This window comes from Pygocentrus nattereri, chromosome 7 (genome assembly GCF_015220715.1).
Source record: "Pygocentrus nattereri isolate fPygNat1 chromosome 7, fPygNat1.pri, whole genome shotgun sequence".
Lineage (NCBI taxonomy): Eukaryota > Metazoa > Chordata > Actinopteri > Characiformes > Serrasalmidae > Pygocentrus > Pygocentrus nattereri.
Genome location: NC_051217.1, coordinates 30,148,112 through 30,292,290, shown reverse-complemented (window position 1 = coordinate 30,292,290; position 144,179 = coordinate 30,148,112). Strand labels below are relative to the sequence as shown.

The window sequence follows — 144,179 nt, the reverse complement described above, 5'->3', positions numbered from 1 at the left end:
GAATATCTTTAACGTTATCGCCGTTGCTTTAACCCCTAGAGCTCATGTAGATTTATATTTTAAACGTTGAATTTATTGCTATAAGATTTATTTTTGCTGACTCAGTCTTTGTACAGTGTGTGTTTTACTGCCAGAATGAATGCTCTCCCCTTCTCTTGCCAAGTGTCATCAGTGCCTCCTATATTCATACATCATATCACCTTGTGGTGCGCTCTCTCTCTCTCTCTCTCTCTCTCTCTCTCTCTCTCTCTCTCTCTCTCTCTCTCTGTCTGTTTAACCAGTGAATGTTTTGTCCATCACTTTAATATGATGATCTTTTAAATTGCATTTACTTTCAATTTATTCATACTCAAATAACAGTGTCGGTGTAGTATGTCTTCCTCTGTATCACAACCAGCGATCTCTGGGATGCAGAGATGGGGAAATCATGCACATGAAAACTGACACCTGCCACATAATGACAAGAAAGAAAAAAGCCTCACATCTTTCCCTTCCCCTCTGTGCATATGAGTGACCCCTGCCATGGACAGCACTTGGAACCTCTGGGTCCTGTCGCTGACACACATGCACTCCCATGTTTTTATTGCCTGCATCCAGAGGCAACACCACTGCACTGTTGATATGACATCAAAAATAAATTTATGCTGCTATAATTTATACTCTACTTTTTTCCCCTGCAGGTGGTTTGGAATGACAGCACTATCATGTGGAAGAGCCCTCCTTCACCCAGCTGTTCTTATGCCCATTATTTTAATGTCAGCCAAATGCTGGAGGAAGACAAGCAACTGAGGCGAGCCTGCACCAGTGTTCTTCAGAGATGAATGACATCTCTCCTAGCGCTGCTACCATGTTCGGTCAGCTGGCAGAGAGTACCCTGAATGCCAGTTGCAACTACAGCGAATGCAACAGGACCTCAGGGGAGGTGGCTCTGCAGCTGCCCACTTTCTCAGCAGCAGCAAAAGCCAGGGTGATTATTACCTTCACCCTGTGTGCCGTGTCGGCTGCGTGTAACCTGGCTGTGCTGTGGGCGGCCAGCACCAGCACCCGCCGCAAGTCACACGTGCGCATCCTGATCATCAACCTGACTGTGGCCGACCTGCTGGTCACCTTCATCGTGATGCCTGTGGATGCGGCATGGAACATCACAGTGCAGTGGCTGGCCGGTGACCTTGCCTGCCGGCTGCTCATGTTCCTCAAGCTGGTGGCTATGTACTCCTGCGCCTTTGTCACTGTGGTCATTAGCCTGGACCGCCACTCGGCCATCCTCAACCCACTAGCCATCAGCGAGGCCAAGAAGAAAAGTAAAATCATGCTGAGTGCCGCCTGGGCCATGAGCATTGTGCTTTCTGTCCCTCAGGTAAGGAGTGCGTGGATTGCAAATACGTTTCCAACTATATGTGCGTGTTTAAATGCGTGTATATAACTATTCTCTTCCTTTCAGATTTTATATATTTGACAGTGTAACCTGACAGATATTTCATCAGAAGGAAATTATTAGATTAGCTTGGAGCTGGGAGACTCATAGGAAAGGAGGATACAAGCAATTTTGTCAGTCATACCTCAGTATCATGCTATCAAATGTAGGGCAGAGCAGAAAATCCTGTCATTGACTTCTGTCTCGGTTAATTTGTTCAGCCATGGAGATGACTGTTCCCCTTGTAGTGTGAGATCACTGACCACAATTTCCAATTCTGACCTCGTTAGTCATTAATGAGACAAGGTGATATGAGTCTGATTTAGCCTTGTTCATGTGGCGCAGGATACTAAGCAAGGATCATAATAATTTAAGATTTAATTTCATATCCATTTTAAATAGATAAGTAGGTAGATAGATAGATGGGTAGGTAGGTAGGTAGCTATGGATTTTAAAGGCTCCGTTGAGCTTGTTTCAGACAATCATATGACAGCGCATTTGAGCTTTGTCAAAACAGGACAGGACTAATATTTTTCAAAGCACTACAAAAAAGCCTTTGGCTCTAATAGCACCAATCACATTACTTAAAGTGATGACCATTTAAGTAACCACATTTGCCTGGCTGTGTGGATTACAATTACTGGCTCAAGTAATGAACTGATGATAATGATGGGGTTTTCCCAATCAGGCCCTGTTTTAACCATTGAAAAGTAGAGTAGATTCAATTCAATACTTGCTGTAGCTCGTGTATTAACTGTCACTCTGCAGCATTGTCAGTAAGTAGATTTTACACTGTGATGATGTCATGTTAGAGAAATTAGAGTTGTTTGGTCCAGCCTACCGTGACTTTGCTTGGACACTCCAGAAATTTTAATGAATTGTATACTGTCGCCACTGTCTTGGACTTGCAGCCATCTTGATTTATCATCAGCCTCCTGAACTTTCAACCCTCTCATAAATTCTTATTCTACTTCTTCATGTTCTAAACTATCTCATGGCCATCTTCTTGTACAGAACATCCTGTATATTCCCAGCTCTATCGGTATTGTGCTAGCTCTACAGACTTCGTTCAGTTGAGTTGAAAGGATATAGATATGTGAAATGTCACTTCTGAGGTACAGAATGATTGCAATATTAAAGTGGTATGACCTTAGACTGTACATGTAAGATGAATAAATGTCTCATCTTTTCTGCCTCTTATCATTTTCAGCACAGCTGACTTGGAACAGGAATGGTTTGATAATTAGCTGCACAACTGACTTCAGGCATTAGAAATATTAGATAGTGCAGTCCAAAAGGGGTTAGGTACAAGAATGAGAATGAGAACCTTTGGATAAAGGGTACGAGGAACATTGATCAAGGTCTTTTTGTCACATTCATGTTTCACTGCATTCTCAGTTTATGCTCAGCCAAGCTTCATTACATCAGCATCACACTGTGAATAAATCTATCCAAGGACAAAATGCTAAAGCCTGTTTTCTAGAGGCTTATGCTGCAACTCAGCAAATGCTTGACAGTAATTATTCAGTATTTATCCCCCAAAATATTATCTTATTATTATATTACAATTCCAATTAAGAAACAAAACTCGTCTGTATCCAGATATTCCAACATATTATGGACTACAAGTTAAACAGTATTATATATAATGCTTATGTACGTTTTCTGTTCCTCAACAGATGTTCATATTTCACAATGTGACCATCACAGTTCCTGCTAAATTTACACAGTGCACCACTCGAGGCAGCTTCGTAAAGCATTGGCAGGAGACGCTCTACAATATGTTCACCTTTGTCTGTCTGTTCCTCTTACCCCTGGTCATCATGATCTTCTGCTACACACGTATCTTGGTGGAGATCTCTCAGCGAATGACCAAAGGAAACAGTAGGTTTATAATTATAAATTGTTATGAGCACTTATGGAGGAATAAAGTGATAATTACTGTGGAGCTAAAGGTGATTATTAGCCAAGGGACAATGATGGCCATTATTTTAATGATCAGTTTACTCTGAAGATTAAGTCATTGAAATGCTACATTGCTCCAGACATTAAAACTTTATGTAAGCTTAAGAGTTCTTCCCCTAAAAATGCTAATTTTGCTAATAATAAATAAAAATGACTATGGAACATTTCACAACAGAGAAATGAGATCATGGCATCTGTTTTCCTCTAGCTTTGATTCAACATAATTAGGGGGAAGTGTACAAAATAATTATGAAAATGACTTTTTTTCTTTTTTCAGTATCTTCAAAGGAGGTGCATTTGCGTCGCTCCAACAACAACATCCCAAAGGCCCGGATGAGAACTTTAAAAATGAGCATTGTCATTGTAACGTCGTTTATTGTGTGTTGGACACCATACTATCTATTGGGCCTGTGGTACTGGTTTCTGCCTGACGACTTAGAGGAGACCGTTTCCCACTCACTTACTCATATCCTTTTTATATTTGGTCTTTTCAATGCTATCCTAGACCCCATCACTTACGGCCTGTTCACCATCCATTTCCGCAAAGGACTGAAGCGGTACTGCCGTGGCGCGGCTGCTCTAGCAGAGCCAGAAAACAACACGGTTCTAACTGGTTCTTTGAAGTGCTCGCCATCTCCCTTGCGAATGAAAAGGTTGACCCTGCAAGTCCAGAGAGCTGAGACTATGGAAGGCAAAGAGGCCAAGAAGTCAGAGCAACATAGCAGTAATTTCACACTGCGCAACAGTGGAGGTGGTGAGCTAAATCAGACCACTCCAGAAAGTGTGATATGACTGTTGGATAATACATACTGCAGTGAAGACTTTTGGAGCAGTCCTGTTATGTAAGGTATGAAGGTAGCAAGCCCTAAGCCTGTCTCTTGAAAAAATTGACTGACTGAATGCCTCTTCAGACTGATTTGAACATTCCCTGTTCTGTCCCCCCAACCCCCCCCCCCCCCCCCCACATATTGATTCTGAGAACTAAATCATTCAGGTACCACAGAGGAAATGACTCTTATACACTGGTTTTATGTGCATGCAAACAGGATGTGGATTTAAGTTGTGATACATTACAAATGCAAATGAATGAAGATAGACCCTGGAAGGATTTCTCATCATATACTGAACACATTAAGTCTCTCACTTTCCTGAATATTATCCCTACCCTATGGGTTTGTGCAGGCTATTTACTTGGTAGTTTCTGAAATGCAGATAATCTTCAAAGAGCACATGCTTTGAATTTGTAATATTACAAATTGCTATGCTTATAAATGCCAAGGTGTCATTCATATTGCTGAATTACACATTAATTGGAAGGAATGTGTAGTGGGTGTGGGTCTAAAGCTTTAAAATAAGACATTCACAGGATTTAGCAGACGCTCTTATCCAGAGCGACTTACAAGAAGTGCTTTGTCAATGAATTTGTTGATGAATGGTTGGATAGATGAATATGTTCTATAAATAGTTCTTCTCAGGGAGAGTGCTGCCTTTGTTAGGGTATTGAAATCAAACTGGAGACAAACAAACTGTATAATGTTATCAGTGTGGAAAATATACTGTGCTGATGTAATCTGGACTGGATGTTCATATGCACCACTGGTGTTGGGGGGGTGGGGGGAATCTTTAAAGTACATTTCATATTTATTATATTAAAACCAACACATATGAAAATGCAATTTTCCCCCTAGAGTGGATCAAGAGACAGGAAAGGCTATTTTAAGAGAAGAAATGGGTTTTCTGATGCCATCACTGAATAGCAAGTGAAAACCAAAAGATCCCTTAGATCTTTCCTTTTGTCTGTTTTTTTTTTTTCCCCCTAGTTCAATTCCTCTTTCTGACCATAGACCAGAAGAATGACGTTTTTAAATATTGTGAAAAATGGTCTCCTGTCCTTTTTAGGTCAACATAACCATTAACGTAACGCATTTGCTAGAAGCTATACTTCAAGACTCCTTGGCGTGAGTGGTCCGCAACATCCTCTAGTTATGCCATTCGTGTTTGTTTTGCCTCTGAAGGGTCTCTTTGGGTCACGTTCGTGCTTCAACTGAAAGAAACATGATAACCCAATGACAGCAGTCATTTTCCACTGCCACCACAGGAATGAAACACAGTGTGTTGTACTGAATGTATGATGGCACTGAGAGCTTGCCTCAAACATGCTCACATCATGACTACTCTGCAGGTCACTTCTGAACTCGCTTTAGAATGCATTAAGCTTGAAATGTTTTGCAAGGAATGTCCATGTTCAAATGAAGTTCATTCTGCCTCATGGTCTTAAATTAACGGAAAAATATACAGTATTTCTGTTACGTAAATGAATTAGTAATGTGGAGTATACTCTTTGTCTGTGGTGATGATATGGTGTTGTAAATCAGTAGAAATGTTAGTTATATTTGCTCACATGTATAAAATTATGAAATTGTGCAAACTGCACGTTACTGGGTAAATTAAACGAGCATCAGAATGAGAGGATTGTGTGCATGGTATTACAACACGTGTGATCTGTTTTATCTGCAGTTTCTTTGTTATTGCAATGTAAAGTTATTTATATAAATATGTAACAATATGTATTATTGTTCTTATTGGCATTACAGAATATTATATGGTGTCAAAACTAAATAAATGAGAATAAATGAATAATATTACAAATAAGAGGTAAGAAATTGTAAGTTTTTAGATACTTCATATATAGGTCTTAAACATATTGACATATGAAATATTATGACATATTGAAAGAAAACTGCCTGCTAATGATCTTCCTCGACAGAGAAATGAAAGTGTCCCAACATTGCTGTGGTGTTAGGTTTTCAGCAGAGCTTGACTGAGCTGGCTTCTCCATTTATTTCCATCAGTGGGACTAAGAAGCTTTGTGTAATTCAATAATCCAGTCACAGCCAACTAACAACAGCCAGAAGTCGGAGGCCTTACAGTGCTGTCTAAAAAAAATGAAACAAATGCTATATAAAATAGCCCTAATATGGTTTCATTTTACCATTTAAAATCTTGTCTTGTACTGTTTTTAATTGAATACAGGTCAAAAAGAATTTGCAAATCTGTGCTGTGTGATTATATTCACTTTTCTCCTACTGCACCAGCTTTTCTTGGAATTGCACTTGTAAAACTGCTTCAACCGTGATTCCAAAGTTTTGAATGGTAGTGCACTTCACTTCCTCGTAAGATCCAGATGTCCGTTTCAGGACCCCTTTACCATGCATTGTCTTACATCATTGCATCATTCTAATATCTTTGATTGTATGGCGTGAAAGGAATAGGCTATATTTTGCCTGACTGGCAACAGCCTCATTTCGACACTTCTATCATATAAATTGGACTTGGCCTCCTGGCCCCCATGCACAATTTGAACAGTTCAGTCAACAGTAATTTAGAATGAGAGCTTCCAAGACTCAATTGTATGCAGATTTATAATTGCTTATGAATAAAGCTCTAAATAACAAGAGAAGCTACTTGAGTTTATCACAGTAATGACCACAATAATACAGGGTGAATAGACTTCTCTTGAGTCAAAGATACATTTTTCCAGTGGCTTTAGATTCTGATATTTAGAAAATCTGTGAAAGTCATGAAGTATTACTGGTCAATGAAGACACTGTAGTGAATAAGAATTTGTATTTTTTCATTCATTTTTTACATTGTTATTAATAAGCTTGCATTTCTTAGTGAGTATAACTTTCCTTCCAAAGCAATCTGGAAAAATCCCTATTTAGTGTGGCAAGAAGTACATTGTGTGGTTGGTTAGTGTAGTGGGTAACACCTCTGCCTTGTAGACTGGGGTTCAATCCCCACCTGGGCAAGCACCCTACACTATACCAATAAGAGTCATTGGGCAAGACTCTTAACACTGCCTTGGCCTGCCTGTGTAAAATGATCAAATTGTAAGTCGCTCTGCATAAGAGCGTCAGCCAAATGTAAATTGTAATTTTTGGGTTGGCAGTTTCAGAGCACAAAAAAGCATGGCTATTACAAATTTAAAAGCTTTTACTCCATGCACTTACCTTGTGAACAATGAACAAAAAAGGAATTAAGAACTCAGGTAATCTCATTTCTGTACATTGGATGGTGTTCTGAATAGCAGGGAACATTTTGGAGGTCAATAAAACTGAGCACAGTACAATGGATCATACTTCTTGTGGTGCATCATTCTCCTTTCATTGGTGGAAAGTATCATGACTCAGCTATGGTTCCCAAAAGAGTCAAGACAAGACTTGTAATGGCCAGAAAGGATAACCACATCATTATTAGCATTACCTTTCAATGCTGTAGTCAATATTACACCCAGTGTGTGAGCACAACATTTATTAAGACAAAAGATTTGACCTTACTTAACCTTTCATTTTTTGGTGAAAGAATGGCAAACGGTACCTGTATCTTTTAGGATATATTCTAAAGTTCTAGTTTTTAAGGCAATAAATAACCTAGCACCCAATTACATCTCAGAATATCTGTCTATTGATGTTCCAACATGATCCTAGATCTACAGATACTAGACTTCTGCAAATACCTTGCTGAAAATGATGTTTTCTCGACCCTTGTTGCCTCAGCTTTCACCACCAAAGGCCAAACATAAGGCTTAGTCTGTCAGTGGCATCGCTAGACATGAGGAATGGCCTGGAAGGGTGCACCAGTGATTTGATTGAAAGGACTTCCTGTGGCTTTTGTCAGCCCTTGGGGCACGAGCCTCATGCAGCCTCTTGCTGGTACCTGGCACTGTTCTAGTAGCAGGTAACATGCTGCTGCACTAGCTTAACATGCAAGAGTTTTACCACAGCACAGATTCTTTCTGGCTCACTGAAACCTCACTGACAAGTTTTGTGCATAAAGACTTAAAGCTTAAGGAGGAAGGCTTAAGCTTATAGACACAACAACTGAAGGTTCACTGAAGACTCACTGACATAAGTTTAGAGAAAATGACTCAAATCTGAGCAAATAAGCCTGTGTCTTGGTGTATGAAGCTTAGTTTAACTTAGTTTAAACTTAGTTTAAGTTACTTTTAATTTACATCTTTGTGGCACTAGAAGATAACAGTAGCTTAGCAATCATATCGGGTTTATGAGGAGGCTAGTCATTTCCTGTTTTTCCCAGTATATCTGAAACAACACTAGAGGGCATCCTCAAGGAGGCGAATGGCTAAACAGCAAGAAATAAATTCATTTTTAACTGTTTTTTGTTCAGAACATTCCTTTAAGTCCTACAGCCAATCATAGGCTAGCACTATGCCACTGAGAGCTATTTGGTTGTTGAGCTGATCAGCTCTTCGCCTGAGTGAAGCAGTTTGCTAGCATTGATCTCATGAATGTACATGAGGCACCATTATAAAATCCTATAAATGGAGTTCAGAAGTACTTAGAGGGGGTGAATGGGTAATGATGTGCCTAGTCATGCATATTCATAGATCTTTACATTCTTTTCCTTAATGAGCATTAAGGTTTAGGGACACATTTACCCAACTTAGATGTTTTTTTTTTGTTTGTTTGTTTTTTGTTTTTTTGAGAGACTTTTAAAGAAATCTAGGGGGAAATTTAGCACACTTCTAAAGTTCAGTCTTAGAAGTTGATTGTATTTTATGTTTATCACAATGTATGTAATCTCAAGCACATTCAGTGATGTTATGGTCTGCACTCTGGAGTGGCCAGTCCATTTTTCTGAGAACACCATAAAAGCTTTAGGTACAGGTTTGATGGTCATGGGTCTTGTATGGTTGTAAGGATTCACATCCTTACAACTTTTTAACTTAATTTTAACTTAATTTCCTCAAAAATATCCCATAAAATAAATAAATTGTACTAAATGGTTATGGAATAAATGACAGGTGGACTTTTGCACAATACAATATGTCAGTATTTCAGACTGCTCAGCAGTCAGTGTGACAACTAGTTTTGACAAACACATAGGACATACCTTTGCGGTACATAGCAGTGCTAAAGCAAATTTATTGCTAAAACATAAAATACTGACCATGCTTTTTTGTTAGTAAATAGGTCTCTGAGTGCCCGAATACATTTCACATCAAGCATTCTGCACATACAGTCATGCAAGGGCCAATGATAACTAGCGTTGAATTCCTCCCTCTATAGTGATCACAATTGCGTACAGCTTAGTGATGGCTGCATTCAGGATGACACCAAGACAGAAGAGAACAGAGAAAATGCTAATCTTGTGATGCAACCATCTTAATATACCTCTAATTGGCAAAAATGTCACTTAGTCATGGTCACGCTGTCATCCGTCCATCAGCTGGAGCAGCCCACTTTCTTAACACAAACGTAGATTATACAGCAAGGATGGTCTTGACTGACATTTCATTTCACTGGTACTTGCTTTCCAACAAAAGAGGACTAACCCTAACCCTAACCCTATTTAGTCATAGGTACCAATCATGCTTTGTGTACATCCATGCTTTCCCCCCTGTCAATAGCATCATGAACCTCTTGATGCCTTCCCCATGATGCGTGAGGTGGTGGGTGAAATAACAGATGAAGGCTTTCAATGTGGACACCTCTTGCCTGTCAATCCACAGGGACCTGCATTTATGCCTCTGCATAATATTGTGCTTGACCTTCTTGTTTTCATGTATCCCTGACTGAAGAGCATGGTGACAGTTCCATTAATCTTCTTCCCCAGTTTTCCATGTACACTGAATCCCTGTGACTAAATTGTGGAGAGCGAGAAGGTAGGACAACAAGGAGAAAATTGTTTTCACAGCTCACAACGAGGATGCCTTCTGAACCATAATGTTACAGGGCAACTTGAATTTGAGTCCCCTTTAATGAACAGGGCTTTTCATGAAGTACACTTCATACAGCTTTGCGCAGCAGCCGGGAAGATTGACAGCATCACTAGTTTTTTCTGTCTGTCTCTGAAAATATTAAGAGAGACGTCAATGAACGCTCTGAACATCAAGGCAACATTTTTTGTCAATGTAAGAAAGCACAATGACGAGGAGAGATACTGAACCATGGAGTAAAATTACAAGTGCAACTCCTGGGGATGACGAATCCCAGCTGAAGTAACGTTGATGATTGTTGACAAAGGAGGACGCATCCAGACATGAATGTTTTTCAAAACTCGCTAAAATTGCTTCCTTCGTGGGCATACATACAGTATTTGTCCCTCACTCGATTTCTTACATTTTTGCTAATTTGTCACATCGAAATGTTTCAGATGATCCAACTACTTTTAATAAGATAGAAACACCACAAGTAAACACAAAATGCAGCTTTGTGATCATTTCATTACTGAAGATAATTTATTCAAAACCTTTATTCCCCAGCTGAAAAAGTAACTGCCCTCTTAACCTAATAACTGGTTGTGCCACGCTTGGCAGCAACAACAGCAATCAAATGTTTGTGATCACTTGCGATGTGTCTTTTACATCACTGTGGAGGAATTCTGGCCCACTCTTTTTTGCAGAAGTGTTTTAATTCAGCTTCACTGTAGAGCTTTCAAGCATGAACTGTCTGTGTAAAGTCTTGCTACAGTAAGGGATTCAAGTCAAGACTTTGATTTGCCCACTCCAAAACCTTTTGTTTCTTGTGGGTCACTCAGAGGCAGACTTGCTTGTGTGCTCTGGATCACTGTCCTACTACATAATCCAACCGGGGTTTGAGCTTTAGGTCACAAACTGATGGACAGACATTCTCTTTCAGGATTTTCTGATAGAGATCAAAGTTCATAGTACCATCAAATATGGCACGGTGTCCAGCTCCTGCAGAAGCAAAGCAACTCCAGACCATCACACTACCACCACCATGTTTGACTGTTGGCATGATGTTCTTACATTGTTAGCTTTACGTCAGATATAACAGGACCCATGTCTTCCAAAAGGTTTCTACTTTGATTCATCAGTCTACAGATTGTTATTCCAAAAGTCTTGGGTATCAACTAAATGGTCTTTGGTAAATGAGCCTTGGTGTTTGTTTTGGTCAGCAATGGATTGCACCTTGCAGCTCTCACATGGATGCCATATTTGCCTGGTGCCTCTCTTATTGTGGAATCATGTATGTTGACCTAAACTGAGACGAGTGAGGCCTGAATGTTCTTTAGATGTTCATTTGGCTTCTTTTGTGACCCCCTGGATGAGCCATCGATGCACTTTTGGTGAACATAGGATGATGACAGTAATATGTGAAAACCCAGTGGAGGAAAAAAAAAACAAGACATATGAAAGATTTCATCATCTACAGTACATAATATTATTAAACGATTTAGAAATATGTATGCATGAAATCAAGGCTAAAAGCCAGTATCAGCTGACTGTGACCTTCAGCTTTGGGCACTCAGGTGACACTGCATTAAAAGCAGACCTGATTCTATAGTGGAAATCACTGCACGGGCTCAAGAACACTTCTGAAAACCACTGTCTGTGAACACAATTCATTGCTGCATCCACAAATGTAAGTTAATGTAAATGTAAGTAAATGAAAGATAAACAGGATCTAAAAATGCCACCATCTCCTCTGGATCCAAGGTCATTTACGTTAGACTGAGGTGAAGTGAAAAAGTGTCCTGTGTATCGACAAATCAAACTTTGAAATTATTTTTTGGAAATCACGGATAAGATGAGATAAGATAATCCTTTATTAATCCCACAATGGGTAAATTTCTCAGCGTTACAGCAGCCAAGGGACAGCAATGAAAAGAAGAAGTAAATATAAATATATAAACTCTATCCTTCACAAAAAATAATAAAAAGAATTATAAATAAATTTTAAAAAGATACTTGCATTGTAAGGATATTTAATGAATCCTAAAAAGGAGAGGGGCCACAGTTCAAAAGCCAGCGTGAGGGTATGGGGTACATTGTATAAAGGCACCATTAATCCTGAACGATATATATACACACACACACACACATACACACACACACACACACACATACATACATACATACATACATACGTATGTATGTATAGGTGCTAAACTGGCCTGCCTGTAGTCTAGACCTGTCACTACTGAAAACATTTAGCGCATTATGAAATGAAAAATAAGACAAAGGAGACCCTGAACTGCTGAGCATTCACTTTCAAAAGTGCAGAAAATGGTCTCTTCAATTCCCATACTTAAAATTTTTTTTTTTTCAAATATAGGTTTTAAATCATTTGCTAATTATTGCATTCTTTTTTGTTGACAGCGTCAGCGTCAGCGACAGCGAGAGCGTGTAATCCTGAAAAACATTTTTCTTATATTAATATATTCTTATTACTTTTAAAATTCAAAGCGTGGTCCTCACTTTTCAGCATTTGAGGAATATCGAATCACAGATATTATGAATGGATGTTTTCATACATTTCTGAATTTTAATGTTAATGGAAGTCGATACAAGGAACGAGGGATGAAAAAAATTACATTTGGAAGAGTGCGGGTCAGTAACGCGGTAGATTTGATCTTGTGGACCTGCGCTGAATAAACACATGTACATTATTCTGCCTCCTCTAATTTTGTGCTATGTTAACTGAAGTTCCGCCTTAAATTTATTGCCAAATTGAAAAGGTTCCACCTTAACTTTAGTGCTATGTTATTTCAAATTCCACCTTAAGGTCTGTGGCATCTCACAAGAAGTTCGACCTTAAGGTCTGTGCCACATTAAAAAGGTTCCACCTTAAACATTGTGCCACCTTAAATTTAGTGCAATGTTATTTCAAGTTCCACCTTAAGTTCCCTGCCACCTCACAAAAATTTCCACCTTAAATACTGTGAATGTCATTTCAAGTTCCACCGTAAGGTCTGTGCCACTTTAATTTCATTGCTATGTTAATTAAAGTTCCACCTTAAATTGTGTGCCTCCTTTAATTTTGGGCTATGTTAACTGAAGTTCTACCTTAAATTTAGTGCTAGCTTAAAGAGAGTTCCATCCTAAATTCTGTGCCACCTTAAATTTACTGCTAGGTTAATTGCAGTTCCACCTTAAGTCCTGTGCCACCTTAATTTTTTTTCTATGTTAATTAACGTTCCGCCTTAAATTCTGTGTCTACTTTAATTTTGTGCTGTGTTAACTGAAGTTCCACCTTAAGTTCTGTGCCTCCTTACAAAGGTTCCACCTTAAACACTGCCACCTTAAATTTAGTGCAATTTTATTTCAAGTTCCACCTTAAGTTCTCTGCCACCTCACAAAAAGTTCCATCTTAAAATCTGTGCCTCCTTAAAAAGGTTCCACCTTAAACATTGCCACCTTAAATTCAGAACGTCATTTCAAGTTCCACCCTAAATTCTGTGCCTCCTTAAAAAGGTTCCTCCTTAAACACTGCCATATTTAGTGCTATGTTAATAGCCGATCCACCTGAAATATAGTGCTATGTTAATTGAAGTTCCACCTTAAATTTATTGCTTTGCTAGTTCCACCTTAAATTGAGGTTCCACCTTAAAATTCTGTGCTGTCTTGGTGCAGTTCCACCTTACAAGCAGTTAACCCTTAACAGAAGTGCTGAGAATCAGGCTGGGAGCTGGTGAGACATTGAGCTCCGTGCGTGGATTGTAGTGAGAGAGGGGGCCATTGTGACATCATGTCTGGCAGTCTGCCAACAGCCTCCCCATTCATTTTCAATGGGACAAAAATTCCCACATTTTGGGCCGCTGTTCGGAATCTGTGCATCCGATCAAAAAGCTGTATACAAGCACGCTAAAGCAATGCTATGCAAAATTCCCAACAGAACAAACCAGGGCAGTATGTTAGTAATTTGAATTCTAAAGTGCTAAACCCTTACACTATTAACCTTAATACACATTACATTATTTAGCATACTAGCATTTACAGTAGAACTTGGACACTTAAGTAATAAAATTCATATGACCCTTTCTTTTAGCAAACAAGTGTCTTAACTGCCCACATACATTCCATGCTATGCATTATTATACAAGCCCACATAAACATTCACTGATAAATTATGTTTCCGTCATCTAAGATTTATTATTGTTTCCTTCAGCCTTCATAAAACAATCTCAGCATGGTCAATTAGAGCACAAATGACTCATTCCCACTCAGCTAAAGAGAGAATATACTCACACACTTGCAGCCATCTTTTAATCGCGGCAGGTCCTAAAGCAAAATAAGGGAACAGTTTTTCCAATCAAACATTCCTTACCCCAGACATGAGCTGTCTAACAGAGAGAAAATGCACTGAATGACACTGAGCTGATAATGAGGCACATTGGCACAAGGTCATGACAAGGTCATGGATTTCTACAACCCATACTAAGTAAACAACTGGCTCAGGGAAATATGATTTCTGAGAACAGAAACAATACATGCCTGAAGCCCCTTAAGAAAATAGGCTTTGGAATTAGGTCCTGCTGTTGGTGCTTGCATTGTGATGATAACAAGGTGATTCATTCCATGTTTTCTGGAGATGACAGGCCACCCATAACCCCAGAGGTAGCGCATAGCCCGTAAGTAATTAGATGGTGACTGTAGCACGGCCTGTGCTACCCCAGGCTCAAGGAGGACGCTGGAGGCAGGATTTCACGTTTGCAGCAGCCATGTTTCTTTATTTTCACACCAAATATACACAAAGTAAATGACCAAAACCCAAAGCTATGCTGGCCACTTTTCAGTGGCTTAAGTTAGACTTTTCAGTCTCCGTCCTGAGCTTTTCAGCTCTTCAGTCGCTCCTTGCCTCTCGTGGTCGGCACAAGCGTCCTCGTCCTCCTCCTCCCACGTCACTCTCATGACTCATGTCCGTCCGGGGAGCTTGGGCTTTGCGTTCCACCCCCTCCACACTCACGGGTCTCTCCCCAGCATGCTTGCCAAGGTTCATCGCCGCTGGCTTTTCGGACCACACCTTTCTGCCGGCTCTCACGGCCCGATCGATTTAATTTATTCGTTGAAAAAAATGAAATGTTTTCCTTTGACCACTGCATACACAGATATAATCCTTCTCCAAGCGTGCCGAGCTGTCCAAAGACACAGTGTGAGTGGAAATTCAAAAAGATTCAGTGGCTGGTGTCACATGTCTATATGCTAGCCTTTGCCCCAACAGACAGGTAAGAAAACTGGGCCAAAAATGCACTGCAAGCTGTAAACATTTCCTGATCAAAGCTTTAAACCTGCATGTTCCAAACATAGCTGACTTAATGTGGTGTGGTCAGATTTCCCTCATAGTTCAGAAGTGGAAAAAGCTTCTTCAGCAGGCACAAGTTTAAATGTGTAAAAATGTTGTTTATTTGTCAAAACTCTCCAAGGCACATACTTGCCTGCCAAATGAGTTTGCAAACATCTAGAAGGCACTGCACATATGTAGGTGGGCATTATGTCTGATAAAATGTTTTGAATCATTTCTGGGCTGTAAATTAAACACCACAAACCAGGTCTGCAATCATTTTGACAAATAGACTAGCGATTTTTGGACCAACGATTAATGTCAGGATTACTCTGGAGAGGAATGGTATACAATAGAGAGAAAGCCTTCATAAAAGCCTGCACCCCCAGGGAAACACTTGGCTTTCACTAAGACCAATCACAAAAACACAGGGGCAGAGCAATACTCCAGTGGCTTAAAACTTTCAAAATTGCTGTCCATTCCTCTACTAACCTGCCACAACTTGAAGAAGAAATATATTACACAATCCTGTAAAGAATGTTTTTATTTATTTTATGATGCTTCATCTGATCGATCTAGATCAAATCAAATCACATTTATTTGTATAGCGCTTTTTACAACTGATGTTGTCACAAAGCAGCTTCACAGGATTCCAGTAAAGATAAAGTTTTGAACCCCCCCAGGTGAGCAAGCCAGGGGCAACAGTGGCAAGGAAATACTCCCTCAGAGCAGGGAAGAAACCTTGGGAGGAACCAAGGCTCACAAGGGGGGACCCATCGTCCTCTGGTCAAACTACCTACAAGTGATTATACTACTAATATTAATAGCAGTAGTATTAGTAATATTAATGGCTAGGAGTCCATGAAAACTGGGCAGCTAGTCCAAGGCAGGTGGCAGTAGCTGGGGCCTGGGCAGCTGGTCTGAATCTGGTAGCAGGAGAGTTCAACAGTGAGTCGTCCATCAGTGTCTGGCCAGACAGGTGGGCGGTCGTTTACTCGGAAACAGGTAGGGAGATGGAATTAGTTTTGTTCTGTTTGGGTGTAGGACACACAAACATGGGGGCACTCTGAAACAGTTTGGCATCCCTCCACTCCACCGTCCACAAGCCTGAGTGACCACGTACGAGCAGCGGGACGACAGCACCAGCGTCTCAGTTTACTATAATTCCCTGTGTCCATGGACCCCTGGATCTTCCACCTTTATCTAAGGGGGAACAATTAACTACCTAAAGCTAAACTGAACAAGTGAGTTTTCAGCCTAGATTTAAAGATTGAGACTGTGTCTGAGTCCCGAAAATTTTCTGGAAGATCATTCCAGTTTGGGGGCTTTATAAGAAAAAGCTCTTCCCCCAGCCTTATGAATTTTAGGAACTATTAAAAAGCCAGCAGTCTGTGATCTGAGTAATCATGGTGGCTCGTAATAGGAAATAAGGTCTTGCAGGTACTCAGGAGCGAGCCTATGTAGGGCTTTATATGTCAATAAAAGAATTTTGTAATCGATATAGAATTTAACAGGCAGCCAATGAAGTGATGACAGAACTGGACTGATATGATCAAATTTTCTGGTTTTAGTGAGGACTGGCCGCAGCATTTTGAACTAGTTGAAGTTTGCTTAAATTCCTGCTAGTGCGTAAACTACAGCTGCACTGATGAATCTGAGGGCCATTTGCTGTGAAGAGGAGCTACAGTGTGTTCATAAGCCCCTCAAATCAAAATCAGACCAGATGAGCATCTCAGTTATTATCTCATCAGTCTAACACATCAAAACTCATCAGACAGTGTCAGGGAGCTGTCAACTGCTTCTGCACAGGACAAATAACACGACCTGTATCTACTACATTTATTTTGTTTAGTTAGTTATGTGACCCTTATTAGACCCACAATGGGCAAATTTCACCTCTGCATTTAACCCATCTATGAAGTGAAACACCCCAAACACACTAGTGAGCACACTTGCCCAGAGTGGTGGGCAGCCCTATCCTCAGCGCCCAGGGAGCAGTTGGGGGTTAGGTGCCTTGATATGCCTTAAGGGCACCTCAGTCACGTACTGTCGGTGCTGGGGATCGAACCGGCAACCTTCCAATCACAGGACTGGTTCCCTAACCTCCAGCCCATGACTGCCCCTTTTTGTGCACAAATAAAAAATCAAAACCAATATCCGTTCATTTAAAAAGAAAACATGACCACAAATAAAAGAAAATGAGAGAATGAATTGTTAATTGAGGGAACAAATTAAGAAATTGTGACCACCGATTTTTTTTTTTACCTCCGTCCCCTCTGTCCCCAATGTTAATGTGTTGATTTTTTTAAACTGATGTAGAGGGACAGTGTTGTCCTACTGATGTTCATCACTGCCTGGTTTTAGTTTCAGTCCACAATGTGGCACAGTTTAGCAAAGCTGATAGCCCAGTTTCTCTCTGTTTCTGTTCAGTACTCAGATGTGCAGCGTATTGTGCTGAATGAAACAGCATTTTTGGAACATGTTCATAGACAGAATTGTTTCTAGGGGCTTCATATTCAGTTTGAGCACCCACATCATAGCATGTCACTCAGACAAATTGGGGAAAAAATGGTACTGATGCACATGGATAAATAATGGGGCAATATACCTGGACATATTTGAGGAGCATTAAATCTCATCGACTCTGCAGCGAAGACAGATGTTTCGACAAGACAACAACCCCAAACATACAGACAAAATGACTCAAGACTGGCTTCTAAAAAAGAAGGTGAAGGTGCTTGCATGGCCTAGTCTACCCCTGACTCAAATCCCATTGAAAATTTAAGAAGGATTTTGAAATTAGCAGTCCATTAGCAGGACTCTCGTGACCTTGGGGCAGTTTGTCAAGAGGAAAGAGCCAAATTTCAACCACAATTCTGCAAAAAGATAATTATTTTTCAGCGCTGAACTATCAACAATGGCTTTGTAACAAAGAACTAATGCTATTAATTTGTGGTTTCCTATCAATTTTTTTAAAAACATGTTTGTTTATGCATATGAACTCAAACTTTTTTGTTCATATATGTAAGTACAAAATCAACAGGCAACAATGTAAATTTGAAGTGCATAAATGCACTGGAAGTATATTAAATATCAAAAACAATAATGCCTGAATACTTGTTCCCCCTCACTGTATTACCATTAGCTGTGGATGTGATAGTGTAGCATCTTACATAAGACAGATAGAGCTGAGAGCACTTCACAGTGGAAACTGCTGGAAAAAAAACTGAAGGGCAGCAGAAAAAAAGCTGACTTTGTATTAGAGATTATTCCCAAACAGTGTTGAGAGGGTTGCTTTCAAAAGACATTCGACTGACTGTAACAATCAAAAAGAAAAAGAACAAACAGATGGCAGATTCTCGCCCAAACAGGCCAGCAATGATTTTTACTCATGCCTGAAGTTTGCAGTGACATGGCTTTTTCACTCTTCCCAAATTCCACAGCACTGCCAACTTGTGTTCTTCCTCGATAAACGCACCTGATTCACCACAGCAGCTAATTATCAATCATGAATTTAATGTGAATGTAAGAGCGTATAAGAGGAGGCAAAATGCTAATCTTTGCTGAGCTGTGGCCTGGAAGAAATCCACTTTGACACCCCTGCTTGATCATGTGCATATTATTTTCATTTAGAAGTAAGAACACAACTCTCGGAAAACCACTCTAATTATAATATATCATAGAAAATATGGATTTATGGAAGTCAGATAAGGGAAAGTTAAAACTTTGCACAGTTAAAGCATTAAAAAAGGTTTCCCAGACATGGAGTCGAGCCTAATCTTGGAGTATGCTGCAGTGATAATGGTGAATGACCATTGGAAATTGTTTTTAATCCCTGTGTGGGAAACTGGTTTCTAGTTTCTAGCTTTTGATGACCTAGACCAGAGGTTACTAATAGGTGGATCGTGGCCCGAGTCTGGACCCAGACTCTGTTCTATGCGGACCAGGACCTACAACCAATAAACTATGGAATTATTTCATTTCCACAGGGTGGGGTATCATTTCTAGTTCAGCGGCCCGGGTTCACAGACCAATCGCATGTGACACTATTTAGCCAATCAGATCTGTGCATTAAGATGAGCGCTGAGACTTGAGTAAGTGGAGGCACACATAGGGGAGGAATGAGGTGAGACACAGCAGTTGGAGAAGAAAGTGAGCCAGATTATTTTACATGGTGTGCTCTAAAAGAGAAAACTCACAATAAATATTATTGAAATGTGACTGAACTGTACTTCATTTGATTTGACATTCAGTTGTTGACTGTATAAGATGTTAATATAACTACTAGGTTAATTCAGTAAACAATATATAGCACTGAATCATAATGAATGCAAGGTAGACATGATGTTTCGGACCTTTGCTTGAGGAAATTTTCTTTAACTAGACCTTATTGAATTTTAATTTTAAAGACCTCTGACATAGACGTATAAATAATGCTAACATTTCACTGCATTAATTAGCAACCTAGCTAGCTATAGTATCTAGAAACTTTAATTGATGAATTTTAATGTTAGCGGGATATGAGAGATAATAATGATAATAATAATGCCGCCAAATAATAAGCAAGCACTACTGGTTTGCCAACATCAACACTATACACTAAACTTAGCCCGTCTTTATATTTGTGTCTGTTTCAGTCCCACATATGCACTCTTTTCTATTTTTGTCATTTTTGGGGAGACTGATACAAAAGCTCCACCTGAGGCAACCATTTGCACTAAAAGTCAGGTTTTCTTTTCCACTGCTCATATCTTCACCACTGAGGCAATTAGAAGTTTGAACTACCTGGAAATGTATAGAATCTCCAGGGAGAATGACTAATATGCAGTTTGCTCTCATGTAGCCTGTGGCTGAAGCATCACAAATGCTGCCTATTCAAGCAATGTTTGAAAGCAGGAAGGCAGAGTCAGTCATGTCTGCCTCGAATGTTTGCATGAAATGCTGCCTGCTGACATACCTGAATTTGGTTGATTTTTGAAGGCAGCATAACGTATAGACCATTACCTTGCATTTCCCATAATATTGTTGGTCCGCTACGATGTGGTCTGAAGAAAAATCGGCAGAAAAGAGCACTGTTTAATGGCCTTAATTCTCCATACTCTGCATTAAGCCCTGCTTCACAAAGAAAACACTATGTACATTTGACAACGTTATAACTCAACTTAGATGCATAAAGAGCAGACAGCACTATTATATATAAGCACTATTTTTCTGTTCATCACTTAAAATTATGCCAGTGACAAGCTAATATGAAGCGTTTGAATTTTACATCTGAATATAAAGACCAGATATTTATATCATTCATAGAAATGTTACATCTCTTCCCAAACTACAACTGGCTGCTCGTACAGACTGCCAAGATGAGGCACTTCACCCATAAAGTTTCAATTTTTTATGCTTCTATTATAGTTTTTATTATACTACATGGCAGCAGCAGAAATATGAGTATTAGTGCTAGGCCTTAAGCCTTAAGTTGAGCAATAAAGCATTAAAATCCATAATAATGCTCATTTTAGCTCCTGGGATTGTAATAGTATGTCAGTGCTAAGCTACCAGCAATTCACATTTTTTTAGGCCATTCTAGATTAAACATGATCATTTAAAGCTTGATACAGACATATTAACATATACTTGATCTTGAATGTAGCAGTTTTACAGCAGTGAATCCTTCAGTAAAGAGCACTGGCATAGAGTAGGGTGACCAGACATCCCCGTTTTCCAGGGACAGTTATAGCCAGAGACATCACACCAAACACAGGGACTGTCCCTGTCTGTAGCTGTCCCCAGAAATGGGAAAGACCTGGCAGCAGAGCAGACAGGCATTTTGGCCAGCAGATTAAACAGAAAAAAAAGTGCTGCCCTCTCTCTGGTTATTAGTGCACCTGAGAGAAAAAGGCAGAAAAAGCCCAGTGAAGCCTGCTTTTTCCTCCTGTCTGCTCTTTATGCATCTAAGTTGAGTTATAATGTTGTCAAATGTCAACACAATGTTGTCAAACAAATGTCATACTGTTCAGTAAATGGGGAGCATGTATATCATAGTGTCAGCAGAGAGTAAAACACAGGGAGGTCATGATCTGCTGTGAGAAAGTGGTCATTATTGAATGTGTCAGAAGAAAGGCTCTGACAGTGCCCTCCACAAATTCTCCCCTGCAAAAACTTTATTGGTATTTTTGACCTCATATTCAAAATATTTTAAAAAACTAACCTTTTTTTAAAGGATAATGATTGAAAGGGAATAAAATATATTTCAATCTATGTTTGCCACAATTGTTTAACGTTTAATACTTTGTGCAGCCTCGGTTTTGCAAAGATAACAGCTCTGAGTCTTCTCCTATAACACAATGAGACTGGAGAACACATGGCAATCTGAGATCTAAGACAGTTGTCTGTTGGGCATTTTAAGGATTTATCCTTTTAATTTCCTATCAAAGTAGTAGTGTGTATCTTGCACGCTTTAATCAAATGTGATTATTATATTAAATAAAAATGAACAAAAAAATTATCCATGTATTTTTATTTCACAGAAATCATTAGACCATTTCTTTGAAGGCCTTTAGGGTTTCCCTCTATATAAAAGTAAAAAATCCCAAGTGGTAATGTGACAAAACTAGTCAGACATGTGCAGATAAAATAAACAAACGAGCCTTTACTAGCTGCTGCAGTCATCGTCAAAACACAGGCAAAGTTTGGATCCAAAAGTGGCAAAATACACAGGCAGAAAAACATAACTCAAAACTAATCAGGCAGACAAAATCCAGACTTGGAGCAAAAAGGCAAAGTCAAAAACACAGAAGATAAGCAATGAGCTAACTTAAAGCCCAGACTGAAATACTATCTGTACTAATCAGGACTAGAAACAGGTATGACAAGTCAGTAATCAGGTGAGACAGAATTCTGATACATGGGCTGGTCTGATGCCACAGTTATACTGTATGTTCACTCAGAGAGTCCACCAGAGAGTTGGTGCTGGAGGGGTGTGTGAAATGGTATAACTGCCCTATTGTCAGGAGATCGTGGGCTCGGTCCCTGGTGATGATGGATGGTCACAGCCATCCATGACTGGGAGCATGCCCCCCCCCCCTTCACTCAGCATGATGCTAGCCAGTACAGGCACTGTCTAGCTGACACAACAGAACAGTGTTTTCCTCCATGCATCTTGAACTGTCCAGTGATGTTGTATTAGCAGTAGTTCAGAGGAAGGTAGTGGCTAGTTTCACATGTCTTGGAGGAAGCATGTGCCAACATTCACCCTCCCATCTTTGTAATAGACATACAAGTACTGTGGTAGATATATAAGTAATGTAGGTCGATACACAAGTACATCTGGTGTACTGGTTAAAATTCTTCTTAAGGTATTTGTTTTGTCAATACCACCCATCCATCCATCCATTTTCTAAGCCACTTCTCCGTCAGGGTCGCGGGGGGGGGGTGCTGGAGCCTATCCCAGCGGTCATTTTTTGTCAATGTTTTTGTCAAAACCATTATGCTGATATGCAAATAAATACTGACAATGCAACGTAAACAGTGCAAAACAAGCTGATTCCTTCAACTCTGGTGTAGTGAGTTGCAGCCTGACGTAAGTTAGTCTAGTATATTTTCAAAAGAACAAAAATCAGATTATGATGAGTTAACAGGAGACAAAAAGAATTGAACAAGAGCCAGTCTCTTGGGGTTAGCTGTTAGGCATTAGCCTAGCATGGAGACTAGCTGGTTTTCTGTGTGCACCGCCTATGACACTCCTTGCATAACCAGCTGCTTCAGGAGACAAGACAAAAGGCTTCACAACTTCTTGGCTAGAAACAAGTGTGAACAGCTTATAATGTTTACTAAATTCCAGCAGCATCTGACAGTGGTAGATGAAGATTTGAGTGTAAGAGACACACACATGCAACAAATGACTTTTGGACCTAAAATAACATTCAGCACTGTTTATCAGGCACAGAGAAGCCACCATGGGCTTTAAAACACTCAATTTTATCTTGTTAGGGTTAGAAAGCTGAGAATGTCCCTGTTGTGGGACTAACAAAGGATCATTGTGTGTTATCTGACCTTATTGACATTATATTGTTCATTTCTGTTTTAACTATTTTGCTGATAAATTTTAGATTTTTAGACTTAAGCACCCAAAATAGTTTAATTTGAAAAAAGTATATAAACATGAACACACTATACCATGATAAATACCGAAACATTAGTAATCTTAATAATATCTTGATATACATTTTTGCCCATACTGCTCAATCCATCACAAAAGGTCACGTTTGAACAGAAAAACATTCTTTTTGTACCCAATGTCAGAAGTCGTTTTGTTGATAAAAAGTATGTGTGTAACAATTTACAAAGATTACAGTTCACTTACTAATGTACATTAGTTTTACACATTTTCACCAATTCATATATGTTATATGAGAGGAAGCAAATAAAAGTGTTTATTATAAAGGATGAAAAGATACCAACAGCCCGACAGAAGATGACTATCTAGAGCTATGTATTCACTAAGTGACAGAAATAGATTACATCTCTGGAGTATCGACCCTTAAATCCCCTCATCAGAATAAGATAATCCCATGGTAGCTGGACCACACACAGAGAAAACATATGTGGTTGGGAAGCGGCATTTTAGAAAAGCAAATGAAATGGGAAACTGGTAAGGTCTGCTACAGGTGTAAAACCAGTGATCAGATGGAATATATTTGAAAATGATGAAGAATCTGCTAAAATATTTAAATGTGAGAATCTGCAGCTCAATCACAGAGTGAAATCCAACTCCTCTCTGAATCATACAGTGAACCAGGAGAAATAATTGCTCCCAGTGTAGAGATGGTACTTTAGTTTGATCTCCTTCCATCTTGTCCTGCTTAATTGCTCCTGACCTACCTCAGCAGGCCACTTCTCCAGTGTAGTTCTCATTTTTGACATGTACCTTCTAGAATCCTCCTGGAAATAGCTTGGCCAGAGTGATTTCCTATTGTGACATTGACCTTCAGGATGTATAACAGAGCATAGTTTCATATAGCTGTGGCCTACAGTACCTAATCAAATGCAGACTATGCCACTCCCTAATTCTAAAGGGTGGGAGTTTATTTATCACTACTTTTCCCAGCACAGGCTCACTTAAATACATATAGATCACACAGCTGTTGACTCAAGAACATAACAAAAAAACAGGTCACAAAAGCAGATCATTTGTACAATACCATATACACTGCTCAAAAGAATAATGGGAACACTCAAATAACACATCCTAGATCTGAATGAATGAAATATTCTCATTGAATACTTTGTTCTGTACAAAGTTGAATGTGCTGACAACAAAATCACACAAAAATCATCAATGGAAATCAAATTTATTAACCAAGGGAGGCCTGGATTTGGAGTCACACACAAAATTAAAGTGGAAAAACACACTACAGGCTGATCAAGTCAAGTCCAAGTCAAAATGAGGCTCAGTATTGTGTGTGGCCTCCACGTGCCTGTATGACCTCCCTACAACGCCTGGACATGCTCCTGATGAGGTGGCGGATGGTCTCCTGAGGGATCTCCTCCCAGACCTGGACTAAAGCATCCGCCAACTCCTGGACAGTCTGTGGTGCAACGTGGCATTGGTGGATGGAGCGAGACATGATGTCCCAGATGTGCTCAATCGGATTCAGGTCTGGGGAACGTGCAGGCCAGTCCAGAACTTCAATGCCTTCATCTTGCAGGAACTGCTGACACACTCCAGCCACATGAGGTCTAGCATTGTCCTGCATTAGGAGGAACCCAGGGCCAACCGCCCCAGCATATGATCTTACAAGGGGTCTGAGGATCTCATCTCGGTACCTAATGGCAGTCAGGCTACCTCTGGCGAGCACATGGAGGGCTGTGCGGCCCTCCAAACAAATGCCACCCCACACCATTACTGACCCACTGCCAAACCGGTCATGCTGAAGGATGTTGCAGGCAACAGAACGCTCTCCACGGCGTCTCCAGACTCTGGTCACATGTGCTCAGTGTGAACCTGCTTTCATCTGTGAAGAACACAGGGCGCCAGTGGTAAATTTGCCAATCCTAGTGTTTTCTGGCAAATGCCAAGTGCCCTGCACGGTGTTGGGCTGTGAGCACAACCCCCATCTGTGGACGTTGGGCCCTCATACCATCCTCATGGAGTCGGTTTCTAACCGTTTGTGCAGACACATGCACATTTGTGGCCTGCTGGAGGTCATTTTGCAGGGCTCTGGCAGTGCTCCTCCTGTTCCTACTCACACAAAGGCGGAGGTAGCGGTCCTGTTGCTGGGTTGTTGCCCTCCTACGGTCTCCTCCATGTCTCCTGGTGTACTGGCCTGTCTCCTGGTAGCCCCTCCAGCCTCTGGACACTACGCTGACAGACTCAGCAAACCTTCTTGCCACAGCTCACATTGATGTGCCATCCTGGATGAGCTGCACTACCTGAGCCACTTGTGTGGGTTGTAGAGTCCGTCTCATGCTACCACGAGTGTGAAAGCACCACCAACATTCAAAAGTGACCAAAACATCAGCCAGAAAGCAGAAAGGTACTGAGAAGTGGTCTGTGGTCCCCACCTTCAGGACCACTCCTTTATTGAGTGTGTCTTGCTAATTGCCAATAATTTCCACCTGTTGTCTATTCCATTTGCACAACAGCATGTGAAATTGATTGTCAATCAGTGTTGCTTCCTAAGTGGACAGTTTGATTTCACAGAACTTTGATCTACCTGGAGTTATATTGTGTTGTTTAAGTGTTCCCTTTATTTTTTTGAGCAGTGTATATACCCTTTTAATAATACTGTTTAATTGTAATTGTAAGACTGCTGGGATAGGCTCCAGCACCCTCCTGCGACCCTGACGGAGAAGCGGCTTAGAAAATGGATGGATGGAGTACAAAAATGGTAGAATAGATCTTTCTGTAGTTTATTTAGGAACACACTTGTACCAGTATCAGCAACTTTAAACATGTATAAAATAAATTTCACTATACTTGATGTTCCTTCTTCAGTGGTCCAACAAAACCTATATTTCAAGCATGTGGACAGGCAAGTATAAGAACTGAATTAACCAAATAGCTTGCAAATGTGTTTCAGTCTGATGGCAGTACACTTTTGGCTGTGACTGGTATCTTTCAGTATTTGTCTTATTCAGCGGTCGGCAACATGCAGCTCTTCTACTGGCCTGTTGTGGCTCCACAGCAGAATTAGATTTTTAGGTAAAAATAAAATAATCCTCCTTTGCAATAAAATAAACTCTGATCATTCAAATGCAGTTGTAACAATAAATGGTCTTAAACACTGCAGTGAATGTAGCCTTTAACTGCTAATTCACTGATCTTTATCCCTGAAGGTTGGCACGCAGACTGATGGTCACGCAGCAACACAGACAATTTCACTTAGCTAGTAGCTAACGAAAAGGCAAAAAGAGATTTAAGACAAACATCGATCATTTGGAGATGAATGGATGTTTCCTGATATGCTTAAATCTGCCACGAGAAACTGTCAAACACTAAGAAGTTTCAAAGCTGAAGTCAGCTTCTCATTCGAATTCTCCCGTTCCATGTTGCAGTAGTTACATACGATCTGCTGCTTCAGGCAACATTTAAGACTCTACATTAGACAGTGGTAGCATTTCCTCGACTATGTATCTTGGTACAAGTCTACAGTTTCTTCCCGAGTTACCTTCATACCTGGCGCTGAATGAAAATCCATTTTATCATTTTATCCATTTTATTTAGGCACTCTCTCCCTTGGTACAGGGGTCTTATTTAGCCATGAGTTTTGTTTTATCTTTGTTAGGAAAGTTATAAGCTAGGGGCAGATACTGACTTTCATGTTGGAACCACACAGGGGCGCAATCACTTCACGGATGTCTTTATTAATTGCGATGGGGCTCAGCCGGAAGGAAGGAGACCAACAGCGGGAAAACAGTGTTTTTGGTTGGAACAGCGAGCAGTGGACCTGTGGGCATCTTTCTCTCTCTCTCTCTCTCTCTCTCTCTCTCTCTTATGCTCTCGCTCCCTTTTTGTGGACTCCTATTGCATATATTTTGGATCCTTTCCATTGACTGATAAAATCCTTAATGCTATCATGGACACGGCTTGAGTTGGTCGACCACATGCTCAAGGCTTGGGCTGGCCCCACCCCCTTTCCAGGTAACTTAGAGACTCGGCAGCAAGTGAGCTGACCTGCTTGTTTAGTTTTCAGTAGTTGAAAGGTGCTTTTGGCTTGGACATAGCTTACACTCCACAGTACCGTTCTTGTCTTGGTGTGGTTGGTGTAGTGTAGTGGGTAACACCTCTGCCTTCTACACTGTAGACTGGGATTCAATCCCCATCAGGGCAAGCACCCTACACTATAACAATAAGAGTCCTTGGGCAAGACTCCTAACACCACCTTGGCCTTCCTGTGTAAAAATGATCAAAAATTGTGAGTCGCTCTGGATAAGAGCATCTACCAAATGCCATAAATGTAAATGAAACAAATTCAGAATAATGAGAATTTGTAGAAACATCCATTCCCAATTGTTGCCAGACTGCATTTGTGCTGCATTCCTCACATGACGAGCCGTTTCATCCAAAAATTAACAGAAAACAGAAAATCTTGGGAAATGCTTTATATTTTGTCTATTCATTTTTTAAATAAAGTTAGTAAGTGTAATGAGATTAACAAATTAATGTTAAATATTACACTTAAATATTTTGTAAAGAAAAAAGTAATCATATAACATTGCTAGACTGCTAAACTCTGGAGAGCTGTGGGCCAAAAGGGACCCAGTCATTTTTTTCCTTTTCCCTATTTTGGCATGTGCTTTACAGGATGTTTCTGAAAGAACCTCCACAGACTTCACCTCAACACACCTTATTATCTCAGAACCAATAACCTCAGGCAATCTCGCCCAAGCTACGTGACCCAATTGAGATTCCAGGAGAAACTTGCTGCTACAATGGACTAGAATCCCTGCTCTGTAACATTATGTCCCTCTCTGTACCTTCCTTGAAGAACACAGCTATTCAAAAGTCTAGAATTGCTGTTTTCAATCAAATAAAACCAATTTTAAAACAATCAAATAAAAACAGATGCATGTATAAAATTATTCAAAGAGCCTATAATAGTCCTGTTCAACTTCACAGACTTCAAATAATAAGTAGAACAATAGGAAGCTGTAAACAAAAGTGAATACATTTGAGATGACAGGTGGTTAGAGACATGGTTAATAACAGTTTGCATCACTCATATGTGATGAAGCAATTCAGTATTTTAGCAATTATAAAGTGTAAAATATCTGCTTGATGTCACTGAACTTGAGCTGCATCTGAAAAACATAGATCGGCACATCTGGTCAACAGCAAAAGCAGCATATTAGTGCAAAAACCTTGTACAGCTAGTTTTATTTTTCTAATTAGCTAATTTCCTTAGTTTTTTATATAGTTTTAGAATCTTTTTGAACTGTAAAGTTACTATTTTGGAGATATGTTGTGTTTTGGATGCTGATATGGCCATACTGGGTGACCAGCTAAACCAGCACCAGACCAGCAAGGAATGCATGCTGGTCTATGTTGTTTTTTTTTCCAGCAGGAAATACAGTCTGCATGAATGTGTTTTAGAAAGCCAGTTTTTCTTTGATTTGTTAAGCTAGCTGTTAACAGTAAAGCATTTAATAACTTTTTATGTGTAATCTTAGTAAGTACCTTACGTGTGTAACATCTCTGGTGCAGTTAAGTAGCTATAAATTCTTTTTGAAGCAGCAGGCAGACACTGCTAATGTCAACCTTATTTTAGAAGATTAGCTAGATCCATAGAGTAAAGGAGAATGTGTTGTATATGGTTCTATATAGAATTTTGATAGAAGAACTTATTTGTATAGAACTGTTATAGCTATACAGAAGGGTTCTATATAGCATAAAAATGGGTTCCTCTGTTGTTAGAAGTTTGACACTAACAAAAACAGCACACTTTTTGGTGCCATATTGGAGGGAGTAACGAGGAGGCGGAGTGGCGAGCTCTCGTTCCCTCTTGCCTCGGGTGCTCACGCTGCCCTTTATGACAGACAGCTGATGCTGATCTGGCTGGCAGCATGAGAGCCTTTTAAAAAGAGCTGAGAGGGAACAGCAGCAGCAGCAGCAGCAGACTGAAGAGCTGAAAAGCTCTAGTGAAGAAAGGACTGAAAAGTCTAGCTAGCATAAGCCACTGAAAAGTGGGCAATGTAGCATTGGTTGTGTTTGTTGATTGTTTTGTGCATTTATTTGAGTAAATTAAAGTAATGGCTGCTTTCATATGCATGTGTGAATTTCTTCATAACGATTTGCCTGACAAAATATGAAGATAAAATGAAATAATCAAAGAAAACAAAGAAAATAATCAGAAATAAATGTCTAACAACACCAGATGATATTCTAAGTGTCTCTGGGTGATAAATCACAGAAGCAATCATTTGATCCTTCCTTCCCTTCTTTTTTCTCTGGGTATGATTTATCTTTTACCTTTTGATCTCTAACCTACATCATGCTTCTAGTTTCCCTTAGAGGACCGCTGGGGAGCAGGAAATGGAAATGGATATTTAATATGTTAGACTAAAATGCTTAATTTTTGCAGATGCACTTCTACAGCATCTTACAGAATTATTCACAGCTACAGAGCTATGCCAAAATGAATCCAGCTGCTTTGAACACAAATGCTGTGATCTGAGAAGAGCTGAGGACCCACAACTGAGCTGGAGCCGTCACCACTATCCTCTTAACTTGGATCATTCAGTTACAAAAAGTCCTCGATTAAAATTGACTAAAACAAACCAGCCACTGCCAATTTGCTCTACAAATGTTTGGTTAGCAACTTAGTTCTTGATGACCTGATTACTAATAGAATCAATATTGACAGTGGAAATAAAGTGATCTTAAAGCAATAAAGTACTAAAGTGCACATTGTTGGTTTGTGTTTGCTTAAAGGATAAAAGACTTTAATGTAGTACTGCATGTAAACATTGTTAAAGGAAACTAAGCTGGAATAACAGTCCGTTTTGTGATGTCACAAAAAACAGCACATTTATCCACCTATTCAGCCGACAGTAGTTAATGTAACTCATGTTTAAGTTGTGAATAAAGCCTACAATGTGTTTTGGATGTGGCCAGACACAGGGTACTAATCACAACATGGCTCATTCACATAAATCTTTCTTACAGGCGCGGTAACAAACAGAGCCTGTTTATATAAAAATAAAGCAGAAAGAGAAGGTGGGAAAAGGTCAAGTATAAAGTAATTTAGGATGGGTTTTGGTACATAAACCCCCACACACACTATAAATGGATATCAGAGGAAAATAATAAAATATTAAAGAAGGTGGAAATGCACCTATTTCCAAATCTGTCAAAAATGAGCAAGCGCTTGTTAAGAGCATGAATGTGCAGATGTGTATTTATAAATTTGTGCGCCAGGTAGTTGCCTAGATTCTTACAATGTCAATGTTCTGACCATGACATTTCCAAAAAGTGTGTTAGAAGATCGCCAGCACATGGACCTGTGGGGTATACACCAATGAGCCAAAACATTACTGCCACCTACCTAATATGCTCTTGGTCCGCTGCATGCAACCGAAAGCTCCTACCCACTGGGGCATAGACTCCACAGGACCTCTTAACACGTTCTGTGACATCAGGATGTTAGCAGCAAATCCTTAAAGTGCTGCAAGTTGAGAGGTGAAGCTGCTGCAGATCAATATCCTACAGATGCTCAATCAGGTTGAAATCTGGGGAATTTGGAGGCCAGGAGCCGGATTACAGAAACATCTTAACTCTGATATCCAATTACACCCCTTTAGAAAACAATGACCACTTCAGTTAGGACTTACTTGAGGATAACAGCTAATGTAGAACAACAGTTACATTATTAAGTGCATTATCTTAACTGCAGGTAAGAAAATATTATACAAAAACATCCTAACTAGACAACATTTCCTGAATAATGGCCCAACCTTAGGACAACCCCAGTGGTGTTCTATCGGTTCTTACTTCTTATTGAGCTCTTATTCTGCCTTTAGATAAGCATTACATTCAGTGTTTAAGCTTCAAGCCAAAAAATTAAGATTTGCTTGTGTTCTTGGTCCACAATCTTAACCTTATTTTATAGAAAATATTGCAATTTAAAACACTGCAATATAAGTAAGAAAAAATTGTAATTGGATATTTTCTACAAGTCATTCAGTTCTTGTACATCTCTTCATTCATGTTTCTTCTGTCTTTTTTCTTTGGTAGTATTATTTTCTAGGACTATATTTATTAACATATTTATTTACATATATACAGTTTTTGGCTCCTGAGAATATTTCAGTTAAGTAAGTGTTAATTTGCTCAGAAAAACACTAACATACACTTAATAACAAATACAATAACATTAAGTAACAGTAAGTAGTGATTTTATGTACATTATGTTTATTTATGTATATATCCATGTATATTCAATTAACCATTTACAAACCTCCCTTCAAGTAATCCAAGTACTTAGCAGCCAAAACCTGGTTTGGCTAATCAGTACTTAAATTAAGTGCACTGCTTATGGAATTAATAAATGTATGGAATGGCTGAAGACATCAAGGAAAAATCTGGAACCAAAATTTGTTCCAGGTATCACAAGTTACAGCTCACAAGTTATCAACTACTTTTCTTCCTTTTTCAAAATATGAAATGCTAGTTCCTTCTTACTGTATGCATGTTTGCATTATGTTGAATATATACTAATGATATATGGTGTTTTACTGGCAAAAAATGAAACAATGTATTAAACAATGTGCTGAGGTGCCTATGGTTTTTGGCTTTTAAATAAAAGTAATAGTAAGAGCAGTTAATATTAAAACTGAACACAGTCCAGTGATAGAGACTTCAGTGATATCAAAATAATAGTTAAGAGAATATGTATAAATTTAATTAATTAAAATTCTCTGCAATATACAGTACGTCTATACCCAGATCAGTCTTCTAAAAAGTATGATTATCCTATCGTCCTGTTCACGAATGCACACAGCAGTGCACATTTTATTAGCTTTCATTATAATTTAATATTGTTATGGGTCCTAATAATAATTTAATAACAATGAGAGCATCTCCAAGTTCAGCTAGTGGCTTCCATACTGAACAGTATACATACTGAACTGGCTTTTTTTGATGTGAGTGCATGTTTAGTACTTATTCTAATTCTAGTACTTAGCAGTCTATAGATATAGGCAAACTTTTTTAGCCGTTCAGATGTGGATTAGCTTTTCTCTTGCTGCATCCTGGTCTTGCTGCATAACTCGGTTATGTTTCAGCACTTGCTCTTTGACAGATGAACAGACATTCTCTCTTATCTCTGATATAGGACAGAATTCTTGGTTCATTCAGTGACAGCAAGTTGTGCAGGTCCTGAGGCAACAGAACCTCCCCACTACCACCACCATGTTTTAATGTTGGATAGATAGATAGATAGATAGATAGATAGATAGATAGATAGATAGATAGATAGATAGATAGATAGATAGATAGATAGATAGATACTTTATTGATCCCGAAGGTAATTTAGCAATGCTAAATACAATAGGATGCTCCTATTGTAATATGCAGGTGCTTTTTGCAAAGCTGAGATGAACATTTTCTGTCTTGTTGCTCCTCCAATCTTGCCCAGTCCCTTTGTTACTGTAGAGTCATGAACACTGACCTTGGCTGAGGCTCGAGAGATCTGCAGCTCCTTACATGTTCTCTTGGAAAATATTGGTATCTTACTGCATGGTTTGCCTTTGCCCTTTTTACAGCAATGCTCCTCTCAATTCTGAATTTGTAGGTGATGGTTCAGTAATGCCCTAGAAACTAGACATCGTTTTGTAAACATTTCCAGATTGATATAACCATCTCCTTTCGATTTTCATTGGAGTATGGGCAAATGGCGAGTTTACATTCATCTGGACTGGCTGTATTCAAAAAGTCAGCCAAATAAAAATAAATTTAAATATATTAAATTAGTTTAATTTGTTGCTTGAGTAACTTTGGGGGGCAATGATTTTTTTCTCAAGGGTCATCTGCATAATGAGAATTAAATACGTTTTTAAAATTGTAATTATTATAATGAAAAATGTGTTTTGTGTTCAAAAAGCTTCCCTTAGTGAATATGGTGTATTTTTTTTATATGGTCTATTGTAAAGATCTGAAAAGCATTAACTGTGATAAATGTAAATTATAGGGAACAGCAGGAAGGAGGGACTATATATTGTAAAAATGCAATCATGTAGCATATAGTGGATTTAAAGGTCTGGGCAAAGTAAACTCAGATGGAAAAGCCAAAATATACCCTGGCGAATGAGAAGTTAATTCAATGATGGTCATAATTCAAACCAGATGATGTAAGAAGAGGACACATCACTTTGTGTGGCCTAAAGGTTTGGTACATTGTGTTAAGTTACCAGTATAGAAGAGGCTGATGTCAATTTCAGGTTTCACCATTTTGTCTGACAAGAAGTAAATACATTTCAACAGATTTGAAGTTCAGATTTTAAAAATTCTAGTATATGTTAATATGCTTAGTTCACCCAATATTGGTGTAAATACCCTCAAATTAAAGCTGACTTTCTATATTTTATAATCATAGCCATTGCTTCATCTCAATACATTTCAAAAGAGCAAAAACAATAACAAAAAATGTTCAGTTATTTACACACTGTGCTGCATGTGCTTTCAGTGGTGAAGATTCTCTTCAGTGTGTCAGGGCAGATATCTGAAAAAGAACCAGTAAGCAAAGTAGAGTTGAGATCTGGAACAAGGCCTGAGGTTTTATTGCTCGACCCATGAGCTTTCAGGTAATAAGTTCTCTTACATAAAATAGCCTGTGTTGAAGGCTTATCTTTCTACTGAAACACAACAGCACAAAGTTGTCCTTTACTGACCTTTGAATGAAATACCAGGTCACAATAAGATTTCACAGCAAAACTGACATGAGTGTTGCTAAACTGTCTATGCTAACATATAAAACCAAAATGAGCTCTTGAATCTGAGACAAGAGAATCATTTGGACTGCAGTTATTGAGATAACCTATATCATAGCCTGTTTATTCATTGCACAAGTTAATTTAATATTCTGGCTTCATCTAAAGCTGTAAGGCTAGGTAAAGCTTAAGACAGTAGGAAATATGGGCTATAAGCTAGCAAAACTTGAATGATTTGAAAAGGGAGCGATAAAGTCAGGGAAAATGATACAGGATACACTTCAGCCAGTTTACTCAGTTTGAGCAACTTCTGTCAGACAGGCAATATAAGATATAAAAGACATTTACAAGAGGTCAGAAATGCAATAGAAAACATGAAATGAAAAATAAGGCTATCAGGGGCTCCCCTAAGTACTTCTGGCTTGTTACTGTACCATTATGTTGTCTATGGTGTTCGAGTGAAGGATAAAAGCACCTGGTTTATGACGTCTCAAAAAAGACTGCGAGCACTTGAAGCCACAAAATAAAGAACAGAAGAGAAGATGAGGAGAAAAAGCTTGGAGATAAAGGTATGTTTTGTTTTTCTGTTTATTGCTTTGCCGTTTGATTTGGCTTATAGTTGGAGAGCAAGAAGAAGTGAATCTGAAGTCTGTCTCACTAAGCAGATTCAGAGTAAAGCCTGCTTTAGACTGGGTGATCATAGTGGTTTTATAAGTTTACTGCACGTCACATTGCATAAATAAAATCTAGGCCAAACTCATTTCAGAATGCAGCTATACTGTATATCAGATCATACAAATAAAGATTTCCTGGTGGTAGATTTATGATGCAAGAAAATGACAATATTCTGCATGTGCTTTGCAAATCCCTTTTCCAAAAAAGTTGGGATGCTGTGCAAAATGTAAATTAAAACACAATGCAATGATGTGCAAATCATTTAAACCCCATATTTAACTGAAAATAGTGCAAAGAGAACATATCAAATGTTGAAACTGAGAAATTTGTTTATTTTAATGTATGCCCATTTTGAGTTTGATGCCAACAACACATTCCAAAAAAGTTGGGACGGGGCACCAAAAGGCTGGTAAAGTTGTGTAATGCTTAAAAAAACACATTAGCAATTAGCAACAGGTCAGTAATATGATTGGGTGTTAAAAGAGCATTCCAGAGAGGCTGAGTCTTTTAGAATTAAAGATGATAAGGAGTTCACCACTCTGTGAAAGACTGCACAATTGAGTGCAACAATTCAACAATAACATTTCTCAATGTAAAATAGCAAAGAACTTTTTTTTATTTTCATCATCTACAGTACATAATAACATTAAAAGATTCAGAGAATCTGGAGAAATCTTTGTACGCAAGGCCAAAAACCAGCACTTGCTGGCTGTGATCTTTGGGCCCTCAGACAGCACTGCATTAAAAACACATGATTCTGTAGTGTAAATCACTGCATGGGCTCAGGAAGATGTCTGAAAACCACTGTCTGTCAACAGAGTTTGCCACTCTCAAAGAGGAAACCACATATAAAAAGGACCCAGAAATGCTGCCACCTTCTCTGGGCCTGAGTTCATTTAAAATGGACTGAGGGGAAGTGGAAAAGTGTCCTGTGGTCTGACGAATCAACATTTGAAATTCTTTTTGGAAATCATGGACACTGTCCTCTGGGCTAAAGACCACTCAGCTTGTTATCAGTGAACAGTTCAAAAGCCAATATTCATGATGCTATAGGGGAGCATTAGTGCACATGGCATGGGTTACATGCACATCTGTCAAGGCAGAATTAATGCTTAACAATATACACATTTTGGCAACTTGCTGCCATTCAGACAAGAACGTTTTCCGGGAAGGCCTTGCATATTTCAGCAAGACGATGCCAAACTATATTCTGTATTACAATAGCATTGCTCCACATTAAAAGAGTCCAGGTGCTAAACTTGCCTGCCTGAGGTCCAGACCCATCACCCACTGAAAACATTTGACAGGTTATGAAATGAAAAATACAACAAATGAGGCCCTGAGCAGCTGAAATCCTATATCAAGCAAGAATGGGAAAACAATTCACATTCAAAACTACATCACTTGGTCTCCTCAGATCCCAAATGAAGGAGGTGATGAAACACACTGCCCAATGCTGAGATGCTTATTACCCATCTAGCTGATGCTTGCCATTGAGCACGGTGACCTTTGGCTCACGTCACCTGCTCCAGAGCATCCTGTTCTATTAGCAATGCTCTGCTACGGAGATTATATAGTGTTAGTAATGGGTGCACCTTAAAGTAATGGAATCCTCCAGTTAGAGGTATCTGGATAATTTGGGGCATAATAGTCTAATGGCAGTGATTTGCCAAAACAATGCAATTTCTTCCTTACATACAACTCTTTGCTGGTTCATTTAGACCTGTCTGTTTTCTGGTAGACTAATACATGTATACTTTATTGGATCCATTTCAGTATAGAATATAAAACACGCTTAATATATTTAAGAAACAATTACATCAAATTACAAACTCATTTTATTATCAATAATTATTTGAAGACATTTTTCTGACACTTTCAACGTCAGCTTGCTCATTAAAGATCTAAGACTGGGTTTCTAAAAAGCTGCTTTGGTATGTGTGAAAATGTGCTATATAAAAAAAAACTAAATTAAAGTAAAAAAAAAATTGACATCTCTTTGAGATTAAAATCTTTTTGAAGGCAGATGACACCCATAAGTAAGTTAACAAAGAAAATCTCTTCTGATCTAAATCTTAAGTTATTATGTTCCATTTGCAATTTGTGGTACTGCAAGCAGTTCCACTGCACCACACCTCATCAGTTATTTTTGACTGCCATCACCAAGGTAGCGCAATGAAAAAAAGAACTTCAAGGTCAGGAAGTCTTGTAATGTGAGACGACAGCAAGTGGCCATGCCAAGATACACTAATGCTGATCAAACTAGAGTGAGTGGACTGATCTCGGTCACACCTCCTGCTGCCTCTGTTCCCATGCTCCTATTCTCAAAAGTTCACCTAATCAAACATGACTTTGTCTCCTAGACGCTGGGAGAAGTTTGCTTTTTGTCTAGGCTTCAAGAGCTTCACACACGCCTGGGCTACAGGTTCATAAATGCCCTGATGTGCAAGGTGATGTGACAGTACGTGCTCTACACAATGCTGGGAAAACAACAAGCAGCTGAACACACTGTTCCCACCTATCCACAAGAGGAGATGTTGGAGGCGAGACTTGAGAAGAGGTCGCTGTCGCTACTCTGTGGTGACATTTGAACAGGGTGGTGGATAGTTTTGGACTTTGGTCTAGTTTGGAGTGGGCAGAAAAAATAAAGTAGGCCACCCATCTGGTTTTCCTCGTCCTGTTGAAGAGTGATATACCAGACAGGGGTGAGGCGAAATGCTATATATAAGGCATCTTCATGATCATTTTCAGGGCAGAGGCTGAACACAGCAAAGGCTGGTGCCATGTTGTTGCTGTACATGAAAAACATGTACCTCCAAAAGAGTAACTTTATCGAAGAAGCCAAATTGTTCATATCAGTCTAAGTTAATGTAAAGAGGCTATATTCCAAATGATTTTGGAACATTTCTGTTGGTCTCTTTATCAGGAAATTTCACCCAATGTAAAGGACAGCTGCAAAATTAAAATGATACTGAAAAATAGAAATCGCCAAAAACAGAGATACATGTTTATTTTTTTGACAGTGAAGATATGTATGTCAGCACCACAGATTGCATGCCACTGTACAAAAAAACTAGATGAAGAAGCAAAGCCCACCAATAATCCACTGGAAACTAAACTATTTCTAGGCTAGAAATGGTTGTGTTATCAGATCTGGGCAGTGGAAGATAACAAAGCCCCTGGTGCACTGCACATGTTTTTGGCCTTATGGGCTTGAAGTATAATTAATCTGAATGATGTAATCATCATTAAAATGAAATAATGCATAATGATGATGGCTTTTTTCAGATTATGACATGTGTTGGAATTACAAGGCAACCATGCAGAGAAGCAATACCCCATTTGTAGAGTGTGACAGTATAACGTTCTTGACAGGAAAGATTCTGAAGGGAGATGACTCTACTGCTGCAGTCTTATCAGTCTGCTCACAATTATAATCACACTTAACCTCTATGTTGTTTGAGAGGTTTTTCTTGCTATATTCCTAGGCAGCTTTGGAAAGTTGAAAAGGATGAGAAATAGCATAGCCACTGTAGTTTCCTTATTATCTCTGGAACTTTAATCCCTACAAGTCAGGAGCAAAACTGCTGAACCTTCAGTTTTACAAGGATGTTCCAAAGCTCAGTAGGTCAGTGGGGGTATTCAGCATTGATTAAATATATAAATCAGCAGGGCAACCTACAAATCCAACCAAAAATATTCGCTTCCATTTGTGAGCAGCAGTTACGCAAGTTCACATGGGCAGCAATGTCTCCGTATGGCCCTAATTTAATTACGTTATGCAAAAGGAAGAACTTGCGTAAACAAATCTTCAAAGGAAAAGCTTTCACAGGACAGCCTGAATGGGCTTGCAGATGATTCAAGTGACAGCAGAGAGCTACTGTGAGGAAGGGCGTGATATTCTTGGAACACCATATCTAAGCAGGTACACACCAGCCTGTGTCCCTGGCAGGGCACAGCACCTGTCGGATTTAAACAGTTGGAACAGGTTGCCATGTCCATTACAAGGACTGACTCAGTGGAACTGTAATACACATAAAACCCTGCTATCAGATATTTCTATCAGATCCTTATTAGGACACTAATTTGTCTCAATGCCCTTTCTAATGAAAAACTAATGCAGAATGTGTACTAGAAGTGCTCTAAGCCCTAAAAGGTGCTCTAATCCCTAAAAGGTTTGCCAAAAGGCTGAAGGTTTCGTCAGTGAGTACTTCACTAAAAGAAAACCAAGCAGAGCAGCACACGCAAGAGTGGGGAAAACAACACGTCAGATATGTTCCTGCTTGGCTCACTGCAAAACAGAGATAGCCCCTCTGCATAATCTAATTAACCTTTACTGCCCCTTTCCTTGCAGAATAAAATCCACACCGGCAAGCTGTTAATCAAATTAACAGTTTCAAGGCTAGACACCGTTATCAGCTATATAGACATTAGTGGAAGTTTTTTTTGTAACTGCTGTCAATATATCTGCCCTGTCCGAGGCTGTTAATTGCAATCCACAAATCCGCAGTCTCCAGTCAGAACAGCTTGCCCTAGGCAGTCAGGTAGAAATGAGGGCAGTGCCAGAAGTGGAATGAAGCAAGGCCTGAGGGCCAGCTCCAGAGCATGTGTTATTAGAAATCAGAGCTTAAGGGCTTACTCGTTTGTTCGGATCGCCTAATTCGGCCATGATGCAACAGGAGAGTCTCCATGACTACAACATACCTTTTTTTCTGTGTTTTTCCTCATGCAATCATGATGGCACTTTGTGTGTCTCCATAGGGAATAATGATCCTCCTCCTGATTCAAGAACATATTCAGGACAGTAATCAAAACACCAGGAGGTCTTATTTAGATCTAAACGCAAGTGAGGGGAAGCAGCAGCTTAGCGGTGGTCCACTTGGTGTGACATTCTATAGTCTGTATGTGGCATCTGCTGAGCAGGTATGGACAGTGAACAACAAATAAATAAATAAAAGTGATATGGCGCGTTCTACCAAATTAATTCATACTGTGGTCTCAAGGCAGAAAAAATAACATTTTTAAAAAGGGCCTAGGATTGTGTTATGATCTATTTATACTGATAGCATTAATTGAGATAGTAATAACATAAACATATGCAAGATCATCATTTATAGGATACTGTCTATTGGGAGGTGGATGTATCAAAACCTAACACCTAAATAAAAAAAAAACTATTTATGTGGCTCTAGTCAGATTGAAATTAATGCTCTGTTGACTGAATGGGTGCATATTTCCACAGACAAACTTAAGCTTTTTTAGAACACTGGAGCCACAAAGGGGGGCCCCAACTCCATATTAATGTCTATTGTTTTGAAATGGAATGTCCAATAAGCTATAGGTGTGATGGTCAAATGTCCTCATACTTATATGAGGAATGTACACCTCACAGTGTATCTTTTAGTAGTTTCATTAACTTTTATATTTTGTTTACTGTGAGAGCTACATTTATTGAAGAAACTGGGGATACACAGTGATATTGCATTCATATCAGTACTGGCAGACTATTTCGATTTAAAATTTGACCAATATTTCAAACTGATATTTGATGATATATCTGTATTCTGCACAAGCAGAACATTTAGATGACGCTGGGCTATGGTGGCAAAATGTGGCAATCATTTACTTTTATTGCATTTGTAACCCTACAGAAAAATTCAGCAGGGTTGCACTCAGTGCTAATCCAGGTAGATGTAGTCCTTAATTCTCCATTTTATAAAGCTCATGTATCAGCATCAACATCCACAGATATGTACATGAGGGTTATTGGATTTTCAGCATCAGCCCACAATTTTCCATATTGTTGCATCACTAACTAATCATGAGGAGGGAAGCATTTTGAATCATCGTTCATTTTGCCATGGGGTAAAGTTTGACAGATTATTCATTCACTTCAAGCTGTAGCTTTTGTGAAGCAGAAGACATGAATTCTTACTCAGATTTACTCTGGAAACGCAGACATTTGTAATAATCATTGGAGTTATACAGAGCATGTGTCAATTTTAACATTGGTTACCATTAAAGAATGAAATCTTATTTCTTATATCTTATGTCATTTGTGCATTGAATACTACTCCTGCAGCTATTTTAGTTACACATAAGTAGCACACACTCACAAAAAAATTATTTCTTAAATTTATTTGTAGTATTTATCTATTATAATATATATATACTTATGCTATCATTGCATTTTATTTCTGTAAAAGTACCTTATATTTAAAACGTGTTAGCCTGATCTAAGCATTCAATCACTTTCTTAGGTGTCATTGTGCTTCTGTGAGGACAACTAATGACAAAGCTGTAAAATCTAAGATTTGTGTAATGAAAACTTTCCACTAAACTGCTCAAAGTCAAAAACACATTCAAGACTTTTATCTGACTTGGACTTTAGACTAAAAACATTTTACTTTGAGTAACCATACAAGTTAGTTATGTCATTTTATTAAATGAAATTATGTAATATTCCATTTTGTTACTATTAATACAAGAACAATGCCTCTACCAACTTTTTTAGTAGTGACTGTTCGGTAGCGACAATTTTAGCTAATTTTGAGCAGAACTCAAAAACACTGCTTTGAACAGTGATGAAATCATATCATTTTTAAACACTGTACTCTTAATTGCAGAAAAAAAGTGTTTCAGTGGTGACAATTCATAATGTTACACTCTGATCTTCAGACTTTGAGACACATTTATTTAAAAATAATTGTGCAAAACATAAATAAAAACAGAATACAATGATTTGGAAATGCTTTTCAACCTATATTCAATTGAATACACTACAAAGACCATTTAAAGAATATTTAATGTTCAAAACAGATAAATTTTATTGTTTTTTGCAAATATTCACTCATTTTGAATTTGATGCCTGCAACACATTCTAAAGAAGTTGGGACAGGGGCATGTTTACCACTGCGTTACATCACCTTTCCTTTTAACAACACTCAATAAGTGTTTGGGACCTGAGGACACTAATTGTTGAAGCTTTGTAGGTGGAATTCTTTCCCATTCTTGCTTGATGTACAACTTCAGTCACTCAACAGTCCGGGGTCTCTGTTGTCGTATTTTACACTTCATAATGCGCCACACATTTTCAATGGGAGACAGGTCTGGACTGCAGGCAGGCCAGTCTAGTACCCGCACTCTTTTACTACGAAGCCACACTGTTGTAACACGTGCAGAATGTGGCTTGACATTGTCTTGCTGAAATAAGCCGGGATGTCCCTGAAAAAGACGTTGCTTGGATGGCAGCATGTTGCTCCAAAACCTGTATGTACCTTTCAGCATTAATGGTGCCTTCACAGAAGTGCAAGTGACCCATGCCATGGGCACTAACACTCCCCCACACCATTAGAGATGCTGGCTTTTGAACTTTACGCTGATAACAATCCAGACAGTCCCTTTCCTCTTTGGCCCAGAGGACACAATGTCCATGATTTCCAAAAACAATTTGAAATGTGGACTCGTCAGACCACAGGACACTTTTCCACTTTGCGTCAATCCATCTCAGATGAGCTCTGGCCCAGAGAAGCTGGCAGCATTTTTGGTGTTGTTGATATGTGGCTTTCGCTTTGCATGGCAGAGTTTGAACTTGCACTTGTAGATGGAGCGACGAACTGTGTTCACTGACAGTGGTTTTCTGAAGTGTTCCTGAGCCCATGTGGTAATATCCATTACAGAATGATGTTGGTTTTTAATGCAGTGCTGCCTGAGGGATCGAAGGTCACGGGCATTCAGTGTTGGTTTTCTGCCTTGCCGCTTACTTGCAGAGATTTCTCCAGAGTCTCTGAATCTTTTGATGATCTTATGGACAGATGATGAAATTCCTAAATTCCTTGCAATTGCACGTTGAGAAACATTGTTGTCAACAATGTTGTTCACAAAGTGGTGAATCTCGCCCCATTCTTGCTTGTGAACGACTGAGCCTTTCAGGGATGCTCCCTTTATACCCAGTCATGACACTTACCTCTTTCCAATTAACCTGTTCACCTGTGGAATGTTCCAAACAGGTGTTTTTTGAGCATTCCTCAACTTTCCTAATCTTTTGTTGCCCCTGTCCCAACTTCTTTGGAACATGTTGCAGGCATCAAATTCAACCAACATGTTTTTATTATGTCAACATGTTTTATTATTCATTTTCCACAACAGGCCTTTCTGGACTACCAATATACTGCTATATAATAAAGCCCAAATTATGAACAACCTTTGCGGCAACCTTTAACGCTACAGGTTTAGCACACAACCAAGAGGTCTGGAGGGTAATCAGAAAAGCTAACACTATATAGTTTCAGAGCAAGAGCTGCTTTGCAACTGAACTCATGCAGTATTTATCAGAAGCTTGAAAGAGCATGCAGGGAGAATCTAGTTAACAGAAGGTCTTTTATACATGCTTAGAAACACAGGACCAATACCCTCACCACTGACCTTTCACTTGGCCATTTTACACTCAGTCCAACGAGGAGTGAGACAAAGAACAGACTGTGACTGAATAACCTTATAAAGCATAAAATATTCATGAATGCATGCCATGTCGCATTAATAAAGCAATAAGGGATGAGAGGCTGCACGTTACAGTGATTTTATCATGGGTAAGGCTAATTAGCCATAACAAGAAGTGAGGTAAAACCTCCTTACCAATTTACCACCATGACTACAATGCTAATTTCTTTTAGCACCTTTATGTGATTTCCAGTTCTATATTAGCACCAAGCTAACAGTGTTGTAGGTCGTGTTCTCACACTGGATTTGAATCTCACATGGCACCCCACTCCCGACACAGTGCTCTATATAGAAATGACAATACTTGCAAAGTGCACAATATGTCTAACAAATAGTGATTTGGATTTCATGTGTGCAATTCCATACTGTATGAATAGTGCCCTGGTTTGGGTTAATATTGCAGTTTTACATATAGTGACTATTGTAATTCACAGTGTAATGTAGAAGTTGTTTGTGATCTATCTTTTAGCCTGTTAACTAGCTGATCACCTAGGTTTACTTAAGAAAATAAGTTCTCTGTCCCTCAGTTTAAACAAAAGCATGTTCACACTTCATCTACCTATGGGCAGCATTACAGTCAAAGATTATTTTATTAACAGCACAAAGGTTTAAGTGACTTAATGACTTTGAGTATATTTAACAACAGTCACCAAAGTATCTTAAGAGCAAGTTTTGTCTATATTGTGGTTTGACAGTTTTTTTTTCCAAATAATAAATACGTTATTGAATTTCTCACTTAAATTAAATAAATAATAAATAAAATTTTAAAAAGTCTTATTTTCTCAAATAGTGACTTAATATCAAAATAAGTAATTTTTTTTCACAAGTAATAGTTCCTTTCTAAACTAGTCGTTATTTTGGCCAAAATTCCCTACAGAATTAAGCTTTCAAATACATGAGTACAAGCACATCAGTGAAAATGGTGTTATATTGTTCTGCATGTTTGCCTGCTGACTTTATCACCAAGATAAATTTGGGGGTTGGGTAAAGTAGACATATGGCTGTGCTTAAAATGGTCTTGTTCACCAGCTGTTAGATTGTTTAAATGATACCATCGCTGGCTCCCCAGTAGTCCTGCCAGCGAATTATATATCACTGTTGTTGGAAGAAAACCTTGTATCTCCAAAATAACTTTACAGTAAATGGAAAAAACCTACTTTACATTTTTCCAAGTCATTTTGGGTCATTTCTTTTAGTCAATTCACCATGAAATTTACACACAATATAAAGGGCAACAAGTATTGTCAAATTATGTCCAAAACTGAAAAACATCAAAAATACATCAAAGATACAAGGTTTTCTTCTGACAACAGCAATATGCATAATATGCTTCTATCTGATATATTACATTAGGAACTAGGCCTATCAACAAATAAACTCTGTTTAATTATATAAATGTAAAAAAACAGACATTTAGTTTGCAACCTCAAAAGTCTTGTTTGGAAGGACGGTAGATGGCAAAATTGTAGAGGTTGTACACAAGCTATGTAAGTCACAGTTAGCCTACTATTCCAGTACTAGCAACATTAGGGCATATCTTGAAAATATTCACGTGTCTGGGCACGGGCATTCATGCAGCACTGAAACAATGAAAATCCAATGGGTGAAAGTTTACTTTACATAGTTTACGTAGTTGCAGTGTTTACGTAGTTGCAGTGTTGTTTGGTGCTGATTTCTGCTTAGTGACTACGTGCTCCTGGGGTCTTGATTTGTGAGGGGGATCATGATTTTGAGAGAAGAAATAGTCAAACATATTTTGCACATCAGATAATTAGTAACATTAGCTGTAAAATAAGAAACCAAAGTACAGTCATGGCCAAAAGTTTTGAGAATGATACAAATATTAATTTTTACAAAGTCTACTGCTTCAGTTTTTATAATGGCAATTTGCATATACTCCAGAATGTTATAAAGAGTGATCAGCTTAACAGCAATTAATTGCAAAGTCAATATTTGCCTAGAAAATGAACTTTATCCCCCAAAACACATTTCAACTTCATTGCAACCCTGCCTTAAAAGGACCAGCTAACATCGTTTCAGTGATTGCTCCATTAACACAGTTGTGGGTGTTGATGAGGACAGGGCTGGAGATCAATCTGTCATGATTAAGTAAGAATGACACCACTGGACACTTTAAAAGGAGGCTGGTGCTTGGCATCATTGTTTCTCTTCTGTTAACCATGGTTATCTCTACAGAAACACGTGCAGTCATCATTGCACTGCACAAAAATGGCCTAACAGGGAAGAGTATCGCAGCTAGAAAGATTGCACCTCAGTCAACAATCTATCGCATCATCAAGAACTTCAAGGAGAGAGGTTCCATTGTTGCCAAAAAGGCTCCAGGGCGCCCAAGAAAGACCAGCAAGCGCCAGGACCGTCTCTTAAAAGTGTTTCAGCTACGGGATCGGGCTACCAGCAGTGCAGAGCTTGCTCAGGAATGGCAGCAGGCAGGTGTGAGTGCATCTGCACGCACTGTGAGGCGGAGACTCTTGGAGCAAGGCCTGGTCTCAAGGAGGGCAGCAAAGAAGCCACTTCTCTCCAGAAAAAACATCAGGGACAGACTGATATTCTGCAAAAGGTACAGGGAGTGGACTGCTGAGGACTGGGGTAAAGTCATTTTCTCTGATGAATCCCCTTTCCGATTGTTTGGGACATCTGGAAAACAGCTTGTTCGGAGAAGACGAGGTGAGCGCTACCACCAGTCTTGTCTCATGCCAACTGCAAAGCATCCTGAAACCATTCATGTGTGGGGTTGCTTCTCAGCCAAGGGAATCGGCTCTCTCGCAGTCTTGCCTAAAAACACAGCCATGAATAAAGAATGGTACCAGAATGTCCTCCGAGAGCAACTTCTCCCAACCGTCCAAGAGCAGTTTGGTGATCAACAATGCCTTTTCCAGCATGATGGAGCACCTTGCCATAAAGCAAAGGTGATAACTAAATGGCTCAGGGAACAAAACATAGAGATTTTGGGTCCATGGCCTGGAAACTCCCCAGATCTTAGTCCCATTGAGAACTTGTGGTCAATCATCAAGAGACAGGTGGACAAACAAAAACCTACAAATTCTGACAAAATGCAAGCATTGATTGTGCAAGAATGGACTGCTATCAGTCAGGATTTGGTCCAGAAGTTGATTGAGAGCATGCCAGGGAGAATTGCAGAGGTCCTGAATAAGAAGGGTCAACACTGCAAATATTGACTTGCTGCATTAACTCATTCTAACTGTCAATAAAAGCTTTTGTTACTCATAATATGATTGCAATTATATTTCTGTATGTGATAAAAACATGTGACAAACACACATAAAAACCAGAGGGCAGCAGATCATGTGAAAATATAATATTTGTGTCATTCTCAAAACTTTTGGCCATGACTGTATATCAGTATGCAGTTCCTTAACTCTCATATTGACATGTTTCAGCTAGTCTATTTACTACAATAGCAGAACAGAGTTCCTGAAATTTAGTTATGGCTTTTGGCTTTTTCAGTGGCCCCATCTGGTCACCCTATGAAAATTTTCTGGGGGTGCCACTCCTGCATAGCACGGACAACGTGAATCTGACTGGCTGATGTTTTTACATGCATTAAATGCAGCAAGATCAAGAAATAATACATTGACCTGGCCTGCCATTATAAACTGCTTGTAATATGTGTGTACTGTATTTGTGTACCCCCACCCCCAACACATGCGAAATCTGCACCCTTGTCCTTAGTAGATAGCCTGTCTGTAGTCCAGAACTGCCTCCTATTGAAAATGTATGTCTTATTAAGCTTAAAAGTATGATACATAGGCCCTGTTTGGTTAGACAGCTGAAAAACCTGTGTAACAGAAGAAGAACTAAACTTCTGCTTTTAAAACTGGATCAGAGTCTCCAAAAGTTATTACGTGCTGGTATGGCAAAGGCGATGTAACACAGTGGTAAACATGTTTCTATCACAACGTTTTTGGATGATGTAGGCACTGTATTTGGAATGAGTATATATCTACAAGGTAAAACATTTGTTTGTTTTTGTTAGCGTTTCACATACTGTCTCAACTTTTTTTGGAATTGTATTTGAAGACATGAAATGCTTATTTCTTTGTAGCAAACCTCAGATTTTATGGATTCACCATCTTTGTACTAAGAGAAGGTTTAATGTACCTCCTCATCACATTACCACAGCTAGTCCGGTTACAGAGTACCTGGGTGGTATGCTCGTCCAAACCTGTCTTCATGGTAATAGTAAAATAATAATTATTTCCTTTTCTATTAGTCAGGTTGGCATGGGATAAAACCTGTTTACTTTTTAAGAGTGCATAATTTCTAACCTCACCTTTTGCAGGTTTTTCTTAAGCTATGATTTACACAAGGTGTGCTTAAGCAAGGCTAAATATCCACTTGTCTTCTGCAAATCTGTGGATTTAGAATGCAATGCAGCTAAATTAAACATGTCCCTGAATATTGCTGGCGTGGGTAGAGTTCAATTCCTCTCCGTCACAACAAAAAGCTGCCATTTATTTATTTATTTATTTGGTGGCACAGGTTGATGTCCTCAGTTGCTGTTTCTTTAAGTGCTGATAAGAGATACATGCTTCATGGAATCAAAGATCCTGCATGAATGTAAACTTCATGCCTCCATTAACTCTCTTGAAGGTTATTTTACTGCATGTTCTAATGCAGCGCATTCAATATGATTCAATTAGAAACATTTCTAGAAAACCCTGTTACCTTAACCGTCCTTCAGGAAGGCCCACAACATCATCAGGGACAGTACACACCCCCAGCACAGTCCATCTCAGGAGCAGCCTTCCCGTCACTACAGGACATTTATCACGCCAGGGTCATCAGGAGGGCCCACAACGTCGTCAGGGACAGTACACACCCCCAGCACAGACTCTTCACGTCCCTACCTTCAGGCAGACATTACAGGAGTGTGAAGTCCAGGACTACAAGACTGACCAACAGTTTCTATTCACAGGCCATCAGGCTGGTGAATACCTCACTTACTACCTCTTCCCCCTCCCATTCTTACCCTTGTACTCAGTGACTGCACCTTACCTACACTGTACTTCTGCTGTTAGAACAACACTGTTTACATCTATTACCTGCACAGAACACTACAGCTTACTGTTTACATCTATTACTTGATGCACTTTATGAACAGCTGCTCTACATATTTGCACATATGCACATGTACCTTTAATTTTATTTCAACTTTGCATATACTGCACATTTTTACTTTTACTTTTTACTACTGTTTTTTAGAATTATTCTTATATTTTCTTTTTTATTCTCTTAAGATTATATTTGGTGAATGGAGGAACAGCAAAGTAAGAATTTCATTGTACAGTGTAACTGCCTGTTCTACTGTGCATTCATTCATATTAAACCAGTTTGTACAAAATGATTGTATTATGATGTCACTCTTTTACAACTCCATAAGTTGTAACTAATGTGTAGGAAGTTGTAAAAAATGTGCTCAGAATAATGAATTGTATGACTGAGAAAGCTGTAAATCATTGAGAATAACATTATAATATACAGTGAGGAAAATAAGTATTTGAACACCCTGCAACTTTGCAAGTTCTCCCACTTAGAAATCATGGAGGGGTCTGAAATTTTCATCTTAGGTGCTTGTCCACTGTGAGAGAAATAATCTAAAAAAAATCCGGAAATCACAATGTATGATTTTTTAATAATTTATTTGTGTGTTACTGCTGCAAATAAGTATTTGAACACCTGTCAATCAGCAAAGATTCTGGCCCTCAAAGACCTGTTAGTCCGCCTCTAAAAAGTCCACCTTCACTCCACTTATTATTCTAAATTAGAAGCACCTGTTTGAGGTCGTTAGCTGCATAAACACACCTGTCCACCCCACACAATCAGTAAGACTCCAACTATTAATATGGCTAAGACCAAAGAGCTGTCCAAAGACACCAGAGACAAAATTGTAGCCCTCCATAAGGCTGGAAAGGGCTACGGGGCAATTGCCAAGCAGCTTGGTGAAAAAAGATTAACTGTTGGAGCAATTATTAGAAAATGGAAGAAGCTAAACATGACTGTCAATCTCCCTCGGACTGGGGCTCCATGCAAGATCTCACCTTGTGGCGTATCAATGATCCTAAGAAAGGTGAGGAATCAGCCCAGAACTACACAGGAGGAGCTGGTCAATGACCTGAAGAGAGCTGGCACCACTGTTTCCAAGGTTACTGTGGGTAATACACTAAGACATCATAGTTTAAAGTCATGCATGGCACGGAAGGTTCCCCTGCTTAAATCAGCGCACATCCAGGCCTGTCTTAAGTTTGCCCATGACCATTTGGATGATCCAGAGGAGTCATGGGAGAAAGTTCTGTGGTCAGATGAGACCAAAATAGAACTTTTTGGTCTTAATTCCACTCGCCGTGTTTGGAGGACAAAGAATGATGAGTACCATCCCAAAAACACCATCCCTACTGTGAAGCATGGGGGTGGAAGCATCATGCTTTGGGGGTGTTTTTCTGCACATGGGACAGGACGACTACTGTATTAGGGAGAGGATGACCGGGGCCATGTATTACGAGATTTTGGGGAACAACCTCCTTCCCTCAGTTAGAGTATTGAAGATGGGTCATGGCTGGGCCTTCCAACATGACAATGATCCAAAGCACACAGCCAGGATAACCAAGGAGTGGCTCTGTAAGAAGCATATCACGGTTCTGGAGTGGCCTAGCCAGTCTCCAGACCTAAACCCTATAGAAAATCTTTGGAGGGAGCTCAAACTCCGTGTTTCTCAGCGACTGCCCAGAAACCTGGGTGATCTGAAGAAGATCTGTGTGGAGGAATGGGCCAAAATCCCTGCTGCAGTGTGTGCAAACCTGGTGAAAAACTACAGGAAACGTTTGACCTCTGTAATTGCAAACAAAGGCTACTGTACTAAATATTAACATTGATTTTCAGAGGTGTTCAAATACTTATTTGCAGCAGTAACACACAAATAAATTATTTTAAAAATCATACATTGTGATTTCCAGATTTTTTTTTAGATTATGTCTCTCACAGTGGACATGCACCTAAGATGAACATTTCAGACCCCTCCATGATTTCTATGTGGGAGAACTTGCAAAGTCACAGGGTGTTCAAATACTTATTTTCCTCACTGTATTTAACATCCCAAATCACCCACATTTGAAAAATGGTGATCAAATTTTGAGGCAAATAACAATAAATGGGATAATAACAGTATACTGTGGAAAGAATACTTGAAAGTTTTGTGGTATCACTACACACAAAAAATAATCTTGCTAAATTAAAAGCAGATAATACTGTAATACAAGAGACTCACCTTTCCAAATCCATCCACCCCAAAATAAAGTCAGCACAGTTCAGTCACGTTCTCTTCATTCCACAACACCAAATAAAGAGGCGCATCTATCCTGCTAAATAAAAATCTCATTTAAGCACAACACCACTATAATGGATCCAGAAGGATGATTTATTCTAATAAACATTAACATTAAAAACAACATCACTCTTATACCCATTGCAAATATTTATGGCCTGAACACTGATAATCCATGCTTTTTTCTTTTAAACATTATTTACACACCTCTCCAGCCTTTCTGACTCACCAATCATTACTGGTGTTGACTTTAATAACGTCCTTGACTCACATTTAGACTCACATCTTACTCACACAATACAAAATTAGGCAATCCACAGAAACAATAAAGCAATTCATGACAATCCAATTTTGGACCTGGCGATGGTTGCTGTCTTTTAAAAAATAATTCTTTTTACTCACCAGTCCACTGTTCACACTTTCTTTTTAAATTAGCAATTCAATTATGCATAGTATATCAAATATAAAGTATTACCCCATTAATGGCAGTGACCATGCTTCAGTCTCGCTTACATGGAATTTAAAGCATACAGTTAAACCAAGCTTTAGATGGCATTTAACACATCCCTACTAAAGGACAAGGAATTTGAAAACCATTTAAAAAGAGTGAAATAAATGATTTTCTACTACATTATTATGGGAAAAATGGGAAAGCTGTACTAAGAGGAAAAATAATATCCTACTACACTTACAAGAGAAAGAAAGACACAGAATTTGAGTCTAATTTAGAACAGACAATTAAGGAATTAGAGAAAAAGACAGTGAACAGTGAACCCCACCGTTGAAAACCAGAATGAATAAACACATGGACATTTTGAATATAGCAACAAAACTGGAAAATTCCTACAAAATCTTAAATGTAATAAAGAAAAAACTACATTCCCAGAAACTAAAGACTTAGCAGGACAGATCAGACAGATGCCTGACAAGATACACACACACATTATCTAAGCCACTTCTCCCTCAGGGTCGGGGGTGCTGGAGCCTATCCCAGCGGTCATCGGGCGGAAGGCAGCATACACCCTGGACAGGTCGCCAGTCCATCGCAGGGCAGACAGACAGACATACACAAGCTGATAAGATAAATAATGTTTTTTTAAAAACTTCTATGAGATTTATACCCATTTGGACATGTTTCAATAACAAAAGATATCAGTTACTTTGTTAATAATAAAAACCTGCCAAAACTAACAGAAGATCAAATACTCTAGAACAAAAAAAAAAAAACAACAATACTCCAGACAAACCAATAAGATCAGAATTTCATAATGGCCACAACCAGCTGCCTAACAATAAAGCACAGGGTTGGACGTCCTGTTGGGTTTTACAAGCAGTTTTGCACCACACTAACCCCAGTTTTCATTAGAATGGTAGAAGTACAACCCTATTTCCAAAATATTTGGACACTACAAAGATAATATTTCAAATGTTGAAACTGAGAAATTGTATTATTTTTGAAAAATATATGCCCATGTTAAATTTCCAGGCCAGTTTAGCACCCAGACTCTTAATATGGAGCAATGCTGTTGTACTACATGTAGAACGTGGTTTGGCATTATCTTGCTGAAATGATCAAGGCCTTTTCTCAAAAAGATGCCGTCTGGACAGCAGCATATGTTGCCAAAACCTGTATATATCGCTCAGCATTAATGGTGCCCTTATAGATGTGCACGTCACCCATGCCATGGGTGCACTAAGCACTAAAGGTCCCCTATACCATCATAAATTCTGGCTTTTGAACTGTTTTCTGATAACAAGCTGAGTGGTCTTTAGCCCAGAGGACACAGTGTCCATGATTTCCAAAAAGAATTTCAAATGATGATTCGTCAGACCACAGGGCAGTTTTCCACTTTGCCTCAGTCCATTTTAAATGAGCTCGGGCCAAGAGAAGGTGGTGACATTTCTGGGTGCTGTTTATATATGGTTTCCTATTTGCGTTTTAGAGTTTTAACTTGCATTTGTGGATGCAGCGACAGACTGTTTTCAGAGAAAGTGGTTCTCAGAAGTGTTTGAGCCCATGCAGTGATTTCCTCTACATAATCATGTCTATTTTTAATGCAGTGCCACCTGAGGGCCAGTAAGCACTGTTTTTTGGCCTTGTCCCTTGCATACAGAGATTTCTCCAGATTCTCTGAATATTTTAATGATATTATGTACTATGTAGATGCTATTTTATGTTGAGAAACGTTATTCTTGATTTGTTGCACATTGATCATGCAGTCCTTTTCTTCTGAAAGACTCAGCCTCTCTCTTTTTATACCTAATCATGTTACTGACCTGTTGCCAATCAACCAGTAGGTTTTTTTCTAGCATTACACAACTTTACCAGCCTTTTGTTGCCCCCATCCCAATGCTTTTAACCTGCATAGACCACTTAAACTGACAAAACACTTCACTTCATAAGCAGAGAAGGCCTTCGACAAAGTATTCTGAAGTTTCTATTCACCAAATTGCATGGATGTTTCGGAGAATCTTTTAGAAAAATGGATTCAAACCCTGTATACCACACCCAAGGCCATGGTCAGTATTAATGAAATAATGTCACAAAATTTCAGACTGCACAGAGGTACTAGGCAAGGATAGCCACTCTCTCCATTCTTGTTCTCAATTTTTATAGAACCACTAGCTGCCACTATCCACCAAAATGCTAATATCAAAGATATTCAGACATCAAACCTAGAACATAAAATCTGTCTATACACGGACAGCATTCTACTCTTTCTTCAGGTCAGACTTTCAGGTCACCCAAAGTTCACATTTGGGCATTAAAGGTTCCACCCAGCTGACAGAGCTGTATAAATGTAATTTAAAGCCACTACTTAAACATTTGAACTGATGTCCTCCAACGTTGGATGAACCTACCATTACTATATTGCCAAAAATAAATGACTTATAATCAATAATTCCCATTCAATCCCACTTTGGTTTAAATCTTTAAACTCCATTTTCTCCAAATTTTACTGGAAAAACAAACCACCAAGACTCAACATTTTACATACCATCTAGAAACTGGTAAGAAGATCTTTCAATTACTCCCAATGTTGACTTCTGGTCACATATCCTTAAAACCATATTAAACATGACTAATAGTACTAGTCTACACATCATACAGTATAACATTATTCACAGAGTAAAGTACACTGGACAAAAATGATTTAAAATGAGATTCATAGACTCCAAAATCCGCTCATACTGCTCACTAACTACCCCCAATGACTACACTTATATTTAAAAATACTATAAGGGGGCTATGCACCTAAGATTTCCACTCACCTTCACACTTGTGTTAATGTGATGTGACAAAAATGATTTGATTTGATTCCATTTAAACCAAGTGCTTGAGAACCCATGCTCATCTCTAAAGTTTGATTTCTGACCACAGCTTAAAAACAAAATGAGAATATTACTACAATACTTCCCGAGTTTAAAAATAACAAGACTGGTGATGACATTACACAACAATAATAATGAACTAATAGCAACAGACATGTATTTTTTTCTGTTTCACTGAAATAAAAATGCCCAGAGGATTCCTCTCTGCTTCTAAGAATGTGTGATATTTGACTGCAATGCACTTTAAGTGCAGGACAAAGACCCCCTTTCTCATCTGATGAATAAAACAATCTTTAGCCATAAAACCTAAATCCAAGCCAGCAAGTAAACTGATCACACAAAGCTCTTTGGGACTTCTTAAGTGTGTGACCACTGAAAGTTACACTACAAGTGCAAAAGACAATCTCATAAAGATTATGGTCTGTGTGAGTTTACAGCTTTTGACAAAAGCTGCAAATGAGGTTTTTCTCAGAGACTATAGAAAGAAGTGGCTGACTTGTATATTTGTAAAAGCTATAGCTAAAGTTTTGCTACAGTATATTCATAGAGATGTAACAGACTTGACAAAAGGTGCTGTCTTATGATATTTTTTTGTGAACTTTTCTCCAACCTATTATATTTCACTGAGCTAAGAGACTAATGCAAGCGGCTGTTTACTTTGAGGAAGGGCTGTGAAAGATTACAGTATGGCCCGTCTCATTTTAGCATTAGCATTAAGGATTTCATTGTCATGGGAAAATGAAAGGAAAACCAAGCATAACAATATCATTTCATTGAAGCTTGAATGGACAGTCAATAGAATGAGCAATTTGTCCCACTACTATTGAGTCAAAACACTCTATTGATGCCTCAACCACTAGCATTTTACACATAATCAGTGAAGCCCGATTCATGACAGATGGAAACCATTAGGATAAACTATAGATTTCCTATCTGTGGATGTTGCTACACATCTGGATCTGGTGCTACATATCAATATTGACCAATAATCAGATAGGGGAATGGGATGAACAGGATCCCTCTCTATGTAGAGCTGTGAGACAGAATTATGAATTCAGCCACGTCCAGCACCTGTCCATGAACCCACTGTTTTTGTTGTTAGCAGCTGAACTTATATTATGCATGCCTGCCTCCTGTGCTATTTTGACTCCGTATTTTTGCCTCCAGAATAGAAGCTGTATAATTTTGAGAAAGCTAGGGCTGCACACATCACACTGAGATGGTAACCAGTAATGACAAGCAGAACTTTACCTTGAAAGTCTGCCAATTAAAATGGAACCTGGAGAGCTATATTTGAATTTAGGCTGGTTCATAGAGGCCCACCAGCAGTTCCAAACAGTCCTCAGCCTCTTAGTATAGCAGGGCAATTTTTGAAGTGTAAAAGAATCTATCATAATTAAAAATGCTAGTATTTTGTTTTAAAAACAGTATTTTTCTATAAAATTTGAAAGTAAAAACAGAAACAGAAATTCATGTTAAAATTCAAAGATTCTATTGTTTATTCCCCTGCTTTGCTGATAATCTCATTTACAATGAAAAAGTTTGCATTAAATTGGAAAAGAATGCAAAATAGAAGCATTTCCACTAGTGTTTTCAGATATTTGACCCTATTGCATGTGCAGCAGGTAAACAAATCAGTCACCTGATCCTGTCACCGATTACTATTGCTACATCTGAATAGCTATAGAAGGCACACTTTATTGTTCTCACAAATGCATGGAATTGCTATTTATAGTGCCCTCAGTCAGAGTGCAGTCAGAAGGTTATTAACATACTTAAACAGTTTAGCTTTGAGGTTAAGAAAAACAACATTGAGGTATTTACAACCCCATTTGAAAAAACATTGGGATGCTTCGACCCTTAGGCAGCAATGCATTTATAACAGACACAATTCTCTAGTGGACACTGTATGGGTATAGGAACACTTCCAAAAAAACAACTTTCTGTGAACACAGTGTATAGCATTCGCAAATGCAAGTTAAAATGCAAGCATGCAAAGAAGAAACCATATATAAACAGAATCCAGAAACGCTGCCACCCTCTCTGGGCCTGAGCTCATTTAAGATGGACTTAGGTGAAGTGGAAAAGTGTCCTGTGGCCTAATTAATCTAAATTTCAAATTCTTTTTGGAAATCTTAGATGCTGGTCCTCCATGCTATAGAGGATTGGGACTAGCTTGTTATTAGCGCACAGTTCAAAAGTCAGTATCCACAATGGTATAGGGGTGCATTAGTGCACAGTTGGGTGGGTGACCTGCACATCTGTGAGGGCAACAAATGCTGCCTTTTTTTCAGGTAATATCTTTAATTCTGCACATATTACAACAGCATGGCTCAGTAATTAAAGAGTCTGGAGTATTGAAATGAAAATATAACAAAGGAAACTGTTGAACAGCAGAAATTCTATATCAAGCAAGAATGGGAAAGCAATTCACTTTCAAAACTACAGTAGTTTGTCTCCCAATGCTTGCAGAGTGTTGTTAAAAGAAGAGGTGATGAAACACCATGGTAAACATGCCCCAGTCCCAACTTTTTTGAAACTTGTTGCTGGCATTAAATTCAAAATGAGTATATATTTTTAAAAAAACAAAACAAAGAAAACAATAAATGCCCGCTTTTATGGAAACAGGGTTATATGTTGGTACATTTCACAATTTTAGCTCAGTATCATTTTTCTCCTTTTGCCATAAAGCTCAGTGAGCATAAACACTGCTTCCCGGTGTGTTGTGCTGGTCAGGTATGTCTTCTTGCACCCACTGTAACTTGATAGAAGAGCTGTGAATGTACACTAGACTTTGTTGCCTGCAAAACACTTGTGGTGGTCTGAGTTATGAGTCCACAGTTCTTGTTTATATGGACAGCTCTTTTCATAACAGACAGTAGGCCTTATTTATCAATATCTAAATATGTTCCTGAAAAAGGCTCAAGATAAAGTCCACGTCAGATTCATGACATGTTCTTAAACCACAGAACTGTTCGCTCCTTTGTGCTCTGGAGAGTGTGTGTAGATTCTGTTCTTTCCTAAGAACAAATCTCAAATAAAGAAAACACTTGTGAATGTCAGAATAATGAACACTGTGTAAGTGGGTTTTAAGAAGAAATTTCTTCTCAAGAATGGTTGGTGAAACACAGAAACCTGGGTCTAAGAAGAACCTAGAACTATGAGTAAGCTGAAGGAAAAAAGGAAGAAAAGCATGACAAAAGACATGTTGAGAGGAACCATGATTCAAAAGGGCAGCCCATCTTCAAGTGCAGCTGACATCAACATTGGCCACAGTGCAGATATTAATCATTGGAAGTGTACTGTGCCTTTAATGTGAAGCACCACTCTTCTATAGTAAACCAGAGGCTTTCTTAGTCATCTCCACAACCTACCAGTGCAAACTGTACTAATATAAAATGTGGAATATTCCAGGAACTTTCTTCATTTCCATGAGCCTTTTTTCTGCTATATGTCTTAAAACAGCAGTATTTCATGTATGTTTTTAATAAGCAGTCTATACTGTCCAGTCACATTAATGCTTTTTCTATGCTGTGTTAGCACCAAACTAATGATAAATGTAACCACATTAGGTTTAATAATACTCAGTACTTGACGTTCATAAGATGTACATATAACATACTCTTTACTTCATATGTTGCAGTTTTATAGTGAAATCTCCTGCACTATATATATATATATATATATATAAATGAATGTATGCATGTAAGTATGTATGTATGTATGTATGAATGACTTAGTGAGGAAAACATCTTTACATACTGGCCTCTTGCATAGTTTGATGCTGATGCAGTACATTCATATCAGACCTTCACAGTAGTCATTGTTGTGGCCGTATACATTCCTCCACATTGCAGTACTAAGCTAGCACTAACAACATTAGCCGATATGTTTGGTGTTCAACTTTCCAAGTTATTTCAATCAGACAAATCTCGGAGCAGTCCATTCCAGACTCAACCAGCATGTATTCTGTCTGTCCCAAGAGAGAAACACACTAGATTGTGTTTAAATGAACACACAGGATGCTTACAGTGCCATTCAACAGGAAATGTACAGATGTAGTTCAGCCAAAGAACACTCACACTCTCCAAGACAAAAACCTTAGAAGAACAACGAAGTCCGTTGTTTGAAGCATGTGATGCAGCCATCAGATCTGGTAATAAAGATCTGAGAGTAGCCAGATACAATCTGAAGCTGGTGTCAGGGCTGCCAATAATATAGCATCCAAATTCAAGCTTTGTCAACAGCTCAGAACCTTTTAACCATGGCAGGGATTTCACAAAATGGCTGACTTTAAGATCAAAGTCAGCAACTCATTTTTTTCAACATTATTGGACGTTTATTAAATATGACAATATCTTCCTGTACCTGATGTGTAAATGCCAGTAGGCGACCTGTTTCTCCTAGCACAGAGGTCTTTAATTAAAATTCAATAAGGTCAAGGAAAATTTCCTCAAGCAAAGGTCCGGAAGATCATAATGTCTAACATGATTCAGTGCCATATACTGTATACTGAAGTAGCAGGTATATCAACATCTGATGTAGTCAACAACTGAATGTCGAATCGAATAACAATTCAGTCGTATTTCAACAATATTAGAGCACAGCATGTAAAATAATCGGACTCACTTGTACCTCCCATGTGTGTGCCCCACTCACTCCAGTCTCATTGCTCAATATAATGCACAGTTCTGATTGGCTGATTGGTCTGTGAGTTTCCCGGGCCGCTAAAGCCATACTGTAAATGCTAGAAAAGTTACAGCGACCACTAGGTCCAGGTCTGCATAGGATAGCGCGTGGGTCCGGACTCGGACTGTAGTTCACCTATTAGAGATCTCTGTCCTAGCAGTTTTCATTTTGATGAGTGTGGGGCAGCCGCCAGTGGTGGTCTAAAAAAGTGAGCAATTAAAAAACAATAACTAATAAATTATTAAACATTCAGTCTTGAAAGGACAAAAACTGCTCTTTCAATCCAGAGTCGGTCAAGAGAAAAACATGGCTAACTGCACACAAACATAGCTAAATGCACACACATTAAGCCGCTGGACCCAGTGGCATCTTATTACAGACATCAGGAACCAGTCACACAGTCTGAAGCTCGGTTCTAGATTTCCTCACCAGCAGGTGTCAGTCTGTTAGGATGGGCGACCACACTCCGCGCCGTTACTCTCAGCACAGGATGTCCACAAGGCTGTGTCTTATCGCTCACGTTCTATACCCTGTACACTTTGCAATGACCAAAAGACCTTGAGGATACTACTAGGATGTAAAGCTGTCGTAACACAAGAGCATATTTTTACTCGTTTAAGACTGCACAGCAAATACTTTCTTTTTTGAAAAAAAGCCAGCATGCGATCAAGCAACAGCTACCCTGAGGATGCATCAACGCTTGAAAACATACTGTGCTTCTGTCAGTGATGATTAACATCTCTGACATCATTCACTATTCAGCTGTCCTCACAGCATTTCCCTGCTGATATCATTACAGGACACTCATGCAAATCCTGCCAGCACATTCAGTCCTACATTTACAGACTGCCACTGTTATGTTATGCAGAACAGGCCGACTCACCGCTTTATTAATTAATGCTTCCTTTGTGGCTTGGACAAATGTTAATTAGTGCTGCATGCAATTATTTTTGCTTCCTTTTATTAATTTCTCAGTTGCACTGAAAATTAAATGAAATCTACGTAAGGGGGGAAAGTTTTAAAAACCGCCTCTAACAGGCTCGCCTGAGGCACAGAACTACATTAGTGATGCTCCTCACACAGTCACATCACCTACTCTCATGCAAGCAATTGTAGATGCACACCGAAACATACACTTGCACACTTTCAAGTTCCTCTTTGATGTAGGCTTAGTCTCAAGTCCTAGTTGAATGAGCAATCCATTCAATATGCTTGTGGATGCACCTATAAGCATACATGCAAAAAGAGAGGAATTAGAAATAACAGCTATGGCTGCTTGATGCAGATTTTCACACTTGCGCAAAAATAATTAGCCTGAAAGAATACCTTTGGAACATCACCATGTCCTTATTATTCTTAAAAACTACACTGAACGGGGCGCTAGTGAGCACCAGATGGAGTAGACACGTTTTTCTGAGCTCCTGAGTGCTTCACCTGAGCTAGCGGGCGCCGAGGGCCTCGCGGACTCCGGAGATACTGATGCAGACTCTAGCAGTATACTTTTGGCAATACAGAGCATGAACAAAACGATGACTGACAGATTTGATGAATTAGAGTAAACCTTGGCATCCACTCAAGCATCTTTGGTGAGTCTTGGTCAAAGAGTAGTCACAATCGAGGAGGCTAATTCCAGTCAAGACATTCGCCTCACAAAAGTTGCGTGGAATTGCAGAAAGAAAACCGCGCATTGCACGCCAAAGTAATCGATCTGGAAGCTCGCTCTAGACGTCAAAATATTAAAATTGTAGGTCTACCTGAGAAAATCGAGGGAGCCTGTGGATTTTTTGGAGAAGTTTATCCCTGAACTGTTAGGTGCCAGTAATTTTCCAAAGTATGTGCAGTGCACGCTTTGAATTGATAAATTTTCTGGTATGTAGCCTTTTACAATTACAGGTCGGGACATTTTTTTTTCTTTTCTCCTAATGGACGCTATTAGATCATTGTTTTTTTTGGAGAGAGGGCTTGGGGCTCTTTACTTACGCGAAACTTTTCTTTGCAATGGCCCGGCAACCTCGATGCTTATTTGAGGGGAACGTGTTTTCACTTTGTTTGGGAAAGTGGAACGGGGTGGGGGGGTGGGGGGGATGTATACTTGTGTGTTTTTCACATTGTTCGTTTTTATGTTGTGTACAGTGTTTAAAGGGCGTCACTTGTACATTTTACTGTGCTTATACATGCATAGCTCTACTTTAAGAGGTGGTGGCACGGGATTACTAGTTTACTAGGAATGTTCATGGATTGGGGCATGCCATTAAAAGAGCAAAAGTGTTTGCTCATTTAAAGTCCTTAGCTGCAGACATTGTGTTTCTGCAGGAAACTCATATAAAGCCAACTAGAGCAAATTTGCTTAAGTGTAGATGGGTCGATCAAATTTTTCAGTCCACATTTTCTAGTAAAGCTCATGGAGTGGCCATCCTAATTAGTAAAAGTATTCCATTTAGGCATGTTTCCACTATTTGTGATCCTAATGGTAGATTTCTCTTGGTGACAGGACACATTTACACACACCATGTTAAACTTTTAAATATATACGGTCCCAACCTAAATTTCTTTAGCAAGGTCTTTGATTTGCTGCCTAATCTCTCAGACACAAATGTAATTGTTGGGGGTGATTTTAACTGTGTGATTGATAATTATCTGGACAGATCTTCTCAACCAACCCAGTTACCTTCTGCTGCCTCTGCAACTGTAAACAATTTGATGTTATCTACTCATCTAGTTGATATATGGAGACTTCAGCACCCTACAGACAGGGATTATTCCTTTTTCTCACAGTGTCACAAATCTTACTCTAGAATTGACTATTTCCTGCTTGATTCAAACCTGATATCAAATGTGATCTCCACCAAATATCACAATATACTAATCTCAGATCATTCCCCAACATCATTGGTACTTGACCTCAATCATATGAAACGACAGTATAGTTGGTGCTTCCATGTTTCACTTCTCTCTGACTCCTATTTTTCCCAGGCTATCTCTTCTAAAATATCTGAATTTTTGGAAACAAATGATAACCATGAGGTTACAGACTCAACTTTATGGGAAGCTTTCAAGGCTGTGATTAGAGGGCACATTATTTCTTTTGAAAACTCCATGAGAAAAGAAAAGAAACGCCATCTGATAGAAATTGAAAAAGATTTAACACTACTAGACACAACTTATAAATCATCTCCTAACTCAGTCACCTTACAGAACATAATTAAACTTAAATATGAATATAATGACATATTGTCTGCCCAGGTACAGAACCAACTATTTAAATTGAAACAAAAACAATTTGAACTGGGAGACAAACCCCAGAAACTTCTGGCGCGACAGTTGAGGGGACTGCAGGCTAACAGAGACATACACAAGATAAAATCTAAATCAGGAGATCTTATTACTAACTCTTTGGATATAAATAAGCACTTCAGGGAATATTATGAACAACTGTACACATCCAAAGCGACAGGTGACACTTCTACATGGCTGAAGGAGTTGAACCTCCCCAAATTAAGTGATGAGGCATGTGAAGCGCTTAATGCTGATATCACAGCTGAGGAAATCCTAGTGGCAATAAAATCTTTCCCCAATGGGAAAAGTTCTGGGCCGGATGGATTTGGCATGGAGTGGTACAAGACATTCCACAAACAATTAACTCCACTCTTGCTTAGGATGTTTAAGCATTCATTTGATAACCAAAAATTTCCTAACTCCTTATATGACGCTAACATCTCACTTATTCTAAAGGAGGGGAGAGACGAGACTGAACCCTCATCTTACTGCCCAATTTCATTACTGAACTCTGATTTAAAAATTTTCACAATATTAATGGCAAATAGGTTAAATAAACATATCACCTCCATTATTCATAAAGACCAAACAGGTTTATTCCAGGCAGGTTTTCATTCTTTAATGTTCGAAGATTAATGAATATAATGTACCATAACTATAAGAATGACCAGGAGGTAGCGGTTTTGTGCCTAGATGCCGAGAAGGCATTTGACCAAATAGAAATGTCATACATGTTTAGGGTGCTGGAAGAATTTGGATTTGGTCACCGTTTTATCTCTTGGATTCAAATTTTGTATGCGACACCGTCCTCTTCCATCCTTACAAATCGAGATAGGTCCACCTCATTTCGACTGCAGTGTGGGACACGTCAGGGGTGTCCCCTTAGCCCACTCCTCTTCGCAATATGTATTGCACCCCTTGCAATCCGTATTAGACAGCATGAAACTCTCAACCCCATCCATCTAGGAGGTATGGACCACCATCTGTCTTTATATGCTGATGATGTGGCAATCTTCATGTCACAGCCTGAATTATCCACTCCTATTCTGTTAGATCTTATTAAGTCATTTGGGGACATTTCTGGGTACACAATCAATTGGCAAAAAAGTGAGTTCATGCCTCTTGGGAAAAATCCCAAACCAGAGTTTTTGCATAGACTACCATTTAAAGTTACAGACAAGTTGAAGTACCTTGGAGTAACCCTTCCAAAAGACCCAAAAATAATTTTTAAATTGAATTTCGGTGAAAATGTGGAAAAACTAAAAGTAGATATTGGAAGGTGGCGCACTCTTCCCCTTTCAATGGTGGGCCGTATAAATGCTATAAAAATGGTTTTGCTGGCAAGATTTCTTTATCTGTTTCAAAATCTTCCAATTTTTTTAACCAAGTCTTTCTTTAAGTTGTTGGACTCAATAATCATGCCATTTATATGGGGGTTTAAAGCTCACAGGATATCCAAAAAGCATCTTCAAAAACCAAGAGAAAACGGTGGATTTGGACCGCCATGCTTTCAGCATTATTACTGGGCAGCGAACCTTAGACCTCTTGCTTATTGGGTTGAAGGTTACAATCCTGGTGTTTCAACAGAAACTCCAGCCTGGGTGGCCATTGAAAAGGCTGGTGTTAAAAATACTTCACTCCCAGCTCTTCTTTTCTCAACACCTAGTCTTCTCAACTTAAAAGTGAATAACCAAATAATTCACAACTGTTTGAGAATATGGCAGCAAATTAAGAAGTGTTGCGAACTACCTGGTACCTCTGTTCATGCTTCTGTGTGTCATAATCATGCGTTTCCACCCTCACTGTCTGATGCAACTTTTCACAGTTGGAAACTAAAAGGCATAGTTGCTTTAAAAGATTTGTACCTTAATAAGCATTTTGCCTCATTTACTCAACTGCAACATACAGTGGGTTGCAAAAGTATTCAGCCCCCTTGAACTTTTCAACCTTTTGCCACATTTCAGGCTTCAAACATAAAGATATGAAATTGTAATTTTTTGTGAAGAATCAACAACAAGTGGGACACAATTGTGAAGTGGAACGAAATTTATTGGATATTTTAAACTTTTTTTAGAAATAAAAAACTGAAAAGTGGGGCGTGCAATATTATTCGGCCCCTTTACTTTCAGTGCAGCAAACTCACTCCAGAAGTTCAGTGAGGATCTCTGAATGATCCAATGTTGACCTAAATGACTGATGATGATAAATAGAATCCACCTGTGTGTAATCAAGTCTCCGTATAAATGCACCTGCTCTGTGATAGTCTCAGAGTTCTGTTTAAAGCGCAGAGAGCATCATGAAGACCAAGGAACACACCAGGCAGGTCCGAGATACTGTTGTGGAGAGGTTTAAAGCCGGATTTGGATAGAAAAAGATTTCCCAAGCTTTAAACATCTCAAGGAGCACTGTGCAAGCGATCATATTGAAATGGAAGGAGCATCAGACCACTGCAAATCTACCAAGACCCGGCCGTCCCTCTAAACTTTCAGCTCAAACAAGGAGAAGACTGATCATAGATGCAGCCAAGAGGCCCATGATCACTCTGGATGAACTGCAGAGATCTACAGCTGAGGTGGGAGACTTTGTCCATAGGACAACGATCAGTGGTACACTGCACAAATCTGGGCTTTATGGAAGAGTGGCAAGAAAAAGCCATTTCTCAAAGATATCCATAAAAAGTCTCATTTAATGTTTGCCACAAGCCACCTGGGAGACACACCAAACATGTGGAAGAAGGTGCTCTGGTCAGATGAAACCAAAATCGAACTTATGTTTGGCGTAAAAGCAATACAGCTCATCACCCTGAACACACCATCCCCACTGTCAAACATGGTGGTGGCAGCATCATGGTTTGGGCCTGCTTTTCTTCAGCAGGGACAGGGAAGATGGTTAATATTGATGGGAAGATGGATGGAGCCAAATACAGGACCATTCTGGAAGAAAACCTGTTGGAGTCTGCAAAAGACCTGAGACTGGGACGGAGATTTATCTTCCAACAAGACAATGATCCAAAACATAAAGCAACATCTACAATGGAATGGTTCACAAATAAACGTATCCAGGTGTTAGAATGGCCAAGTCAAAGTCCAGACCTGAATCCAATCGAGAATCTGTGGAAAGAGCTGAAAACTGCTGTTCACAAACGCTCTCCATCCAACTTCACTGAGCTCGAGCTGTTTTGCAAGGAAGAATGGGCAAAAATTTCAGTCTCTCGATGTGCAAGACTGACAGAGACGTACCCCAAGCCACTTGCAGCTGTAATCACAGCAAAAGGTGGCGCTACAAAGTATTAAAGCAAGGGGGCTGAATAATATTGCACGCCCCACTTTTCAGTTTTTTATTTCTAAAAAAAGTTTAAAATATCCAACAAATTTCGTTCCACTTCACGATTGTGTCCCACTTGTTGTTGACTCTTCACAAAAAATGTCAATTTCATATCTTTATGTTTGAAGCCTGAAATGTGGCAAAAGGTTGAAAAGTTCAAGGGGGCTGAATACTTTTGCAACCCACTGTAAGTTCTCCCTCCCAGCAACACATTTCTTCAGGTACTTGCAAGTTAGGAACTATGTATGCCAAAATATACATAATTTTGAAACTCTTCCTGAGGAAAGTAAGATTTATAATCTTTTGCTTGGCCCACCAGATTCAAGACACCTGATTTCAAATTTTGTTAAAATATTCTCTGAACAAGTGGACTGTGCCACCCAGTCTTTGAAGAGTGCTTGGGAAGAAGAGTTGAGTATCCAGATTGATGATATTGTTTGGGGGGAAGGTAGAATACAATATTGCTCCATCAACGCTAAGCATTCACCTTATTCAGTTCAAGGTCATGCATAGGCTCTACTACTCTAAAACTAAATTGCATAAAATATATCCAACTGTCTCCCCTTTGTGTCAGAGATGCAAGTCTGCAGATGGTACCTTAGCCCACCTTTTCTGGTCATGTCCAAAACTGTATGACTTTTGGTGCAATGTATTTCAATGGTTCTCTGAGATGTACAATTGTGTTTTCAAGCCTGACCCACAGGTGGCACTTTTTGGGTACTCAATGGTTCTGTTGCTACAAAGCAAGCGTGTACAACATACCATAATGTACGGAATGGTTGTTGCAAAAAGACTAATTTTAATGCTTTGGAAGTCAGAGGCAGTGCCCCTTTTCAAGACGTGGCTATCTGAGCTCACATCTCTATTGCACATGGTGAAAATCAGGTACAATCTGTCTAATAATCTCAGAGAATTTTATAAGATATGGCGGCCATTCTTGGACCATCTTGAAGAGTTTGATGGAGACCTTGAAACAATGTGATAGGCTATCTGCCACTTTCCTTTTTTTTTTTTTTTTTTTTCTGTTAATGTTGGCTTTGCACTAGTGAAGATAAGTCATTGCCTTAGTTTGTACGCCCTGTCTGTTTTGTTTTTGTGTGCGTTTTCTCATTTTAGTGAGATCTCTAGTTGTACATAACATTTTTGAAAAATTGTAATAAACATATTGTTCAAAAAAAAATAAATACACTGAACAAAAATATACACACAACACTTTTTTACTGAAAAGATTTTCCTAAACACAACAGCCCCACGCACACCCCATGTAACGGTTGAGGCATGGAGGCGGGATGCGGGATGTAACAGAGGCTTGAACAAATGACATGTCCTTTGTCCAAGAAACCACAAGACAAGGTAACATCCACAATGCAAGACAAAGACTGAACAAATATAGGGGTATAAACACACTGAGGAAAAATAAGAAACACCTGGGACTAATGAGGGGTGTAGCACAGACGTGTGGAGCAGATAACAAGGGGGCAGGACCAGGGAGGAGACACAGAACAGCAGCAAAACAAACAAAGGCACATTCCTGCCACAGAGACAAGAAAGACACTCTCAGAGGGACATAGGGAGAATCCCTGACACCCTGTAGCCTCTTAAACTCCACTGGTGGTTCCAAAATGCACGTGAGAGCTGTAACTGTCTTCTTTCCAGTCAAATAGGTGGGTGATGCGGTTTTAAACCCTTATAATAGAAGAAGCTGAACTCTGAATAATATTTTTTGTCTACTGAAAGTCTACAAATCTGGGCTATAAACTATAAAGAGATGGTTTATCTTCAGTGATCTGCTCTGTATAAATATTTTGCTAAAATAATACAAAGAGCATCTAAGATTTTTGGCTTTCAGCAGTAAATTGTAATCATATAGCAATATGTGTATGATCACAAAACACGTTCTGTTAATTTGAGGGGAGCTTTTAAAAATAAACATAAAATTACAATTTGCATTTATTTTATGCACTTACTGAATAATTTGCTTTACGATTTGATCATGTAAATTCAGATGGAAAAAACTAAATATACCCTGGAGAATAAGAGGTTATAAAACAGGCGAGTTATGAAGCAGTATTCCCAAATTTAAGTCAGCATAACATATTTCTAGGAAAAAGTTTTTTTTGACTACTGCAAAAGATAGATAGATAGATAGATAGATAGATAGATAGATAGATAGATAGATAGATAGATAGATAGATAGATAGATAGATAGATAGATAGATAGATAGATAGATAGATAGATAGATAGATAGATAGATAGATAGATAGATAGATAGATAGATAGATAGATAGATAGATAGATAGATAGATAGATAGATAGATAGATAGATAGATAGATAGATACTTTATTGATCCCGAAGGAAATTTAGGAAGGGAGCAAAACTAAAAGTGTTTATTTATTATAAGCCCCATATACTGTAATCAAGTGGCGAGTCTTGACTTTAGAGCTAAGGCCTTCAGTTTGTTAATAAGTTTGGTCAAAAACACCTCTTAAATAATACTAGTAGCCCTATGTGATTCTAGTAGGATGTGAGCCCTAAGCTAACACTGATTCACATGAACGTTTGATCTGTTCTACTTTAAAAAAGACATTTGAAGCTTGTAAAAAACATTCCATGTTTTATTTAAAGCTTGTGACAGACATCAACATATATTTTCTTTTTTAAAAAGAACTAAAATGTGAAAGAATTTTCACATCAAGGAAAATGCAATGGCTTTAACTTCCTACCAGACTTGTATCTATGGGCCCATGTATTAAGACAAGCAAACCTGAATTTGATTAGATATTTCTGAACAACAGGAATGTGTGTGTAACAGATTATTATTTCAATATTTTATCTGAGCTGTGCAAATCAAACAGTTTAACATATACTTCTCTACTGCCTTTGGAGCAAGGACTTCTGTGACCACTGCCTCAGCTTTTGTCCTCCTCCCACAGGACATCATCCTAGCAAAGCTAGAGTCACTCAGTGTTCGGTGAGTCACCTTAAGTGCACAGTCAGAACTGTTATAGCTCAAGTTGTGGTTCACAGTATGACAGTTATGTGCTATGTCAGTATGCGAGCAGCAGTCACCTGTCAAGAAAAAAGGAAGAAAAAAACTGTATAGTTTGTTTATGTATGTTATGTATATGAACTACTTGTATATCTGTATGTATATAATTGCTATTAAATACTAAATATTATTATTTAACTACTCAGTTGTTTATATTTATATGAACCCTAAATATGATGTGCTTTCACGTTTATAAAAAGTATATCTATCAGTGTTGGGGAGTAGTAGACTACATGTAATTAAACTAGTAGTTTAATTACATTTTGTGGTAGCTTACTGGTAGTTCGGCTACTTTCATATATGCATAGTGATTCAAGTAGTTCAACAAATTTTTTTTTGTGTAGTTACTACTGTGTCAGTTAATTACTGAAACTATAAATTTGGGTAATAAAAAGCTGACATTCCTTGCACTTTCCAATGAGGAGTGGGGTATTTAATTTTTTGGCGCATGTATGATCTGTGAACAAAAGGGGGATTTTTGCAATAAACTTAAGTGTGTGTCATTCTTTGCTAATGTAACTTTTTGCATTATATTTTGTTATCATTTCATATCACACGTACACTATCAATTTAATGTTTTTCCACAAAGTAGTTTAAACTACTTTAGAATTAAGTAGCTTTAGTTAACCAAACTAGATTTCTCCCCAGGGCAGCTCTGTTGCAGTGTAACTTCATTGAATGTAACGATAATTGGTAGCTTGCAAAGTAGTTTCCCCAACACAACCAGATTTGGGTTTTAAAAATCGAAATGATTATTATAAATACCATACTAGCCTCTGGAGACAGAGAAGGAACTTGTGCTCCTTATCCCTGTGTCCTCCACAGTCTGCCGTTCCTCCTATGATTTTCTCCTGATGCATGCAGTTTGATGTCACTAGTTGGCAGTGACTAATAGAAAACCCGGTGGCAGTCAGTGCAGTTGGCTTACACATTCTATACTACACATTTCAGCCATTGCTAGTCATTTTCCTCATTCCCTTCTGTACTTTTGTCATTTTTTCTTTTTTTTGCTGACGGACTCAGAGTTACATTTTTTAAATCTTGTGTAGCTACACTGACAGTGCTTCTCATTGGTCGTGACATTTAGGTCCTGTAACATAACTTGATAGACAGGCTGAGAAAGAGCAGCAGGGTTTCTTTCTGTCTCATACAAATTACCCTGTCTTAATAATCTAACCTGTAATATTTCTCTTCCATAGATTTGCGCTGAACTGATTCTCAAAAATACGGAACAAACAGTTCAATACAGAACACGCCTTTTAGTTCACGAATACGGAACGATTCCTCATTTTACAGAACGGCTGGCAACCCTACAGCTCACAAACACACTAATCAGGCCACCACTCATACTTTCATTTAGTGACATCTTCCAGAAGATCAAGCTTGATGTTTTTTAATCTCACAAAACTGTTCCCATCTTTTGGGAATCAAAGTAGGATTCTGCTATCAGTTCCTAAATATGTGAACGGTTAATCTGACACAAGAGGCCTTCAGTTCAAAAACTTAACCATGACCTGGGATTTTCAAAATTAAATAAGAATTCTATATTAAATAAGAATGAGCTAAAATACAGACATCATTTCACAGAAAACATTAGGCCTTCTCTGAAGGCCTAGAAGGCCCTGAGGGTTCTCTGCCGTAGTCCGTTTTGGAGACAGTGAGAAACTGAACAGACAGGTAGTAAGCAGTTACACTTAGTTCCTGTTGCAAGAAAACGCCAAATCCCTTTTTGGAGTTTTTTTTTTTTTTTTTTTTTTTTTTTGGAAAATGCCAACTGCCTTTGACAGTGTATTAAAATAGCTGACTAGACAAATAGAAATGGTCTAAAACTACTTGGGGGGAAAAAAAATCTTGTTCCATTCAAAATTAAGAATGTTTTGTCCTTCTTCTGCAAAGTTACCATTTTGGACGTGCAAGATAAAGGTCTGTACTCATATCCTGCCACAATATCTTGTGTCGCGGGACTAGATTTCAGTGTAGTGCACAGGAGCGGGTGGGAAAGCAGCACACAGCAGGCAGGAGTGGGCAGAAGCACACATTAAAGAGAAATCCCACAAATGAAGGAATAATCTATATAACCAATTTATATTGCTTATTACATGTAAAATTATAACAATAAAACAAAGTGTATGAAGTCATTCTAAAGAGTTGTGAAGCAATCGATCAGGTGAGCAACATGCAAATTCTCGAGTTTACAGAGACGGCAGAGCCTTTAGTCCAACGGCCACAGCTGACAAGCGTAGCAACTGACCAGCAATAACCATTCTGTGGCTTAACTGCTGCTGGAGAGCCTGATGGCCATCCTGCTATGTCATTTCAGCAGAGAAGAAAGTATTTGAGAATATGCTATATCAGATATTGACTTTTAGTTTGACTTGACAAAACTGCATGAGCGGAGGTCAAAACATTTGAGTTGCGGGTGGGAGCAGGACAAATGATTCCCATTTTCTGCAGAAGCTGAATGAAATCTTGCAGGAGTGGAACTGAAAAAACAGTCTGCCGCAGAACTCTAATCCCTCTGAGCTCTTATCTTTTTATTTCAGCTCAAAAGGATTCCAAAAAGAGAAGAATACCAACTAGCACGCTTAAGTTTCTATGCTTATAGATGCTGGATGTTCTAAGATGTTCCACTGCAGTTTTACTCAGCTACGTTTCACTTCTTTAAACTCCTTACATATTCATGCAGACCTTCAAAGTACAAAGACCAGGAGATTTTTCTCTACTTGGCTCCTACCAATTAGTTGTGTGTATGCATTTAATTTATGTTATATGTTTAGAAAATATGATCAAATTCATATCCATGCACCAAACATGCACCCACTGGTGTTTATTCATCTTGGTGTCATAGATTAGTCACTGCAAACACTTGCTAGCAAAATATCAACTATCTGGTTAGGAGTGCAATACATTATTGCAGTATGGAGAAGAGAGGTATAGTGTTGTTTATTTCAGTGGGTATTACAAGCACACTGTGAATACATATACAGTTTATGTACGTAATATTAAATATACTCATGTAAACCCTTTAGAGTTTATTTAAAATGCTTAAGATGAGGCAAATTCACTAATCTAGGTGACAGCATGACTAACTCAGGCCCAGCATTACATTTCATTTTGACTTTTATCATTTTACATAGTGCTGTGAAAAAGTATTTGCCCAGATTCTGATTTACTGCGCATCTGTCACAGTTACTGCTTTTAAAGATTTACACAAAATGTTATATTAGACAAAGACAAATACAAAACTCCTGGAGAGTGAGAGGATGCCTGATGAGTGGAGAAGCAGTGTATTGGTCCCCATTTTTAAGAACAAGGGTGATGTGCAGAGCTGCAGTAACTACAGAGGTATAAAGTTGATGAGCCACACCATGAAGGTATGGGAAAGAGTTGTTGAAGCAAGGCTAAGGTGAGAGGTTCAGATCAGTGAGCAGCAGTTTGGTTTCATGCCCAGAAAGAGAACCACAGATGCAGTTTTTGCATTGAGAGTGTTGGTAGAGAAGTACAGAGAAGGTCAGAAGGAGCTACGTTGTGTCTTTGTGGATCTAGAGAAGGCATATGATAGAGTGCCAAGACAGGAACTGTGGTACTGTATGAGAAAGTCAGGTGTAGCTGAAAAGTATGTTAGGGTGGTGCAGGACATGTATGAGGATAGTGAGACAGTGGTGAGGTGTGCAGTTGGAGTGACAAATGGTTTCAAGGTGAAGGAAGAGTTACATCGGGGATCAGCTTTGAGCCCTTTCTTGTTTGCAATGGTGATGGACAGGTTGACAGATGAGGTCAGGCAGGAGGCTCCATGGACCATGATGTTTGCTGATGACATTGTAATCTGTGGTGAGAGTAGAGAGCAGGTGGAAGAGAATCTGGAGAGGTGGAGGTTTGCACTGGAGAGGAGAGGAATGAAGGTCAGTAGAGACAAGACGGAATACATGTGTGTGAATGAGAGGGAGGCAGGTGGAAAGGTGAAGATGCAAGGAGTAGCGGTCATAAAGGTGGATGACTTCAAATATCTTGGGTCAACCATCCAGAGCAATGGACAGTGCAAAAAAGAGGTGAGGAAGAGGGTGCAGGCAGGATGGAGTGGGTGGAGACGGGTGTCAGGGCTGATGTGTGACAGAAGGATAGCAGCAAGAGTGAAAGGGAAGGTTTACAAGACAGTAGTGCGTCTTGCTATGATGTATGGTTTGGAGACTGTGGCTCTGTCTAAAAGACAGGAGGCTGAGCTGGAGGTGGCGGAGATGAAGATGCTGAGATTTTCGTTGGGAGTGACAAGGACGGACAAGATTAGAAATGAGCAGATCAGAGGGAAAGTGAAGGTGGAGCAGTTTGGAGATAAAGCCAGAGAGGCCAGGTTGAGATGGTTTGGACATGTGTTGAGGAGGAATAGTGGATATATTGGTCAAAGAATGTTGGAGATGGAGCTGCCGGTTAGAAGGAGAAGAGGTAGTCCTCAGAGAAGGTTTATGGATGTAGTGAAGGTGGACATGGAGATGGTTGGTGTGAAAGTAGAGGAGGCAACGGATAGGGCAAGATGGGGGCAGACGATCCGCTGTGGCGACCCCTAAAGTGAGCAGCCGAAAGAAGAAGAAATACAAAACACATTTTTAAATTAATTTCATTTATTTAAGGAGCAAAAATATCCAGCATGTGAATTAACATGAAAAAGAAATAACCCCCTTAAAATCAATAACTTGTTTGATGACCTTTGCACACAACATTTCTTTGCAGAACTGCTTTAATTCAGATATATTGGTAGGTTTTTAAGCACAAACTGTTCAGCCCTGCCACAGCATTTCCATTGGGTTCAAGTCATGACTTTGATAAGGTCAATCCAAAACATTAATTGTGTCTATTTTCAGCCATTCAGATGTTGTATTTGCTTTTCTGTTTTGGATTATCATTTTGATGCATAACCTGATTACAGTTTGGCTTCAGCTACAGCTGGACAGAGGGACAGAATAAGGACCCTCTGCCATAGAATTCACTGGTCCTTCAGTAATAGCAAGTTGTCCAGGTCCCAAGAGCGAAAAACATCCCCATACCTTCCTACTACCACCCCCAGTTTGAAAGCGGTTCTTACTGTGAAAAGCAGAACTGTGAAAAGGGACCTGTATTGTCCAAAAATTATACTTAAACTGCTCTGTCCATGTATCTCAAAATATGTAAGGATTGTCCAGATGCTTTTTTACAAATGTGAAACAAGTATTGATGTTTCTTTCAGTTAGCAGTGAATTTCTGCCTTGCTGCTTTTCCATGAATGCCATTCTTGCCCTTACGGTGGAGACATGGACACTGACCGTAGCTGAAGCTACAGAAACCTGCAATTTCTTGCATGTTCCAAGAGAACCTTCCATGACTTTCTGGATGATTTGCCTGTTTGACTGTGAGCTTGAGGAAATGTTGGTAGGCTGGCCACACTTGGGTGTTGCTAGGCAGGGGCATGTATAGATTCAGAGCTCAGCCCATTTCATTATAGCATTGTTTCCAGGTATTCTCCCACAAATTATTTATTTTATTAATCAGTAACATGTGATGATCTCAACATCAAAAAACATGCAGGAATTCAGCAGTGATCATTAGTGTGTTTTGTAAACAAATTTGGGGGAAGAAAAAAAAAACCTCAATATTTTCCTCTGTCACCACATCAACCATCTGTCCTAGACATCTCTCTAATGTCCTGCTAAAAGAGAAACAATTAATCTATACCTATTTATATTTCCTAATAATAAAAATGTTTGACAGCCATTCAATAAAACTAAAAACTTAAGATCAAACTAGAAACAATATTTGAAGTGTTATAGAATATACTAAAACTAATCATTCTCCCCCTCATGGTCGCTCACACAGTCTCTCTATGGCGATCTCTTGGAATAGATCTGAGTTAGAGGACGGCATCAACGTGCCCATGAATGATGATGTGTAATCAAGATGCTGTTAAGTGTGTGATATGTTCATGTTATGAGGCCCGTTTTTAATTCTGTACTGTAGCCTGGAAGCTCAGGTCAGCTGACGCTTCTGTTGCTATGGTTCTCAATTTGTGCTTCAGTGATTTCCAAATAAGTAGTATGAAAATGATGTGTTCTGTATTTGAAAAGGTTCCCATAGTGTAATGTTACATTTTGTTTGAAGATCTAAAAGCATTCACACAGTAATAAAGAAAGTCCCGAAGGGTGCAAATACTTTTTACTTTTGACTAACATTTTTGGCTCTATACCTTCACTTTTCAATGACACAGCACCAATACATTTTCACTTTAGCGTAATGTTTTGTACTTTTTCTGCCTGTGCTCATGAGTCTCTATGAAGAAAAGATGGCTTTTTGTCACACTGTGACATTGTCACACTGCTCACCGTGACTGCATGACTAAGAGTTATGTTTAAAAATGTTAAGTGGTTTGCAGTAAAAAGGCTGTAATCCTCAGGTGCTGTCAAGATAAGCAGAATAAACATCATGAAAGAAGAGACTGACTGAGAAAGTGTATTTAAAGCTAAAATTATCCCTCTTCCACAGGAGCAAACCCTTAAATTGTCTTTGTAACAGAATCTACTTTTGTCTGCAGTTTTTTCACACAAGGGGGATTAATATAAAGAACACAGGGTACTTGGATATGTTGTGAAATTTTGCAAGGCCGCTCTCTTCATATGAATGGAATGCCAAGACATCCCGCTGTGCCCTACATGTTGCAACAATTAGCCAAGTTCACAGAATAAGAACATTCTATACAGAAGGAATATTCAGTTCATGAGGCCTACTTTTAAGTGTTTTTGCTTTTCTGAGTTTGAAAATAATAATAGTTTTGTTTGGATCTTCACTTTTGTATTGAGGTAAGCCAGATTTGGGGACTTTAGGCCAGGACTATCTCTAGCCTTTTCTGGCTTAATGTTACAATTAAAATGACAGATTGGATTAACAGAGCAAGTTGTTAACCACCATTGTAATGCAAGTTACCCACAGCTATATTTGTTAGGTTTTTGTGAAGCTGAAACTCAGAAAGCCTGTCTAAATTGAACCTGCTTCATTGGCATCATGTTAACACTACTTAAAAACTAAACATACCTTAAGCTCTAAGTTTTATCACCTCATCATCTTTTCCTTTTCTGTTTTTTGGCTCCAAGATGCACATGTTCCTTTCTGAGACATGATTAACCAGTAGTTTTTTCCCCTCATTCAAGCATCTTAGACAACTAAATTGGTACAGTAATAACACAGAAGATGTGAGGGAGTCCTCTTGTGGATGCGGGTCCCTAATAAGCTGCTTATGTCACTAAGTAGGTAGAGCAGGCACTGCTTTAAAGGAGCAGCTTAGGGCTCTGGCCACCAGGGTCTCTGTGAGCATGACTGTGAATGGGAAAACAGGAAAAGCAAAGATTTTTCCTTTTAAATTGTCTGTTATTTTGTCTATAGTTTATCATTTAACATCACCTTTAAGACTTGCATATGATTACAGCCATAACTACCTACCTTAAACATTAACCTTTGTTTATTTTTTTTCTTAGCCAAGCCTTTCCTCTGGATGGTATACAAAATCTGAAAAGCAGGTGCCATGAAACTTAAGTTCAAAAAACAAACAAGCACAGAACTTAAAAAAAGAAAGAAGTTGGGCAGTATTTACGCTGAATGTGTAAGTCTACATAGACATGTGGAAGGTGCACAAGAAAAAAAGATTAGGTTTTGAAATATATTGAACTTCAGTTCTAATCAAACTGCTGGAAAATGGGAGCAAAACTAAAAGTTCTTAAATGTGGACGCCAGTTCCATAGATTTAGTTCTGCTTGTGTGTTCGGGCACTATTGTTGCTTGTACAATGAAGCTGGCTGCAATTTTCTCATGCATTATGTAGATGATATGCATGAGGCACTAACCTTCGCCCAATCCCATTGTTTGCTTATTTAAGAGACATACGTTTTTGAAGTTCACCTCAATACACTCTTCCACTCTATGCATGTTTCAAATTATCTTGGCTTTTTTTTGATGTACCGTTTCCAGGGCTTTAGTTCACTGGTGCTAAGGTTTACCTGCAGGTCAAGACACATAAGATTAAAGAAGCAGCAGAGTGCTTTTCTATCAGCTATGGTACTTTTGAACTAGGCCCAGGTCAGTGTTGGTTAATAACATATACCTGTGTTTGTTATGTCTCTCTCTCTCTCTCTCTCTCTCTCTCTCACACACACACACACACACACACACTCACACAAGCACACACGCGCACTCACACACACACGCACAATATATTAAAAGTATGTGGATACTCATTCCTTATAACTGAGTTTAGGTGCTTTAGCCACACCCATTGCTAACTTTTGAATAAATTCAAACACACAGCCCTGCAATCTGCATAGACAAATGTTAACAGTCGCCCTGAAGAGATCAGAGACATTAAATGTAGCAATGCCATGGGATGCCACCTTCACCATAAGTCAGTTCATGCATTTTCTGCCCTGCTAAATCTGCCCCAGTCAACTGTTAGTGAAATTATTGTGAAATGGAAGCCATGAAGCAGTAGACCACAGAAAGAGGAGGAGAAAAAAAAAAATCACAAAATGGGGCTGCGAAGTGCTGAAACATGCAAAAATCTTCTGTTGCATCACTCATTACAGAGTTCAAAACTGCCCCTGGAAACCACTGTGAGTTTGGAGCTTTATTAAATGGGTTTCTATGGCCAAGCAACTGCACACAAATGTAAGATCACTAGGCACAATGCTGGCTGGAGTGTTGTAAAGCACATCTCCCTGGACTCAATTGAAATGTTCTAAAGAGTGTGGTGAATCACACTTCACTATCTGGTAGGCTGATGTTCAGGATTTAGATTGGCTAACTCCAGGGTGGCCAACGACATATCAAGAGAACAGTCCGCTAACCAAAACTATCCAGCGTCTTGTGACGACTGATGAAGGACTAGAGGATGACCAACACAAACTCTGCAGCAACATATGAGCTATTATCTCTGACTTTACAACTACAAGGTGGACCAACAAGGTAGGAGTGTCTAATAGAGTGGACAGTAAGTAGACACAGTGTTTAAAAACTGCAGCAGCACTGCTGTGTCTGAGGCACTAACACGCCACCACCACATCATTGTCACATTGGCAGTGCTAAGAATGATCCACTACTTATGAAAATAATGTTTAATACTCATTATTATTACACAATTTACGGCTAAATGTGAGATTGCATCCCTCTCCCTTATGGCCACATGGTGAGCAGTTAGATTCCAATGATTTTAAGTAAATGTATTCCATAATTTGAAAGGTGTTAAATATTTAGAATTGTCATCAAAATACATATTTTCTGAAATCAAACTTTTTATGGTTTGACAAAATATTATGGTTTTATGTGTTTTTGTAGTCATGTACTGTCTAGTGTTCTTGAGTTATGCAAAATTAGTGATAACTCATATGGTACTACTGAAACAGTTACTACAGGAATATAAAAATATTCAATAAAATTTCAGTAGAAAACAAGACAACATATTTTGAAAAGAATAATTTGTGTCCTTTACTGCTGAAAACATTTCATTTGCATTGTTGTTTTATGTAAAGTAATAATTATACACTTAAGTCACGCCCCAAAGCCTGTGAAAGCCTGTTACCAAAACATATTTTGAAATTTACTTTTCTCTTGGCCAGAAAGGGTCTTATTGAGCATGAAAGGATACAATGATAAAGAGGTTAAAGTGTGCTGTATTTATTTATTAACTTTATATTACAGCACTAGGCACCTGACCATGGACAGTTTAACATTATGCTAAAAAGTGATCAAAAATCAAAGAAAACCTGTGATTTTAAGTAGCTTTTATTTATCCAAAAACCAAGTTATGATAATATTCTTGTTGCCCATGGAATCCCTATAGGATTTCCAGTGTTATGTTAATGTATTACGTTAGAATATTACTGGATGGGTCTGTTAGCTATCTGCCTTGGTAAGCTGGTTGTTAAATAAAACTATGTTCTTACAAACAGTATGTTTACTTTGACTTCATGGAACTTGTGATGGAAAACATGGGCATTTGTGTGTAATTCATTCTCAGCAACTTAATATGCAGTGTAGGGCTGAATAGACACTTTCTCAGAACTGTGGTTGAGGTTACAAACAGCAGGCTTTTATAGCATAACAATATCAGAATATGATTAAAGACCTACTTCAAAGTGTGGTTTAAGGCTGCCTACAAAGACACTTGTCACATCATGCCTGACTATTAATGCATGAGAAGCAGCAAGTTATCACTGAAGCTTTGACTCTCTGTGACAAAACGCATAAAAATGTCTCTTTCATGCTATGAGGACAGTGGACTGTGGTGTGGAAGCCCAACATCACTCTGATGACTCTATCTAGAACACCGAGCGTATACATAGGTTAATAATGAGAGAGAATTTGATGACATGAATAATCTATTGATCAGAACATAAGATACAAGGAAATCAGTCAGAATAGGGTTTGCAGTGACAACACTGCAATATGTAGGCTATATGATTTTAAATTTGCTTAATACAAAATACACACTGTTGCACTCAAAATGATTCAACCCCTCAACATCCAAGGCAGTTTGGTAATATAAATGATAATTGTGTAAATATAAATAATAATTCGATGAAAATCCATCAACCAAGGATTTAGAGAACAGTCAAAAGAGGTTTATTACTACATGCTCAAGTGATTTTGAGAATATAAATTCCCTGTTTACTGTGAACAGTTCAAATGAAAAATCATTCTCTCCACAAATGACAAAAATTATTTAACCATTTAAAGTCAGTATTTTGTGGCGCATCCTTTACACTTTGTAAACTCTACTAAATGCTTCCGGTAGGTACTATGTTTCTGATGTCTTTATATGGGAATCTTTATCCATTTCTCGTGTGTAATACCTTCAAACTCTTTAGTGTTCCTTGGTTTCCATGCAACCACAGATTTCTTTATATCTCATCAATGGGATTTAAATCCAGGGACCGAGATGGCCACTCAAGGACATTCCAGGACTGATCTCTGAACCAAGCTTTGGTTGACTTGGATGTATGCTTGGGATCATTGTCTTGCTGGAAGGTTCAATGGTCACCTTCGATTTACACACTTAAGAAAACCCAATACCCATGGTATTTCAACCAATCCATGATGTCAGTGAAACAGGAATGATGGCCAGTTCCTGCATAAGCAAAACACCCCCTCAGCTAAGAGTGCTGCAGCTCTATGCTTAACCATGGAGATGGTGTTCTTTTTGCTTTGACTTTCTTATCCCAGATATGCCACTAATCCAAGAGTCTATATGGTTCTAATTTAGCTGTATCACTCTATTATGTCGAACGATGTATTGTTTACATTTTTTTTCTTCTCTCCTTTCCTGCACAAGCTTCTGCTCTCGTCAGCTTCTTGCTCTCCTGTCCATCTTACCCGTCAGGTGTTGCTGAGGGAAGTGTAACAGCGTGCGCCGATTGGCAGTGCTGAGATCGGGGCAAGACTTTATAAGCCCGGTGCCGGTTTCCTCATGGCTCTTCCTTCTCCCCTTGATGTTGTTGCCAGAACAGCCAGACCAAGAAGTTCCAACACGGAGTAGTTGGGCCTACCCTACGTGTAGTTGCTAATCTATTATGTTGTGTTAAACTATCCACTGTGGTGGTATGTGAAGCCTTTTCTTAAAAGACTTAGACTTCTAGACTAGAAGCCGTACAGGGTGTAGCCTTAATTTCTTTGGGGTTTGTCTTTGCTTTTCTTGAGGGAGTTAGGTTATGTTTTTATTTCTTCTATTTTGTTTGGGTAAGTTAGAGGTATAAGTTTAGGCATATGTTTATTTAGTAAGTTAGAGGTACAATTTTGTTTGTTCTTTTGCCTGAGACCATCCCTGAAGCTTAAGCTTCCACATTCTCTAATAAAATTCATGAGACTAAGCAATATGTGTTTAAGTGTGATTGGTCTGGCGGGTTGGTAATGGGAAGTTGGTGGAGACACACTTTAATGTTGCGGCCTACCCTAGATGGGTCGTAACACACTCCATAATGCCACAGGCCTGTCCAAATCCCTTCCTGCATAATCAAGTCGGCTTTTATGTGCTTTTTTCTCAAGAGTGTTGAGTGGTAATGTGTCCACACATGAAGTCCTTGCTTGTGTAGTGTTCTTCTTATCCTCTCCACTGATACTTTTGTTCATGTCTTCATCAGGTCATAGTGCTAGTCTTTGGCAGGGTTCTTCTCAACTGTTGTGTTCAAATGTTTGATTCCTTTTGGTGAAATTTTGCTCTTTCTTCCATGTCCAGGTAGATTTCCTGCTGTACCAAGAGTTTTAAAATTGTGTGATACCTCCAACTATGTCTCTTGAAATATTAAGGCCCAATCCCATTTCACCCCTTGCCCCTACCACTTAGCCCTTAGCCCTCTGTTTTGCACGTTCATGTCTAGGGTTAAGGTGTCCCAAGTTTTGTTGAGATAGAGGAGCAGGGTGAAGTGTTAGGGTTACATGGCCCTCAAATGGAGATTTTTCAGAGGCTCACTCCAAACGTAAGAGTGTTACGCGAAAAAACAGAAAAACCGGCAAGATGGTTGCACGAGCAACCAAAGAAACCCACAAATGTAAGCATTTTCTCCATTAAAAAAACATGATAGTGCAGTGGTTATCTTAGTTTTAAAAAATCGCTAATAGTATGCAAATGTCTCGGTAGCTAGCTAGATAACTTTCCCGTTCCACCTTAAATAGCCTGGCACTCAGAAATGGAACTCGGTTCTAAGGGGGTTATGGTGACACTCTAAAACAAGGGGTAGGGGTAAAAAGAAAAAAAGGCATTAGGCCTAAGTGTCTGGGATATTTTCCTGTAGCCATTGCCTTTTTCGTGCATTGAAATAATATCTTCTCTTAGCTTTTGTGAGAGCTCCTTTTTCTTTGCCATTTTTGCTGCTGAGCTTAAACACATGCATGGGATATATACTGTATATGTACCACAGCTGAAGCTCCTAAAGGCTTAATTGTGTTGTAGCACAATTTTGTAGCTCATAGACTAGCAGTGATTTTAAAACCAGCAAATATTATATACAGGTTGAATAATTATCCTTAAATTATTCTTTTATTGAGAAACATCATACATTTTCACTATCAATTTAAATAGGTCACCTATCTGATTCACAGGTAGTTTTCAATTGTCCGGGACTTCATAAAAGCTTGAATTTCTAAATCCTTACAGTGTCAGTGAAATTGTATTCTTCTGTAGTGGGAACATGAATTATTCATCAGAGCTTCGGACAGAAATGAATGCTGTTTGAACAGAGAAAGGAAATGTATTTCCTCAATGAAGTGTTGGGTAAAGCTTTTGCCTTTTCATTCCAGACACAAGGAGCCACTTGTGGTGACAACATAAAAGACGTAGCACGGAGGTAATCTGAATCACTGTGGCCCCCTCAGGTGAAGAGGGAGCTTCTGGGTTTAGTAATTCCGTCACTAATTCTTCACCACCAAGAACTGAAAAACAAGCGTACCTTTTACTGAACACTGCTCAAGTCAATCCCACATAAAAGAATCATTAACGTGATCTTGTGCCCAGGGGTTCAGCTGGGACTTTGGAGGTGGTAGAACCACATCTGTGGGAACAAATCTGTTCAATTTCTGTGGCAATACAAGGAGTTCTCAACACTGATATTGTGAAATGTGTTTCAAAATAATAGCTTATCTGTTTCTGTCTTAACGGCTTCATTAAATTCGTTAATTTATATCTTTTGATTCTTTTCTAAAGTGGAAGAACTGATCCAGACAATGAGTGACTTCAAGAACCTTTCCTGTTCTTTTTATTTGTTTGCTTGGAGCAGCTCTCCCTGTTCTTAATATAGAGAACTGATTTTGAGACAGACGTAGCTTTTTACCCTCTTGATTACCCATAAAGCTTCTTCATTTTCACCAGCAGGCTCTGTTCGCTTGGAAGCTGTTCTCCATGCACAGTTTTACTCCTCATCAAAACATTACAATGGAATAATGAAGACATTCTTTTTAAAGAAAATTCATTATTTCTGTCACACTGGCATGACAAGGGTCTTTGTCATATAATGGATTTGCTTATTAATGATGCCAGTTTACTCTCCTCTGAACAATTTTTGAACAAATATACTTTTCTTATCCCAATCGGTTCGTTAGTATTGATGAAAAGTTTTCTTTGCTTTGCAGACAAGTGTATAAAAGACTCTGGCTTGGTCTTTAACTTCTTATTGACCAGGGTTTGTCCATCTGAAGTTACATTACCAAATCGTAAGGCAAATTATTCGGTAACTACATGAAATAAACATAGATTTTTATTTACTTATATTTTCTTATAAGCTCCCTGTAAATATATCCCTGTAAATCTATCTTGTTAACATTTACAGACACAGATGACTTGTGTGCGTTTTGTAAGGAAGAAAGTCAGTCAGTGGTTCACTTGTTTTATGATCGTATCTTCGTCTCTTTCCTGCTCTCATTTAAGTTATTTACAGGAGAAAAACAGAGAAATAAGAGTAATAGCTTTACTATGAAAGATATCTTTTGGTACCACATAAATTCTAATACTGCTCTTGAATATGAAACATTTTATTCATAAACACACATTTTCAAATTCAATTCCAAAAACAGCGTTGTTTAAAACAGAAATGGAGAATTGGATTACATCCTTCAAATGGATAAATTATAAAAATCTGGAGCTGTATGACTGTGGACATGACACAATCAGTTACCGTGCCATATATCAACAACTTGCTTGGCTGCTGCTCAGTTAATCTGTTTCATCCAGTTCATCCAGAATGAGAGCAGAGAGAGGCTGTGCTTCAGCGGTCTGATGTCTCAGTTAAATGTATATACTTTCGTCTCTCGCCTCATCATAGCGACACATTCTGTTTGATGTAAATTGTAAAGTAAAAAAAAAAAATTAAATGGAAAAAGGTAAATCATTTTGCATGCTGTACATCATTGTTCATGTCACGTATATGCTGCTTAAAATTGCAGTACCCCCAATTTAAAACAGTGTCCCATGTCCCTGCTATGTAATCACATACACAATTTATCATTTGCCCTAGAAGCAGTCGATCAGCCAAGACACGTATGATATCTACTGTGTGCTTCTTCAGGTCACAAAGAGAAATGCTAGGCCAAAGCTGCTAAGAAATACAGGACCTAGACTGTGACCAATCTCATCTCTGTAAATACAGGCCCAAAAACATCTCAACCTGTGGTTTAGAACACAGGATGACTCCCTTTAATCTATGAAAACTAAAAGAAACTTCTCCACGTTGGAGAACAGTGGGACAGCCATTGTAACTGGAACCAATTTTACCTTAGCAATATGTAGTATTATTCAGGGGCGTCGCCTGGGGTGGGCTTCCGGGGCTTCAGCCCCGAATGATTATCCAGTAGCCCCGAACCTTGTCGCTCAGCTGTACTATTAATGAGGAGGCCAATGCTGCTGTGAGAATAGGAAATCTCTTAACGCCAATCATAGTGCCGTTTCAAGGATAAAGTTCCGCCTTTCAGGAGAAACAGCCAATCACCTTGCTGGTTTTGCGGGCGCGGAGGAGAGCCCACCCCCACCCCCGTGGGGGAGCGCACATGTGCTCTAGCCATTTTTGGCAGCAGGTTGCAGGTCGCTGACGGTGAAAGAAAATGGATATACGGCGTTTTTTCAAGGAGAAAGGTAACGGTAGTTAACTATGTAAACTGTGATGACATTGTTTGTGGAGCTCTGATAGCTGGTTAAAAACACACGTCTCCGAATCAAAACACACAGATCAAACCCACTGTGTGCTTAATAAAATGCAGCTTGTCACTAGTCAGCTTCGGAATTAGTTAGATCCTTTAGTAAAAGCTCACTATCTTTAGGTCACCAACAGTCATTCTGCAGAATTTGTGCACCCTTTGTTAAATTTTAAATCTGTTGAATAAAAAAATATAACTCCATATTATAGTGTTAAACATTATATATCAGGGTACGTATTGTAAAAAAAAAAAAAATATATATATATATATATATATATATAAATAATTAATTGGGCAGAGCCCCGGATCTTTACATACCCAGGCAACGCCCCTGGTATTATTCCCTACAAGATGACTAAAGGTGGATTCCTAAACACACCGATGGTGTTACCAAGCATAATGGGATACCTGCACAGTGACATTTTGATGTATTACACACTCTTTGCTGTCCAGTTTGAAAGTGGAGTAGTACAAAATGGTAAATTATGCGGATGATAATGCAGTTCCAGTTTCAGCTTAAATGTTTAAATGAGGTTTATTTATGCCATTTTACTAAACTGTTTTTTATGAATTAACATAGCGTTTTGATAGAATACGAAGATAAATAAATTACAATTTTGGCATTTACTGGTATTTACAGCGCTTTACACCACCAATGCTTTGCATTGCGCTTGGTGATGTAAGGCTTGGATGCAACTGCTCGGCCATGGAAACTCATTCAATGAAATTCTACGCTGCTCTTGAGCTGATCTGAAGGCCACATGAAGTTTGGATGTCTGTAGTGATTGACTCTGCAGAAAATTGGCGACCTCTGCACACTATGCGCCTCAGCATCCTCTCACCCCGCTCTTTTTTTTTTTTACGTGGCCTACTGCTTCGTGGCTGTGTTACTGTCATTCCCAAATACTTCCACTTTGTTATAATACCACTGACAGTTGACTGTGGAATATTTAGTAGTGAGGAAATTTCACAGCTGGACTTGTTGCACAGGTGGCATCCTATAACAGTACCACGCTGGAATTCACTGAGCTCCTGAGAGCGACCCATTCCATCACAAATGTTTGTAGAAGCAGTCTGTATGCCTAGGCCCTTGGTTTTATACACCTGTGGCCATGGAAGTGATTGGAACACCTGAATTCACTGATTTGGATGGGTGACTGAATACCTTTGGCCATATAGTGTATGTCAAGGTATGTAGCGTATTTTTTTTGGTTCAGATTGCTTCATCCTAACTGAAGGTACAACTGAATACTTGGGGCCTCTTTTGAGTGAATCTCCCTGTATAAACATATATTAACAAAACTAATCCTAACCCTGACATTTAATGAATGGACTATCCTAAGTTTTAATTTATTTTCTGTTACATCAGTGCTACCTCATTAGCAGCTGCACTTCCTCTTTCATCTGATCTTCTGCAAGTTCTCTCCTGCTATTGTAAAGCAGGAGAATTAAGTGGAGGAAGTCTTGCACACTGTGACTGTTGCTGTCTTCATCTCTACATGTGGTAGCAATTTCTCTCTATGTTTTACGAAACTGTCCATGTCATGAGATATGAATATTTCATATTACCCATCACATCGTGCTGTTCTGTATAAAGGCTGCACCCCTACATCTGTTAGAAATTCAAATTATGTCACGCATCACTCAGGTTTTAGCCACTGGAGTGCATTTTTAGCAGAGCGGAAGTCGAGACAATGCAGTTTATCCACAAAAATCACCTCTGAGGAACACGCTTCACTGCTGAGAAAGTGGATCTCGGACCACTGCCAACTATTGCTTTCCTACTTATCATAATTGATCAATTTAACTTGTTTGAACAGATGGTGCTGATTAGCAACATTAATCTACAAACTCTATTTGCTACCTAGCCAGATACAAACGACGTGCTTCTGAGTACATTTAGCAACAGTCAGTTGGTAAACAGTATGATAAATCATGCAAGGCTATAAAATTGAGTAAAAAAAAACATTTTTACATGAAACTTAATCGACTACACTAAGGAGACACAAGGACTAAGGAGAAACTAGTTACATAGTTAAACAGCATCTTGTCAAGAGAAATGATCTTAAATCCTAAGCTGTTTTGTGTTTGTATTGATAACGCAACGTCTATGGTTTAACTCTCCGAGTAGAATAGGACAGCTTTGCTTTTGTTGTCATTGCCTGGATTTATAGATGCTCTCTGTTGGCTCCTCACATCTATTTCAAAACTAAGGAGAGGAGTTAGTTTAAGGGATTTCCTTGGGAAAAGCTTCAATCTTAGAATTCCCTGTAAAGCATTTTCACATAAGGCCAGAGAAAAGTGATGAGTAGATGGAAAAAAAGCAAATTTGTTTCACTACTTCAAGGAAGATATTTCCCAAATTCTGAAGCACTGCGATTCCTGCGTTTTTCTTAATATATACTATAATACCGTCAAATACCCTGAACTAAAGTGGAAATTCCACACAAATACGATGTTCTGGAGTCCAACCCCAAACCAATACAATTTCTGTTGCTGTCCACTTACTTACATACTGCACTATACGACATATCATTCATCTCTAGACACCTCTGTATACTGCACCCCACCCACACGTCAAAATAGAAAAGCAAAAATCTAAAAAATGAAATATCTGGATGTTTTGTTAAAATGCCATTCGTAATTGTTTTAATACCCCTATGCATATGCACAAAGCATGTAATTATCATGTGTTTTAATGGATCCAAATCTCAAAGGGTAAAAAAAAAAAAAAAAAAAATCAGCCATACCCGCGTTCTCAAAAAGTACACACTCCGATAGCTTTTAAACACGCACAGAAATGATTAACTTGGAATGGCCCTGATCACGTAATTGGTGGATGTAGGCAGTAAACACCTGTGACAGTCAATCTAACATTAATTTTGTTAGTTCTCTCAAAACAGATTATGGAGCAAGAGTCTGTTTTCTAGACTGGGATGAGGGAAAGTATTTATCATTATACCTGAAGTGCTGGATTCAGCATAAAACAAGTATGTTTGGAGACTGAAGAAGGCTCATCTCCCCCTCCCATCCTCACCATGTTCTACAGAGGGACTGTGGAGAGCATCCACAGCAGCTGCATCTACGCCTGGTTTGGGAATGGCACCGCCTCCGACCACAAGACCCTACAGCGTATACTGAGGACAGCTGAGAAGATCATCGGGGTCTCTCTCCTCTCCATCATGGACATCTACACCACACGCTGTATCCGAAAAGCCACCAGAATTGTGGACGACCCCATCCATCCCTCACATGGACTTTTCTCACAGCTTCCATCTGACAGAAGGTACCGAAGCATCAGTGCCTGACTCTGCAACAGCTTTGTTCCACAAGCAATCAGGTTTTTGAACTCACAATGACTGAACTGAAAGCCCCCCTCACACACCTTCACTCACACACTCTTTTGATGCTCTTTTGCACTAGACTGGAACTTGCTGCTGATACAGTGTTTGCACTTTGTTTACTCAAGTACCGTGTATATCTTCTACCGCAGGAACGGCTGTGCTCACGTATTTACAGATAACAGCATGTTAAATAATCTTTGCACCTAATTTCACAACCTCATGCTCAGAAATGAGTGCCGTGCCGGTGCTGCACGGTCCTGTCTGTTTACTGTGTCTAATGTCTTTATTAATTAAGTGTATTTATTGTACTGTTTAATCTGTTTCAACTTACATCTGCATGTTGCACTTTATACTGCTTATTCTGTTTCATGTTGCACCGTGTTCCTTGGAGCAATGTAATTTCACTCCGCTGTGTACTCGTACATAGATAGACTGACAATAAAAGGCTCTTGACTTTACTTGACGTCCACACCAAAAATTTTCTAAAGCCTAAAGTTTGTTTCTACATCTATATTTATTGCACTGCCACTTTGTTTATACATCCATAAATATTTCATATTGCACAACTGTTAACATAGGTTATCGTTTACAAAACAGTCACTCAGCTCATTCACTGGAGGGGAAATGCACCACTGCATTGTCAACTGCATAGCATTTATGCGATTTTACTACTGATTTTTGGACTTAACATTATATTTATATTGTTGTTTTATATTTTACTATTTATCTTCTTCTATTTATGCATCTGTAAATAGCATATTACAATACTTTTGTTTCTGTTTCGCTTTTGTTTTGCTCTATACTGTACTTTGGACTGCAATAGAAGACTTTCCCTCTTGGATTAATAAAGTGATCTATCTATCCATCTATCTAAGAAGATTAAAAGTAGGTGGTGTCTTACTTCATTCTATTGGTACACACACACACACACACACACACACACACATTTTCTGAGCCGCTTCTCCCTCAGGGTCGCTGGGTGCAGGTACACACTGAATACAATTTCAGTCACTGACTAGACAGGAACACTGAGACACTTATGATTCAATTACAAGCGACACAAATGCTGAGGCGGCATTCAAGGACGTACAATGACCAACATCAACTGGACATCTCACCTGTTATGTTGGACTGGGCTATATCTCAAATGTGGGATGGAATATTAGTCATTTCATGAATGTCATCATTTTCTTTATACTAAGACCCACATACATCTATAAACCATATGTTTAATTATGTAATAATGTTTAAATAATGTTTAATGCAAGAACCCTTTAAGTTTGTTTTCAGAGACGCCCTGACTCATAATCCTAATTTCTGATAGTTCTGATATAGGATTTAGAGTAAATTTGTGCATACCTGGCTGGGTACGATGCAATATAATTTGCACAGACGGTATCATCATATCACCACGAGAGCTTAAGTCCTCATTAGCTAGAGCCTTGGCCGACAACCAATTAGACATTGCAATGAATGCATCATGTAACCTATTAAAAGGTCTATTGCTTTTGTTTTTAAATCAAAAACCAAACCTACAAGCTTAAAAAAAAAACACATCTAATATGGAAATGGAAAGGCAATGGGTCACATAATGCAGCTGAACCCCCCCCCCCGGCTCCACTGGAGCTCACTGTTATGTTAGGGCACAAAAGCATAAAAAGTGCAACAATTTCACATGTGAATATAATAACCATAATCACTTCACAGTGGCTGGCTTTGAAAACTGAAGCCGCCTCTCTCCTGCGAGATTATAAAGGCCTATGGCGATGCAAGCTGGACCAAAAATCTATCTGGCGTGCATTGTGTGAGTCTGTGCAGTGCCGTGGTAACTAAATGACTTTCTAGAGAAAAAACGATTACTTGTAAGTATTCAGGAGCACAGTTAACATTCCCATTGGGTTTTATGGTGCACAGTGGGAATTTTCATACCTGTAGAGAGTTAAGTGGCAACTTTAATCTTCATGGAAGTAGATCTCCAGGACCGGAGTTAGGGAACCTTGCCCTAAAGTAAGGTGCTTTACTGAAGTCCTAAAAGCTTCACTCATCCCCTTAACTACTGGAATAGCACATGGCATGGTGGTTGGAAAATATTCCCAGGTTGTGAGGAGATGAAGACAAGAGAAAAGAAAACGTTTTGGGATGCAGGAACCTATACAGTAAAATTTTCACTCATAGGCCTCTCTTCGCTGGATATTATAGAACATCTCAGCACGGACAATGACGGATGTGTTCATATTTTGGTATAGTTAAATAGCAGGAAATACAGTATGTTTACTGCAAGCACCAAAATAGTCCCTATGATGTGTTATCAGAACCAATGTTGCTACATCCACAGTCAAATGGTGTTACATTCATGTCCGCCATAAAGCCTCCAAACAACAATGAACTATGAAGGAACTATGAACAACAAAGCAAAGGATAACAATAATCCATTTTACTTATATAGCACCTTCTCAAAGAACTTAAGGTATTATATACAAAAATGTATAAATACAAAGCCATGTGTAGATGAAAATGAATATCCAGTATAAATAATAAAAAAGATGAATATACTATCTAATTCATAGTGAGGTTGAGGATAGGCACAGATGAATGTGGAGGATCTCTCCATATCATGGTCAGGACTGCCCTCTGCAGATTCTAAAGTGTAACTGCATAGTGAATATTCAGGCTGCACAGTCTGTTCCAAACATAGATGAATTAGTGACCGTAAAAGTCATGGATTATGTAAACCGAAACCTTTTCACCAAGTGATCCTGACCTGACACACATGCTTTTCATCCAGCTTTAATCTAATCCGTACTGAACACGGCCACTCAAGACTCCAATCAAAGAGACTTTATCATCAAGCCTTAATGTCTTGGTAGGGCTCATTTGAAGTATTCTCTTTAAAGAAGCGTTACAGATCAAACTAATCTGTTTCTTAATAGAGACATTTGGGCAGAAACTGGAAAATATTCATAAGCCAGGCCTACAGAGAAACCATACTAATATAGGCTGAATAATATTAATTTATACCCATCATCTGTCCTTCTTTGACCAGCACACCAATTTCCATATACTTAGGGAAAAAATCTGCTTTAGTAATATGTTTCTGTGATGCCATGAATTATAATGCAATGTGATGTCATGTAAAATTTCACCTCTAGTATTTTTATTATAATTATAGACTAGCAGATCATAGAACTGTGTGTACATCTACTATGATTTCTACATAAACAACGCAAACCACAGATAAAATGTCAGGTCTTCTTTCCCAAGGAACAATTTCAAACTACAGCAAACCAACTACAGTCATTACTGTACTGTGACTTACCTAAAAATATTACAGGAATATTATAGTAATTTCATGAATGTCATGATATGACCCACATGCAAATCAAATTTGATTTGATTTGCCGTTATAAACATGTTTAATTATGTACTTTAAAACTAAGCCCTGGCAGAAAATACTCAAGCAAAAACTTATTAAGTTCATGCAAGCATGCAAAATGTTAAAACTACGCTACACAATTTGTTGTGAAATATCTGCCCAAGCAGGTTCTACATCACCTCTTAAATGCTGAGGTGGTGAAATGTTAGATGCAGATTAATCAAGAAGTGCTGACAGTAATAACATGCATATGAAATGCAATTCAGACAACCACCCTAGACTCCAGATTCTGGAACAAGCATGCCTATCTGCTCACAGACAGTGACGGGACTAACTACTTAGGTATTGAAAAAGGGCAGTGGATCCCTCATTGTTGATTTTTTAACATGAGGTATTTGGACAATATGCATAGTATAAAGAAACTGTAAAACCAAGCAGCAGGATGAATGCATATTCTGCTCCAAACACAAATGAACAAGCGACAGTAAAAGTCACTAAATTATGTAAACCTTTTCATCAAGTGACTCTGACCTGACACACATGCTTTTGTCCAGCTTTAATCTAACCAGTACTGAACACGGCCACTCAAGGCTCCAATCAGAGACTTCATCATCAAATGACAGGTACCGTGATTCCATGGCTTCACTGCCTCAAGCCGACTTCACCTGAATCCAGTTTCTGCTGCTGGAGTCACTGACATTTTCAAAACCTAGGTCCAAAATGTGTGTGTTTTCAGAGTATCTGACAACCTGTCAATCAATATAGGAAAATGTAAAATTTTAACGGTCAGCCATACAGGATAACTGCAGAGTGCAACGTCCAATCAAAGCCATACAGGATTACTGCAGAGTGCATGTGCAGTCAAAATATTACAAAGATGCATTTACTCGTAGACCGACAGTTTGGTTTTTTTCCTCCTCTGGAACAACTTTATATATAAAGCTTATGTTTATATATTTATAATAGTATATTATATATAATAATATGCTTATATATATATATATATATATATATGTGTGTGTGTGTGTGTGTGTGTGTGTGTGTGTGTGTGTGTGTGTGTGTGTGTAAATAAAAGTATATATAAGCTTATATATATATATATATATATAGAGAGAGAGAGAGAGAGGACAGGTTGAGATGGTTTGGACATGTGTTGAGGAGGAATAGTGGATATATTGGGCAAAGAATGTTGGAGATGGAGCTGCCGGGTAGAAGGAGAAGAGGTAGACCTCAGAGACGGTTTATGGACGTAGTGAAGGTGGACATGGAGATGGTTGGTGTAAAAGTAGAGGAGGCAGTGGATAGGGCAAGATGGAAGCAGATGATCCGCTGTGGAGACCCTTAAGCCGGAAGAAGAAGAATAAGAAGAAATGTATATATATATATATATATATATATATATATATATATATATATATATATATATATATATATATATATATATATATATATATATATATAAACTTATGTGTACAACAAGGCCAATTACATCCGTTACGGATTTGAGACATAACATTAAGCTACAGAATTAGCTAAATAACAAACAGACGTCATATTACATTATAAATAGAAACAGGTTGAACGATTTCGTCCCATAAATTTTAAACCACTGTAAAATAAAGTCTATTCTTTGGAGGACTGTGAGCCGTTAGCTCGTAGTTAGCCGCTAACAGTCTAGCGAGGTCTGCTTCAGCGACGCTTGCCATAGCAACAGCTTACAGGAAGTACACTAGATCAGCCGTCAGCTTAAATCATCCGTACTGAAACCGAAACCGAAAACGGCACGTAAGGATCTGCGATTAAAACTGGGGGAAGTTTATTGATTTATTTAATTTTTTACTACAAAACCCTCGTGAACTAAAAGCATACTTTTATTTTACGTAATTACATGTGGCAATCCAAACGCGCATCCAGAGAAGACGAGAGGGCGGCTATAAACAAAGCATATGTTGTTATTGTGATCCAGAGCTTAATAGTGGTAGATGTGGGGATATCCGTACACGACGTTGCTCGAGCAACAGTGAACTGGTTAACGTTAATGGGATATCTTTGTGGGACATCTACTCATCTTTATGGCTGTGAAAAAGCAGTGGCGTGACACAACAGGCCACCTGGAACCTGTGATGTTTGTTCATGTGTTTCTCGGCGTGGTGCATGAACTTTCCCCAGATATCCCCAGAGCTGCGGCGGTGAAACTCGCGGGCGAGAGGAAGGCTGTTTTACTTTTATCATGTAGGCGAACTTCTCAGCCAGCGTGCTTTACTCCCTCACATATCAGTGGAAGCAGAACTGAACCGAAAGGATGACTCGCCTGAGGTAACTTAACGTTAGTTCGGCTTGAGTCAGTCGCGCTGACACGGGTAGCTGGTTTACTAGGTGGTAGCTTGAGCTTTTACTCAGCTCTCATCAGCTAGCCTGACAGTTTTGCTGAAATGGAATCCTTCATCAAATACTCCAACCAGAGCCAAGGAAGGGACCGTATTTTCAGGTGAGTGCCTGAACCACTTTTCAGACTTTTTTTCCAGCGTTTTGAAAGAGCACACATTACTGGTGTAGCGCTAAAACTACCAGATTCAAACACGCGAGCTTCTTATTTGACTGTGCTGTTCAGTTGAACTAACTGGGTTTGGTGTTTAGGGCCACACAATATGCATGTGCTTTGGCAAAGTACCTGCTTCGCAATGATCCGGCGAGAAAAGCGCTGCTGGTGAAGCTGCGGAGTTTGGAGTCGAACATGAGCTCTGGACGGAAGCGTAAGTGCACTGCGCCTCCTACTGGCTGGTATGAAGTTTCAGTAGACTCAATAATCCGCTCACAAATGGCGCTTGGACCCTGCGATCCACTAAAAAAAGCCCCAGCTTTTGCCTTCCAAAGCGTGTCCCCGAAAACGAGCCGCTTGGGTTCGAGAGGGCCGTTTATAGGAAGCTCCGTTATCTTCCGTTCATTTCGGGCGGATTTTAGTCCAAAGATAAAGGCCTTTTTGGAGAACCTCATGACCCTGGCCACTTGTATGTAGGCTGGACTGCCTGTCGTTTGCTCTACCTTCAAGGAGTATTTCACAGTCTTGGAAGACGCCAGTCCAGCTCTTACAAGTGATCAGGGGGATTTTTTAATGGAGGATAACCAATGGCTCATGAGTCTACTGAATGCTCACATGTGCGTTAATTAGGGTCTTATTCTAGAAGTTATGCCTATATATAAATGTCATCATTTACACTCATCATGCTTTGTTTCAATAGGGAAGAATTTCATGACGCAGATACAGTCAGCTTTGATGAATAGGGCAGTTTATCACTTAACGGCACATTAAATGCAAAAATATGAAGAAACCCAAAAGTTTATTTGAAACTACTCTGGTAATCCAAATTAGGCGCTAGTAGTTAGCTAAGGTAATTTTTCAGCATGTCCACTTGTCCACCCTCAAGAGAGCGGTGTTGCATACTGACCCACGTTTGTTGAGATATGCATTGTTATGCAGATATGCAGAAATCATTTTTCTTTAATATACAGAGAATTTCCTAACCAAAATCTAACACAGTGTCATTTCATGTTGATGACTGAGAAAATTATTTTCTGCACATTCATGAAATTCCATCAGTCATAAGTAAAAAAGCCAACTTTGTTTTTCTGCTCAGTTTTCAGGCTTGGCAATACTGTGAACTCCATCGATGCAGCCAAGAGAACTCTTCTCCTGTCTGACCCTGTGCTACGTCTTTGCCTTACTGTGGCCAACGTCAGCCGTGCCCTTTATTTCATTTGTGACAATGTTCTCTGGGCCAAACATATCGGCCTCATCCAAGGAATTGATAAGGACCGTTGGAGCTTGAACGCAAGCAGATATTATTTTGTGTCTTTACTGATGAATCTCACCAGAGATGCTTATGTGATGGCTCAGCTCATGGTGCAAAAATCTAGGGAAAAGCAATTTCAGCAGAAGGCCAGTCAGCACCTAAATGACAGTCCAGATGTGGCTTGTGTCATTATTCCCCAGCTTGATGCCTTTCTGTTTCTATTCATTGAGAGTCTCAGGAGTCACCCAGCTGTTGCTCTCGACACGCTCAAGAATGCGTGTGATCTTTTCATTCCACTTGACAAGCTGGGAATTTATCAGACAAATGCAGGGGTCGTGGGGATGTGTGGACTTGTCTCTTCCCTTATAGGGATACTGTCAGTCCTGAAGCCCAATCTGAAAATAAAACCCTAAGGTGAGGAGGGAAAGAAAAAGTTCTAAGCTCCAGTCAGGAAGTTTTTTTTTTTTTTCTCCTCATGTAAATTGTAAATTGTTGTCAAGTTACTTCAGTTAATGCAAATAACATGGATAAACCATGATAAATATGGATATCATAATCACAAATAATATTGGGTTAATACTAAAAGCTTGCTTGGTTCAGAGAGTTAAATAGCTAGAGGGTATGTCTTGTAAAGAAAATATGATAGATGTGCCCCTTGGCTGTTTAGAATAAATACATTAAAGATTATTTGGATTTTATAAGAGGATCCTCTGTCGAAAGCACAATCTCAGTTCAGAAGTTACCTTATTTCATTCACATTGTTGAAAAATTTTCCTTAATTTTTAGCCAGGTGAAACATGGCTGATGCTTCTTACTGCCCACCACGTTGCAGGCATTCTCTTGAGGGCAGGGCTCTGGAGCTCCAGTACTTGAGAGTTGGTATTGCTGTAGTTTGATGATTTTCCTGGTGATTAAACTCAGCAGTAAATTACCAGGTTTGGTTGTTGTGCTGGATTCTGGTCCTCAGTTCCCCAGGGCTGAAGCCAAGTAGTTAGTGGAGTGATGTAAACGAAATAATAATATATATAATACAAATGAATAAATGAAAACTGACTGGCTGAAAAATGACTTTTCCTGACTGGGGCTTTTAAAAGGGTCTGAAATTTTCAGCCATTAGTCATACACTGTATACTGGGTTTCTGGACAGCCGTAAGGTCCTAGATTAAAATAGTCTGAACAAAGTTTTCTAGGGACTTGAATTGAAATGTGAATTTAGTACATCTTCATAGTGGAAATGAGGAGAGACAGTCAGCTCGGAACTATGAGGAAAGAAAATCACTTTGTAGCATCTAAAAATCAAGGTTAACATCAGCTTCTGGCATCATATAGCGAAACTTGATATTGTGAAAGGGAATGAAATCAGTGCTGCAGGACTTGAATATAGAAAAGGCCAAGTGCCTAAATAAAAATGTTTTGTATATCTGAGATAATGCTAGTTGACCAAGACACTATTGTTGATATTCTTTGTATCATTTCCTTTATCTATACTGCCTTTGGGAGAAAAATGCATATTTTAAATTGGATCTTTATAATTAATTAATCTTTGATAGTGTTTTGGTACTTATATAGATTGCAAATTGTATCCAGTGATTTTGAGACCTGCAATAATAATTATTCCCTCTGATTTGATTCCAGGTAACAGGGGTTCACTTTTTGCTGGAATATTTGATTTGCACAGTCTGCTGACTTTATATGTATCTGTTCATTTTAATTAACTTTTATTGAGGAACATCAGTGACACCATAAGGTCCTACCTCTTCCTGATTCCTGAATCCTGTTTACCAGTACGTTTTACAGATGAAATGCTGTTAATACTGAGTGTGTTTTAAAGTATTTTTTTTTTTTTTCCTTAGATGAATTGAGTGAGCTAACCCTCTGCTGTGGCCATTTTTATTTCAATTTAATGCAACTTCATTGATACATTTCTATGCAAATTATTCAGAACAAATGAGCCTTATATAGACTGTTATGATGCACAGTTGCAAATAGATACATATTTTTAATTTAAACTTTCTTTTTTTCAGAATAAGTAATATACAGTGTATTGCATGGAAGCTGTGTGATTGGTGTTAGTGTGAGGTGATACTTGTACTTTTTATGCAGTGTTAGTGTGGCTGTTTAACTCCTAGGCAATGGACAATAATTCAGTAATACTTTTTATTTTTCTTCTTCTTCTAATTGGTTGACATCTGTTTCATGTAAGTTTCAAGTATTAGGGCATAGAGTCTGGTAAGGAATGTAAAGCCACAGTTGGATTGCCTTTTTATAAATAAAATCTCGTTCCTCCGTTTCCTCTCAGAAATGAGAATGGATGTAAAATCCAGGTTGAAAGTTCCTCGGAAAGAAAAATGGAATTCCCACTATGGTTGGCAGGGTACCTCACAATGAGGGAAAGGCATTCAGTCAGCTTCCACACTTTCTTTGCATGATCTTCATTGCGTCATAACTTCCTAAGTTATCTTGTTCCATCTTGTGACACTGAAGAGGTTTTTTTCTCAATTACTGTGAAAGTAGCAGCATATTAAAGTCTTCACAGTATAATTCACTTATATATTAGGTTGGATGCAAAAGTTGCCTTAAGATGTCTTCTAAAATTTTAAGGTCATAAAATATCTGAAAATGTCTTATTTTGAAAGTAGTTTATCTTTCTTTTAAATTCATAGATGACAAAAGAACAGACCGAAACGAGCGAATCAGTATAATGAACTAATTCAGAATGTATTGCCTGCCAAAAATATCCAGCAAGCATGACGGGCTAGAGGATGCAGAACTGATGTCAAACACTGAGAATACATACTATATGTCTGTGCATGTAATAGAATTCCTGTAGAAGACTGTTGTGGATTTATTGATTTATAGAGGAATCAAAATAAATTACTAAGTTCTTTAAATTCACGTCATTCAATGACCGAGAACTCATCCTAATACATCAATATTTCAGCATCCAGAAGATTGGTTATGCTAAGCTACTCACACAAACTAGCTACCAGGCGCGCCAAGTAGCTTAACTGGCCGTGACATGTTTATACTGGGATGGACTCCAAAGGATGAAATGAAGTGAGTTTAATTTGTGATTTCTGGGGCTTTTTTATCTGTTTTATGTTAGATCTAGTTGTACTCTGCCACATGGTTTTGCTTTTCTTCTTCAGGTTAAGTGAAAACCCTTCAAAGTCCTTTTTTCTGGCCTTGTTCAGGTCAAAATCTACATCTTGCGCAGCCAACAGATTAAAAAGTAAAAGGTTAACCAGAATTTAACCAAATAAGCTAAAATGTATATGTACACAGTTTGCCAAGCCATGAAAAATCCATGAATATATCAATTAACAGAAAGTGAAAGCCAACGTTTCTCTTGCCTCCAGCCAAATGCAGGTAAATGTTTGTGAGGGATTTGTAAATAGATATTTGTTGATATCTGCAATTACATTAGAGATGTGTAATTCAATTTTGTCTAGTAAAAATATAATTTTTACTAATACAAATTTTACTAGTTAAAATTAAATATATCTATAATTCTTGCTCTTTATCTTGTTCTATATTTTGACTAGTCGGAATTATGTTTTTACAGGAAAAAACAAATACAATTTGTATCGCTGGTGTCATCTTAGCCTAAAATGGCTTGCCGTATCAGACTCCTTGGATGGATCTGATGATTGCAAACGTGTTGAAAGGGTCTTCATGAAGTCAGCAAAAACTTGGTGAAGGACTCGTTTTCCAAAGATGTCAGTGAATGATCTACTACTAACGTCACATCAGTATAATGTTAATTCTATGTTAATGTTAAAAACCTCGATCTTCTTTCTGACCCTGTGTGTGACAACAGCTGCGGTCAACTTAATGCGGCCCTAAGCAGCGCTGACTTAACATGACACGTGCTGGACTTAAAGCAATGCACACTGGTTGGATTGTTTCAATTAGTTTTAAATTCAAATATACAAATATCATGTACCTGACAGTCTGGAGTAACACCGCAATTAGCATTTCCATCAGGTCCCTCAGCAGACTGAATGTGCTCGGTCACTTTAGAAGTTGTTCTGTTGCAAGAAGTCACAGAACTCCAGTACCAGTTTGTCTGGAATAGATGGTTCTTGCTTTAGAAACTGAATAATTCAACCTAGATTAATCTATGTCTAATGACTATAATAAAACACATTTGGTGAAAATCAGCTGAGTAATATGGAAGTTGTAGCTGATTTAGTCCTGAGAACTCATCTCAATACTGAGAATCATATCTCAATACAAGTGAATTTGTTCACAAACGGAAATTGCCCGTTTCAACATGGTGGACGTGCAGACGTATCGCCTCAGAGAACAACAGACAGCATGACATATAGGTAACGTTAACTTATGTATATCTATGGGCGCAACAGTTGAAAGCACAGGCTATTCCTTTTAAATGCTCAGCGTTGTTAGCTAACACTTTAGCTCGGGACTAACTCCTTTATCCACACTGCTGGGCCACAACTTTCAACTTTTCAAAATTCAAGAAATGTCCTACACAAATGATTAGAAACTATTTTAACTTTTCGTTTTTAGCCTTTTAGCTCCTTTCAACTTGTTCATTTAGGACTTATTTTAATGATGCAGAAAGGTTCTGCTTGAGTGCTAATACCGCCGCTTGTGATGAATCTGTATTAATGTGGAGAAAATACATTATCCATACAATTCATAAATTGATCATTAAATTTCCAAGCTTTCACAACATTCCGTTTTTTTCCTGATGTTAAAATAACAAATGATTCAACTTTGATTCAGCAATGATTACTTTGTTGAACAAAGGGCTCAGTCCTGGTCCTGGATGAGCGCCAGTGCTAATGTAGCACATCTAATGAAAGGGTGTCTGAATAGTAGAGCCGCTGTTGTATCTGAACTCAAAATGGTACGTCTCCAGGACCAGGATTGGGCCCTGCTGTTCTAGAAGTATGGCTTTAATCTCTGTGCTACAGTATTTTTATTTGTGCTATTACACTTGTGGGTGAGAGTTCACAATTGAGCTGGCATTTATCTCCGAAAGGTTCAACTTCATTTATATTCTTATTTTTAATGTTGAATTTAAATTTTTAAAAATGATTTAACCAGCTTTTTTAGCACAGAATTATCAAATACACAAAATATGTGAACAATATGAGGATATCATGACTTTCTAATGATTTACTTAAAAAGTGCATATTTTTAAAATGAATAATTTGCTTTTAGGTAGCAATGTGGTACTTTCAAAGTGGCCTCATCTGTCAGTATTACAGAATGAGAGGGTCTTTTTCCTACGACAAGGAAATTGGCATGATACAAATTCCTGTTGAATATGTTGTCTTCTAAGTGCAGTAGGGAGGTTTTATCAAGTTTGAAGTTATCTGAAACATGCTAAAATGTTGAAGAGGACTTTTTACCTGTGCTTAAAATCTCAAGACTTTTTACGTTTTATACATATTTTAGACGCAAATGTCACGGATATCGTGGAATCACCCTTGTTGCTTTTCTAGCACCAGTGCTACGAGGGGGAAAAAAAAGCTTCTGTGCTGTACTGCAAACTTTCCATAACCTGTTTAATCCAGGACACCTGTAAAGTCACATCTATAGAAAGGAGTTTTGCATTCTTCAAATAACAATGACTGCTAAATAACACAGACTGTAAATCAGTATCGCAATGCATGTCAAGTTAATGCGGTCCAGTTTATTTAAGGCATCTACATCAATACATGAAGTAGCACCTGAAGGAATAAAACATCATAAACTTTTACAACAAAAATAACAAACAAGCAAACAAAAATCGAACCAAAAAAAAAAAAAAAAAAAAGAGAGACCTACGCTATTTTGGCAATTCTATCAGCTTCCACGCAGATATCAAATTTGGACTGAGAAGTAGAGAGAACTAACACTGCAGGGACATAAATAACAACTTAGCTGTCTCTGTAAGAGAAATGTCAAAGCACGAAAGTGACACAAAAATACTTCCAAAATTGCATGTGAGGCAACTGGGTAGAGTCAGTAGAACTCTGATCATGAGGACTCGTACAAAAGTGGACATACAGGAACAACCCACCAGTCCACAAGAATAAGACTATCATTTTGTTTGGTTTCAGTGCTGGTACAATATTAAAAGGAACCCAATTAAGGGGCAACATCAAATTTTGATGGAAAGTTTCTAACAGGCGTCAGAATAAATCAAAGTGTCAAATATAAACTGCAACTTGATATCAGGGTTTAGAGCGGTCATCACCAAGCCTGCTCCCAGAGAGCTGCCCTTACTGCACAGTTAAGTTCCAAAGGCAACACAACACAGGTTACATATTTGACATAAGCAAAATCTTAAGAAGCATCTAAATACTTGAGGAACGTGTGCTACTTGTGACTGGAAGTAAATTCAGCAGGAGGGCAGTTCATTAGAGGCAGGTTTGGGGTTTTTCATTTTGGAGATACCGGTTTTGGAAGATATGACGCTTTATAACTGTACGTGATAGTAATCATAAACCCCATTTGTACAACCAATAGAACTGATAACACCATCAAAATAAAGACAGGCAGAATAGACCCTTCTTTCACTTTTTTTAAATCATGAAATATCCAGCCTTTAGGAGAGTAGATGTGACTCATGAATCGCTACATTTTCACAAAAACTTAAATTGACATTGGCTCAATGAAATAGATGGCCAACAAAATAATAAACTTCAGAGAACATAGATAAACAATCCAAAACGCCTGAAAATTAATGTGCTTTAAAAACATGATTGTGTATGCTGTGAAAGAGTTTATTAATAATAATAATAATAATAATAATAATAATAATAATAATAATAATAATGTAAGGACACAGTGTGCTGTAGTGGTTTGAGCACTGGACCGTGGACACAGAATTCATGGTATTATTACCACTGTGGTACCCTTTTGCTGCAGTCTCCCCAACACAGATTGGGTCTAGTGATTGGACCAAATAAAACTGAGAAATCTATTAAAATTACTCTTCATTACTTTTTTGGTCCAGTGCTAGGCTTAACCTGAGTCTGGGAATTCGACCCTAAACATGAGATCGAAGGGCTTTATAATTGCTCCTTGATATTCCAGTTTTATCATACCTTTCCTCTAGTTGCATCACATTACTTCTGTCTGAAACATATGCCAGATAAGTAGTAGTGAGACCCAGATACAACCTATAAAAAGCAGGAGACAGCTGAGATTTAAGGCCCTTCACTACATTTCCAATGTTGAGTTTGGCAGGGTTGCCCCAGATCTTCTAATATTTCACGTTTCCCTTATTCTATCCAGTGATTAAAACCCTCTATAATAGAAGTCATGATCTTACAAGTTTACAAATGTACATTCAGTAAAATAGCAAAATAGAATCTGTGCACAGAGACACAGCTGGCAGGGTAGGGATCATCTACTTTTACTGTCCAGTCATTATGATTGTACCATAGAATGAGCTCATAACCCTACAAGAGAAGGGGTAAGCCCAGAGTTAATGCATGTTGCATTAAGGGGGGAGTGGGGGGTGGGTTGTTCACGTCTTGGAGGTCTCAGCCTGTGTGAGAAGGTTTGGGCTTTGATCCACTAACGCCAGCTTCACCACCGTTTGTGCAGAGGAGGAAGTGGAAATGCTTGGTCAGGTTCTTCCAAAAGGAACCATATTTGCTCCTGCTTCATCTCCACTGAGGAGTCTTTTGGTCCGTATGGCCAGTTAACGACGATAGAAGAAAGAAGAGGGAGAGCCAGCACTAGGAGGGGGTGTGAGTGCGGTCATAGTCTAGAATTAAGCCTTTGATGTGGGACAGTTTCTGATGGAGATACTCGCAACGTTTCTTCTCTTCCCGGTAACCGGGGAACTTCTGCAGCAAGAAACAAAAAAGGATGTCCTCAGAAAAAAGAAACATTCAAGATAGAATTGCCATTACACAGAGTGATGAGTCATGTATTTCTTGACACTCAGTTCAAGTATATATCTCAAAAGTCCAAATTAAATGAAAACTTTAAGGGCTGTTTTTTTCTGGATATGGTTTTAGCCTATATTTTAAGAACTTAATTGCAATATCAATGGCAAATGAATATTGGAAATTAATTTTAGAAAAAGGTTTAGGCTTAATCTGGTTGTGGGAAACTCTCAATCATCACTTTCAACAAGTATAAAAGCATGCCTTCTTACCTTCTTATATTTCCTGTACTTCTCTAGTATTTGAACTTCCATTACCTGAAAGGTTAACAAAAACTCTGGTTATTTATACTAGCCATAATCTCTTTCTTAATTCATGCTACACTACAAGTATTTGTTAAGGGAGCACACAGAGCATAGATTCAATAATTTAAAGTCAACTCAACCAAAGAGATGTGTGGTGAACATTGCAGTACCTTGTACTCTTGACTACCAGGTGACAGTGTCTTTATCTTGGACCCCAGCTGGACAAATATTTCAGTGACTTTCCCGATCCGCTCATGGAGGTCTCTGTACTCATCATACTCTGCACAGAAATCCTCCTTGTACTGCTGCCGCTGTTCTGAGTCAGTTATAGTGCTGTATTTTCTACAGAGACAAAGAGATAATAAGCTTGAGACACAAACATAATCTGAAAAGGCTCTTTTAACAGCTACATTCCACTAAATCACCAACAGGTGGCACTGTGACCAAGGAAAATTTGGACTAGTTCCCAACAACCAAATGAGTTTCATACTGAGAGGATTTTCTACTGGAGAGTTGGGCTTTTTGTTTAGGAGTTGTGCAAGATCAGGTCTCATGGTGAGGTATAAATAGAAAATTACAGCTTTGGAGTTTTGTGTCATTTTCCCTCCCTTTCACTTCCACAGCTGAATTCGATGGGTACTGAGACTGTAAAAGTGAAGTCTGACTCAGATTCAAAGGGGCTGTGCCATCTTTTCCCATGTCATATGATTTTCAAACTAATTAAGGCAGTCATTGTCACCTAAGAGTGGGTACTTCAGCTAACACCTGCAAAAACCAAACGGCTCAAGTACACAGATGTTCCTGGAGAACCAAGAAAGCCCCTCTTAGCTTTGCAACACTACACAATTAGGCTTTGATTCATTCACAAGGCACATCAACACAAGAAGACAATCTCTAAACTCTCAAATGGTTCCAAGAGCAGCATGCAATTAGTTTTGAACTTACAATAAATAGTCTGGCAGTTCCTCTGGTGAAGCACGGGTCACAGGTGTGTTGGGGCTCTCATGGTCTGCACATACATAAACAAAGGGGAAATGGTAAATGGAATCTAGCAGTGCAAATGTGATAAAACACGTATGCTGCCACCATGGCAGAGTTCCTTATCAGGGGCTTTTCTGATAAGAGAAGTGCTGCTGACTGACACCCAAGATTGGGTGGCTGTACTTTGGCAGGTGGAGGAAGTCGTGCCCTGTTTGTTGGTTCTGTAGGTTGTGGGTCAGCCAGCTGTTACTGTGTCAATCATCAACCCAGCAGAGGCTGGCAGTCACTGTGCACGTACAAACACACTCAGGAATAATTCCAATGGCAGTACCCTAATCAGATATATGCCCCAACTTGTTCTGCATTTGCCTTTCAATGCGTTCTTCAGACAAAGAGAAGATTCTGTCCTATTTGATCATTAAGACATTGAGAGCATATTCTCTTTAAGAACTTATTATGAACGGTTTGGTCAGCTAATGTGGGCAAAATTACAATCAGCATTATGCCAGAGTTTCATTCCAAACTAGCACTAGCACACTTGATTCCACTTGTTTAATCAACTGCTCAGCCTTCAAACAACTGAGCATATGCAGTCCTGCTTTGTTAGAATTAAAACCTGCAGCCACACCAGCCCTTTGTGGATAAGACTGGACACCCCTGTATTACACCAATGAATCCTGCCAACTTGTCCTCACTAGCCTTTTTTCACTATTAGCCACAGTTTCAGTGTCATCTTCCTCCAAGAAAGTGCATCATGTGAAAACGAGAGACCACAAACGTACCCACAAGATTTTCCTGGTTATGCTTTAGGTCCGGGCTAGTCTCAACCCATTCAGGTTTTAAGCGCTCTCGCTCCTTCTCTTTGTGCTTCTTGGACTTCTTCTTTTTGTGCTGGCTGTTGGCTAGCTGCTGGTCAGTGCAGATAGGGAGTTCAGTTCTTGGGGGTTTGGAGCTGGCCAACACTGGTGACTCAGGTTCCAACCGTTCCAATTTATGGATACCACTAGATTCGCTAAGCTTGTGCCTCTGATAGAGGCCAATGGGGCTGCCTTGAACACTGTTGGTTTTCTCAAGCTCTGTTTTGTTCAAAACACTGGAGCTTCCAGGGCCCGATGAATTATGGCCTATGGAGGAGCTCAGATGTCCATTGGAAGGAGTTTGTTTCTGCTTCTTCGGAGTCTGACTTTCCAGGTGGTCAGAAGGCACTGGGCGTTTCTGGAAACAGGAGTGGTGGAGAAAGAGATGATTTTACAAAACACCACATGCAAACATATAACAGCAACAACAACATTTGAACTACAGTGCAAGTCAGAAGTCTACTTGGCTCCTGAGGAGCTAAAGTGCCTCCAACAACTTCACCAATAAGAAGCAGATGGTGCCACACAACTCTTTCACAGGAAGAAAAAGAATCCCTTTTCATTCCTTATACCGATGATCAGAATTTCAGCTATTAAAGTTTTTACTTTGTGTAAGGACTTGTAAGTTAAGCATTACAGTGTGTGAAGGATCACACACCTGCTGTGGGCAGCCTCTGCTAAATTACAGTAACACCACTGAGGCATTTTGATCGAAAACTATATGAAGTAAAAGGCAGCAGTTATTTTAATGGGTGCATACTCACCACAGAGAGATTCTTGACTGGGCTAAGCTGGGACGGAGAATCCCCTGTGGTTTTGTGGAATGAATGGTTGGACTGGAAGGTCTTCAACTGGCTACTGCTGCTAAGAGGCTGAAGCTTTCTGCAGGATTAGAGTGACAAAAGTGTAAATTATTATTCTACTGAAACTAGCCAATCTCTGTGCATTAGCCAACCTCCGCCACTGATCCACCAATGCGTGAACGTAATAAGGAAGCTATAGTTAGCATTTCCAGAAAGTTGCATACAAGGCCAAGCTGTGCTTTCAGGGAACTGAAAAACTAAACAGGAAGACATTTGGGCTTCATAACTATGAGGAGCAATGTCTAAAGGGTACTAGCGAAGGGCTTAGGCCATGCCTTTCTCACACGTTCATGGCACGCTCTTTCACACTCACTCATGTCCACACCCCGGTCAGAATGTCGCTCTTGTTAGTTTGCTCCTTCCTTGCTACACTCAGTCCAGCTGCTACTCGCGTGTTTCCGGGTAACAGATAAGATCTGCAGTGGAGCAGGCACTGGCTTCACTGATGTCCAGCAGAGAGAACAATAGTGCCAGACGCATTCCCTCTCCCCAAACACTCTCCTCTGGCAATCTGCTTCCTACAGCTCTTTCCTCAGATAGAGCAGCCTATTATCTAACTGAGAGATCGCTCCTCCCCTGTGGCCTGTTCTGGAACCTCCTTACTGTGTCCTGAGAAACCCACTGACTCAACTGCCCTGAAACCAGTGGATAAAACAATGAAAAAAAAATAGCTGCTTTCAACAGCAAATGTACAGGGTGACCAGTGTATTAGTGGATGAAAGTTCGTTCAAATCCAGCTACATTGAGTAAGCCTGGCTCCAGGGGTTTTAAAAATCCATGCATGTTGCGAGAGCAGTGGCAGGACCTTGTTGCCTCCCTCTTGGCCCTGCTCCTCAAAAATGGAAGATAGAGGTGAAATCGGAGGAGAAAGCCAAGCGCACGACTAGTCAAGAGAAGTGTGGCCAGCTTCCTGAACGGCGCCACTGCCAAAGTCTCCCTTTTTTTTCTTGGCAGAATAGGGAATTTACAGCAGGCAATGCAGTTTCCCCTATTGTTTCTTGGCGGAACACTGCTGTTTCAGAAGCCTTCAGCATAATTCCATTTGACAACACCATGCGCTGAACTGTGCAGCCGTTTGCTCTGACAGGCCTATTAACCCGGATCATCTGTGCTGGGTTAGGAATTCAACAGGGCCCCTCAACATGTCAGCACAGTGGACTTCAGGGGCCAGACTACAAGGGCCAGTGGTGCAAACGATGGGGCAGTCACAAGCCGTCAGCAGCCTTCAATGCTCAACTGAAGCAATCATCTCATTACGGAAGCTTAGTAGGTCAAATCCAGATATGCCTTGAGGGCCCATAGATATTTCCCTACAAAAGCAGCTGTTATATTTACTTAAGACAGAATAAAAGGGTGAAAGCTCTAATGCAAACTCAAAGTAAACGTTGAACACTAGGATTAGGAAAATAACAACTGCAGGGCTGATAACATTAAGGCTAAAGGGTTGCCCACCTGGCTAGAAGCCTGTGGATAAGCTGCTTCTCCTCCTCCATGTAGCCAGGCCAGTCCCTCTGAACTTGCTTGTAGAAGTCGTCTCTCAGAGTGAAGCTGTGGTCTTTGGGGTTTGGTTTTGCCACCTGAAAGAGGACAAAAACATTCTGGCTTTGATTTATTTCTGACGGCTGCTGGAGCATGTTCAAAATTACACCCGACCCACTGAGATGTTTCAAGACTGTGTTTGGTTCAATTAAGACAGGAAAAGAATTGTGCAAACAGGTCAAAACCTTCTCTGCACATCGTAACTCCTTCAAAAAGCAATAAAAAAAAACTTCCAGTTTCAAACACATGGCATAGTTGTGCATTCAAGCCCTTTATAAGCTTTCCTTTAAAAAATATATGACCACTTAACCATCAAAACATCATAAGGATCATCAAAAACACAAAACATCATGAGGATCTTACACTAACATACACAGCATGTACGTGGTGATCTTTAGAATTACAGACTAGAAAGCCCAAAAGTGACCTAAAAACAGCAATTCGGTTCTCCCATGCACATCCAGTGGAGCCACCCCAACCCTCCACCATCCAAACACAATCCTCTCCTCCAAATATAATTAAAGCAGTGGTCTAATTGCTGCCGCCAGCACCACAGTCTACCTCTGATGACTGAGCTGGAGCTCCCAAATTTAAACACTCCAGGAAACGTGCAGCAAATAAACCTAGCAAGGAAATCAGCTGAGCTCCATTACATTCAGCTTGTAAAGACGCCTGTTACTGTCAGGAGCAGAACAGAGCAGCAGACTTGAGCCCATATTTTTTGTCTCTGGTGAGCCATTTTGATATTACCCAAGGTCAGGTGTGGTGTGGGCAGTAAGACTATATGCAATTGTTACTGTGAAAAATTACGCTGTGGCAAGCTTTTATGAGTGTATCCTAGGTATCATCTGTACTTTTAGAACCTTGAATAACTGCAATTATCATTGCAAAAAGACAGGTTTAGACTACTTAGACAGTCTGTAAAAATAGTGTACAGTAACTACATAAACTGCTCCTTCAGTTATTTGATAAGAAGGTAATGACTTCACTTATTTGAATGGGACCAAAGTTCTGGGTCTGGCACACACAAAAAAAAGTTCCATTCAGCTGCTCACAAGAACAAAACATGTCCAAACATTTAATTTAACCATAATTTAATTTACCCTAACTAACTACCTACCTAGCTAGCTGTCTTAAGTGAATGCAGTGAGTCAATAGCATTCTAATTAGTGTAGGTATTTACAACCAAAGTGAACATTGCTGCATAAAATCAAAATGTACAGGGTCATACACTTGAGGTAGAACAGCGCATATGGGCTTAGTATGAAGAGTATACAAGTAAATGGGTGTAAATTGTAACAAGTAAATTGAGTGCCTCCATAATTAAGAAAACCAGCAAAACCTGCTCTTCCACAGGGTACAATTAACTAACATAATCTGAGGTTGTTTCTACCTTACGTTATATAGTAAGTAAAAGCAAAGTCTTAACTGACGCGGATGCACGCAGTCCGTAAAAATGACTGACATGGCTGCTTAGGATGTGACTGAAATAGCTGAGAAACGCCAGCAACCCAGTAGTATTAGTAGAACTAATCCTGTCTGAATAGTACTTAACAGGAGAGGCACATTTTAGCCCATACCCTCCAAGGGTGATAGATACCATGTGTGATGTGGAAGAAAGATGGGGAGGGAACTGCAGCAACTAACATAAGGGAAAATTCAGAAATTCAGTATTACATCTTGGTCTAAGTAGTTGTATTCACTCAATGCTCACCTTCTGGAAAGTTTGGGTTGTATAAGCCAACAGATATTGCTACAAAACAGAGGCTGTAATTTCGTTACATATACACATGTTTTAAACTTAATTTTAATTAAAGATTAATTTAAAGATTTTTAGGGGTTGGAATTGTAGGTCTGTGACAATGTAGATACAAGTGTTTGTTTTACCTCTTCCAGCACAGCGCTCAGGTCAGCTTTGTCCTTGGGACTGGCTCGCTCTCTCTCCAGCCACAGCAGCAGCTCTGGTTTCTTGTAGGGCTTTAGGGCCAGCAGGTGAATGACACGTTCTCTTAAGGGTCTGTGGGCCACCGCACTGGGCGCTGAGCTCCTCTTGTTGCTGGGTGAATGTCTGTTAGTGCCATCGAAGCTGCCTGGCAGCCCCTGCTTCCTCTTAATCTGAACACATTTACCTAGACACAGAAGGAAACATCATACAAAGAGGACATGAATGACCATTTCCTTTCTAATCTCTCCATCAGATTATAATAAAAGCCCTAAATTATCAAATTATTCTCTGAAAGAAGGTCTGCCCATGGCATGGGCATTTCTTAAGTCTTCTGAGGAAGTTTTCCAGAACAGAGAGTTAAACATGACACAAAAACTGATGAGGAGGGATTATTGCTTATCCCAACTACTTCTTCAGGACTGAAAATAAACCGGGTGAACCTCAAATAGCCCCGCTCCTCTGGGAGCACACAAATCCCTCAACTCTCGTTATGCAAAACAAAGGGGAAAAAAAAAAGAAAGAAAGAGAGGTTGCAAGGTGAAATTAGAGAAAGGGATCTAGGGAGGGACTGAGAGAGAACAACAAAAGAGGGAAAGACAGAGAGAAAGATGTTAGCACAAGGGCCACGACTTATGTCTCTCACACATACAGTACAGCAAACAGCGCATGTCAGCGTGCTTCAGGAAATATGACTTTTGAGTAAACAAAGCCTGGCAGAACGCGTACTCCGGAGGCGCCATGCACTGAGCAGGCTAGGGAGCGTGAAAGAGCTTTAACTGTAAACTGAGCTTTCTCCTGTGCAAATAACACAGCTATGGAAACTGAAGGAGCTCAAATAGAGGCACCCCCCAACCCCCACTCAACTCTCTCTCTCTCTCTCACTCTCTCTTCCCACCAGTGTGCTAATTCACCTGGAAGCTGGCCAGCAGGCCACGACAGCGCTGACAGATATCAAGCAAGTCTAATCTCATTAAGTAGTTTAAGCCGTGCTCTGAAGGTTGCCATAAGAGTGGGAGAAGGACAGCCAGTTTGCCGTGTGTCCTGAGCTAGTGTACTTCTTTACATGTTAATTAACATCTTTATGCTTCAGAAGAGACTTCTGCTCTAACTGTACTTTTAGCAAATAGTTGCTTTGCATGTAGTTCAACTGTCTAGGAGTTTAAAGAAACATTCTGGGATTTGAGCATACAGTAGAACTCAAAAACTTTGAAACAACCTATCATTTGGTTTGTCTACAAGATCTTAACAGGAAAATAAGTGTCCGGTAATGCATTAAATACACCACAAGAATTCTCGGAATGACATCACCTCCCCCTTAAGTACTATGAACTACAGACTTGCACACTGAACCAAAAAAAAAAAAAAAAAAAAAAAAAAAAAAAAATAGTAAACATGATGCTATACACTAAAAAAGGGCTTCAGGATTTGCCAAAACCACAACTCAACTGGTCCAGGAACAATTGCATGTTTGCTAAGAGACAGCATAGCAAATGTACATACTATGCCATTAAGTAGGAGTATTGTGATTTGAAAGTTGCTAAATAGTGGACCGTCGGTGCAAGGTGTTCCTGACTAGAGCTTTAAGTGTACACTGCAACACCACTGACTTGCTTAAAGAAAACAATGTCTCCTTTTACTAGGAATATTTCTGCATTACAAAGTTCAAGATGTTGGCAAAGAAGCAGGAGAGAAATTCCTTCTGATGCTTAAACAGGTCACGCCAAGCTAAAAAACAAAAAACAAAAAAACAACATATTCCAACACACTCCGTCCCTTTAAACTGGGGTGGGAGGTGAAAAGAATACTGTCCAATCACACTGCAAATATATGAATAAGATTGTACTGAAACAGCCTTGATGAAATACCATATGATGGAAAACTTAAATTTTACTCACTTTTTCCCCTGAAAAAGAGGCATTTGATGTACGTAAACACTGCTAAATATTCAAAATGAACCCTTCACCCCACGGTCCAAAAGGCCCATAATCAGAAATTAACCTGTGAAAACATCCCGTTTTGAATTTTTGTTTTGGTGATCAAACAACACATTTACATATAATTGCCTTTTTAGCCTACAACAGATAAGCTCCAGCCATTCTCAATGATATTATAAAGAGGGTTTAAGCCTGGACTGCTTTTTGAATGAGGAACAGAACAGGGAAGCCAATAAAAACAGAACATCGTGTCAAAATGGATTACCGGTGATTTTGGTATGTAAAAGCACACAAATGCTGTAAATTCACTTCAGGAAAAAAATACGATACAAGAAAAATGTAGATTAACTTCCAAGAACGTTTCTGAACTCATACAGGAGCAGCTGGTCTCTTCTGACTAGGAAAAGACTGCATCTTAAGAAAAAGTGCATCTTCCACATACATCTGCAAAGCTAGGCACAAACAACAAACAGATTATAAAATATCTGATGATCTGCTGTGTACCTCCTGGCCTGGGAAATGTGACTGTGCCAACCTTAAAGACAGCCCAGGCCTCTATAATCAAGTCTTCTCTGGAATACCTGCCATACATTTAAGATCGCCCTGCTCCAAGATCTATGACTGCAAAAGCTGCATTTAAAAACTCCTTGAAGATAAGTGTACCATTACTTCACCACAGAAATACAGCGTTCTGCCGCAAGAGGCTTCTTTGTTTACGACCCTTTTATTTCTGTACGAGCAGGACCATAGCATACAAAATGAACGTTCTCTGCAAGGGGCTGGCCCCCAGTATGCTGCTGGAACTTTCATAGTCAGCAAATCAAGCCTCGCTTTGACCTGCTACACCCAGCAAGTAAAAGCCAGAATGTCGGAACATATTAAGCATTGTCGATTAAGAAATAATACACAGAAGCAAAACTCATCTCAGGCCCCTCTCTCCAGACAGTATGTGTAAAGCTGTTCCAGACACATGGGGCCGGGGACAAATCTTGTCCCTTTCAACCTCCTCGGGGGAAATCGTGGACTTCGCTTCAGAGAGAGCCCCCATGTATAATTCAGCATTTCTGCAGATGAAAACCTAATTGATTCACAGCCACAGTAATTAAAATCCCAGGCTCAGCTTCATCTGCCCAGCATGAGACTTGTTAGCACATACTTCCGGCAATTTCAATCACGTTAATGGAGCAGGTTCTCTGGCTCCACGCCTGTGTAGAGGGTCAAGGACAGAAGAGGAACTGGAAGATCCCACCACAGACAAAGGTTTCTTGATCAGCGGCAAACTAACCTGTGTACCATGGTGGCCTAAGAGCCATCATTAGGGTAAAAAGGTTTGGTTGCAGAAAATACACGCAGTTTTACAATCTATAACACACATACCATACATTGCAAAGCCAGACATCACCTTTGAGTCATTTAATTACCAGTCAAAACAGCCATTAAGGGAAAGTTAATCATTTCAAGCTGAGAAATCCACAGGTGTTTCTGTCCATCCTTCCATGGTGAGAGGACAACTCAACACTGAGATGCTGTCAAGTAGGCGTTGAGACTGAGAAAAAAAAGACAAAAAAGAAGAAAATCTGCCATTCAAACAAAGAAGCTGCTGGTGTTCTCAGAAGTAAGGACAGACCACCCCAGAATCCGGACCTCAGCATTACGGAATATGTTTTGGATCACTTGTATTGTAAGAAGCAGAAAAAAGCAACCAATGAGACTGAGCTTTGGAAAAACATCCCTGCAGAAACTGAAAGCAAGTCTCAGGAAAAATAATACTTAATAATATACACTATATCATGTATAAAATATTCCATTCCAAATACTCAACATTCACTCTGCCTTGTGCCGTGCCCAACAACCTGGTAACTATATTAAAATCATCATAATGCATGACCTTTCATGTCTTCTTGTTGTAGTTAGGGTGTGGTGGATAATTTGATGCCAGCAGCTGTAGAGAGAATTCCCCTCACCTCAACAGTGTGTATTGTGTGCGAGTGTGGAAGGGTAAGGCAGGGGTCTCTCCTTACTTGGATGCGTGGACCCGGGTTTGATCTCGATAGCTGATCGACTCAAGATGTCTTTCTCCACCTGAGACATGCGCTCACGGGTCATCTGGTAGGAGTCATCCGTGGCACACACCGTGATCTTGTCCTGAATACTGCCCTGGCCCTCCAAGTGGTCCCTGCCATCCCTGAGCAGAACAGATATCATGGAAATAAGGAAGCTGTCCACTAAGGCTTGCTGTAGAATTTACAGTGTGGAACAACAAAGTTGGTCCTGGGGTAGCCTTGCTCTGCATACATATTTTCCTCCTCTTACACACCCATTTCAACACAGGCTTTTTAATGAGCTGATAGTTAAGTCCAGAGTTGGGAAACAGTTAATCACACTCTGATGTTAGCTGTGACTTTCTGAAAGACTTTAAAATTCATTAAAATAGTACTGATTACAAAATGCTGTAATTTCATATAAGAGGTAAATGTAGACCTTTCTGCCAATGTTTGTCGTTGCTCCAGAAGTTTTTGTGTTGCGCAATTTCAGCTATATGCATATCAAAACCATGGTGTAATCAAAGTTGCATTTGAATCTCAAATGTCTGTTGGAACACTGAACTCCTGCATCCTGGCTTCATTTTTCACCGTTCCGCTTGTGTTTTCTCATTTTCTCCAAGTGCATCTGTGGCACAGTTGGGCCTATTGTGCACAGTTCAACCGGAAAGTCGGTGACTAATTTATGACTAATGCCCTCAACTGGCTTGGTGGAATTGCTTTGCATCCTCTTTTCCCACAAACCTATGTAAAGCTATTCTTTTTAAAACAAGCAAAGTATTGTGGAGCCCACAAGCCTCCTTTGAGCTCCAGAATCAACAGATCAGTGCCACTCAGGCTAGGGGATGGAGAAAAAAATAAAATAAAAAAATAAGACCACAGAACACTGTGAGGTAACTCTGGTCCAAGGGTCAGTAAAATGTTTGTCCTTGCAAACTAAAGCCTCCACAACACAAATTTAGCATATACATGAATGGGCATTTGAGAGAAGCCTTTACTTTCAACATGCATATGATTATTTCAATCTGCATGGGTAATTACATGCATATTACAGTTCAGTTGAAATTGGACTCAATTAACCACCCATGAGTCAATGCTAAAAATATGGCAAAAGTAAGCATTCTATGACTAAAAATAACTTTGTATATTTCATAGCGCGATCCCACTGCAACTAACCCAGGTCATGCAGGTCATACTCATTTCAGGATAGTCACATTTGTGTATATAGTGTGTTTTTAAAGTAATCTTTGGTCCAAAATATGAATTAAATCAGTGTGAAACAGATTTTAATGATTTTTTAAAAAATTACTTAAAATATAATTCTGAGGTCAGATATTTACAACCGTAATAATTAGCATTCTGAGCCTTCACTATCACAAGTAGACCAAATCCAAGCAGTTTTGAGCGAAGTTCAATAGCACTTCTTACCCAGAGACATACTGGTGAATACAGTCAAAGCTGGCTTGAGGTTTGTCCTTGCTGTCACTGGACAGGTAAAAGGAAAAGACACGTAGGGCATCCGGGGAGTCCGCAGTGGGAGCAGGAATCTTGATATACTGTAAAGAGCCAAGATTGAAGTGTTATGTCAGCATAAATTTTAAAAAAAAAGCTCCAAAACATCAAAATGTTTTAGAACATCTCTTCTAACATTTGTGCTGTGCCGCGCTGTTGCACCCCAAGTTTGCTAAATGCTTGTTTCATACAAGGCTGATGGCAGGGCCGGGGAGGATATACAGATATAGTTGGTTTCTAATGAAACGTCAATCATCAGTTTCATTAGAAAGCAACAGCTGCTCAGCTGGAACTGAAATGCACCATTTTATTAGCAGACCTGGCAGATACACTTTAAATGTTGTCACGTTATGAGCCCGGGCTATTTATCTCAAAAATCCCATGCTCATAGTTCTCTCTTCATCATACTGATTTTGACAAATGTCTTTTTTGATATAATCTGAGTTGTAATGGAGAAACTGGGCCACAACATTTCAGAACCAAATCTCCTCATGACACAGTGGGCCTCAGTCTCCTGTCTGCAGCACAGAAGGCCTCATACTGCAATTACAGCCATTACTCTATCTTTAATGAGAGGAACGTGCCGTTCCAAAAGCTGTTTCACTGGAGGGCATTCTGTGCTGGCTATTTCTGACATAAAACGACTTTTTAAAAAACTACATAAAATACAGTAGGATATTTGTGTGCGAGTGGGACTGTGTGTGTATTGTGGTTGGAGGGAGCACAAGGAGTTTAAGCAAGGATTATTTGCACAGTATATCACCAGTCAAGCTCTCTTAAGATTCAGAAAAATTAAAACAAGGTTTCTAAACTGTACATTTGTAAACAAACATGCACAAAGGCCCAACACACACAGGTTTGTATTAATATAAAGTGTCAGGATGTGAAGTTCATATTGGGCCCTGGCCAATTTTAAGGAGCTAAACATCCTAATAACTGACAAATCTTGGTGAATGTAATTATATATTTAGATTATAATTTTATACTTTTTAAAATTAAAACTAACACTTCACTAACCGATTACCCTCATGATAAAGGTTAGATTTGGATTTTTTATTTTAACCATGATGGAGTTTCACATTCAATTGCTCCTTTTCATCTGTTTTATTTATTTTATTTTATTTATTTATTTATTTATTTATTCACACACACACACACACACACACACATATATACATACATACACACACACACACACACACACACACACACCACACACACACACACACACCGTACTGTTTAAATTTAGAGACGATACTTCATTTAATTTCCAGTCAAAATGGGCAAAGTAAGCTATTAATTTTTCATTGTCAAGAAAAACTGCAGAAAATTTACATAAAAGACTCAGCAAATAAATATAATGTCCCTACCAAACACATTCAGTGATGCAGAGGTCTAGACTCAGTCCATTGTTCTGAGAATACCAGAAGCTTCTTTTTAAGATTAGCTAATTTTGTTCTTTTTACTTTTACTTAATAACAGCTTCTTAACATCTACACATGCATTAACCTTTGGATTGTTTTCAGATCTGAAGAGGTTTATATTTCTTATCTGTCAATGATGAAAGCTTTAAGTACTGTTTGTCCGATAGTTTTGATTGTATAACGGGTCTTTGCTTTTAATAATTTTCTAAACTCCAGTTTTTAAATGTTTCCCCTTGCTTTTGCAAAAATTAATAACTTGTACTTAATGGATTTTTAACTGAAACAAATGAAAGGTGGTTTCTGACCTTTGCATACTACTGTATATGAGAATTTTTTTAACCTTAACATCAACCATAATGTTTTTGTCTTTTCAGTTTAAAAAAAAAGAAAAAAAAATGAAAACATGCCCGTTTTGTAAAAAGCATTTTACAAAGTCAGGACACTCACATGTTTGAGAGAAATGAAGAAAATCGTATTAAAACGTGCTGAGCTTTGTTTCAGCCAAGAGTTTTGGGTAGAAAAGGGTAGAGGGTAGAGGTTTGGGTCTGACCAAACCTCTGCTCTAACCTGGGACAGCACTGCTGACCTGTGATCACTTTCATTATTGCCCAGTAGTGTGGGCTTGACTCTTATTTTGGACAAACTCCTGCTAAATATAAGCACTCAATCATGGCCCGTAATTTGTCATTGCCACGCCAGGCCAAAAGAAGCTAAAATTTCACTGAGCCAAGAAAGCCTTCCACTTCGCTCATTGGTGGAACATGCACACACCTCTAATTAACTTCACCATCATGTGGTTTGCCATTTAAAAAGACAAGACAGCATCAAAAGAGGAAAACTGTACTGGTGAATGGGGAAATCTACAAACGTGAGCTCATCATACAACCGTAGCACAAAGACAGCTTTGTTGTCTACTGCATTCACTTCCATTATACAGGCTTAAAAGGTAATGTGGTATTCTAACTTAATAAGGTACAGGAAGTAATAACTCTGTAGAATGCATGGAAGCAGCAGAAACATAAACATCTGCCTGTTTAGCCCAACTGGACAGCACACACCTCCCGTCTGTCAGCCAATCACTTAGGCTTCATTTATCTTTGAGAAGTTACAGTATCTTCAGGGCTGCAGGGTAACAATGCAGTTCTTTATTTCTCACATTCATGCAGCCCCATATCTCTTGTCGTGAAGAGCAACAGTGAAAACACAGTCGGGGCGGAGGCTGCCTGACTTGTATGAGCTTGACTGTAAGTTTGAAGTAAGCGCTTGCAGGCAGCAGGAGGGCTATGGCTTGTGGCGTGTTTATGTAACTCGCCGTCGTCTGGAGGAGATCAATACAAATGGAACCCAGCAGAAAGCAAGTCTACAGGGGGGCCCTTAGAACCTCCACAAAGTTCTGTAGAGAGCAATCAATGAGACGTCTACCTAAACATGCTATAGAGAACACTCTGGAAAATTCCCACTTGACTCCCACAGTACGAATTGCTATGAATCAGAGCATGGGTGTTGTGAGTGGGCATTGCTGGACAGAAGCTAGGTATACTACAGTCAAAGTCCAATGTTCACTCGAGAAAACTTTTATTAGTGTGTCGCCACATTTGTTGACTGAGTGGCGGGGCTTCAACACGGGAAACACACAAAGACATATAAGTAGATATTGTCATCTGGCTTGCAACTGTTTCACTCTATTTCCAAGACACTTGTAGTCAAACTAAGAATGACTTGCATAGGACAACTAAAGCAGGCCCACCTACTATTTTATTTGGTAGGGCAAACAAATTTGTAGATAGCTTTTTTTTAATACCTTTTTTAAAAGCTTTGCAACTAAGCATTTGCATAACCAACCATGCAAATCCAGTTCTACAGGGGGCGTACAAGTCTTCAGTTTGAATATGTGCATCTTCAGTTGAGGTTTGGGGAAGATGCATTTCCACAACCCAACTCTGCATTTACACTGCTCTGGTGCATCGACGGCCGTGAATGCATGCACCCTTCAGTTGACCACATTTTGGCAGGTACAAGGGACTTTCAAGCGTAATCCAATTGAAATGTAGTCTGGCTAAGTCGATATTTATGCAAGTGACGCTTTTATTATTTTTGAATGATAGGAAGTCAACATGGTATGGATTATTAAACTAATATTTTCCAAGACGGTAATATGGTCAAAATTGGACAGATGATGACATTTAGGTCCCTGACTGCCAGTTGCAGTCAACAGTCAATGAAAAGAAATTACATCCAATCTATTTTTCTGCTCATATTCTAAGTTATAGAGGTAAACAGTTGTGCTGAAATGTATTAGCTTTCACCGCTGGTCTTCCATGTCGCGCAAGAATGTTTGAAAAGCAGAAAAAATGTTTCATACCTGCAGATAAGAATCACACAAACACCAGCCTCCTCCTGATTGGCCAGATGCATAGACCAGATTCATTTATATAAAAGACCAACTCTGCTCATGGCCGGATCTGTCATACACCATGTGGCAGCATCTGACCGAACCAATGCCCCCTACTGAAAATGAATGGGATACATTGTGGTGCACTGACATGCCGGAACAGTTTAAATGCAGCATAAATCAGAGGGCAGATAAATTTTAAGTACAAGCAGGGCCAGAAATGCCCCTTAATCGGTGTTAAACATCATCCAACCCCAATGTCTACCACTGTGGTCCTCTGCTGTGCCCACAGTGCTCCTGAACAATAACATTCTCTTTCAAAAGCCCACTTCTGTGATCAAAGAGCAATTATAGTCTTAAAGGGAAGTCCCAGAAACCTACTTTCACTAATAAGAAAAGAGAAAGCCAATTCCACATACAAACTCATTAGGCAACAGGTATTGGGGCGTCCTTAAAAACAGTGGTCCCTTCAAACAGCCTCCAGCGTCAATTCAGTCATGAAATTGACAGGGCGCCTTAGTCAAGGTGGTGGCCTAGATTTAAAGAAAATGATGGCAAGGACCAGGGTCTCTGATTTGTTTGGTGACACAGCTGGCACTGGGCTGTCATATGTTCTGCACTGCACCAGCAAAAGCAGGTGATCATGGACACAAAAGCAAAAAAGTATGACCAGTCAAAGCACCCCACACCTGGGTAAAATTCAGGTGTTCATGTTTCACTGTTACATAAACAAAATGTCAAGCGCTTCTGCAATTCTGCACATATTTCTCCTCATCTTTAAATCCTGCTGTCACTCTGTGCCTGCAAGGCTTTTACTCAGGCTCTGGATGTGGTTTTAAAAAACTGGTTTCAAAGAACACAACTACAGGTCAATGGATCTCACTCCTAAGTTCACAAAGGCACACTCTGATTCACTGGAGCTCTAACTGGAAAAGCTTCACCACTGAAGAAAAAGATTCTTGTTGATAAAAATCACTAAATAGTCCTCAATAAAAGAAAAGGTCTGCTTTCTGTGTGAATCAGCGTATTTCTAATCTAATGGCTACTGATTGCTGTAAAAGATCTTAGACTTGGTTTCACAGAGCCAGCAGCCTCATCCTGCACCTCTACAAATGTTACAACTCTTACTGTAAGACTAAATGCAAAAAGAGGTGGCACGTCAGTATCTACTGATATTGGTATTAAGCTGATGTTGGCAAAAAAATGCTGGATCGTATATTGTAGAGAAAAAAAATGAATCATATACAATTCTGTAATAAATTTAGCTTGAACAGCATAGTAGTGAGTAGTTTGAGCACTAAAGGCTACTGAATTGAATTAAAAAAATTTATTTGAAAAGTTTCTAGTTTTTAAAAAGAAGAATCTTGGCATCAGTATCAGCCAGTACCCAAGGTTTCAATATCACACCAGCTGTAAAATTAACCTGGCAAATGTAGTGAAAATTTGAACATTTCAAAAGAAATACCTTTATCATTGAAACGTAAAAAAAATGAGTAGTTTGGTGAGAAATGGTTATAGAGAATCTTACAAACTATAAAATCTTTACAGTAGTGCTTATAGCAACCAGTGGTTGTGATGTGTACAACACACAATATAACCATTTTATTTACTATCCAAAATGACCACTGAACCTACACGTTTAATGAGTCTTTATATGGAGTGTGGATAATGGTAACGTTAAGTAAGTAAGTAAGTAAGTAAGTAAGTAAGTAAGTAAGTAAATAAATAAAAACTATAGTATAACAATGGCTTGAGCATCAGACAGTGCATTTTATAGAAGTTTCTTATGGCGCTTTTTGAGGCATTTAATATTACACACCTCTGACTCCTGTCACAGCTGCTGTGAACAATTCTGATTCAATAAATTTTCTCCACAATGGTGCATTCAACATCAAGCTACTCTGAATGACTTTACATTTCACTTATCACTTCATTTTGTAACTCAGGTATGTACTCTATTAGCACTGATAGCTAAAAAGTGATTACTTTTTGTCTGAAAATGATCAAAACATAAAAAAAGGTTCCAAAAACATCAGACGTTGTCTGGGCATCACACCCACGCACTCATAACTGCTGACATAAGAAAATTTCGGTGTCCAAAACTTTACACTTGTTTAAAAATGTAATTAAAACTATCGCTCTTCTGCATACTGTATTTTGCTCCAACCACCCACAACTACATACACAAAAAAAGTGACAGAATGAGGACCAGCTTTAAAATCTTCAACATGTTGTTTATTTAAAGTGTTCAGCACCTCTTTATATATTGACATAAATAAAGATTCGCCTGAACCACTGCAAAAGTTCTCTAGCAAGCCATACAGCTACCTAATCGTCTAAAGAAAAGACACAGAATCAGAAGCCTTGCAGAAAAGCTCTGAGTAATATCTCCCTTTTATTATGAGGCAGTAAGAAACAGAGCAGTCAGTGGGCCTTGAAACAGCCTCTTTAGCTATCTACAGTGCAGCACTGATTTCAGGGATTGGCTTCCAGAGAGAGAGCGAGAGCGAGCGAGAGACATACAGAGAGACGGAGAAAAGCAGACGTGGATAGCAGAACCCAGGCAGTCACAAATGCCCAGTCATGCAGCACAGCCTTAAGCAGCCGAGAGGAGTCAATAACAGCACCTCTTCCAACAACCTCCCCCCCACACGCTTACTCTCTTTCTCTCTCACATACACACAGCCCCACAGCTTGTGCACCCAACCCCCCCATTCCTCACTAGCACAACACACACGGCCAAAACAGCAGCCAACCACAGCTATGGCCACTCAAGGCAACTGAAGCGAATGTCTAATGACCTATTTCCGTTTGAGTCTCAGTGCGACGCAGAGTGGCACACTCAAACAGATGTGTACTTTGTCTTTTTTACGCTTATTAAGCTCGATCATCCCAAAATAAATAAATAAATAAATAAATAAATAAAAGGGAGAGCTGTAGCACAAGCAGGTGACTAACATTGGCCATCCATTGTGTTTAACACTTGACTAAACTGAATAAAACTATTTTGTTTTAACTGCCCACAGCTAGTGCTTGGTGATATATTGCCTACCAGTATAGACAATATATTACCAAAAGTACTGGTGTAACAATATTAATTTGGAAATGACAAAACAATTATTACATCCATGATGATATTCTATTCAAAGAATCAGAGACGTCTACATTGCCAAGCCACTTGCTGGGTGACTACTGAATAAACATTAAGCTTTCTTTCTGAAAACTGCTTTCCATCTGCTTTAATACTCTGTAACGAGTCATCTTAAAAGAAGAAAATGGAACAATACAGCAATGAAAACAAGCTGTGTCAGTTTTGACATTCTTTAAGCACAAAGTAGCAGTACTTAGTCAGTGTGGGCTCATTAACTATATTAATGCAAACTTTAATATCATCTGAAACTGTGATACATTTAGAAAATATTACAATACTGAATCAATATCAGATGTATATCAGCACTACACAGATATACAGACAAACAGACAAAAAATGCCAGGATGAAGGCAGGTGTTAAAACCTATAGTACTATAATGTGCAGTCAGACACCATCCTCTTTTTATTTAATGTCTGGTCAAGGCGGCTATTACATGCAACTTATTTACTTTTCAAGAAAAGACAAAGAAAAACAACAGAAAACATATACATTACAAAATTACATGGAAGCCTCAACAAATAATTATGATTTTTTTTTCTGTATTTAGTTTGTTCACCGTTAACCTTAATTACAGCTTCCATTCTGTTCAGAAAGCAGCTTTTCAAGTTCTAGAAGTTAGTCATATATTCTGCCTCTCATAATCCAAGTAATCCTCAACATTGAATGACGCCGAGGTCTGGACTCTGGGTGGTCAGTCCACTGTTCTAAGAACACCAGCAGCTTTGTTTGATTTGTTTATTTTTGACAGCTACATATCCTTTCAGACACACAGCGTGGAAATTCTTAGATCTGAAGCAAGAGTACAGCTTGTTTTTCTCCTATCTCCCAAAGATGAAAGCTACCATTTATCTCAGTGATGGTTTTGATGGTCTACAAGGTCTTGCAAGGTTGCTAGGAAACCCATTTTCTCTAGATCATTGAATAATTTTGTGAAGTTTAGTTTTTAAAACACCCCTTTCCTTGCTGCTCATCTGAATTTATGTATGTTTATCAGATCTGCTGTAAAGTTCTTTATTGAGCCATACAGGTACCTAAGTGCCTATATAAAAAGACATGAGGACAAAACTGTACAAAACAGTAGCTGGTTTCAGCCAACTTACAAGCAACAAGTCACTTAAATAGCAAAATGGGCGGGTCCCTATAAGTAGGTCAGCATATCGCATCATCACAACGGAGACTCATTTGAGTATGTAGTGAAATCCTGCCTTAGAGGAGGGCACAAGCATGGATTTATAGTCCTTACCAACCCCCCTGACCTGTCACCCACACTCCAACATCATACCCCCATTTACGCCATATTCTCCCGCAGACAACCTCCCTACCCCCTACATCCATCCCCGTAAAGTGATGCACTCATAAGTTAACACTGGCCCCCTCAAACCTCTACCATGCACACTTTGCATTCTAATTCTAATCAATGTCACTCAGGTCACTCCACCCCAGGAGTCGCTCACCCACCCTTTTTCTTTCCATCCACAGCTTCCTTTGCTATTTTCATAACCATATGTCATTTAACCCATTGGTTCCCAGCTTGTCTCCAGGGAGAAAAAAAATCTTCTGGCTTATTGGATCAAATGCTAGCTTTTTCGATTCCAAACAAAATCAAGAGATTTAGGGACCATAAAGCATGTCAAAAATGGGCACCTTGTTATGTATTTCAGCTGGTCTTGATTCTTTGTTACCAGAATTGAGCCAAATAATAAAAAGAAAAAAAACTAAATTCACAATTCAATCTGGGTCTCGGTTGATACACAAGGACTTCAGAAGAATTTAAAAGCCTCATTATGAGAAACAGAAATTTTAAATTTGCTGATCAAAACTGAATATTCCAAAACAACATGAAGATACACGTGACCTACTACTAACGGTTGAGATGAACAAGCTGGCCCAGACTGGCATTCATGGTGACAAAGCACTTTAACTAGACAGTAGATGAGGTTTAAGCAAACTTCAGAGCATGTTATCATGTGGAGAAGGTGCTGACTTATGGTAACTCAGCGGTGACCAATAGGGGCATGTCCCTCATTTAGCTGTATAATGCATGTCTGTATGTGTATAAAAGATAAGCTAGGCAGTGGCTAGAATGTTAACCAGCCTTTCACTGAATGAAACCATTTCATAAACATGCTACAAGTGGATGTATGTCCTTCACACAAATATCCAAAGAATTAAGAGAGTAATAATAAAATGCAGTAGGGCTGCAAACAACATTCAATAATATTCGATAAATGTGATAATTATAATATTCGGAAATAGAAAAGCCATTTAACTGCAATGTTTGTCACTTTTGAACCCACACACTTTCATGGGAACAAATATGTATCAAGTTAAATACTAGCTTGTTTCCAGTAGAATGCAGTTGCCTGTTCTGACTCACTGGAGACTGTGATACATAGTTTGCAAGTAGGGTTGCCACCTTTCCAGCATTTTCCTGAATTGTCCTGACTTTTAGATGCCAGTTTTAGGTTGAATTCCAAGCATTTGCATAAGTTAGCATTTCTTATGAAGATTAAATTGCTTCTTTTTATTCAGTCTGGCCATTTGTATACAAATGAACGGTTTGTCTGTCTTATTTACCCTGAGAAGATCAGGTTGTGTAGCTGAACTCACATCTATCTACCTCAATTATATCATGAACACAGCTACTAAATTTAGAAATACAAAAGTTTTGAAACAGAACAAGGAATTTTACAAGGCTGAGCTGGCAACCCTCTTTGTGAGACTCTCACAATTTGAGACGACAAATGGTTTGAACTCCAGGTGCAAGCAAGTCTCCAGCCTAAGTAAATTTCCTACTGTTCCGAACTGTTAGCTAGCACACTGTCAGTTGCATTTATTTCCAAGAATAAATGAGAACATCCACAGTAGCTAGCAGTCCAAAGCCATAGTAAAAATGTTTCAGACCGTTATTCGGCCGCTAAAGCCAACATGGCTGAGTTAACTGTCAGCTTGTAAACCATCACTGACAAAAGTTCACCAAAACATAATAATAAATAATGATAATTAAAAAGACACCCACTGCCTTTAAAACAGACCTTGTTTGCAGGGGTAACGTAACTTGTTAGGGAAATATTTATTAATCAGTGATGCATTTTCATTACCATGTAGTATTAAGTTTTATTAAAAGCAAATAAAATAGATATTTATACAAGAGTGCAAAAAAAATAAAGAAAAAGATTCTGCAGTTCAGTTGTTAAACTGAAACATGTCAAAACTTTGGCAGTGATTTTTGATGGAATATTCAGGAAATTAAACCATTAGAGCCCTAGAATACATCTATACATATAGGGTAGTATTCAAAAAGTGTACAAGATTGTCAACATCTTTGATGCTCAATAAGTTTCGCAGGTGGATGTATAGGTCACCCACACACTTGATTATAAAAATGTGTACATGGTGCAATGTGTATGTGGATTACCACTACTTTTCAGTAACTTCATTTGATTACAACAGAGTTGATCATCCTGCTGAATTAAATCACTATGAACCTGCTACAGCAGAGGTGAACTGAAAAAGAGTTGTGCCACCAGGTCTCAACAAAGCCACATACACACACACACGTCATTTCAGCCAAATGGAATCAGATTGACAGTCCTCAGCACCTCATCAGGCTGACCAGCAGCGCGGTCAGGGAGCTGAGCGCAACACAAAGCCTCCCTCTGTGGTCCGGACCCAGCCACATCTGCCACCGCGCAGCCCCAAGTGTTTGGAGATGTCAAATACTTTCGGCCTGTTGTAAGGCGTGAACTGGACTGGAACGGACCGACTTTGGCGGGGGGGACTTTGGCCGTTGCACAGGAGACAAAGGGCAAGTTTGGCGGCTGCCCGAGAAACCTCGCGTTCCCTGGATTTCATGGAATGCTGAAAATCGCTTATGCGAGCTGCAGAACGTGCGGCACGTTCAATTCAGTGCGATTATGCATGACAGATGACACCTTTGCTCTGCTTATGGGAAAAATAAACTTTTAAAACTTTCTTTTCTCCCTCTTTTAAAAGTGCACATCTGTTTGGGGGGAAAAAAAGGGCAGAAGCTGTTGTGTTTTTTCAGGTGCTGTTTTTCTGAACGGCTCTGAATGACCCGCTTATTTCGAGCCAGGGCACTGAAAATAACACGCATCTGCCAAATCCATCCTCATATGCAGGGCCCCAACCATCTAACCATCTCGTCCAGTATCAAGACATCACATGCACGGACATTCGCTTTCAGTGCCCAAGTGACCAAAATTACATGAGCAAAGGGCAGCACTTTTATCTGAGGCCGTGCAATTACGGCGGTGGCTATAATTCTTCGGCCTTGACCGGTCATCAAAATGAGCTCTCTTTACTTCACTTCTCTCTGGCACGGGTGGAATTAGTTCCAGTGGTTTTGCTTTATGTGGGCTAGGCCCGCTCTAGTAGGCCATGCACTATTGTTCTCCTCTAGCACTTCGTCATGGCTTCCTCAGAAGCTGGAGCCCGTCTTTTGTTGGAGGAGTCGAATGCATTGGCACGGAGAGGCGCCTGGATTATTCATGACCCACAGGGACATGTGCCCTGTTGGGGGGCTTGGAGAGGGAGGTAAGGGGGGGGGGCAGGGCATCCCTACCCAGGACCAACAGAGACAGCAGTAGATGATCCCCCTTCAAACCTAAAACCAACAGAAAACCACTCATCCAAAGAAATGGGAGGACAGGGAGGTGGCAGGCTGTGTTAGAGAGTAAGAGAAAGAGCTGGGGGAGGGAGAGAAAAAGGGAAAAAAACAGAACTACAGGAACTGTTTTGCCTCTGTTATGCATTCCCTTGCCATTGCTGTGTACATTAAAGGACTACTTCATCCAAAAATGAACATGGCTAATTATAACAGTCAACTGTTAGGATTTCAGGCCTGACATCAGATTTAAGATCTGGCACCAAACTTGATTTCTTGCCTCAGTCAAACCATGATCATTGGCATATCAACAGTAGGCAAAACCCTAGGGGTGTGATGATCCACAAACTTCATAATTCAGTTCAATACAATACAGTTCAATTGGTTTTTCCAATATAGTAGTGAACCTGGAAATGTTCCTTATGTTCTTACATTTATGTCTCTTTATTCATTTTATTCAGCAATTTAAAAGTACAATATTTTTATAATAAAGCACTAGTCACAAGCTAATGTTAGCCCTGAGCTAATATACGGTGACAGAGTGCTTTTTCCTCCCTGCTCTTGCTTCAATTATTTTAATTATTTTATTATCTGCCATAGTCAGTATTAAAAGGAGTACTTAATTTGATCCATTGTGTTATATGTACCGTTTGTTGCCCATGAATGTTGAATTGAGAGGCTTGTACTAAATTATAAAATCTGATACATGTATTGTCATGCGCCTACAACGTGCATAATACATGAAATAAATAAGAAAGGAACAAAATTAAATACGATGGTGTTAACAAGTGGCATTTAAGGCTGGGGGTGGTTGGTCTGGGCTATCACACACAGAAGCAGACAGTGCATACTAACATATGTGCAAAACACACAGCGGGAAAATCTTGACACCCTAACATATTTTCACTCGCTGTTCCATTGTTCAGCATATGATCAATGGGGATGCCATGAGTCACGGCCGGTAAAGGCGGTGGTGCGCAAGCTTGTCTCTCCTGCCATTAAATCACTCTGAGGCAGTCGCTATGTGCTCAGAGGGGCTCGCATGTCGGTTACATTTAAATGGGTGACTGTCTGTTGAGCATGGGGGTTGGTTGGAGGTTGGAGGCAGGGGTTAGTGATGTGTTGGGGGATGGAGCAGGGAGGGGGTTTGTGGTGGTTGCCTGCCTCATCCCCTTAGTTCCTGCCTGGGATGCCAAGCAAAATCTGCCTCTGCCTCCTCCCCAGCACCTGAGGGCTAATCTGTCAAGCTCAGTAAGCTCTGGGTGACCCAACTTGATAACCAACCCTCTGTGTGTGTGCGTTTCTGTCTCCATCATGGGGGTGGAGAGTGCTGTACGTGCTGCTTTCATATGCAGCCCATTCCGCGGCGCAGCCAGAAGCCAGCCTCCACTCTCCTATTAGTTACTATAGAGACAGTCATGAGGAAATTAAACAGAAGCAGGTCTATGCATGAGGGTGAACACCATGCAGCCTCACACATTTACTACACCTTCTCTGGATTATCATTTTCCTATTAAATATATAGTTTTGAGAAAAAAAAAATCTGTAAAAAGAAAAGAAAACTCTGTAGGTAATTGTCTGCAACTCATTTTTTGCTTCCACTGGCATCAGTTGTGGATCTGTCTGTGTAATGAGTAGCACTAAAAGAATTATAATGTCAGCGTGCTGAGTAAGGCCCTGCACAGAAACCGTCTGTGCCATTGTAAGACCATTCAAAAACATTTAGCAAGTCATGTCAGTACTGTACGATCTTTTTCTACACTTTGAAAGAATACCAGTTGCGTCATGGCCTTAAATCCTGTTATAGACCATAGACCATCAGAGTGAATACAAAGAGAAAACAGATTTAATCTGACCTCAAAGGAGGGGCATGCCGGAACAAGCCATGATAAATTACAAAGGGCGAAATAAGTCCAGAAAATAAGTCCAACAACTGAAATGACTCCACAAAAAAAACTCTACAGCACTAGTTTTAGTGCCTCAAAACATATTCAGCCCTCAGCCTGCAGCACCACAGAATCTGTCCTAGGCTTGTGACCCAACAAACAGAGCTAATTGAAAAGCCTCTACCTCTTTGAGGCAGCATTTCCGAGGCAGTTTATTTACAACAGCGCAGCCCATTTCCTGGCCAGCTCCAATTCTGAGAAGCTCAAAGAAAAAAAAAAGTGATAAAAAAACCTTTGTAAACATACGGTAACAACTATTAAACAAGCAAGCACAGGAATAACCACTGGAAATAGAGAATTTTTCATTTGGCTCCATGTTACAGCTAATCCTCAATTTGCTGATTTGTCCACAGGAGATTGAAAAACCTCTATGGCTAAGAGGTAACTCTAAAGAACAATGCCTCCTGCAGGGCCTAAACTATGACGCCCTGGAGGTGGCAAGGAATCAATGCCTTTATACATGCCTTGAACATTAGCACCAGCAGGCCAAGCTTATAGGTCACAAGTTTTTGCCTGCAAAATGCCAGCAAGATGCAAAGATGAACCATTAATAAAGGGGAGAATAATGACAAGATGTAAGGAAATAATAAAGGTTTGAATACCAAGCATGTCACAATGATGGAATTAGCTATTAAGCTTCTACCTTTATAGGATCCTAAGTCAATGGTACAGAAACTGTGTACTCATGCTCTTTTCCACCACCATGAGTTGTACTGTAGCATATCATGGCCACAATGCCCAACTGAGATAAGGCCCAGACACACTAGCATTCTGACAATGAAATTACATTTATTTAAGTCAAAATCCCCATAATCAAGAATTTCATTCTGACTTTTTTCTTTGGACTTTTGCTGAATTTTTGCCCCATTGAATTTTTGAATCATTGCCAATTCCACTTATTAGTTAGGTATCAAGCTACCATCAATTCAAGCAGAACCTTAATGAAAACCATCCAATCATCCAAAAAAGCACAACAATGCAAGGACATTTAGATCTACATACAAACAATTCTGGTCTCAATCAAAATTGATTCCCTCAAAGCATTCCCCTGTTCCTCATAGTCTGTCAGAATGTCAAATTCAACTGTCCTAACAGTTGATTAACAATTAAATGTTCACTTCCAAGAAGAAGGAGATCTTTCCTGCTCTTAAAAGGAGCCTAGCAAAGACCAGTGCCAGTCAAAACATGAGGGCCCCTGATGAGAGGGGCACTGTGGGGCCCCAGTGGCAGGCACGTCACATCTGGATGAATAGTGCGACGTGTGCCCATTCACTCACACGTGCCCCCCCCACCTCTCTGCTGCTCTGCTTCTGGGGACCACCGCTCTCTGCTACACATTCCTCTCTTTGTCATTATAATTAGCTTTCAGGAGGAAAAGAAAGACACACACACACACACACATTTGGACACATCCTCAAACTTACACAGGCGTGCACTCTCCCTTGCCTAGTCTCACAAGAGAGTGTCATACATAAACTTTTTGACAGATACACATTCATTTACACACATACCCACCACTGTGTCTAGGGTTGGGCTGCTGCATGTGAGAAGGAAGCCCTTGTGAGTCCCAGGGAGGCTGGGTGAGCTAAGACAATGACGACAAGAGAGACAGATAGGTGGGGGACTAAACTCTCTCTCTCTCTCTCTCTCTCTCTCTCTCTCTCTCTCTCTCTCTCAAGAACATTTCTATGAGAAATGCTCTCTACCACACCTCCCACCAGTAGCCAGTGACTAGCTTAATCAAGCCTGAAATGTTGGTCCAAACCTAATCCCCAAGTCTGAAACAAACTTTTTGAGTCTGAACCCTAGCCGAGCCCAGCAAAACTCTACATACATACATACATACATACATACATACATGCATACATGCATACATGCATGCATATATTTTTTTTTTTGGTCTGACCAAAGTCCAACAATTTTCTTGCCAAAAGTTACCCAACCAGGGTCATCACCTTATCAAATATCATACTTGTAATGATGCCAGCGGTTAAATGGTAGCAACGATATTAGCCATCACTAGATTAGAAGAAAACAAATACACAATTATGTAATGTAATAAAATAATCAGCTGTCCAAAATTAAGTTTAAACTCTGTTATGCTCCTGAACAACATTCCAAACATTTTTAATCTGGATAAACTTTTCATAACATGCTGTGTGGTGCTGATTTAGCAGGGTATTAGCCTTTATCAGTTTAATGAGAGCTGGGCAATATGATATTATTTATCATTATGATAAATTACATCACAGTGTGTCACAACATGGTTTTCTGAGCATACTGTGGATATTGTCGGCACTTAAAAATCCCTTCCCAACTGCCCATTTCATTAAATAGAGTGATCAGTCCTGTTTAATTGGATTTAGAGCGCAGCACAGTATGCTAGACCATTTTAAGCATTTTAACATTTAGGCTAATGAAAGTAGGGAGAAAAAAAAATTAAATGGAAAAACTAAAGGAGGCTGAAATGCAGGGTAAATTTTGTTGAAAGTGAGTCATGGACTTTGAGAACCCAAACATGAAATTTGAACTCGATTAAACCCAAAACATATTTGCGAAATAATCCCCACACCTGATGTGAGCAGTCAACATCTCATTCAGTTTAGACAAATATTTCAAACTATACTAATGACCGACAAAAATTGTCAAAAAATCTCAACGATTTAGGACAAAACATATGTACTATTACGGTTGCACAATCAGTACTGGCCAAGACTGGAATCAGACAAAATTCGCTCCCAATTTGTGGCTGGCAATCAGTCAATCGGTTTTGATTTTCGCTCATCTGGGATGCAATTTTATGAGGAAATGTGACCCTGGTAAGCACACGTGTTTCATTTGAGCGCTGTTGCAATACCTTGCCAAAAATGTGAGCTGTTTTGAAATATTTCAAAACGTGTGGAGAGAACATCAAGCTGCAATCTGTGCTTATTCTAAAGTGGGTGCACGTCTGTGCATGTGTTAGGGCAGCCTATGTGTTTCATTTCAGTGCATTCACTTATCCCACAAAGTGCTAACTTATCCCACAAAGTGCAGATAAAAAGCAAGATTCAGCCCCACCAGGATTCTGCGACCTTATTTTGTGATTATTGTGGGCTTAAACATTGGTAGAACATCCAGTAGAACTGTGTGACTATGAACTAGGCCTGGGCCATATAGAAAATCAATTAGCATGATATTTTCTTGTATTGGGATTATAGATTATATTTCATCCTATCTAGTTTGCTATACATTTTCCTACCCAACAAAGTAATTGCTGCCTTTGAAGCTTTGGCATCATGGCAATTACAATTACTTATAATTGGATATCAGAGTTGATTGACATTACCCACAGGTCTAATCCTACAAAACAAGTCTCTACAGCAATCATTTAATGTTAACTGCAACAAAAACAGTGTAAAAAGTCCATGAAGGTGCATAAAAAATTGAGTTAGGTTATGTTATGGCATAAATGACAACTGCTGACTTTCATTTGGTCCACACCAGTGATATATGATGTACAAAACAGTTCAGGAATTTATTTGCAATGCATTTAGCTAAAATATTTGTTGCCAAATTCCTCCATTGTCCATAGCTTTCCAGCATGTAGTACAAAAGATGCATGCTATTATTATTATTGTAGCAAGCACATAATGTGCTGATTAGACAAAACTGCAAGCTCTTACAAATATTGCAGGAGTTGGTCAAATTAGCCTGAATTTGTTATTGCAAAATCACAGAGAAACTGAATATCTGTCTTTGGTGCACTAAAAAAATCCAGAAAGAAATCAGAATTGGCCATGAAAGTTCATGATTAGCACACTTCTATGCTGTACTCATCAACAAACAATGCCAATGCAGACATTGTTAACTGGCTCTCACACTCCTACTATGCACCCTACTGCAGAAGCAGCACACCTCGCCATGCTTTTGATCATCTTCAATTGATTCTGGGCTCTAAAACTGGGAACCCAATCAGGAACTTCTTCAAAACAGAGGAACATAGGAGGGTTAGCTAATGCCTTCTTCCATGCTGAAATTTCACCCTACTAATGTGTATTTTCTATACTCTCTAGGTCACATTAACACTACATTCTAGATCATATTTGGGCCAGCAATTAGTGAAGAACGGTAGACTATACAAAGCAGAGGTAGTGGAAAGAATTCCTTTTAATTATCTGCTAACTAGGCCTGAAAGGAGTGAAAAATGCTCTTATTAAGCAAGCGAAACAGAAGACTATATCAGAAGCCCTTGCAATGATTACACAGAGTAAGGCAGTGCTTCCTGTAAAAGAGACTGCTTTCCTGGGGCCAAAAGAAAACGGGCACCACTCTGTGAAATTCCAGTCTAGGAGCTCCCAGACCTAACCTGAGCGCATTCCCATAATCTCCCTCATGAGCCTTTCAAAGTCATTTAAATTCCATGAACTGCTGGACTGGGAACTGCTCTCATCAAAATGAAAAGAACTTCACATATCTCTACCACTTCTTCAGTATTTTGTTTCTTGGCTGTTGCATCATCCCTTTTAGTGTCTAGATGTAATTAAGAGAGCTGCAAATTACTCCAACTGATAGGGATCCACCGTGGGCCATTTTTATCTAGCTAATTGCCATAAGTAAGCTATATCAAAATGGATCTGCTTCATCCAAGTATCATCAGTCTCCTCTTGGTGTTTGGCAATGGCCTGCGTCTTCTTGCAACACATTGTGCAGACACTATGGTAGCGCCGTGACCCACAGAGGGCCACTTTCCGTTGAAGGGACTTCCACCCCACCCCTTCCCACAGTGCTTCTTGGAGGACTGGAGGCAAGCCAGGACACTGTTCATGGGAATTCCCTGGCAAGCAAGCATAACCTGCAGCCAACCTAACAGACAACTTGAACCAAAAATGCAAGCGTTGCTAATAACAAAGGCCAGGTGGGTGGTACAGGGCAGTTAGAATTGTGTGAGCAAGAGCTGCTAACTAATCTTTGCTAGCCTGTTACTTGTTAGCAACATTAGCACAGTTGCCTTAGCAGTGCAAGTTCTCCTTTAATCTGGCATTCATGATGTTCTATAGTCTCATTTACATATTTTTCTGCTTCCGTTGTCAGACAACAGGACGTGTATGGAAGAGTGATTGAAACGCAGGCCATTAGGACAAGTTAACCAGCAGTCATGTCCAAGCCATTTCCAGGCTGCGGACTAAATGTACTGGTCTGCCTCTGTGTGGAACAGAGCAGACGCAGAGAGAAGTGTGCCTTGTGAGGCACTTCTGATGACCCTGTTCTAATGAAAGTAACTAATGTTTGTCCAAAAAGTCACCAGATTTGTCGCTAGGTGCCCTCTTGAAGAAGAAAACAAGTCACTAAAAGGGTCTGAAAAATGGCAAAATCTAGTGAAGTTTCTAACTTCCAAGCTTCCAAGTTGGAAAAATACTTCTGAATGTCCTTCCAGCTCGTAATTCCCCATTCGGAAAGTCAGAGTTTCTCAAGAGCTCATAATTCTCCAAGTTGCAATTTAATTATGTTATTTCAACACAGAAGCACTCACAGAATGAGAATTAATGGTGCGTTTTAAACTTTTTAAACAGACTTGTGAGTTTGATTTGGACATCGTATCTTCACTGTTGGAACAAAACCGTGTATTGCTGTTTGTCTTTTTTTTAAATAGAATTTGAATATAGTTTTGTCACAATAACGTTGATATATGTTTATGATATTGGTAAATACAGACTGATTGACCAAAACAAATGCTAATTGTACGGTTATGCTATTCAGTACATGATTTGACACGATTTTAACTTAACATTTTCATGTTATTGTATTATATTTGTGGCACTACATGAAAAGTGAATGGCTTACATCCACTTTTAGATGTTTTAAACACTTTGAGACCTTTTTATATATACTTAGTAGCCAAACAAGCACTACCTCACTGTGAGCATCCATTTTTTCCTGACGTCAAACAGCTGAATGCTTTCAGTGGGAAGCATGAGATGCAAGTTGGAAAATTCCAAGCTCACATCTATCATGAAGGAAGTGTATGATACAATATAAACATATAAGCTCAATTCACTAGGATATACACAGCTTACTGTGTCAGATTTGTCACAAGATACCCAATTTACCTAACTCACCAGAGGGTATTTGATTCCAAATAGCTGTCTGATTTGTGCTTGCCTACTCAGCCATGAATTAAAAGGTCAAAGCGACAGCCTCTGTATTATACTCCCTGTGATCTATGTTCAAATTCCAAGGCATCGTATGTAAATTGGTGGCTGAGGCACAGCAGTGCCTCTAGCAGTACTGCCTCTACACTACCCTTACCAAGTTTATGGCTATTTTTGATACCTCTGATAGCAGCTCAGCTTGTCAAAGATGACCATAGCTCTGTAAAAACGTTGAGGACTCTAATGTAATTGCCCCCCACAAGTAACAGCTTAATCCCCCCACACCCCATCTCGTGCAGACAGAAATTCTCTTAACGGCTCACATACCTCATTAATGCCCAGCAGTCCATTGTCAGAAGAGGAGGAGGGACCCTACACTCCAATTCACCACAGCCAATTTGAATATGTAACGCTCCAAATACAGATATCATCGCTACATTTAATTTCGCAATTAAAACCCATTTTAATTGCAAACACTCGAATGTGACCATTTCTCTAAATTAATTCACTGCATGTTTCAATGCAAATTGCGCACATTAGATTCCACTTTAACATAAATGGCTGCTTGTTGGTGTGTTTAGCATGTGAGAACTGTGGATTTAGGAGGTTTGCTGCACTGCTGCCTTTAGAAACGAGGCGGACATAGGCCTCCCCCCTTCTCGTCGGAGGCCTTTCATGTCTGCACTGAGACAACAGGCACAGAGACACAGGGGGTTCCCTGGGGTTCAGCGCCCCCCTCTTCTTTCCCCACAGCCACCGCCCCGCGCTCCCTAACAAAGCCCTCCCCAGTTTCCAGCCTGACCCAGTAACCTGGTGAGCAGCCTTGGGGGGTGTTGGATACCCTCTCGTGGGGCTTCCCTGGCACCCCCGACGCACGCCTCGGCTGCACAGTCCACTGTTTGTGCGCCCAAGCTACTCACTTTCCTTCCCCGTGCAATCGTCTCTCGGCCGGCGGGATTAAGCAGGCTCCTTTTAGACAGGAACGATTGTGCTTAAATGTATGTGAGGCTGGCAGGCAGCAACGGGGAGGTGCTGTAGCTGAATGTGCTAATCCGCATCCCTCTTTATAGCCATTTCATTGGAATTCTCTCTCTCTCTCTCTCTCTCTCTCTCTCTCTCTCTCTCTCTCTCTCTCTCATGCAGGCTGACCACAGACTGCACAGCCTGGTATATCTGGCTATATCAGTGCAGACATGGAGCCACAGTCCATACAAAACTAGCAATTCAGAGAGAGCGCAAGAGAGAGAGTCTGCCATAACTTCCACAGTAACCCCTATTCATATCTACACTTACAAATACGTACAGCACTAAAATTCTATAAACGTTTTCAATCTAGTTGAGCAGGCCCTAGGGGTGGTAGCAGTCTCCCTCTCAATGTTGGGGGAGGCGGTGGTAGGAAAGCTCATGAAATATTGAGATAGTGAAGAGAGCTGCCGTGAGGGTTTTTTCCCCCTTTTTCTTGCTACACGGCTCAACAATCAAGACTAATTAAAGCATTCTATTTCTGAGACATTTGGGAGGGGTGAGCAAAAACACATTCATCTTACCCCCTGGTTCCCCTTGAAACAAATTGCCGGCTGATTTGGTAAGGATCCCTGGGGACAGAGAAGAGAGGTAAAAGACATTGGTTAGCGTTTAATATTATCTGTTAAAGTGGCACATGACAAGAGAACTTCATTGATCGGGATTCATCAGGCCTCGTTTTCAGGGCAAGTCAGAATTCTCGTAATAGAACACAGAACAAAAGTGCCATGTCTTCTTAACAGAGGCAGCGTCATCATAACAACAACGCAGCCACAGACTAAAACCCGCTCTTAAACTCCTAGTCATCCTTTATAATGACAGCTTCGGGTTTGTTTTTGGCTCACACGAGAGAGGAGATTTCCACGAGTAGGCTGGTATTTATTTACAACGGCCATATAGTGAAATCACTGCCTACCTATTAGTCTGCCTGGGCAGCAATTACAGTTTCATGTTTCTGGCCTGGACCCCTTGACAGAGACTCAGGGCTGCAGAAACACTAGTGCGTACGGGGCACTGGAATAAAAGCTGTCCGTCACTGGCCTCTCAGTGTCATGGTTCTGCATGTGTAAGCCTAAAGATCAAGGCTAGACTCAGCTAATCTGTAATGGAATGTGTTCCCATTAATAAATATGGACTTATGGAGAGCGTACATGAGTCCATCAAATAAGTATTGTGAGAGTTGATGCATGTGTGTGTGTACAGGGCTGAGTTAATGCCTCAATGGAAGGAACAAGATTTTGACCTCTGAAGGTAATATAATATAGGCTATTGGTGATGGAACAGTTACCGGTTAAAGCTAAAGCTAATTCCAGCATTTCCAAATGTAATTATCATGTTTTTAAACAGACACAGTTTTGCCGCAAAGCAGGAGCGGGCAATATGATGACATTTATTGTTATCATGATAAATTACATCACAGTATGCTTTTCTGAGCATATTGTGGATGTTGTCAGTATTGAAAGAACACTGAACGTAAGCATGATTCATTACAAACTATTGTCTTCATAGTTTTTGTATTTTTTTAAATGTGGCACTACTTTGTCTCTTTAAACCTAAAAAAAAAACTAAGTACTAAATAAAATCGTCTCTTAAGAAAGTGTTTTTAAGTACTGTGATATTTTTAGCACAAAATGCAACCAACTTCTAGGACTGCACTTTGAAAAGTGTAGAAAATAGTCCCTTATTTTCTATCAAAACACTGAAAGCAAGTCTCCTGAAAAGAATGGAAGCTGGCATAAAGGGAAACAGTGGACACACTTAATGCTGAAAGCTTTTTAGTTATTGAGGCTTCCATAAAGATTTCCTATAAATGTTTTCTGCTTTCCCCCCCCCCAATGCCAAAAGATGAATAACATACTTAATGTGCAATCTGAGTGGAATGACATGAGGGGTCGTCTCTGACTTTTGCATAATATGAAGAATAAACAGTAACAGTGTCCTATTTTTTTAATTGCTTTTGATGTTATAATAAATACAGGTTAAACAAAAAAAAATCCATATAAGACATGATGAATGTCTTCATTCTTTTGAAATATTCTTGACATGTTAACAACACTACAATAATACTAAATACCACACTAACTTTCATTACAGATATCAGAATATGACATTTTCATACTATTTCATCTCTCAACACACATACATACATAAATATACAAACACTTTTCCTAATACTATTTTTCCTTTTAGCTAAACTGTCATCATCAGAGACTCATCACCAGCCTGAGCACAATCAATTCTGGGTCCAGTGAAAAGTGTCCATCTAAATAGGTGTTTATATAACCATGTGCCCTAGAACGCACTGTGCCTAGCATTTAACACTTTGCTATGTTCAGAAACACTCATTAAAAGGAATGGGGGGTGTTGGCGATGGAGAAATCAGTGTCATTCTCATTTTCAACATATATTATTAAGAGGGGCTGATTCTGTCTGCTTTAAGCGTAATTCAAAGCCATAATGCAGGGTCAGAGATAAGCCTCATTATCTTAAAGGTACAGCTGGAGCCGTGGTCAACAAGCGTGTTTATCTGTTATGGATGCGAAGGGGAGAAGCTGTCCTGCTCCACTCAGTGTAATTTGTCCAGTGTTGCCCAAGTTAGAGGTCATATATCCAGCATTTGCAGGATTATCTGATACACACTATTAGGCTGACTTGAGCTTTGTTTCTATGCTTTTAAGGTGAAAGCCTGTAAGTCCACAGGGAGTGAGAGAGACAGGCTGACCCCACTTGACCACATTTAAGGAGACAGTTAGAGCAGACACTGAAATAACACGAACAGACAAAAAGAATCAAGAAAAATAGGAGGCTATGTGAACTTTTCAGGCAGGCAGCAAAGCAAACACCTGATGATAAGTTTAATGAAACGTAAATACTGTTTTACTGGGTTATGTTTGACAACTAGTGACTTCTTTAAGTCAGGTTTCAAACACAAAGTTAGCTCAGGCCGTATCAAAGCAGCGATATCTGACACCGCCTCTGAAATCTGGAGCACGTCCAGTGTTTAAAGGGCAGAGGAGACTATATAAATACAAAAGAAAAAAGCACCAGAGAGAAAAACACATCCAGCCTCAATCTGGTCTCATTAAAAGGGCTCATATCTTTATTTTTAATGTATTTTCTTTTTTCCCCCCTCTCTCTCTTATAGCTTATGACATTTTAGTTTTATTTAGCAAAATCCAAAGTCAAAAGTTCATTTCACATAACCATTTCCCAGCTAAAAACCGTTCTAAAATGTCTGTTCAGAATTAAACAGGGTGTTTTCGTTACTGCGCCTTTAACACATTTTACAAGATATGTAAATTAACTCCTTTCTGACTGGCTGGCTGCCATATATTGGGCCTCCTTCAAAAAGCAGCAGAGGCTGAAGCATTTCCTATAAGTTTAGTGTGAACAGGCAGATATGTGTTGTTTCCGTGACATCACAAAAACTATTCATTACAAAAGTGCTGTTTTGGTCCCAAATATCCCACTGACTGTACGGACTGAGGAATGAAAGGCATGTGCTCAAACTTTATTAGTGCTTACATACTTCATCAAACGACTTTATTTCAAGAGCGTTGAGTTTTCCACGATATGTGCCCTTTAACCACTGACCAGACAGGACAGCAGCGGAATCTGCGTTACCCCCCTCAGACACACAGCCAGCAAGTGAATAAATGCTCAGCGTTGTTAGTTTGGACTGAAATAGTTTGGACTGCCGCTGACACGCCAAAGCTAAACGACATTACATCGCTTAAAAGACATTTATCGCTTTAACTTCACACACGCTTTACTCTTGACTGCCTAGTAAAACACAGCCATGGCCTGAGCAGTTTAAAGTTGTTTGTAAGCGAAGTTGTGGTTTTCAGCCTGTCTACGAGAAGCGACTAGACTGTGCTGGGAAAACAGGGAAAAAAAAAAGACCTGGCAGTGACTAAAGGAGGCAGTGGGTTGCTCGGTAAAGGGTTTAGCAGTGAATTCACAATAAGCGACAAGCGACATAAACTGTTTAAAAAAAAAAACACTAAATAATTTTCTAATGACTGAAGAGAAAAACAGTCGTACATGTGATTAAACGCGCTTATTAAAAGAGAAGAATGAGTGGAGTCGAGGTTTAGCCTTCAGTCACGGTCAATTCTGGCTTGCCTTGAGCCCCTCTCAGACCATATGATCCCTATAAGTATCTACATTTGAGAGAACTTCTGAGGAACCTGCTTCAGAACCTTATATGCGACTAAGAAACGGCGGAGCCGCCTTCTGCAGTTTTATTTCAAATTATCCACAGTTCATGCACTAAGTGACCGACAAAGTGGTCAGCAAGGAGGTTTCGAGCGCTTGTTTTTGGGAGACTAACGCCAAATGAGCTTGTCTCGAGGGAAGCTAATAGGCTACCAGACATTTCTATAAACGACACATTAAACTTAACCGAAACAGCAGCTAAGAGCCCAAAGCCAGAGCCAGCTGTCCACAGCGCCGAGTACTCACGCGCTGGGAACCGTAGCCCCTCCATGACAGGTTACGCTTACAAACCAATTAAAATATCACTTTAACAGCCAACGACGCGGAGAAAAAAACAGGACAAAACAGATACAACTGTGTCCCCCAGGTCAGTCCAACTTCTGACAACTTACGTTTCAAGCTTGGTCCCTACTGACCGCGACTTCGCACTGGAAACGAGCGCCTGCGTGAAGGAGAATAAAGTCTTAACGGGTTACCTTCAGGTTCTGATAGGCTTCCAGCGTCCGAATGGCTGTGTCGGTCAGCTTGACGTGATAGATAGTTCTGTTGGGAGTGTTTTTGTGGGGCTTTGCACAGGAGAGTCCATACCGATGCTCCTGTTTCAGCGCTGCCATGTCTGGAACTGACTGAGAGGTGAACTGGCGACATTCTCTCTGAAACGTCACTCGATTGGAGGAGGAGCCGGCGCGAGCGCTGGGAGCACGTCACACACACAAGCACGTACACAAACACACACACACGCAGGCACATAGGACACACGCAGGCGCGCGCATGCACGTACTGTGTCTCTCGCACGCGCACACGCGCACGCGCACACACACACACACACACACACACACACACACACACACACACAGATCACCATTAACTTAATATCTGAACAAAACAGAGGGTGGCATTACAGATATGATGCAACAGAAACACAATTTTGAGAAGTGAAACTGAATTTATGGCCAAGAAACAAACAAGCCTAATGGTAATCCGAGACGGATCAGGCTCTTGCGAGGCCCCGGGGTGCAAACATCATTGGACGCCCCCCGAACTCTAAAAATAGCACATAAGTCATATACAAATCCCGTACTGTGCAGAGGTCAGAAATCCCGATTTACTTTATGTCATTTCCAATCAAAATACTACGTTTTAAGTAAGTTTTTCAGCATCAGGAAGAAAACACTCAGAAAAACAGCTGTGGATGTTCAGATCTGAAGCAATTCCGGAGCTCAACGATGGAAGCTTTGAGCGTCGCTCATCTGATGGTGACAGGTCTTGCTGGTTGCTGGTAGTCCCAATTTCTCAGTACCTTGTAATCATTTTTTTTAACACCAGTTTTAGATGCTTCGGTTTTTATATATTGTATCTAATCCCCACAGAAATATTAATTTCTCAGGATGACTTTATTAAAAGCCATTTGAACTGGAAATAAATGAAGTGCGGTCTGACTTTTGCACAGTATTTTGCATGGATTCAAAATGACTAAACAATACTTCACATTTGGTTTTATGTGCACTTTCTGCTTTGAAAAGAAGCTAAATCAGCCTTATCAATGCACAGGTCTAGTGTGTCTACTGTAAGTTTGTGCTTTTTTCCTCTCTTTTTTTTAAAAGCTATAATGCAAAAAGAGAAGTAATCTTTCACGCACTGAAGTGCAAATGCTAAGATCATTATCATACACTGCAAAATGACCTCCAGCAGGCCACAAATGTGCATGTGTTTGCACAAACGGTTAGAAACCGACTCCATGAGGATGGTATGAGGGCCCAACGTCCACAGATGGGAGTCGTGCTCACAGCCCAACACCGTGCGGGACACTTGGCATTTGCCAGAAAACACCAGGATTGGCAAATTCGCCACTGGCGCCCTGTGCTCTTCACAGATGAAAGCAGGTTCACACTGAGCACATGTGACAGACGTGACAGAGTCTGGAGACGCGTGGAGAGCGATCTGCTGCCTGCAACATCCTTCAGCATGACCGGTTTGGCAGTGGGTCAGTAATGGTGTGGGGTGGCATTTCTTTGGAGGGCCGCACAGCCCTTCATGTGCTCGCCAGAGGTAGCCTGACTGCCATTAAGTACCGAGATGAGATCCTCAGACCCCTTGTGAGACCATATGCTGGTGTGGTTGGCCCTGGGTTCCTTCTAATGCAGGACAATGCTAGACCTCATGTGGCTGGAGTGTGTTAGCAGTTCCTGCAAGATGAAGGCATTGAAACTATGGACAGGCCCGCCCGTTCCCCAGACCTGAATCCGATTGAGGACATTATGTCTCGCTCTATCCACCAACTATGCACCACAGACTGTCCAGGAGTTGGTGGATGCTTTAGTCCAGGTCTGGGAGGAGATCCCTCAGGAGACAATCTGCCACCTCATCAGGAGCATGCCCAGGCGTTGTAGGGAGGTCATACAGGCACGTGGAGGCCACACACAATACTCATTTTGACTTGTTTTAAGGACGTTACATCAAAGTTGGATCAGCCTACAGTGTGTTTTTCCACTTTAATTTTGTGTGTGACTCCAAATCCAGGCCTGCATTGGTTAATACATTTGAGTTCCATTGATGATTTTTGTGTGATTTTGTTGTCAGCACATTCAACTTTGTACAGAACAAAGTATTCAATGAGAATATTTCATTCAGATCTAGGATGTGTTATTTGAGTGTTCCCTTTATTTTTTTGAGCAGTGTGTATATATATATATATACATACATATACACATACACACACACACACACACACACACACACACACACACACACATATATACAGTGGGGCAAGAAAGTATTGAGTCAGCCGCTGATTGTGCAAGTTCTCCTACTTAGAAAGATGAGAGAGGATGGTAATTTTCATCATTGGTACACTTCAACTATGAGAGACAAAATGAGAAAAAAAATCCAGGAAATCACATTGTAGGATTTTTAAAGAATTTATTTGTAAATTATGGTGGAAAATAAGTATTTGGTCAATAACAAAAGTCCAACTCAATACTTTGTAACATAACCTTTGTTGGCAATGACAGAGGTCAAACATTTCCTGTAAGTCTTCACCAGGTTTGCACACACTGTAGCTGGTATTTTGGCCCATTCCTCCTGCAGATCTCCTCTAGAGCAGTGATGTTTTGGGGCTGTCGCTGGACTCCCTCCACAAATTGTCTATGGGGTTGAGGTCTGGAGACTAGCTAGGCCACTCCAGGACCTTGAAATGCTTGTTACGGAGCCACTCCTTCGTTGCCCAAACGGTGTGTTTGGGATCATTGTCATGCTGGAAGACCCAGCCACGTTCCATCTTCAATGCTCTCACTAATGGAAGGAGGTTTTGACTTAAAATCTCACAATAGATGGCCCCGTTCATTCTTCCCTTAACACGGATCAGTCATCCTGTCCCCTTTGCAGAAAAACAGCTCCAAAGCATGATGTTTCCACCTCCATGCTTCACAGCAGGTATGGTTGCAACTCAGCATTCTTTTTCATCCAAACACGACGAGTTGAGTTTTTACCAAAAAGTTCTATTTTGATTTCATCTGACCACATGATATTCTCCCAATCCTCTTCTGGATCATTCATATGCTCTCTGGCAAACGTCAGATGGGCCTGGACATGTACTGGCTTAAGCAGGGGGACACGCCTGGCACTGCAGGATTTGAGTCCCTCTTGGCGTAGTGTGTTACTGAGGGTAGCCTTTGTTACTTTGGTCCCAGCTCTCTGCAGGTCATTCATTAGGTCCCTCCGCGTAGTTCTGAGATTTTTGTTCACCGTTCTCATGATCATTTTGACCCCATGGGATGAGATCTTGCGTGGGGCCCCAGATCGAGGGAGATTATCAATGGTCTTGTATGGCTTCCATTTTCTTACAATTGCTCCCACAGTTGATTTATTCACACCAACCTGCTTGCCTATTGTAGATTCACTCTTCCCAGCCTGGTGCAGGTCTACAATTTTCTTCCTGGTGTCCTTCGACAGCTCTTTGGTCTTGGCCATGGTTGAGTTTGGAGTCTGATTGTTTGAGGCTGTGGACAGGTGTCTTTTATACAGATAACGAGGTCAAACAGGTGCTAATAATACAGGTAACGAGTGAAGGACAGAAGAGCTTCTTAAAGAAGTTACAGGTCTGTGAGAGTCAGAAATCTTGCTTGTTTGTGGGTGACCAAATAATTATTTTCCACCATAATTTACAAATAAATTCTTTAAAAATCCTACAATGTGATTTCCTAGATTTTTTTTCTCATTTTGTCTCTCATAATTGAAGTGTACCTATGATGAAAATTTTTATATATATATATATATATATATATATATATATATATATATATATATACACACCATAATTTACAAATAAATTCTTTAAAAATCCTACAATGTGATTTCCTAGATTTTTTTTCTCATTTTGTCTCTCATAATTGAAGTGTACCTATGATGAAAATTTATATATATATATATATATATATATATATATATATATATATATATATATTTGTTCATTTATTTCATTCATTCAGCCATTTGCTCATATTCATTATGATGTTATTCATGCATCTAATGTTTATATCTGTAATTGGTTGTCCCAAGTATGTGAACCCTCTGGGCTAAGTGGTCTGAGGCCCCCTGAGGCCCCAAGAACTGGTTTACCTGGCCCATAATCCTAGTAGTAATTTGAACATGTTGAAATGTCCCTGCTTTGTAGCCCAT

The 144,179-nt window shown here is 39.4% G+C and overlaps 3 protein-coding genes across 3 annotated transcripts in view; 2 read left to right on the top strand and 1 right to left on the bottom strand.

Annotated features, from left to right (window-relative positions):
* gnrhr4 (gonadotropin releasing hormone receptor 4) overlaps positions 1-4,322 on the top strand; it is a 4,968-nt gene extending 646 nt beyond the window's left edge. Inside the window, exons 2-4 of the mRNA XM_017704189.2 lie at positions 681-1,357; positions 3,094-3,298; positions 3,657-4,322. Coding sequence (XP_017559678.1) covers positions 818-1,357; positions 3,094-3,298; positions 3,657-4,171 — 1,260 coding nt within the window. The 5' untranslated portion in view covers positions 681-817 and the 3' untranslated portion in view covers positions 4,172-4,322. The remainder of the gene's footprint in view (positions 1-680; positions 1,358-3,093; positions 3,299-3,656) is intronic.
* An 88,440-nt stretch (positions 4,323-92,762) lies between these two features.
* pex11a (peroxisomal biogenesis factor 11 alpha) lies at positions 92,763-97,643 on the top strand. Its single transcript, XM_017704241.2, has 3 exons — positions 92,763-93,449; positions 93,599-93,714; positions 94,597-97,643. The coding sequence occupies exons 1-3, from the start codon at positions 93,394-93,396 to the stop codon at positions 95,163-95,165; spliced, it is 741 nt and encodes a 246-aa protein (XP_017559730.1). The 5' UTR covers positions 92,763-93,393; the 3' UTR covers positions 95,166-97,643.
* A 2,745-nt stretch (positions 97,644-100,388) lies between these two features.
* On the bottom strand, positions 100,389-140,160 carry LOC108431223 (RNA polymerase II elongation factor ELL2). Its single transcript, XM_017704243.2, has 12 exons — positions 139,979-140,160; positions 135,809-135,856; positions 114,506-114,633; positions 113,057-113,220; positions 109,044-109,285; positions 107,070-107,194; positions 105,519-105,636; positions 104,680-105,112; positions 103,862-103,925; positions 103,087-103,258; positions 102,884-102,928; positions 100,389-102,569 (listed from the first exon to the last, which is right to left on the bottom strand). Exons 1-12 carry the CDS (start codon positions 140,114-140,116, stop codon positions 102,459-102,461), a joined length of 1,788 nt encoding a protein of 595 aa, XP_017559732.1. The 5' UTR covers positions 140,117-140,160; the 3' UTR covers positions 100,389-102,458.
* Between the last annotated feature and the right edge of the window lie 4,019 nt (positions 140,161-144,179).

What these genes read in the sequence shown, in the direction of transcription:
- LOC108431223 (XM_017704243.2), bottom strand. Translation starts at nt 140,116, where the DNA reads ATGGCAGCGCTGAAACAGGAGCATCGGTATGGACTCTCCTGTGCAAAG. An exon ending in GTTTCAAGGGGAACCAGGGG is followed by an intron (nt 114,634 to 135,808) that starts GTAAGATGAATG and finishes GGCTCTTTACAG; the next exon opens with TATATCAAGATTCCTGCTCC. An exon ending in GAACTGCCAGACTATTTATT is followed by an intron (nt 103,259 to 103,861) that starts GTAAGTTCAAAA and finishes TTGTCTCTGTAG; the next exon opens with AAAATACAGCACTATAACTG.
- pex11a (XM_017704241.2), top strand. Translation starts at nt 93,394, where the DNA reads ATGGAATCCTTCATCAAATACTCCAACCAGAGCCAAGGAAGGGACCGT. An exon ending in GGAAGGGACCGTATTTTCAG is followed by an intron (nt 93,450 to 93,598) that starts GTGAGTGCCTGA and finishes TTTGGTGTTTAG; the next exon opens with GGCCACACAATATGCATGTG. An exon ending in CATGAGCTCTGGACGGAAGC is followed by an intron (nt 93,715 to 94,596) that starts GTAAGTGCACTG and finishes TTTTCTGCTCAG; the next exon opens with TTTTCAGGCTTGGCAATACT.